The sequence below is a fragment of the Triturus cristatus genome, chromosome 9 (assembly GCF_964204655.1).
Source record: "Triturus cristatus chromosome 9, aTriCri1.1, whole genome shotgun sequence".
Taxonomy (NCBI): domain Eukaryota; kingdom Metazoa; phylum Chordata; class Amphibia; order Caudata; family Salamandridae; genus Triturus; species Triturus cristatus.
Window position 1 is genome coordinate 921,061,466 of NC_140592.1, and position 144,179 is coordinate 921,205,644.

General features: G+C 43.2%; 1 protein-coding gene across 2 annotated transcripts; it reads left to right on the forward strand.

Moving 5' to 3' along the window:
* Nucleotides 1–11,391: 11,391 nt before the first annotated feature.
* On the forward strand, nt 11,392–109,098 carry SERPINA10 (serpin family A member 10). 2 transcript variants are annotated; one of them, XM_085626468.1, is made up of 6 exons: nt 11,392–11,573; nt 23,389–23,453; nt 37,084–37,800; nt 43,201–43,474; nt 99,499–99,646; nt 108,444–109,098. In XM_085626468.1, exons 1-6 carry the CDS (start codon nt 11,569–11,571, stop codon nt 108,633–108,635), a joined length of 1,401 nt encoding a protein of 466 aa, XP_085482594.1. In that variant the 5' UTR covers nt 11,392–11,568; the 3' UTR covers nt 108,636–109,098. The 2 variants fall into 2 exon arrangements, with proteins under 2 accessions (XP_085482594.1, XP_085482595.1); XM_085626469.1 differs by lacking the exon at nt 11,392–11,573 and adding an exon at nt 16,318–16,457.
* The last annotated feature ends 35,081 nt before the right edge of the window (nt 109,099–144,179 follow it).

A 144,179-nucleotide genomic window follows, 5' to 3' on the forward strand; every position in this document is an offset into this window, starting at 1 on the left:
CCATCTGCATCAACTCCCAAAAGCGTCCTACGATCCATCAAACAACCAGTCATTCCCTGCTGACTGCCCATCTCATATCTCTCTGGTCAATAGGTTCCAGGCATTGAGCACTTTGCAAGAGATTGATTGACTCTGCACTACTGAGAAATCTTCCTCTTCTAGCTGCATGGATTCTTTGACTGACCAGGCCATTCGGCCGCTATGTCCTGACCCAGTGTCCATATCCGTATCTACCAGTCTTATCCCTAACAAATCCCATTTGTCACTTAAGCACGTCAATTCAGGTTTAATCAGCCTTCCTGTTGTTTCTTTAAAATGAAAGCACCTAGACTTTGAAGGAACTTGCCATCTGACTATAAAACACAACAAAGCTTCCTGCACCTATCTATTTCGGTATTAGGCAATATGTCCATATGTTAAAGCAGAACCTATAGCTTGATATAGAAATCAGGTATCACGCTACCAATGTTGTCTAAAAGATGAAATAGACCATATTGTCATACGAGTCGCATGATTTTAGATAAAATTAAAGACCCATAATCTCAGGTTCACTTACAGGTGACACCCTATATGTCTGGGCAGCTTATACACATTTTCCATATATATTAATGCACCATTTGAGGTTTTCATGTTTTTCTTATCTCTGATGCAACCGAGTTATTCTATAAAGAATGGTTATTAGTTATGACTCCAGTTGCGCTATTTATATATTTTTTTATGATTTATTCATAAAGTTGAGAACCCTGTTCATTAAAAAGGTAACAATATAAACTACAGGAGCTTTAGTTCATCCTGTTATTTTGACATTGCTATTCATCTATTTCTGATTCCGTTTTAGTTTCCTCTTAAAAGAAATACACCAACTGAAGTCATCTTATGTCTGGGGTTTCCAATTAAAGCCCTTGTTCCAAGTATGTGTATATTCATTATGCTTACTATTTAGGTGATTGGCATTCATCTTTTTTTCTTCATTTTCTGATTCACATATTTTTCGGTTTATCTTTTCACTTTTCGGTGATTTTGGTTTATTGGGTATAATTAGCTTTCCCTTTTGGCATTAGCTCTCAGCCACATAATATTAAATTATATCAAGTATACTTATCTTGGTTTTTGTACCCACCAACGGTTGTCAATATTGAATTTGTACAAGTACCCCCACCACATGACGTTGGACATGAAGTTTTGTCCTGTATTTGTTGCTATTTGAAAGACCTATTGAACACGCCCTGAAGAAGGAGCCTGTATAGGATATATAGGATCTCCAAAACGCGCATTGGCGCTGGTCTTGTGTACAATTTTATGTCTTATTGTTATGTATATTTTTCTGTCTTTTCATAACACTTGCTCCTTTTTGTAAATTTTGATGTTCATTGTTTTAGTTTTGCATCTTATTATGTTTAGGTATCTATTTATATCATTTTGGTGTGGGTCGTTTAAGATAAGATGTATCTGTGTCTCATGATTGTGATGTAATATGTACCATATGTATTAATATACAGTTAAAAATATACAAGTATATGTTTTCCAAAAAAAATGAAAAGATAATTAAATAAATGAAGTGATTTATTTGTGTACACTGTTGACTGTGGGTTCTGCTTTAACATATGGACATATTGCCTAATACCGAAATAGATAGGTGCAGGAAGCTTTGTTGTGTTTTATAGTTTATTCCCTGAATTCTTCCTCACATAATTGAAACAGTCAGGGTCCCTCTGTTGTAGTTTATTGAACTTGCCATCTGACTTCAGGGAATGCTTTTGGACTTTAAAGTAAACTAAGTTCCCCGGACTGGCACTATTGTATTACACTTTCGGACATCATCTGCCTTCAGGAAACTTGGCGTCTGGATCCAATTAATATAGAAGGGTTTTTATCCATTTTCACAGCAGCCATACTGTCCGTAGCAGGTCGGGCTAAAGGTGGCCTACAGATTCTAACACCGTATATGTTACTGAGGAAGTCTGTTTCTGTTTCTCCTCATTTTCAATTTTTATGGCTATCATTTAAGGGTGGATCTGATCTGGTGGTGTTCGATTCTTCCAGCAGTGATGTTGTACTAGCTCTTGATGCTGGTCTGGAAGCCTTTTTAGGCCCAATTCATTCTAAATGTTTCATTTTTTGGGCTGGGGATTTCAACATACAACAATTCCCTCTCCTAACAAGATGTGTGTGTGGTCTAACTGACGTAGCAGGTGCAGGAATCCTACACTTTCCACACAATGCTAATGGGGAATCACTGAATTTCACTATTTTTAAGTATGATCTTTTATTATTAGAGACTAGTAATATGGACAAAATGAACAGATTCCCTCTTTTATTGGCAGAGATGCCCATACCACAATTGACAATGTCCTGATACCTTCTACTACTAGTGAACTGGTCTGCAATTTTTGAATGAATCCAACTGCTGTGTGTGATCACATCTCACCAGTTGTATTTATGCCTTTCTTGAGAGAAAGCTCCATAGAAATGTATTGTGTTGCCAGCGCTTCACCAGTTAAGCCCAATGATGTTCGTATTAAACGGACATGGGTTGACCCTCACTGCGTACTGCAGAAGCAATTATCTATGAGTTCAACTAGTGCCTGGGAGGTGCGGTGGAGCATGACAAGTTGTTGCACGCTTTTAGAAACATCATCAGGTCTCCTAATGCACTACTTACAAGACCTTTCAGACCTGGAATTTCAATGCAGCATGGATGGTTCAATCACCCATGTACTCAGGCATCCAAGCTTCTATGGACTACCATGCCTAGCTCCACCAGGGACTATTCACCCATTAAGCAATTAATAAAGAACTACAATCTGCTACAGACTGCCAGGAAAAAGATGCTTACAGAGGAGGCCTAGTGAAATTGGGCCCAGGCAATTGAGGCGAAAAATGTCACCCTGTTTTGAGTCATAGTCAATGCCCCATCTCTAAAAAGCGATACAATACCTGAAATTACCACATTTGTGTCCCAGCAAGTGTGGGTCAATCACGTTTTGGGTATTTTTGATTCCCTTAAAGATAACATATCCCCAGTTTTGGGCTAAGCACGTATGTTGCAGTCCCTTGGATATTATCTTGGATGAGGTTCTCCTTGCCCTAGAAAATAGTGGCAGGGGTAAGGCTCCCGGCCCTGATGTAGTCCCGGTCGTTGCCTTTAGAGCAATAGGGAAATTATGGTGCCCTATTTTGATTTGGGTGTTTAACGCGGCTGCTGAGAGCATGTTCCCTTCTAGCTGGGTTGATTCATCATAGTGTTTATCTTTAAAAAGGGGAGCAAATCTGACCCAACATGGTACCACCCCATCTCCCTCCTGGATTCATCAGCAAAATTGATGGGTAGGGTTCTTCTGCAGAGAGTAAAGGAGTGGGCAGCGGATAACTTTTTCCTGTCGGATGCCCAGTACGGATTCAGGAGCGGTTTGAGGACAGTGGAGCAGTGTGTGAATCTTGATCTGATCATTGGGAGATACACACAAGCCAAGTCAGGGTCTCTATATCTATGTTTTCCTGACCATTAACAGCGCCTTTGATTTGTTTGACCATTCGATTCTCAGGTCTACCCTGACTTCTCTCAGTGCCTCTGTGAATATAGTTTCTTTCCTATCAGGGTTGTACGAGAATTTGGCTGTCAAGGTCCATTATGGCCCCAATGGAGACTGTTCCCCTTCATTTAAAATCAATAGGGGACTAAGACAGGGTTGCGTTTTGGCACCTTTTCTGTTTTCCATTTTTTTAAATGGGGTTGATGGTGTCCTTCATGCTCTGCGGGCAGACGCACCCATTGTCACTGGCCTTTCGCCCCCACCCCCTCCTGTGTTGCTGTGCACTGACGAAGCTGTGCTGTTGTCAAGAACTCCTGTCAGCCTGCAGAGACTGATTGACTCATTTTGTGAAATTATGGAGGCCCGGAAAACATAAACAATGGTATGTGGGGAAAAATCAATGGGGGTGAATTCATTCTGTTACTTGGTAATTTTATTTTCTAATAATGGCTCATAGTCGGATCAGATACAAAATGCCAGTTCAAAAATGGGCTGAGTATGTTAAGAAGTCTTTAGGTTCTCCCACAAACATGGCAGCCATCCAGTTAAAGAAACTATCACTATATACAGGGCAAGAGCACTGTCGACTGCCATGTTTGGAGGAGGCTTCTGGGGTTATACAACCAGCAGCCCTCTTCAGGCATTTGCTGAGTACCCCGGCTTCCATACCAACTTTTATTGTTCATAAGGAGGCTGGGCTAACTTACCTGGAAGACTCACTTCTGCCGAAACCTATACTATTCTGGTATTCCATCTGGGCAAAAGCTGAAACATGCTTTACCAAATCAATTATTTTAGACTGTTTAGCTCTAAACCATGCTTTTAAAATCCCTTGGCTCTACCACATTAATGTAACATTAAAAGTACGGTTTAATTTGCCGGTATCGCACGACCCTCATAGTATGTATTTCTAAGCACTATACTTGTATAAAGATCCCTTGTCGAATTAAAGAAATCCATGATAGTTTCTTACATTTTGAACAATTCTCAGAAGAGATACCATCCATATTTGTCCTGGGTGACTAATACCCAGCATTGTATTGTTCTGATTAGGCTGTAGCATAGCACATTTTTTAGTTGTTTTACCAATCATGAAACCACGGGCGATGGACACGAACCCTTGCCCGTGTGATAACATTTCAAAACAAAGCACACAGAACTTTATCTTAGTCTGTAGCTTCTGTAATGTTCTAAGGAAACATTATTTAAAACTGATTTTACTTTCCCAAAAAATGCTTTTATCCTTCTCTTCCAGGTATCAGCCAATTATTTTGTTATATTTCTGCTTTTTCATCTTCTATATGTATTGCTGATATGTTATATCTGTTATTGATTGCTAAATAAAGCTTTTCAAACATAAAAAAAAATGATTTTCCTTGCACAGAATTATGGGACCAAAATGCTGCTTTACAATACCTTTGTACATTGGAGACTCCCTCTATCTGCCTTAGCGCTGCCCTTTAAATATGGGGTGTGATTCGACTTAGAAAATGTATTATATTTTAATAGCTAGCATGAGGGTGTTGCCGGGGATTTTTTAAACTATAGTCTTTTAACTTTGTATACTGTTTATTGACTATTTATTGTATATTGTTTTATGCATTTTTTATTGGCCAATATGACTGTGCCGAATAAAGATTTTGAATTTAAATCAATCCTGACACTTTCCTTATTTCTGACAAAAGTGAGAAAAGTATTCAGGGTATGTTCATAAAAATGGGTCGGATTTGAAGGAAAGAGAAGCTTCAAAAATGGTCATTGATATCACTAAATCCAAATACTGTTCAATTTCCCACCTTGGTGCCTTGAGCTACATCAGACACCAGCAATCACTATGTTAGGAGTGGTGGTCTCCCAAAGAGATATAGGTAAATGTAGGACCCTTGGAAGGAGAACATGCTCTGGAAAAATGAAGGCGTTTAATGTGAGATAATCCAGCATGACCACATTGATCAGAGAAGAGATGCCCTTTCTCCTGGACTGGCAAAAAAGGAGATTTTGTATTTAAAAGAGGAGCATAAAAGTAAGTACAACACTGACGACCTGAAGAAAAAGCCAAAGTCATAAATAAATTGTGGGTAGCAAATGGTTCTCTAGTAATCAAGGTCCAGAAAATCTGCACTGGACGTGCAAACAATTCCTGTACTGATGTTTAGTTCTGTATCTTCTTTGGAGGTTGCCAACAACAATTTCAATTCAAATGAGTCAATGGAGGCAAAACCCTCAGTCATTCATCATAGTTTTCTTGTTGAAAGTCCTCTAGATACAACACGGTATTCTACCTCAAGGCCACAGTGTTCAAGACTGCTTTTTTGGTTCAATGTTAACAGAAATTCCATCATGATTTCCAAAGAGGAACCTCAAACAATTCAAGAGGTTACAATTTGGAGCCTCATTCAAAGTCAATGAAATGCTTTAATCATTCATTTTGCAAAGATAAAAAATCTTAATAATGGGAGGCTCTTAGAAACAAGACCTTGTCCATTCTCATTTAAAAATTGGGTCTCCAGTTGGGAGAGGTTTGTATCCTGTCCAAGAAGGGACCACAATCCTAGTCAGGTTAGACAAAATACACTTTAAATTAACCTGTGCTCACCCTGTGGCAGCTTTGCACAGAGGAGCCAGGTTTATCTTAAAAGGCAATGTGTAAAGTATTTGTGCAACACATTAATTACTGTAACACAGTGAAACACTACAAAAAGACACCACACAGGTTTAGAAAAACAGAGAATATTTATCAGAGTAAATCAAGACCAAAATGACAAAAATCCAATCGGTAGAAGTTGAGATATGGATTTTTAAAGAATAAATACAAAAACAGTGCATAGAAGACAATAGCACAATAAGGTGACTTAAGGTCGTGAAAGACTGGGATAAATCCAGAGTTCAGGTCGATCACAATGGAGTGCAGGTCCTGCTGAAAAAGTACCTTGGATGGAGCAAAGCATCGATGTGGAGAGTCTGATGCTTTGGTTCCGATTCACGCAGTCGGGTCGATGTGTCTGAGTAGAGCCTTGCAGTTGTGATTTCGGACCGGCGCTGTGACTGAATGGAAGCTCGCCGTTGGGACATAAGATCGGCACTGTGTTGTCGTGGAACTGCACAGGGATATCTTTAGAGCAGCACTGCATCAGCGTCAAAGGGCACTGTGTCAATTCCGATCAGTGCAGTGGTGACAATAAGTCGGTTTTGTAAAAAAACAGCTGCAAAACCCACTTATGAGGTCCAGGACTGTCGAGGGCACCTCAGGCAAAGGTAGGACTCACAGATGGCAGAGTCCAGCAGCACCATCAGGATTATAAGAAGTCTATTTTGCCCTTGAGATTCAGAATACAGGAGGAAGCAAGCAAGCAAGCCCTTTGAGTCACTCTAGAGACAAGTAAGATGTGTCCAGTCCTTGTCTTCAGCAGGGCAGAGATCAGCAGGCATCAGGGCAGCTCAGCAAAGCAGAGAAGCAATTCCTCAGAACAGTCAATCAAGGCAGGGTGACAATCCTTACAGCACAGCAGTCTTTACTTCAGCAGAGTTCTTCTCAGGTTCAGTAGTATACTGATTTGGTAGGGTCAGAGCCCCAGTACTTATACCCAAATGTGCCTTTGAAGTGGGGGTGGCTTCAAAGCAGCTCCTTGAAGTGCACAGGCCCCCTTTCACCCCACCCCTGTCAGACAAGCTATCTGTGGGAGTAACCAGTCATTTGTGTGTGGCTAAGACACAGCATATTCTCCACTTTCCTGGCCAGAAAGACTACCAGAATGCAGATGAAAAAAGATGAGTCCTGCCACACCGAGCTTCCTGTGTTTGTGGCTGTCTAGAGGGAATGTACATAGTTTAGCTGTCACCCAGCCCAGACGCAGGCACACAGAGCTAAGTAAAGTGCAGAGAAACATTCACTTTCTTAAAGTGGCATTTCAAAAATAGTAATGTCAAATCCAACGTTACCACTAAAGAGGATTTCTAATTGTCATTCCATAGATATAAAACATGATTTAGATACTACTTTCTAATCAGGAATTACAGCTTAAAATTGTTTTAAGGAATTCGTAATGCTAGCCTATGAGAGGAGTAGACCTCACAGCTGTGAAAAACAAATGTAACTGTTTGTCACTACTAGGACATGTAAAACTTAAAAGTACACATCCTACCATTTAGTTACACAGCACCCTGCCCATAGGGCTATGTAGGGCCTACCTTAGGGGTGAACTATGTGTAATAAAAGGGCAGTTTAAGGCTTGACAAATGGTTTTAAATGCCAGGTTGAGGTGACTGTAAACTGCGCACACAGGCCCTTCAAGGGATAACCTGAAACAGATTTCAAAGGCTACTTGTGTAGGTGCCACAGCCGGTGCTGCAGGCCCACTAGTTCTTGTGGATAATACGAGGGATACTTGATTATTTTGTTTTATGACGTTATCAATCCTTTATTATGTTCCGGGCCGGCTTTAGGGCAGTGCGACTGGTGTGGCTGCACTGGGAACTGACCTGTAGTGGAGGGCGCTGTGACCTCAGGGGGGCGCTGTGCTTAGCAATATCTTATGATAGGAGAGATGATGGGCACTTTTACAGGTGGTAGTGAGAGAATCAAGTAGGCGGTCATGGGTCGCAGGGCGCCAACAGTGATTGTCGCACTGGGCGCATCCAGAGCTAAACCTGGCCCTGATTATGTTTGTGTGTATACCATTTTGTCTGAGGCAATGTCCTGTGACTTAGTTTATCCTGGTTTTGTCAGTTCTCTGCATTACATACTCTTATAATCGTACCTTGCGAGGTTTATTGGGCCAATGCATACACACTTGTAAGATTAGCTCAATGAACCTCTTTCCAGCTTAATCATAAATGTTGATAAAGAAAGAAACAATCGGTATTTGCATTTTTATAGTACATTTTTACTTGAAATGGCCTATTTCACCTTCAAGTTTGTTGATGTGGGCTAAAAAATGTCTGCTTACTGTAATCAAAGAACGTATGCTGCTATGGCAACGGCAGTAAAACCTAATTAATCTGTTTCAGAGATAAATCATCTTTATTTCTATTCAAATTGCTAAAAAACACTTTAGATTAATAAGAAAGGAGTACATGCTGTACGTTCCAGGAAATTAGTTAAACTGTTAACTAAGCAGACATAAGACTGAACAGACCAAGAGCTAAACTGCTTCACCTCCCGCTCATACAATATGGTTAATTTTTTTTTAACGTTTTTATTTTCAATGTAGCATAAAAGACATTTTGTAATACTTTTTCCAAGATTTACATAAAGGGCTTATAGAGATCGAAATACATAGCATAAATAAATACTTTTAAACATGAAGAAACCGTAAAAATAACTCACACAAAAAGCTTGATTATTTCCATTCTTTCCATATTCTGTTTAATTTAATCACAGAACCCACTCTCCTTGCATATATAGTTTCCTGAATAAAAATTCTATTCATTTTTTTTACCCATTGATAGATAGTTGGAGTTACGACTGTTTTCCAATTAGCCAAGATCAATGATCTTGCTACCAATGTAGAGATGAAAATAAATTGGCATTGAAGTAGAGTTAATACACTTCAAGCTTCTACTCGACCTAAAAGAGCTGTAACGGCCTCGAGAAGGTCGACTGTCAGTATTCTTCTTACTTCTGAAAAAACATTTTCCCAAAAGCTTGCAATCTGGGTGCAAGTAAATCCCACATGTAGCTAATCTCCTAAGGCCTGACGGCATCTAAAACATCGAGGATCGACTGCAGGGTAGATGTTATGGAGTTTGGGTATAGTAAGTAAATCAGCCATTTACTGAAAAACGCCATCCTCCTTAGGTTAGATGCTCTTACTGCTTTATAACCCATTTTGTTAAAACTGTGCCATTGCTGAAGGTTGAGACTGCAGTCGATTGACTCTGAGATTTTTTCCAGACAGATTAGAACTATTTGGTCATTCTGAGTAGAATTAAACAGTTTATACAAGTTCCCAATTCCCCTAACTTTAAGTATAAAATGAGCTTCACTCAATATTAACCCTTCAGAATTGTCCACGTTCCTTAGTCCTGGGCAACATTTATTTATCTGGAAGTCGCTAAAAAAAGAGACGTCTTGATATTGCTATTATACGACCTGATTTCCTGCCAAATTCTCAATCTGCCATTTAAAAACAAATCCTGAAGTTTTCAGAATCCGGATTTAGCCCAGAAATCACAAGTCCAGATGGCCATATGTAGTCCCAAGGAGAGACATTCCACTACTCTCACCTGGGGGTGTAGCCAAGGGATATCAAATTTCTCCCAGACCTTCTGGAACTGAGAGGCTAAAATCTTGGGAATTTTGTATCGGGATCTCTTTGGAAGCTTAGGGATCCACAAAAAAGGAGCAAGAGCGATCTCCATTTCCCCCAGCATTAGATCAAGAAAAAAGTTAGCGGAAGACATCTCTTCCGAGCTGTTGTAATTTAACCAATTGATTAGTGAAGCTTGACAGTATATTAGTATATTGGGTAACGCAAGACCCCCATCGTCTACTTCTAGTTGTAGAGTTTCTAGCTTTAGTCTAGGTTTTCTGCCCTGCCATATAAAGGATCTTATTCCAGAAATAATTTGCTCAAAAAAGGACTGAGGAACCTTGACCATCAAATTGGAAAATAAATATAAGAACAAGGGTAGCATATTCATTTTAATAAGAGCTACTCTTTCCATAATTTTCAAAGGAAGGTCCTTCCATTGGGATAGCAGATTTTGCATCTATTAAAAGAAGGGATATAATTAAGCAAAAATAGATCTTCCAGATGGCACGTAACAAATATTCCCAGATATCTTATAAAATGGGACCTGAGGTGTTGTCCTTGCACCAAGAAAGGTAAGACAGCTTGGGAGCAGTTAAAAAGGAGTGCCTCTGACTTTGCTTGATTAATTTTATAGCCCCCACTAGCTGTAAATTCACTCATTTTGACCAAAGTGCGCCGGATATTCTCTTCTTCAGCTGCCAGATATAAAGCCATATCATCGGAGAACAGCTTCAATTTGGTGGCGCCAGGGACCGGGGGTAAGATAGAGCGATCTTGCCTTATTGCACAGGCTAAAGGTACCAAAAATAAGAGAAACAATATTGGAGAAAGGGGGCAGCCTTGCCGCATCCCCCGGCTAGTGGAGATCGTGCCAGGTTTATTGCCATTTATTATATGGATGCCTGAGCGCCGAAACAGAGATTTCTGACTGCTTGACAGAGTTCAGATAGAACCGCCAACTTACTTAGAATAGCAAATAATACATTCCATTGAACTCTGTCAAACAATTTCTCTGCATCTAACATCATAATGACTGTTTTTGTTTTATAGGTGTTAAAATAATCAATTGATTGGCATAGATAATGAGTATTAGTAGCTATAAGTCTACCGGGGATCAACCCATTCTGGTCCCTGTGCACAAGAGAGAAAGAAACTTGAGATAAACGATTCACCAGAATCTTTGAAAATATCTTGTAATCATTGTTAAGGAGACTTATCAGTCGATAAGAATTGACCTCTACAGCTTCCGTGAATGAAACAGGGACCATTTCACCTTTCAAAATTTCATTAAATAAAAATTTCAAAACAGAGCTAAGTTGTTGTAAAAAAAAAGCTTGTAAAACTCTATGGGGATACCATCACACCCACATGCTAAGGCGCTCCCTTCATGCTCCTTAACTGAGGTGGGCGTGGCCAAGCGCTGGCGAGCCAGTTCGATTGTGAGAGGAGGTGGCTGCGGCGACTCTTGCTTGTTGCTCCTGGACAAGCGCTTTCAGGCTTTTTCTCAGTCCGGAATGACTCTGCCGGCAGCGCACTAATTACACACACGCGAACCTACATTTCCTGCATTACCTCTCCAGGTAGAAGTTCTCACTTGCGGTGGAAGCCAGCGCTGTTTTTGAGAGGCAGAGGCTGAGGTGGAAGATTGGATACCCTGAGAGAACACTGGTTGTAGGGCTGTGGCGGCAGGGAGTTTTTTCCGCCTGAAATTTTTTAAGAGGATTTTGACGCTGCTCCTTGGTCCTTCTTTGATTGATGCTGCAGCCCCCCCATCTCTGTTTATGAGGTGAGATATGGAACAGCTCGCTGTAAGGGACTTGGTTGAAAACATAGTTGCAGACAGTGACTAGAATTGCGGGATTACAGAACTGGAGCTAAGACGTGTTTAGGCCTGTGGCTTGGGTGCCGTTTTTCTTTTCCCTTTCTTCTTCCCTACGAATTAAGGTTTTCAAATATCACTTACGTGCAGGCTATATGGACTAAGTAAGGGGGGACTTGAAACTTATGAGACTTCTAGGGTAGACACATAGGGGATAAGGAGCGGAAGCGGGCTAGTTAGACTGGGTGCAGTTTGCGCCCTCCTCCTAAACATCTCTATATCTGGCTCATAAGGAAACAAAAACAAAACTACAGGGATAATTAATTTGAAAATAATTTCTCGTGATACTACGGTGAAACCTCATTTGATGGCAAACTCTGCAAGGGGCACGAGAACACGTCGCAAGAGTAAGAGCCCATCCTTTAAAGAAGTTGAGTTCAAGCTGTTCAGTGGAAGTGGAAGTGTATGAAAAGATTCACCTAATAAGCCCATAGGTTTATTAGGTCTGGGAGTTCCGGGTTTTTAAAAGAAGCTTGATAATAAGCAAGCCATGAATGCTCCCTAGGGCTACGAAGTCCATCAAGCAATATTGTCCCAATCAACAACGAAGTCTTCAAGAGATACAAGTAACAGTGATAAGCCTCCCCTCAGCCCAGCTAACTTAGATTCTCTCAAATGCAATGACAAGTCTTTATCGAAAACACCAACACCAGTGGTTTCAACAACAAAGTGCCTCCTAGCTGATAAACAGCACGCTCCTAACCCGCTCTCTTTGGGACCCAATGTGAAGGCTCAGACACAGACTAATTTAAAAAGTTTCATTTGATCTAAACCTAATATTAACCCAGCACTTCAGGATGTGGGGACCCCAAGCTTTTGGACACATCCCTTTTTACTACGGCAATGGAAGTCACAACTGCAGCGTCTGACAATATTTTGCTTCAGAGCCCAATCACTCAGAGATTGGATTCAACGTCATTAGACTTAAGGAGCGCGTCTGCTACAGAAGATTCTACACAAACCCTTCTTCTCCAGATCTTAACAATATGAAATTCTCCCAAGAAGAAGCTCAGAAAAGGACAGAGTCACAACTGAACTCAATTCAGTCTCATGTTCTGCAGCTCACATGTCGAGTTTTGTAGGAGGAACAGCGTGTATCTGATCTTGAAGACTCTGCCCCCCCCCCGGCAAACAGATCAGGTAGTTAAAATGCAAACCGAGCTAGCAAATCTTCAACTAAAGGTAGACGATGCGGAAAATCGTGCTCGAAGATGCAACTTACGTTTTACAGGGATTCCGGAAGGCTATGAGAAGGGGCAACCAATGGACAAAGTTATAACTGACCTGGTCACCAAATATATATGCCATGAAGCCACTGTCTAATAGAGGGATCTGACAATCTTACGTGTACACCAAGTTCCCGCTTTTCAATATCCAAATGCCAAATACCGGAGAATGATTATTGTAAACTTCGGAGACTTTAGAAGAGAGGAGAAAATTCTAGCCTGTGCAATCTGTGATAAAGTGTATCCGACAAGTGACAATTTTTGGTTTAAATTCTTTTCAGATATCTCTGCCCTTTCGCCTAAGCGTAGAAAGGAATTTAGAGGCATGATAAACTGTTTCCAACAAGTTGAGTCTCCTTAAGGATTAGTCCAACAATCGCAGTTGAAAGTTCTCTATAAGGGGAGAGTCCATATATTTCAATCAATTCAAGAGGCGCAGGAGCTCCTCCATTCTTTGCAACATTCAGGGGGGGCTGGAGGGGCTAAAATGACTTCCAAGTCTGGTAAAAGCAAATGTTTAATTGAATGAAGCTGGAACTAGGTGCTTATCTTTCTGCTTCTCTCTTCTTTTTTTCTTCTTTTTCTTTTTCTCGCTGTTTCTCTTTTTGTTTTTTCTATTTTTTAGGTTTTCTTGGACCGCCAGCTACTGGTTCACCACCTGGGTGCCATGGCACAGCACCTCAATGTTGGGAAGTGGGTGGGGACATGGGGTAAGTGGGAGGGTTTTAGGTGCATGGGGGGAGTCACCTCAGGGAGGCCCAGACAGGGGAGGCTCCAATATGTAGGCCATCCATGGGTGTCGGGAGGAAGGTTTCACAAAGGGGGGGGAGGGAGTTGGGTTCACAGGGTATGAGGGGTGGAAAAATAAAATGTAGCAAATTTCTGATAGAGATGCAAGGGATCGAGATAATGATGTTTCCTATTTCTATTCTTAAATGATTGCTACACCATTAAACATTATTTCCTGTAATGTAAACGGGTTCAATAATAGACTAAAGTACCGCTCTATGTTGGCCTGGTTTAAGACCTTTTAATTCAACATAATCTTTTTACAGGAGACGTATTACAAGGAGGGTGCGCCAAGGGATAAAACCCCTGCCTTTGTTCAATATGAATCTTTTACCTCCGCAAGTGCAGCTATTAGAGGAGTAGCCATATTAGTTAGTAAAAAGATACAGGGGGATATTATAATGGTCCAGAGGGATAATAGTGTGAGATGACTTTGGCTGCAGATGAAGATCTGCAACCAACTACTTAATTTTGTTAGCTTTTATGGCCCAATTGAAGACTCACCAGAGACGCTCCAGTCATTATATGATTTCGCCACTGATCAAGCAGGAAGACTTGGTTATTGGGGGGGATTTTAATCTACTAATTAATCCAGCCTTTTATTCCTCACAACCCCAGAAATCTCAGACTACACCAAAATCCATCAGGCTGTGTCAAGAGTTGATACGGGATTTAAGATTGGTTGACTGCTGGCGTGACGAATTACCCCGAGAGAAGAAGTTTACTTGCCACTCAAAGAGATATCATTCGTCTTCACGAATTGACCTTTTTCTCGTCTCACATGCTCTTTTAAGCACTAAATCAGGGATTATTGAAAATCCTTTCTCTGATCATGCGTTAATTTCGGTCCAATTTCAAATTCAAACCCAGGAGCGTAGATGGTCATTGGAGAAGTCTCTCTTAGTGGACCAGCGATGGGTGGCTGGAATGCATTTGTTGTTGGAAGATTTCTGGAAATGCAATAAAAATACAGCCCAGATCTTTGGAGTCTGGGGGCTCTGAAGGCATTTTTTCGAGGGGAAGTAATTAATTATAATACATATAAAAGGCGAAAAGAGAATGAAGAAAAGTCTTAGCTAGAGATCAGTTTTCGATTCTCAAGGCTCAATATTTAGCAGCACCCTCCAGGGAAAATAAAATAAAGCTGCATCAAATAAACATAACTTACAAGATTTCTTTGTTTCCAAGGAAATTCTTGCGCATGATGCAGTTCTGCAGAAAAGGTATGAAGAGAATGAACACATAGGCAAATATCTTGCAAGATCAGCAAAACGTAGGGCCAATAGGAACACTATCAAAAAGATTAATGACCCAGTTACTGGTAGATCCACTGCACATCCCCAAGAAATCTCTGCCATTTTTCTGGAACATTATAGGAAGCTCTATTCTGATCCTCATATCATCTCATCAGAGGCAGCGGATGCCTGGCTCAATCGCATTAATTGTCCTTCTATCTCACAGGAGAAAAAAGATAGCTTAATTACGGAAATTACAGCAGAAGAAATAAATCACTGCGTGATGTCTTCACCCTCTGCTAACACTATATGGTTAATGAATCTTAAAACGAAAACTTACTTCACCAATTGCAGAGTCATCTGCTTTACCTGTTACATTACTCAACTGCAAAGAAAAAAAATAAGTAAAAAACATTATCAGTTACAATGCCAATAGCTCTAACTTTGTGAAAAATGTGAGACTGGTTGCATTGCAAAAGTTTGTTAATGGTTGTAAACACTCTGAATTGGAGTTTGTGACCTCAACAAAAGGATGTTTCTATGTATTAGTCTAATTTTAGGAGTTATTAAAGGTTTACAAACGTTAAAATAGAGATTGTGACTGGATATCAATTCGGTATTTGGAAGAGGTGAGTTTGGGCAAATACCACATTTGCACAGTAGGTTTCAATGGTTTGAGACGTAATTTCAACCCATTGAAAAGCTACTGACTCCCAAGTTGGGATGGTAACTCAGTCGTAAAATGAAAGGGGCCACCATTGAACCGTTTCCACTTTGGGAATTGTGGAAGAACTTTATGGGGGAGCTGGCAGTGGTCCAGAACAGAAACTTTTTTTTAATGAAATCAGGATGCTCAACGAAAGTTTTTTTTCATTTAAACGCAGTCACCAGGATGCTAGTGGTCTGCTGGCCCTTGCAGGCCACCATCCCTGTGACTGTTTTCCATCGGAGTGAGTGGCAATTTGAGCCTTAAATAACGAACATTAATTAGGTAGGTTGGATTGCGATTTACCTACCCTATTAGTACAAATGTCATATGTATGTCATATATATGTCACAATGGTTATTGATTGTAGGTCTGAATCAGCTGTCATTTTAGAAGAACGAAAATGAGCAACACAAATTGGGTGCTTGTCTACAGCACACAAAACTGCACTGGTGTTGAACATGTGCCAGTCCTAATCGTGATCTTTTTCATGATTGTTACAACATAATTCATTCACCCTGTGTTCAGTTCACTGTTTTTCAGCAACGTTTGATCAACGTAACGGATGTAAAAGTAAAGGTACTACTGCAATACGGGTTGATGAGGATACCATTTCCAGGCAAGACAATTTGGTTTAAAACATTTCAGAAGTTTACTTTGCGTGGGCTCCTTCTGCACTGTGTACCCATCAGTTAATTAACAACCGAGCAAATGAGAAGTGTCCCCTACACTTTGGAATAGCCAATATTTGCCAAAGCCTCCAATGTTGGACATTAGCCTCACGCAGTTTTCCAATTTCGAAGACTCAGCAAGAAACGCAGGGGGCTCTGAATTGGTAAGAATTTACATTTAACCTTCTACTTAATTTTCTGGTTTCAAGAATTTTCGAATTAGGTTTTGTTTTAATGATGTTAATCTAAAAATATTCAGTTTAATGTTGTAAAAAGAACGAAATAAGGTGAAATAGGAGAAGGAGTGGTTCGCGATTGACTATATCTTAAATGAGGTCATATGTACAGTCTAAATTTCAAATGAAATGTAGCTCTTTCTCCTCACCTGTTCATTTTAGAAACAGTTATTCTTAGGTTAAAAATGTTACAGAATTTAGCATGACTTTACTTGGGCATCATTCTGTGTTTTAAATGTTAATTGTTAGGTAATAAAGCTATTATTTTCAAAACGTACTTTTAAATCATACGGAATCAATACGAAACGTCCAGGTTCGCAATCGCTTGAAAAAGTGCGCGTAGAAGTCTGGCTCGAAAAATGCGGGCTTGTGAAAAATGTGCATGATGTACAAAGGCAAAAAAGCACAAGTTGCATAGGTGTAAACTAGAGGCACGTCTGCGTAATTTAGGGTACAACTGCACAATTTACGTCTCTCTATTGTGAGAAAAGCAGTAATGAAGGGAGGTGGAAAGGGGTGGAGCGTTCAAGTTGGCTATTTGCATATGCAAAATTGGAGGACCAAGGATGATTCAAACTCCCTTCAATGAGGGCAAAGGTCACAAAGCAGTAGATTCCAGAAACAGATTAGCTGATTTGAAAAGGATAAACAAATGAGTAGTCTTGCTCATACTCCGCCTGTGAGGCCAAACCCAAGTAGGGAGAACAATGGGGTGAGGTGTATAAAGTTTGAAAAACATGTATAGAAGACGGGTCGTGTGGATGAGAAAAATAGTACATGGATTTTAAATCACCTAATTGCCTGGCAAATCGTTTTCTTTAAGTCAAGTGTCTTGCATATATTTTGCCATGCGCAAATATCACGTGGGCACAAGTCATCTTTTTATTAGACTCTCATACATTTTAAGGCAAGTCGTGCATTAGTACACATTTTCTGCAATATGTGTATGCGAATCCTTGCAAATCATCCACCGATATAAATTGTTATTTCCATGTATTAGGATTATAGTTGAATATTAGTAATATTAAATCATGTGCAAAAATACCGTTGCCCAACAAGCGTGAAATATGCCCGTCCTTAAATGTAATATTACTAGTTACCTTATTGTAAGAGTGTTGCACACTGGCACTGAGGTAGAGGAGTCATCTCTCTACACTAGGTCTTTTTAGACATTGCTTTTCGCACCCTAACTAAAATACAACACCAATGATCACGTTCACATTGCAAGAAGCCTCTCCTATGTAGCCACCTCCACTAGGGCAAACTACAACCAGCAGTCAAATGACAGTATACAAGACAAACAGCACATGTCTAAAAACATGGAAATCATGAACCCTTGTGTATAAAAAACATACATTATGATACCATGTACAGTTCAGATGAATGGATCTACTTTATATGCACAATGGCTTGGTTTTGTACTTCATGCATGTAGGTCGGTGGGTTGATACACACAAAATTACGCAACCATGCTATAAGTGACACAGGATAGCTGCAGGGCTGCTAGACTCAAATACAGCAACTGACAGTGATAAATTCTGACACATTTAGCTCACACACAGGATATGGTGGAAGGTTGCAAGCAGTAGCGGCTCGCAGATGGAGTGCTGCGGGGCGGGGTGGGGGTAGTGGACTTGGACTTACGACAGACAGGAGTAAAGTAAGTAAGTAAATAAATACAACTATTTACCTTGTGCTCGCTGCATCGCCAACTCGGCGATGCTGCAGAGGGAGTGCTACGGGGCGGTTGGGTGGGGAGGGGCCACCGCCCCGGAGCACTCCCTCTACGAGCCACCACTGGTTGCAAGACTTACCACCTCCAAACCACCCCCAGACCACTGTTGCAGAGAATCCTTTCAGCCTACAAAAAACTTCACCCATGTTTTCACAGGCCAGGGGAAGCTCAAGGGACCCATGTAGCTCGTCCCTCTCCGCAGAGAACAGTTTGTTGAGTAAATCAAAATTGTAGCTGGTTTAGCTCAAGAAGCAAAAGAGCCAAATTGTCAAACAAGCATTTGCAATGCAATAGGTCTCGCATTTCCAAGAGTTAGATCTATTGGCGTTGCAATTGACAATGTTTTTTACCTATGTGTTTTGGTTTGGAGTACAGTGGACGTATGTGTTGTGGAGTGGAATTATGTGGGTTGCATTGAAATTGTTAGTTGTGAAATTGAGTGGGGTGGGATTGTGTGGCGTCAAGTGCATTTGTGTAGTGGAATTATGTGGTATGGTGAATAGATAGTTGTGAAAGCTGCACAGAATAGATACAAAAGGAAGATAGAGAGGACTAGGTAGTTTGTTGAAGTGGTGAATGAAAGAGAGAGATGAGAGGAAAAAGGGTGTGAGAGAGAGAGAAAGAAGCGGCGGCTACAGATACATAAGGAGGGAGCACCTGTGTACGCAGAATAGGTCCTTAGAAGAGCAAAGCGTGGGTTTGAAGGACAAGAACCTCGATAAAGATTTGAAAAGAAATTGGGCTTGAAGATTAATGAGAGAGGGGGGAAGAGTGCGTGAGAACGGTTAGAGAGAGAGTACGAGATAGAGGAATGAGTTGGAGGGTTATCCAGGAGGGGGAAGGCTGAAAGCATTAGCAAAAACAGAAAACAAGGGGCAATCACAGTGGTAGCAGACTTGTGCTGTGGCATTGATTTGGACACTAATACGTGGTGCTCACACTGTCACCTGCACATGGTGTGTAGGGCCGGGGGGGCGTTTGATGCACACTGAGGTGTCCCAACTCAGCCACTATAGTATAGTAGAGCTCTGCAGACCCAGCAGTGCGGCACAGCTTAGTTTAGGTACAATCCAGTAGGATATTAATGCACAGCCAGTGGTGTATAATATACCAGAAATGCATATAAAAATTACCTATGTTGATTATACAAGATTTTCCTCCCTCAAATTCCTTTAGAAGAACAGCAGCATAAAACAAGCTTTGTCATTACGTTTATATCTGAGGAGCAGTAACTCAAATCTACGACTAACAGAATGCATTCATTATCGGTTTCTGCAGAATGTTTTGATCCTACAAATATTATAGAATGATGAAAGATCCGCATGGCAGCAACGTCAAGCATAGTTCTGATAAAAGACAATCCAATTCAAATTCACTAAAACCATTTCTTAACTTGGGGATTGCTGGACCCCGAGGAACATGGCAAACTACATGCACACTTACAAACAAATACACCCCTAACTCAGTTCACTCCAGCTGCCAGCAAAGAATGTCTTGCCTCTGACTACTCCGGGACTTATCCGAAACAAATGCCAGGCTTACATGAGGTTCTCTACCCCACAAAAATCAAATGTCCGTGAAAGAAGAATGCTTGATGTCTGAGGTGGTAGTAGGAGGAAATCTAGAACCTCGCTATTGGGTATTTTCTTGTCGTTTGTGGGCAGTCAGTTATTGAAATGGTATGCATTTTAATAATAGAGGCATTGTGGAAAGATCTGGCACAGGATTCTAGTGTCCCTAGAGATGTATTACTGGAGGCGTAGGAAAAGATCTCTCATGTGGAGGCTTTCTGTATGAATAAAGGGATGAACTTCAGGTATATGTCATTCGAATAAGCTGACACATTGCTGCAAGCGAAGGAGTTTATCTTGGAGAAATGATCCCTATGATGGTTTCAAGCAGTTTTGTCACACTACACATTATGGTAATCCTCTTATACTATTTGTAGAAGACAACTTTGTAACTAATATGGTTAAGATACTTAGAAATACTTCATCAACCACTAATACAGCAAAGACAAATTAATCAGGAACATACCAATAACAATTATCTATCCTTTGTTCTGAACATGACTTTGGTTGCTAAGAAGTTTCAATGTCTATGAAAAAAAGATGAAAGCAATACCTTGATTGGTAGTTTTATCACTTGCTAGGTATATAACACCTGGCAAGCATATTTATAACAGTGTCTGCAAATTTTCAAACTCCACAAAATTGAGAAGTCTATTGCTTGTGGCCTTGTTGCCTGTGCTTTCATCTCATGAGTTCATAGACGTTGGAAAAGGTGAAAATAAAAGGCAGAAACGTGTGTGATCTAGGTACAATTTTGAAATGCAATAATGTAGCAAACTAACTGTCAGTTATGGAACTTTATAAAGGTAATACCCATGCTTACACTTGAGATGACATTCTGGTTCTCATGTAAGATGGCTTCAAGAAAGGTCAGAATCCTATGATTGATAACCTGTGATATTCTTCAATGTGGGTCTGAGCTTACACTGGTCTGCACCACACAACTGCCACTTCAAGGCTGCCTGGGGCAACTGCAGAAGGCAGGTGTAAGGAGATAGAGAAATTTGAAGAGGAGGAGCAACAGAATTAAAAGACTGAACTAGATCCCTAAAGTGCACTTGCACAACACACCGGTCAGCACCACTCACGAGAAGCACCCCTGAAGGTGATGCAACACAGAGACCTACAAGTTCAGGGTTACGGTCTTTTGGAGTAAGGTAATAGCCTCTAGATGAGGGTCCCAAGCTGTACTAGTTTAAGGTGGAGGAAAAAGAGTCACATTTCAGAAAAGGGTGTAGAAGTCTCAAGTTGTGGATAATTTATTTGTAATGGGAGTGCACAGTGGGTGTGTTATGATGAGTGGGTAGGTAGTCACTGACTCTAACCATAGGATTTTTTTGGGAGAGGGGCTAGTTCTCGGAGGTGCAAAGTTCAATTGGGGCATAGAGTCTTACTAGGCATGGACATGCACTTGGGAAGCAAGCTTATGAGAAGGGTCAGTGGTTCTGTGTGGAACACAAGCTCGGACGACCTCAGTGCAGCACAGATACCGTGGACTTCAGTTGCCCAAACTGTAGTATCACAATGGTGTTAATCATCGTGCCCCTCCCCACAGGCTTTACCCCAAGACTGTCCGAATGCTCAGTCTCTATTCTCACCCCCGCCCCCTCTTTAGGCTCTTCCCATGGGCTCGGGCTAACTCTTCTGATATCTTAGCCCTGATGATGGCACTAGAGTGCAGGCAGTGATGGATAACTGAAGCACTGATGCTAAGATGGCTCTAGCGCTGAAGCTGGAAGTTAAAGATAAAGTGCGGCAGAAGTATTAAATAAATGGAGGAGGGTTGAGCCGTGCCTTTCTTTTGTTGTGCATGAAGATACAGCTTGGCATGCCGTGGTGGCACAATGATAAAAAAGAGTTCTCAACAACTACATAAGAATAATAGAAGCGGAATTAACCTGCACTTGAGCGGTGCTCCTGTGGGAAAAAACAGAAATGACACATCGCTGCATAAACCATTTAGGAAGCAGCAAAGAAGAGTGGCACTGCCCTAAGCTAATGGGAAGGTAGTAGGCGGAAGCAAAGCCCTTTATCAAATACAGCAGGTCTTGCAGACAGCGCATGCAGACTAGCTAGGCTTGACCTAAAAACAGTGAAGACTATGGCATACAAAACTACATCACATAACTTCATTGCACTTACTGCACAACAAACTTCAGGTATTTTAGGTGGTCAAACAGTGGCAGAAAGTACATGTATAAATCTCTATTAATTTCCAAAAAGTCAACACGTTACTTCTTTGTGAGTGTTGACTACATTTTCAATGTGTTATCTTGACAACTACCCTGGCTCTCACTTGCATGCACCCATTTAAAGACTCCTTGTCTGAAACTGATGCATTTGTTGCTTACACTCTACATATGCAAACCCATCTTAAATGCACTTATAGAACATGTGCTCCATTGTATGAAGTATGTAAAGTCTATTCATGCATATTGTGTAGTGTTCTGGACAAACACACAGTGCAGGGTCAGACAGTCCTTGTGCAAGGTACAGGTAACAGCCTTCTCATTTTAAAGTTCTGACAGTCATGATATGTTTCCTAGTGCAGAACCCACCTTGTAACAAATCTCCTATCTATTATTCTACAGGATCATGGTGTGTTGGGCTCCAGCAGAGTAACCAGCTCTGTTGGATTGTTGTGGTACACCCTTTATGATACTCCTATTCACTTGGATGACAGACCATTACTACTAACTTATGATAGCACTGGTACAGTAGTGGGACACGGAAACCTTTTACCTGAACTCCTGGAAAAAGACTATCACTTGTCCCTGTTAAATATGTTTAGTAGGTTATGACTTGCCACCCTCATTCCCCTTCATAGTATGCAGAGTATACCTATGTATGCATGGATAACTAGAGGTGGCTACGCATGTTGGCATCCTCCCTGTGTGTATGTGTCAGATGCCACAATTACTGAACAGAGAGCGACTAACCTGTGATAACAGGCCTCGCACTAGCGATGCACAATGCTTGTCCTTCCACACTCCTTGATGGTCAACCAAGCGAGTTCACATAGCACTCATTCTGGAGGAACACCAAGGGGAATAGGGGAATGGGACAAAATAAGAAAATAGCCAATCACTGACTGTATGACAGCTTCCTTGTATCACCCTTCTGGCTCATCTGTCATCTGCCTCCCAGTGTGCGAGTGCCTGAACAATAACAGGAACAAATAATTCCTTTCTTCTGATAAAAAACTTTACATCTTTTGATTTGCATTTACAATCATTTACATTTTCTCTCTCAATCTAGAATTAATACAGCTGTTAATTCACATGAGAATTCTTTAAAACATAAGTTATTTCTCTTCTAGCTGTTTCTTCACTAGAATTAAACTAGTCTATGGATTTGGCACACGCTGCGTGGCTCCATTAATGCCTCTCTCTGGTTAGCTCAGAGAATGCAATTCGCTGAATAATAATTAAGCATCTTGTAAATAATCAAGTATCTTGCATTTTTGTCCATTTTCTTTTACTGTTGCTCAATTATGATTCCTTTGTCCGAAATGTTCTGATTTTCATGCTCTTGTTTCTTTCATCTCTTGCAGATCCTCAAGAACTCTCTCCAGGAAGCACAGGGTTCACAGAGGAAAAAGATTTCCTGGATGCGCAGGTAAGCTGCTTCGGTGGAAAAACCACGGATGATGTCTTACTCTTCACTAGAACTACGATAGCCCAGAAAGGGGTGTGGTCCAAGGAAGTGGTATTGTCAGCCTCCTGAAATCAAAGACGGCAGCCACCATCACATGGCTGTTTTGAGAACCTTCCGGCTTGTTTCAGAACATTTTGGCTTGTTCCAGATGGATTGCCATGTGCTGTCAATGTCTATTTACTGGCTTGTTCCAGAACCTTCTGATTTGTTCCTGTACTATCTGGCTTCTTCCAGAACCTTCGTTGTTGTTCCAGATAGATGTGATTTCAAAGTCTATTTCTAAGTGATTGGTTGACAACCTTCTGTCCTTTTACCAATAGTCTTAAATTATGTTTGTTTGTTACAGTTTTATTACAGTTTAAACCTTATGACTCACCCCTGCCGTAAAAGCTTTGAAAACCATCATTTTGCATCTTCATGAACCCAAAAGGACCAACCTCTCTGGGATGTCCTGTCAAACACCTAACTCTTGAAACCGGGTGTCCTTGACAGTATGCTGCTCATAGAGGAGTGTGAGAAACAAATACACTGTTGGAATTCTTGCTTACTTTTGGCTGTTTTCCTTCTATGGGTAATGATATACCCTTAGGATGAACAATTTCTGCTTATGTTGAAGGAAGCAGGAGTATGTCTTCCTGGTGTGGAGCTAACCTACATGTTAATCCAGAGAAAGTCTTAAGCAACAAGAATCTTGCCCTGAAGCGGTCAGATACACTGAGCCTGCCAATAACAAGAGCTTGCGCACCAATGTATAGCCTGATCAACATTCTCCCTTGAATGTTGCCCCTGAAGTTTTCATATGCACCCTCAAACTATGGTTTACAAAACGTCTCTGAACAAACACCTGTGGTACCATTCTTCTGTGAGTGATGATCATGTGTGATGCATGCTGGTGTACTGCAAGTGCTCTCCTTCTCTGCTATCAGTAATTGTTCACAACATGTGTTTGGCACCCTGCAATTGGTACCCTTTTTCTGTGAATCGCAATGGTATGTGGCCAGTGTGCTGACACTCTTCATACAGCAGCATTCTTCTGTGACTGATGACCTTGCAAGGCTCAAGCATAAGCACTTTACATCCACCACCCTTCTTTTGCAACTAGTGACTAGCTGTAGCCTTTGTGTTGGCACCAAAAATTTGCTATCTTTTGGCTACAACTAGTGATCATTCAAGGCCCATCTGAAGCACACTGCATCTACCTCCTGCTTTAGCCATTTTCCAGACTGCTCTGAATGGCCAGGCTTCATCACACAGGCTTATGTACCTATCCTAGTACTGTACATTCTCTCACATGGCCTTGACTACAGCCACCTCATCTTCACATGAGCGGCATCCCTCAAATACCATGTGACCGCCACCTGCTGGTGCTGATATCTATGTGCGGTCATCACCATCAAAAGTATAATGAGCAGTTAGTTCAAGTATTGAAATGTGCATAGACAAAAACTTACACACAGCTACTAAACTGGGATATACATCCAAAGTTAAATGTTATTGTCATAAAACCTTAACTTACTAGGCATAATCTAAATGATAACAAAAGTATGATCACTTTTTTGCAGCACAGTTTTAACAATCTTTGTATCTATGGCAGGTACTCTAGATCCCTTACCACATACCACCCTCAAAGAGTAAGTTTTGATTATTCAACTTCACTACTTTCTGAAAGTCAAAGTCTGAAGAAGAGGTACTGAGTAATTCACTAAGCTTGCAGCACTACCTAGTCTTAGTGTTTCAAACACCCCAGAGACTTGGCTTACAGGAAGGTGTTGGTGAACATGTTTGTGTAACAGCTTCTCCTGTAACATGTTTTCAGTTGCAGTTCATTACTAAAGTATTGATTGCTTACTCATAAATGTGTTATTTCTAATGAACCATTATGTGGTTAAATTGTTGTTTTCTCTATGGTCCTAGTCTTTGCAATAAGAAGAAGTGGGTGGTGACCCATAAAAAAGACAATTTTCTTTTTTTAGATCTCCTAATTTTTGGATATCCGCCCCAGCTGACACCCACAAATGAAGTCTCTCCTACAGTTAGCTATGGGCAAAATGTTTTTAGATGTAACGGTCAGTGCCTGACACCTGAAATGTGTTCCACTGCTTTACAGCTGGGCAAAAGGCTCTGTGCTGGTTACAAAGGAAAATGTGTGCACACATGTTTGCAGGCTGAGTGAGGAAGACTTGCGTCTGGTGTAGTCTGGTATCTGTGTACAGGCAGCCTAGTGGATCCAAGAATGAAAGGATTTTGGTCTTGGTAGGCCTCATAATTTCACTGGGAAGACAAACAGATTAGCCCCTTTCTTTATATCTAAGAGTAAATATGTAGTGCTTACCTGCAATTACACTTTGGTTAAAAAAATATGTATCAATGTCAGTATTAGATTGTAATATAGAAGAGTGATTAAAGCAACTTGTTCTATGCTTATTGGGGTCCTGAGTGCATCTAGAGCATTAGTTGGACTTGCATGTGTTTCTTAGTTTACTTTGAGATTTGCAACTTTTCCCTGAGGAAGCCATAATGAGATTCAGGTTATGAAATACCCAGCTGGTCTAGGTTAATTACTCTGCTGGACAGCTGGAAGTTCAAAGCTTTTTCCTAGACAATGGGCCTATTGATTAGATCATTTAGTCTTCTTCTGGGAAGATTAAGGGGCAGGTAGGAATTTGTGTAGGGTGATTAGCTAACACTCTCCTACTTGCCTGGGCATGTCTTTCTTATAAGTTTAAAAGGGGAACAGGAATAACTCTAGCATAGACAAACACTTACACGCCGCTACTAAACTGGGATATACATCCGGAGTTAAATGCTAATGTCATAAAACTTTAACCTACTAGGCATAATCTAAATGATAAGAAAAGTATGATCACTTTTTTGTAGCACATATTTAACAATCTATGTATCTATGGCAGGTACTCTAGATCCCTTACCACATACCACCCTCCAAGAGGAAACTTTGATTGTTGAACTTCACTACTCCCTGAAAGTCAAAGTCTGAAGAAGAGATACTGAGTAATTCACTAAGCTTGCAGCAATACCTAGTATTAGTGTTTCAAACACCCCAGGGACTTAGCTTACAGGAAGGTGTTGGTAAACATGTTTGTGTAACAGCTTCTCCTGTAAGCATGTTCAGGTTGCATTTTATTACTGAAGTATTGATTGCTTACTCACAAATGTGTTATTTCTAATGAATCATTATGTGGTTAAATTGTTGTTTGCTCTACGGTCCTAGTCATTGCAATAAGAAGTGGGTTGTGAAACATAAAAAAGACAAAGTAGTTATTTTTTTTATATCTCCACATTTTTGGATCTCTGCCCAGGCTGACACCCACGAATGAAGTCTCTCTTACAGTTAGCTATGGGCAAAATGTTTTTAGATGTAACTGTCAGGGCCTGACATCTGAAATATGTTACACTGGTTTACAGCTGGGCAAGAGTCTCTGTGTTGGTTATAAAGGAAAATGTTTGCACGCATGTTTGCCGGCTGAGTGAAAAAGACTTGCGTCTGGTGTAATCTGGTATCGGTTCACAGGCAGCCCAGTGGATCCAAGAATGACATGATTATGGCCTTGGTAGGCCTCATAATTTCACTGGGAAGACAAACAAAATAGCCCCTTTCTTTATATGTAAGAGTAAATCTAAAGTGCTTACCTGCACTTACACTTTGGGTAAATAATGTGTATCAATGTCAGTTTTAAATTGTAACGTAGAAGAGTGATTGATGCTACTTGTTCTGTGTTTTTTGGGGTCCTGAGTGCATCAATATTTTAAATGCTTACCAATATAAAGTAACTGCCTCTAAAATCAATACCTAAATGACAATGAAAACAGTTTCCCCAACAAGCTCCTTAATTTTTCAAGCACTAGTAGGAAACATTTTGTTGTTTAATACATTATCAGAGTGCTGGAGTATCTTTGCACTAACTCAGCAGGAAAATACGAGAGACTGTAAGCATGCTAGCTATTAAAGAGCCAGGTTTTCAGGAGTTTTCTGAAAGAAAGCAGAGAAGGAGCAGACCTGATGTTTATCTATAAAAGGTTCCAGTGCTTAGTAGCTCCTGAGTTAAAACTTCTTCATCCCCATTTTGTTTTTTTAAATCTGCAGGCAGTAGTTTTCTTAGTTCCTCTCGTTCAAAGGTTTCAGCTGGGTTCATTCCAGGTAAAAGACAGCTTTAGAAATATCGGACCAGTATCATGTATGCCTTATATGCTATGCACAGAGTTTTAAATTTGATGCAGTTTCTAAGCATCAGCCAATGGGGGTCCTTGATTGCTTGAGAGACCGACTGATGTTTAGGGAGGCCTAAGAGTAATCTAGCAGCCACGTTTTGTAAGACTTGCAATTTTTTCAGGTATTGTTCTTGAAGGTTGATATACAGTCTGTTGCAGTAATCTATCTAAGATAATACTAACAATGGGATTATTGTTTTCTTGGTGTTGTTGGGAATATACAAGAGAATCTTTTTAATTATTCTCAAGGTGTTAAAGGAGGAGGAGATGACAGCATTGACTTGTTTACTGAAGTTCAGTTTGTAATCGATTATCACCCCTAAGCTTTTGGCTTTCGTAGTGGGCTGTTGGAGAGGACCCATTTATAAGGGTCAACATGTAGGAGTCCAAAATTGAGGGCTGATTCTGAAGAGGATGACCTTGGTTTTGCCCGATTTAGTGTTAGACAGTAATTGTCCATTCAGACACCAATTTCTCTCATGCAGTTATGTAGCTGAGAGCTTTTGTGGTTTACATTGTTAAATGATTTCCTTTGCGCGCGCTGAATCGCAAAATGCGATGCAGCGCACGCAACGAAATTTGTTTTGTTTATTTAAATGTGTACTTACCTCCGTTCATCCATATTCCGGTGTTTACATTTCCCCACCCTGCCCCTCCCCCGCCCCGCCTCACCGCCCCACGGAACTCCCTCCACAGACCGCTACTGGTGTGGATCTTAAAAGAAGCATATTGTGGCCACACATAAATGCCAATTCTGATGCATGTGGAGTTATCCTTAAGAGACTGATTCACTTGCACTTTGCTTCATCTGCACAGAGGCAGTCAAGACTGACAAGACATTTGCATGGGGTTGTTCAGTAGGATGCAAATTATTCTAGCTTTTAGTCTATGTGATATCTTAATCCTAAGCAAACCAAGTTGATTTTATTGGCATAGTAATAAAAACATGACAGGCTTTCTTTTCATTTTGCATTCTTACTTTATGTCCAAAGTATATTTTTGTTTTTAATAAGAGGTATGTGGTAGTGCTTACGTGCTGAACCTGACACAGTTGTAACCATGTGGACTTGATGTGGTCCTTGAACATTATTCATTCATTTTTTGTTAGGCAGGGGGAGATTAAATGGTTTTCCCAGAAACACAGGATGTTCAGCGTCATTGACGAGACTCGAACACAGTTTTCCCTGATTCGAGGTCAACCGCCCTAGCCATTAGGCCAACTCCTCTCCACCTGCTAAGAGAATTCAAACATTACAGAAAAACAACATGCATATATTAAAGCAGATACAATTATCAGAGTAAAATGAGTATTTGAAATTAATAAGTGTGTGATTACATTGGAAACATCCACTTGAATAAATTAACATGTATACATCAAAAAGGGGGATACCTAAAAGAGATAAGTATGATAATTATAACCTTATCTTGAGAAGTGAACTCTCTGCCAGCCCTCTCCTCTACTTATATCTCTACTGCCTACTTATGTCTCTGGGTGAGCAAACAAACAAGTGTTTCACTGTATGGATGTCAAAACAATGTTTGCTCTGAAAGCTGCAGATACTTGTCAACATTTATACAATGTTTTCAGAATGTATGCTCCTTATCTCTAATCTTGTTTTGTGTTCCAGTTGAGATATAGTGGTTGTTTTACTTTCAAAGGGGGATGGTGTGGTAAAAGAGTGGGCAGACAATCCGTTAACAAAAGTGGTCAAGCAGGCCTTGTTTACCAAATGTAAAACACTTGCAAACACCATAATTTAAGGTCAGGGTAGGACATAGTTGATTAAGAATTGGCCACACTGCAGAAGCTTCTGTATACTCATGCTTAGAAGTTTATCACATGCATCTTGGAGTTGATCCACCCCTTTAAAACCATGCATCTTTACTACAGCAAAAGGCAAAAAGAGCTTCTCCATCAGTCAAATATTTTCACTTCATAGTAAAGTAAAAGAAAAATGAGCAATTCTGCATGATCACAATCTCGCATGATTTTCCTACTGAAAATCTGCATCAGAAAACTTTATAAACTGGAACTCGGTTGTTGCCAAAAACATACTCCAAACATTGGACTAATCCTACTAGGTGCATTATTCAATAACTGCACTTTGGAGTACGTTTTGTAGTACTGCGGTAGTACTACAAAACATTCTACAATGTGCTATTCAAAATCTACACTATTTTAGTAATTTACACTCTTGAGTAAGTTTATTACTTTTTGTTATTCAGAAACTGCACTTTTGTAGTAAGTCACACTTTTGTAATAAGTCCCTACCACCATTATTGTTCATGGGAAGGTGTAGCAGTACCAGTGGTTGGCCATGCATAGTGCTGACATTCCTACAAAAATGTAAGTTACTAGTTCAGTTCAGTAAATCTTTATTTCGATGATTAAAAATCATCATAAAAATACATTTGGTATAAAATTCATATAATTTACATTTCTGAACTCCATTCGAATAAAAGCAACACCAGACCAGATTGATACAATTCGTACAAAGGGGTAAAAATATTTTATACATCATTGCTTAATCCCTTGTGTTCCTTAACCTTACTGCTACTTTCAAAAAGCTTATTACTGAACATAAAGTGCGCATATCATTTGCTCTTTGAAGAAACAGTAATGCGGATTTAGCATGACGGAATTTTCCCTCTCTTAAGATATCAACCAAGAACGTGCACCGGGGGATACGATAAAAAGAACACAATAATACAAAATGAAGGGTGTCCTGCGGAGACATACTGTCGCAGCCGCAGGCACCTTTCTGCTCAATAGTTACAGTAAAACCAGATGGATAAGATAAAATGTTGGGTAACAAATTGAGCCTAAAAGGACACATTAAAAACCTGTCCTGTTGATTATACATCAGAAATAAATATGGTTCAATCCCCTTCCCATTTTTGAGCAAACAATGAGCCGCTACTGAGCGCTTTAGTAATGCGGGGCTGCTCTGTCAGTTTCCAGTTTTTCCAACAGAAGTTTTTTAATTTGTGGATTCCGAGTCGTAGACATTGTACACGGATTGCTAAAGAGAATATGCTGGTCTATAGACTCTAGTGTTGTTTTGACATATTTCAACCAGGGGATTTGCATCCCCTTATCCCTTTGCAAACAATCTGTGACAATTTCCCTACTCAGTTCCGCTTCAGGGTTGGCCCAAGTTCTGAGCCATGCCATAACCGGCCTAATCTTCACCTGGTCTGTAATGTATGGAATCCCAAGTTCTGAATGTGCAATTTCCGCGTGTGTAGACTGTGGGATCTTTAGGATTCTACGGAGAAATATATCTTCTTCTTGCTGTAAATGTTTAGCATCCCTAAAGTCCCACACCTCAGCTCCATACAATGCCTTTGCGGTGCTTATTGAGCTATATAGGCTCATTACTTGTTCCGGGGACCAACGTCCCAACCTGCGAGCAAAATTTAATATTGCACCATTTGAGGAGACCAGTTTAGTACAACGTTCCTCAATCAATGAGTTAAACTGGATCTTACCATCAAATAGAAGGCCTAAATAGGGAAAAGTACTAACAGTGCCCATCTTGTGGGTCCCTATTCTGAATACACATTTCTTAGTAGGCCTTTTGCCTGCAATCATCGCAAATTATTTGCTCAAGTTCACTGACATGTAAGTTACTAAAAAAGAAGGAGTTACTACAAAAGTGCAGTTTGTAAATCAGGCTTAAGGTTTCCAACTCTAAGAATGATTCTGCTATTTCGGACAATCATGACCTCTACTCTTATGCCACCTGTAGGAGGAGGCCAGGCAAGTTCATAAGGATCTATATATAGCCTTCTCGGAGCACACAGCTTATACAGTGCTTTTAGCCATTCAACAAAAACACCAATCATGGCCACATTTGAAAAAACCTTTGGATTGCTGATCCAACCATGTTTCTGTCTGCTGCTTACATGGATAGCTTGGGCTCAACATTGAACCCAAGGTTCTCCCTCTGCGATATGTAATTTGGGGTTGCACTCCAATGTGTCCTTCCAGAGCCTTATCCAATTTTAGGATATGCCAATGCTTATTCATGCTTCTTAGCATGAGACTCCCGATTGGTGTAAAGTCAGTAATCATCTTGATACATTGTGCATCTCCAATACTCTTATTCGGAGGTTTCAAGGTGGACATCCTAGTGGTTTTCAATATTATCTCTTTAGCTGATACTACATCTTTTTCACAATAGCTTCTTTGCAGAAACCTCCTTTCTATATCATTGATACATTTTTTGAACTGATCATTTTCGCTACAGTTTCGTCTGGCCCTAACCATCTCCCCAAAGGGGATTGCCTTTATTTGGTGCCTAGGATGGGCACTTTTGGCATGCAGTATAGTATTGCAAGAGGTCGGCTTGCGGTACAATTTGCTATAAATACAGTTATCCTTTATGTAAAATTCTACCTCCAAGAATACTATTTTTGTAATGCTATGGTTCGTGGTGAACTTGATATTCATTTCATTACTATTTAGATAACCAAAGAATTCAAGTAGCATAGATTCTGTGCCTGTCCATATCATTAAACAATCATCAATGAACCTCCCCCAATAGAGGATATATTCATTCCATCTGTTAGCGTCTGGGCCCCAGATAAATATTTCCTCTAGCCAGCCCATGAAAATATTTGCATACGCTGGCGAAAATCTGGAGCCCATGGCTACACCTCGAGTCTGTTTATACCAATCTCTTTTAAAAAGGAAAAAATTATTCGATAATATTAATTCCACCATGGCCATTACCATTTGTGTGTGCTCCCAATGACTTGCAGGCCTCCTGGACATAAAATGATTAAGTGCTTGTAGACCCAGCTCATTCTTAATGCTTGTAAATAGGGAGACCACATCCAGGGTTACTAGTATCATTCCTGGGTCCCATCTAATGTCTCCCAAAATGTTCAAAATATGACCCGTGTCTCTTATGTAAGAGGGCAGATTAGTCATTATTGGTTGTAAAAATATATCTACAAATTGCGATAGGTGCTCTGTTGGTCCTCCAATACCCGATACTATTTTGAACATTTTGGGAGACATTAGATGGGACCCAGGAATGATACTAGTAACCCTGGATGTGGTCTCCCTATATACAAGCATTAAGAATGAGCTGGGTCTAAAAGCACTTAATCATTTTATGTCCAGGAGGCCTGCAAGTCATTGGGAGCACACACAAATGGTGATGGCCATGGTGGAATTAATATTATCGAATCATTTTTTCCTTTTTAAAAAAGATTGGTATAAACAGACTCGAGGTGTAGCCATGGGCTCCAGATTTTCGCCAGCGTATGCGAATATTTTCATGGGCTGGCTAGAGGAAATATTTATCTGGGGCCCAGACGCTTATAGAGGGAATGAATATATCCTCTATTGGGGGAGGTTCATTGATGATTGTTTAATGATATGGACAGGCACAGAATCTATGCTATTTGAATTATTTGGTTATCTAAATAGTAATGAAATGAATATCAAGTTCACCACGAACCATAGCATTACAAAAATAGTATTCTTGGAGGTAGAATTTTACATAAAGGATAACTGTATTCATAGCAAATTGTACCGCAAGCCGACCTCTTGCAATACTATACTGCATGCTAAAAGTGCCCATCCTAGGCACCAAATAAAGGCAATCCCCTTTGGGGAGATGGTTAGGGCCAGACGAAACTGTAGCGAAAATGATCAGTTCAAAAAATGTATCAATGATATAGAAAGGAGGTTTCTGCAAAGAAGCTATTGTGAAAAAGATGTAGTATCAGCTGAAGAGAGAATATTGAAAACCACTAGGATGTCCACCTTGAAACCTCCGAATAAGAGTATTGGAGATGCACAATGTATCAAGATGATTACTGACTTTACACCAATCGGGAGTCTCATGCTAAGAAGCATGAATAAGCATTGGCATATCCTAAAATTGGATAAGGCTCTGGAAGGACACATTGGAGTGCAACCCCAAATTACATATCGCAGAGGGAGAACCTTGGGTTCAATGTTGAGCCCAAGATAATCCATGTAAGCAGCAGACAGAAACATGGTTGGATCAGGAATCCAAAGGTTTTTTCAAATGTGGCCATGATTGGTGTTTTTGTTGAATGGCTAAAAGCACTGTATAAGCTGTGTGCTCCGAGAAGTCTATATATATGTTTTGATCAGTCCCTTGGATTGAATTTAGGGAAGGAGGGTGTTCTCTTCCCCCCAAAAAATCTTTTTGGAAGCACCAGAAAAACTAATTGTTAGAGTAATAACAGGTGAATACCATATGAGCGTCACTGCCTTTTACACCCAACAGTGTTGAAGTTCATAAGGATCCTTGCCTTGTCTATAAATGCTTGGAGACAGAAATCTGTTCATGTTATTGTTCTTCTGGGCCCATCAGAATTAATGGGTCAATCGTAGTGAGGGTCAGAGTGATAACTCCTATTTGGGAATTAGACTCTTAAAAAGCTATTTTATCAATATTTGTGCCTCCCTAAGCAACTGGAGATGTTCTGAGTACCTTATTGAAAGATTAACCCTAATAGGGAAGGATTCATTTATTGAATTTCTTGATTGTCCATCCCACAGTTTCCTGACCTTTCCTACAGGTGGAATTGTGCTTATTTTGCGGTGGCAGAGCCTTAGCTGGTTCCATTAGAAGCAACTAGCTGTAAGGCCAGCCTCAGAATAACAGCCAACCTCATGATGTAGGAAGGTCAGCTCTGTCTAGGAGTAGGACAATCCTTCCAGCATTGGTTTTCCTGCCCAGGTGACATGAGCAACACCAGGATCGGAAAGTGAACTGTGGTCTGTGATGTTTATTTTCCAAAGATTTTGGAATGTGCTGAACAATAATGTAAGTAAATGCATCAGCACAGGACTGTATATGGCGTTCAGCCAGATTAATGTTTTTAATTGCTATACCAAAATGTTTTCACCTTAGTGAGAAATGTAACCCCTTTGCTGTGATCAATGTCTAGCTTTCAGTTTCATTTTCAGCCACATTGCAACAGTCCTGCAAGAAAAGATTCAAGAGTTTGAGCAGGAAGCATTTGATCAATAGCCTAGTGTCTCAGGTGTGGCTCTCTTTGTTGTGTGTTTTCCAGCAAGACATTCTGCACAGTGCTTAGCATTTGAGACTTGTGATCCCAGTCTGATGTCATATAGGCGTGTGTGCTACAGAGAGAGGTACCTACCTGTGATGATAGATGACTGCAATGACATTCCTTATGTGTGCCAGCAATAGCAGCTGCAATGAAATTATATGTGACATTACAATGCCAATTACGCCCTGAAGCTGAAAAACAAGTGAATTTCTTAGTGATACAATACATACATTTAGAATGTACAGCAATTCAAAGTTAACTGACATATATTAAAACAGTTAGATTTTTAGACTGTGTCTCCTTGTACTGCTATGTAATTAAATGGTTCTGTTGTACAACTGAAAGGAAGAAAGGTTTCTTCCTAGTAATGCACTTGTTACACCTTTCTTGGAAGCAGCTAGTGAAAAAACGATATAGGATGAATACATTTGGGAGTTGTGTTAAGTTGTATTAGCCAGTTTTGTGTAGTGCTTAATAACTCATTGTGGTTCGAGTTCAATGTTTTCAGTCTATTAAACTGTTTTGTCTTTGTATAACTATTTGAGCTTGAGGGTCAGGGCTAAAAAATACTGCTACTAATGTGTGATCCCTCCTGGCATGTAAAACAGAAGTTCACAAGATTAACACCGAAAGTGCTGCTGAACAAACTGCATAGAACATGAAGTCTCAAGTTACATTCCTACCTAGACTCAGCCTTTCCTGCTACTCTCAGAGCTATAACATCACAATTTCTAAAGCACACACTCAGTTGTTAAGGGTGGAACATAGACTTATTTAGAAGCATGTGTGCGTACTGATTCAGAGAAAGAAACTCAGACTCATGCACCATCCAGGTCAGTCACCAAATAATGATTGTGCTCTTGTGGTTCTATACCTAGCTATATAATGGTTTTAACGGAGCATATAGACGTTGTTTCTGGGGTATTTGAGGCTGTACTTGGAAATGTAATGGCTGTACCTAGGAATGTTATGGCTCTAGGCCGCATCTATAATGGGTCAGACTGTAGCCTGACTGGTTGGTTTGCTGCAGTTCAGTTACTATATGGGTGGAATTCTAACAGATTTTAACTACTGTAGATTTTTTTCAAGTATTTTGTCTAACTTTTATAGTGCATCTTTACAAATATCACTTCCTGGAATGTTGCTAGGGCCATTGGCCATGGGACATAAGTTCCTGTGATGTTATAAAGGTCAAAGCCTATGTGATGTCCTTTCCTGTGATGTAATAAGGGGAAAGGTTAGTTTGTCTGAACTCACTTCCGCTACTTCTGGAATTTTGGTGACTCAACATCCATGGACATGGTGGGTATACAACTACAGAAAAGGAGGCACAGGAAAAGGCAGATTGTACAGCATGCACGCATTAACACACTCAAGAATGACCTTCAGTAATTGCCAAAGCTAGTATCAAAGAAAATGTTCCTGGGCCATAGATTGTTTTGTAAAATATCTACAACATTTTTAGATTCATTAATAAGCAAAAGAAAGTTAAAAAAGAAAGTACAGCAATAGTTACACAAACTATTTTCTATTTCTTCTCATCATGCAAAAACAAACAGTTAAGCAAAATTGACTGTGGCAATGGTCATTTGCAAAGTTACTTGCTACAAAAGCACCAAATGAATGCAAAATGGTGCTGCACTCATATTTTTAAAGGTGAAATGTTTCAGTATACAACACTTAGGGCCTGATTTAGAGTTAGGAAGACGGGTTACTCTGTCAAAAAGGTGACGGGTATCCCGTCCGCCGAATTAGTGGTCCATTACATCCTATTGCACTTGTAATATTGCAGACAGGATATCCGTCACCTTTGTGACAGTTACCCATCCAGCAATTTCTAAATCAGGCCCTTAGTGTAAAATCAAATTGTTTTATACTTGCTCAGGTTCAAATCCTAGTTGCTTCCTTCCCAGTAACACAAGCAGGAAATGGCAGAAACGTATGTGTTTTTTCACCGGCACAAATGTATTTAATTTGGCTCCATTTATCTTTCTGATCAATAATTTAAATGATTTATGTTTTCTTTTCTGGTTTAAAAACATGTGAGGAAAATATAACAGAAGTGATATGCAGTAGCGTAACATAGGCCTCCATGAACCCCATGGTGTGGAGGGCCCCTCTCAGCACAGTACCTTGGCCTGAGAGCTCCTGAATGACTCCAGATGGGGGCCCTTCCATGTACTTTGCAGGGGAGGCCCCTCAAGTTATGTTACGCCACTGGTGCTATGCCCTCTATAAATTCAAAATGGGAAAAATATTCTATTTGTGACATCACACATCTGCTTTTCTATTCCAGGTTACAAAAAGAAGCATTGCAGACCTTCTAAAGTAAGAATGAAAGTTGCAGTTTCCTTTCTCATACTATTTGGACTTCATGCTGTGGTTGACTTGTCATCAGACATCAAACATGATCCAGAAACAAACCACTCACCCATAATTGCAGCACAGTACTACTCCATGCCTGCCAAGGACCATCTAGAGGGGGTCTTTCCAGGGGCGCTTCTTATAAGCAATGCCACCCTCAAAAACAATAACTTTGGCTTCAATCTGTACCGACTGATTGCAAACGACCATGATGACAATGTGCTCTTCTCTCCTCTCTCCGTGTCCTTTGCTCTAGCCTCCATGTTGCTTGGGACCAAGGGTGTGACACATGATGAAATCCTCCAAAGCATGGATTTGCATCTCCTGCAAGACAAAGATCAGCCCAACCTGGTGCCCACTTTGTTCAAGCGCATGAAAGCCCTCATTACAAACAATCAAGAGCTAATGCTCGACCAAGGAAGCTTTGCCTTCGTTCATGAGGAATTCCCAATCAAAGAGTCCTTCCTTAACATGTCCAAGCAGTATTTTGACATGGAAGTCATTCCTCTCGATTTTCAAAACTCCACAATCGCAAAGGACATTGTCAACCAATACATCAGCAAACTGACAGGAGGCAAAATCCCAAAACTCTACGATTCCCTCGATCCACAAACGAAATGCATCCTGATCAATTACATTCTGTTTAAAGGTAACTTTGTAATTTGCGTATGTCTTGCCACTGGAATTCTGAATTTTGATTAATGTGAATCATGTGAGTCGGGTGACTGGCCGTGCATTCCCCTGTATGTGGTAGGTAGGGCTCCACTGAAAATCAGATCTCCAAACGCATTTCCACTGTGCACACCAGGAGAAGACTCTTTCTGCACAAAAAATATCTTGAAAAAAAAAGACAATAGGTAAATTGCTGGCCATGTCAGTCTGAGTCGAACATGTATGGCCAGTGCTTGGATGTGTGCATAAAGTGTTTGGAAACAGTGCACATACATTCACATTTATCTCTTTGCACCCAGGTAGGCTCAATTCGCTGATCCCATGAAACAGAAAATAATCAGTGACAGCGAATATTTGTGCACCAAATATCTACCCAGAAACTAGATAAAAGCTTCAGTCTTGATAGTAAATCGATTTGGAATGATTGACTAAGAACAATTTGCCAAACTCTAGACACAAAACATCTAAATCGGCCTGATAAATCTGATAAATGCAATTAGCAACATGCTTCAACATAATCTTGGACCTAAAACACAACCACAATTTCCCTCTCCCAGGCCGTTTCTAAAATGGATCTCTCAAACCCGCTCCCATCATGGGTAAGATGATTTCTGAATCAGACTAAAACATTGTACTTGGTGAACAAGGAAGGCAGCAGAAGTCAGGTAGCTATGCTACAGGTTTCACATCCAACAAGATTGTCTGAGCCAAAACTCCTAACAGAAGCACATCCATTCGATGCATCCATACAATTCTTATTTAATGACAATTTATTAAATGGGTTAGCCATCTCCTAAAGGATACTGGGTGGCAATTCCTACATTGTTGTCAAATTCTGAAATCTAGGCCAGCAGTTCCAAAACACTGCCAAAATAAGTTTTTCTTGGGCTTGCAGATATTATTGGTCAATGACAAAAACAAACAAGCATCAGGATTCATGGAGGAAATGTTAGGTGGTTGTGCTCCTAATAAACAACTCAATCCAAAAAGTTGGTCACACACTTGAGATTACTTTCACCTATAATTTGAGTGTTCCTCACTTAAAAAGAAAAGATGTAACCGTTTCCTGCTCACCTGGATATTGTACCCTCAGCCTTTCACAACCTTTTTGACAAAGTCTGCAACCAGCATAACATCAGGGGCATTAAACAAGGTTTTTTAGATTCAGCCCACTTGCCTGAATCAGTGCCAATCTCAAACAATTAGTCACAGTTACCATTCTGGGATCTCAGAACCCTGCCATTTTAGCACCCCAACATTTACCTCAGCAGTATGCCTACAATTTGATTACTAGGAGATGGTGTTTAACCTCAATTTAATGAGGCAATGTGTCCCACGAGTTAAGGCACTTCCCAACCCATCAAAGATAGCGGAAAATAATCAATAAGTAAATGGGGTCACTCAAAAATTGAGTTCTAGATCAGCAGAATACTTAAAGGGTTTTATTAAAAAATTTCCAAAAGTAAGGCAATACGTGTCAGTGTTTTGAGGCTCTTAGCAACTAGAACATTACAGAGAAGTTCAAAATTAAAAATGTTCTGAAATCCAAATAGGCAGCAAAATCAGGAGAGAAACGGACAGCATCCCTAGTAACATCTAAGTCTTCAGAAATGTTGTCCCGCTCACCCCCAAAATAGAGGTTTTTATACATATTCACATATGAAATTAACATTAGTATGGTGTGAGCAAAAATATTATTTCATTAACAAATCAGAACACAGGAATATTACAAGTCATATTGCCTTAACACCTAAGCACTATCCCACTGCATGAATAATTATTCTGCCCACTCTTTGCTAATACCATATGAAGATGGTTGAACAAACTTGAAACATTATTGTTAAAGAATAGGGTGGAATGCACTAATGGAGGGACCCCTAAATGTGGTTACAGTTTGTGACTGAGCTGGGAAAAGGTTAATCAAAGACAGCATGAACAATGACAATGGAAAAATACTGACATGGATTCTGCTTGAACGTGTGCAGTAGAAATAGTGAATGCTGAGATGTGCAGGGGGAAGACAAGAGTGACAAGGGTGACATCCATCATGAAAAATATGGCTGCTAGGCCCAAACTGATGCCTACTTAACAAAGCTCAACATTTTGTATTTCTGCACAACATAGGAAAATTGTTTTAAAAGCAATAGCACTATATCAGTGTATACATGTTTTATTGAGTGTGAAATTACATTATCCATATTGTTAATCATGCACAAAAAAATGTAGACTCAGAAAAAATCTTTAACAATATCACAACAACTCTGAATATCAGTGCTCAACTCTGAGAAAGGGAACACAAAAGAACAAAGGCCTGTAAGATGGCTTAATTGAAGTCAATGCAACAGCTACAATGGTTCAGGGAGTAATTTACATGAGAAAACCCTGGACCTAAAAAGGTCAGAACACATGAGAAAATGTGAAAAATAAAGGAAAGATTTAAGAGAGAAAAGATGCAAGTGGATATATAAAGAGACACATAACAAACATACAATAATACAAATTACAGTGTAAACAAGAAAACAAACACAATAGCAGAGTAATAATGATACAGAACATGTTAGATACATCAAAAGATCAATGGTACAATGAATACATCCCTCCTAATTGCCAAAGGGAACGTCAACAGTGTTTCACCCATATCCATTCATAAGGTCATCATCAGGATACAAAGTAAAGGTTTGGAAGCAACCATCAGACACAATCTGCACTTTAAACAGTAACATTTGTAAATGTCGGTGTACTTACAATCATGAATCCTGGAATTACAGATAATACAGAAGAAGGGGACCCCCATTTGATATGTTTACGTATGCAAGACCATGGTCATAGGGAAAGGCAGTTTGTATTTGGCCTTCATTGATTTGAAGACTGCTTTTGACCTGGTCCCCCGCCCCAAGCTCTGGCAGGTGTTGCGTGAGTTAGATACTCCCCCCTTGGTTTTGGACTTCATTAGACGTCTCCATGAGGGCAATTATGCCAGAATTAGGTGGGGAACTCAGGGACAGCTAACAGAGAGGATCGAGGTAAACAGGGGGGTACGCCAGGGCTGTGTATTGGCACCGACCTTGTTCTCCCTCTTTGTGAATGGGGTGGCAGACCATTTGAGGGAGACTCCGGCCGACGCACTAGCCCTGGCGGGTGAAAAGATCCCGACCCTCCTGTATGCTGATGACACCCTCTTGCTGTCAAAAAGCCCAAGTGGTCTCCAAAGGCTGTTAGACAGATTTAGCCTATTTTGCTCTGGTCGAGGCTTAATCATCAATACTGTTAAAACAAAGTTGCTGGTTTTATCCCCCTCAAAGCGGTTTAGAAATAACATTACCCTTGAAGGCAAACCATTAGACCAAGTTGAGTCTTTCGATTATTTGGGTATACGGGTCACTAGTGACATGAAGTGGAATTCCCATTTGACAAAAATGCTTCTGAACCACAAGCGAGTATCCGGGGCAATTTTAAGAGAACAACAACTCTCTGTAAGTAAACCAATATCCCCGGCCCTTGTGGTCTATGAAGGCAAAGCACTCCCCTCAGTCCTGTATGGGGCTGAGCTTTGGGGCTTTGAGAATATCACTGACCTAGTAAGATCGGAGAATACGTTTTTTAGAGGTCTGGTTTCCCTTCCAATTTCTACACCACTGAAGCCCCTGTATTTAGATCTGGGCAGACGTTCAATTAAATATAATGCACGTCTCCGCCCTCTACTTTTTTGGCCCCGCATTAGATCGACCCCAGGGCTGTCTTATTATGCAGCAGCCTTTGGTGACATTATTCAAGCAGATACAGGCCAGAGGGATAAATGGATTTCAGATCTCAGGCGTTTATTAACCGAGATAGGTTTAGGGGAGGCATGGGTTAGCCAGACCCCGCCTCCCAAACAGGTTATAAAAAAAGCTTATTGGAACTGGGTGGAGGTGGTCCAAGACATCAATGCGGACAGGGGAACCCTCACCGAACGGTTCATGGAACACAAGCCGGTCCGAAAGCTGGAGTCATATCTTGATTTTATTCAAATTCCTAGAGACAGGTCCCTATATATGAAAATGAGAATTGGAACCCTCCCTATTAATGACTTAATAGTAAGTTGGAGGAGGATCGAATGATTGGCATCAGTACCAGCAGTAGTGCCATGTCCAGGATGTGGAGCTCGTACTGAGTCCATTGCCCATTTTATGTTGGCTTGCCCAGCATACAGACATATAAGAAGTAAATGGTTAAAACCTGTTTGTTTACAGTTGGGCTCAAGAAACTACTTGTCTGTCTTACGCATCCTCAGGACAGATACCACCTCCCTTAACATGATCTGCGGGGTGGCCAAATACCTGGGATGCGCATGGGCGTTACGTTTAAAGTTTTTAACACAAAAAAATATGGACTAGCTCCACACTAATTGTTTTGTACTATACTGCTGTATATGATTATTTTTTTTAATATTAGGGGTTTTCCCCACTTCTTTTATTCTTTGTTTTTCATAAAAATGAACTCAACTTTTTATCTCTCTGTAAATGAACTGTTGTTGCTAGTTTTATACTAAATCCTCCTCGTGAATTGTATAAGAATTGATTCTGCTTTTATGATATATTTGTATCGAATAAAGCTTTATACAATTCCCATATCCTTCTCCAGGATGTCCCTAGGTTGAGGTATTCTGAATCAGAAAAAAAACATTGGAAATCTGTACACCTGCACCCCTGTTAATGTAAAGATGAGGTGGGATCAGCCACAACAGTGCTTTGGGGGGGGGGGGGGGTGCCCTGACTCCAGTGGGCTAAAGTTATATATAGGGGGCCTGTATCTGTCCAATTTTGCATGCCTCAAACCTACGCATGTCAAAAGAAGAGTAAATCCATTTTAAGGGACAGAATTGAGTAAAAAACACACCCAAAATGGGTAGCAGTGTAAGGGAAGGCGGTTCTCCAGAGTGAAAATAAAAATAAAGCTTAAAAGTGCAAATACATTTCAGTGTGAAACTTCCTTATGAAAATCTGCACAAGCACACTTCTGTATGAGAAAATGTTTCCTCATGATTAATCTTGGGAATGCGCAACAGGAGAAAGCCTGAATTATTTTAGAACTCCAACAATGTTGGAAAGTTTCTCAGTACATAGGTGTTTACCTTCTTTTGTAAATGTACGAATTTTTTTGTGAATCTGTAAGTGAGCTTACGTTGCGAGTGGTTGGGCAGTAATCAGGCTTTACCTCTTATTGTAATGCATGCTTTAAGCACACACTCTGGCACTGCGTCAGTCAGTGCCATAGATTCCTGGTCATTAGATAAACAACCAAAGTGAACGGACAAATGTAAATTGAGCAAAACAAAAATGTTTGAAAAACACTCATCTCCTGAACAGCAATGATTGACATATTCTTCCCCCTACAGGCATGTGGCTGTATCCATTCAACGAAGCCTTCACAGAACCAAACCCCTTTTTTATAAACAAATATAAAAAGATCAAGGTGCCCATGATGTTTAAAGCTGACCTGATTTCTTCAACTGTTGATAAAAAACTTAAATGCACAGTGCTAAAGTTGCCCTACAGAGGGAATGCGACCCTGCTGGTGGTCCTGCCAAGAGAAGAGGGGGATTATGGTTTGATTGAAGACAACTTGACAGGTGAACTTGTGCAGGCGTGGCTGGCAAAAATGGAAGCCAGGTAAGGTCAATCTTGTTAACAAGACTAGTGATGCCTGTTAAAAATACAGTAGAGTGGTAATGTCCCACAGTGGAAATACCATTTAGTAAGCTTTACTGCCATGTTTAGTGGCATCAATATGTTGAATAGTCAGCAGTATGAGGCCAGGGCCAGTCGATTCTGCAACGTCATGGGTATGTTTACCAGCATCTATTAGATACCATAAAACACTTTGAAAAATTAAGACCTGGTCTCACAGTAATACCGTCTGAATAAATGAATGAATAAATGAATTAATGCACATGAATAAAGGATTTTTTAAAGTGCGACATCTGCTCCAGGCAGCACCCTCGCCATAAAGAATATGATGGCAGAATATGACTATTCTGTCTAGCAAAACTGCCCCTTTCTTGTCCTGTTTGAGCTCTTGCCAACTCAAGTGGTGTATGTTGTTCTGGCTTTCATCCTACTGTGTTAGTCCCTCCTTGTTTTCCCTAAACTAAAACTTTGGCACTCAATAGCCTGGAAAAGACAATTTTGTGAATACTGTTCTTTTGGAGAAAATATTGAGTGTCACAAATCAATCAATCAATCAAAAAACCTTTATTTCGATTGTTTAAAATCATAAAAGTACATAAATAAAACAATTCATAATGATGTATTCAATCAATACAAAAACCATAATGAGAATAAAAATGACATACTGTTTTATCAACAAATAAGGCCCCCCATTTTATTTATAACAATCAATCAATCTGTATTGTTGCATATCAATTTCCTACGGATTAACCACATTGCAAGTAAAAACTTAGAAACTGTTACCACGACAAGTGGATTTAAATCACTTCGCAAAACCCTGAAAAAGTCAAGGTAGCTCCTAATACCCAGATTCAAGCATAGCTGAATAATCCATTTCTTCCGAATGCTGGCGTATGCTGGGCAAAAAAGCACAACATGTATCATAGTTTCCTGTTCAGATGAGCACCCCGGACAATTGTGCTCAAGGACACCCACCCATTTATCAGTGAAAGAATATAAAGGGAGTGACCCATATCTGAACTGGAGAAACAGCTTCTTTGCTAGAGTGGGCTGAATAACATCGAGGTCAGGTACAAAGGCGTAATAACACTTAACGTCCAAAAACTGGTCGGTCAGGCTAGAAGGCCTAACTAAACGGTAAGCTTTTGTGAGAAAGTAGTCTTTGAGTGCAAGGGCAAGACTTTTTTTGGAAGTGCCTAAGATAGAATTCTCTGGATTAGTCCAGAGATGGGCAAGGCCAATGTTGAATAATGTCTGCCTAACATACTGGAGCCAGGGGATCTTGTCAGCCCCAAGTAAACCCAAGATTACTTTCAATTCGTCTCTGTAACAAGCCAACTCTGGTGTACTCCAAAGCCTTTTCCAATACATCACTGGACGCATGGCAATGACCTCAGAAATAGGACGAATATTAAGATCCATCCTCAATGGCATAAGCGGAGTATTGATTGGAAGTGATAAAAGTTTCCGCAGAAAATTGTTTTCAGTAATGGTCAGGTCATTTGTGTTACTGAAACCCCATAGCTCAGCCCCATACAGTGTAGAGGATCTAGATTGAACACAGTAAATTTCTAGAGGGGCACTTATAATTTTTGAGCAACAGTTCTTATGGACTTTAAGGATGCCCCCCACAGCCTGGTTGAGTTTTAAGTTGGCTTTAGAAATTTGTGGGGACCAACCCATCTTGTCATTTAGGGTCAAGCCTAAATACTCAAAGATAGAAACCCGATCCAAGGCGACTCCTTCCATTTTAGGATGTGGATAATTGGACGATTTTACGTTGAAAGCCATATATTTTGTTTTACCAATGTTGACCACCAAATTCCTTTTATTACAAAAACTTGTAAACTGGTCCAACACCCGCTGCATGCCCATTGGGGATTTGGACAGCAGCAGGGTGTCGTCAGCAAACATAAGGGCAGGGAATTTTCTGGAGGCCAATTTCGGTGCATCAATGTCAATGGCATCTAAAACATCGGCAATAAGGCCATTAAGGAAGAGGGAAAACAAAGTTGGGGCAAGTACACAGCCCTGTCGAACTCCCTTAGCAACAGGGAAAGGGCCGGTCAAATTGCCAACTTTTCCGTAGCGGACTCTAGCATAGGTCCCGTCATGGAGAATCTTCAATTGATGACATAAATAGGGCGGGACACCCATATCCAGCAGTAGGTGCCATAGCTGGTTGCGATCCACCATATCAAAGGCGGATTTCAAGTCCACGAAGGTCATATATAGGCTTCCCCCGTCCAGTAAAACATGTTTCCAATGGAGCAACTGGAGCCTAAATAGTTGGTCCATAGTGGACGTTTTGGCCCTGAATCCAGCTTGAAGTGGGGTTAGTATATTATTCTCTTCTATCCAACTCTGTAGGCGTTGAAGAAGAAGCCTAGAATAGATTTTTTGGCTCACATCTATAAGGCTTATAGGCCTATAATTACCTGGATCAAGGGGGGATCCCTTTTTATAAATAGGGATAATTTCCGCACCCATCCAGGTAGATGGAACCGGTGAGCCTTGTAGGATGGTATTGAAGAGAATTTGGAAATAAGGGGCCCAAACCTTTGGTTCATCTTTGTAAAGGTCCCCTGGAATACGGTCCAACCCCGGAGCTTTATTGGCTTGAAGCTGGTCCAAAGCCAAGACCACTTCTGATAAGGTCCAGGGGGGTGCCAACCAGGAAGGATCCTTGGACATTATGATAGCTGGGGGATCGATGCACCTACTGGTGTTAATCGAATATAATTTTTCGAAATGAGAAGCCCAAGCGTCTTCGGAAACATTTGGGTCAATCGTAATATTGCCCTCAGAGCTTCCAGAGTGGACAAGATTCCAGAATGTTCTTGGATCTTTTGCCACAAGGGTGTGTCTCATAGCAACCCATCTTTGCTCTTCCCACTCAGACTTAGCTGCAAGAATTACCTTTTTGTAAGCTCGCCTGGCTTCCCTAATAAGTAGGGGGTTACCTCCTCTAATGGCCTGAAGAAGTTCCTGTTTGGCTAACCTACATTTCTTTGTAAACCAGGAGTTAGACTTGCCTGACGTCTTTATATTGGGCGGACCTACGGTGTAAAAGGAACCGCCCAATTTAGCTACTAGATCTTTATGAATTTTGTCCATGTCTGAGATTTCATCCACTACACTGCTGTTAGTCTCTGACTTAAACACCTTATCAAGTAGGGGGAGAATATTAGAGTACAAGCTGGCTATTGCTGTTTCGGACTGTTTTATAGTTTGCCAGCGAATCCTCTTCCCCCCTTGTATAATTCTTAAATTACCCGCTGGAGGAGTAGCTATTTCTAACCCTGTGTCCAGTAAATAGAAGTTTAAAACAACTGTCAGGGGATCATGATCACTCTCAGTGCGTCTAGTTATTTTAAAATCCAGGATATTGGGCCATAAATCTAAGCTCACCAAAACATAGTCAATCACAGATTCATGTCCCATTCCCCTATAGGTTGGTTGTCCTGGAGTATCACCGCTAAATCGACCGTTACATGCTCTCATAGAGAAAGCATAGGTAAGGGAGGTTAGCTGAAGAGCCTTTGGAGACCAGTTTTTGACTGGATACATATTAATAGGAGGTATAAATCTAGCCTCATCTTCTTCGTGAGTGAGTGAAGTCACTCCAGACAAAGGCTCAAAGTGACAATTAAAATCCCCACCTATCATCAACACTACCTCGTCTCGGAGTGATTCCAGAAGTAATGATAAAGAATCTAGGGTGGAGGAACGACCACCTCCTTGAGTACATCGCGAATAGATATTAATAAGTGCAATCTTAGGGGTCTTTTTATGTAACAAAAGAATGCACAGTATATCGGTGCTTATCGTATCAACCCTCTTAATATTAAAGCCAAGATGGGTGCCTACCCAGACACATAGGCCCCCCGAAGGCCTCCCCCGAAGTCCCTTTATAGCAGGAAGCATATATGTAATATAACCTAATCGATGGATAGGTTCAGTTGACCAAGTTTCCTGGAAGAGACAAATTCCAAAGGGGTCAATAAAGGAGCACCATTCTGGGTTACCAATGTTAGTAGCTAGACCCGCAATGTTCCAGCTAAGTACTTTCAACTGATTTTCGATATTTGGAACAGACTCTACAAGATTAGGGTAGACAGGTAGGGGGGCTGTAGGAATTGGTTGTGTCTCAAAAATACCCCTCAGAGCTAAGGGTTCAGTGCAAGCATCCCGCATAGGACCATTAAAATTAACATGATTGACTTCTGCTTCCAAGGAAGCTAGACCTTCGATAGGCATCACCAGCAATTCACCTTGATCTCTCTTAGCATCATCATTATCATGAGCAGTAAGGGTATCTCGTTCAATCGGAGGAGTAAACCCAACTACTTGTTTGCTAGAAGAGTCAATACATTGTGGCTTCACACTGATCACACCCCCATCCTGGAAAGACCTCACACCCCTCAACTGCTGTAGTCTTCAGTCGCACCCTTCCATGTCTGTTAACACATCGAACCTATTTACAGTCTCCAAGGGTGTAAATTGTCTTCGATACTCCATTCCCCTTTTAATATTTAGATTGATTCTAGGGGGAACAATATTCCACCCTGAGGGATCGGCAACAGATGCTAGATGTTGTATCTGTGCGGGGCGTCCCATATCAAGAGAAGCTAAATAATTCTGGTAAATAGGTCCTTGGCCACTTACATGGGTTGTAGGGAACACCAATGATCTTGGATAAAAGTATGTCAGTGAACGGGGTATAATGGAGTTCATTCCATTGCCCGAAGGCCAATTGAGAATATGGTCCACCACTCGAGGGTCTCTAAAGTTTACTACAACCACATCGCCCTCGAGATCTTTGCTTCTACCACCCAGCCATGAGAGTCGTCTGACATGCACTATTTCTCCGTTAATATTACTTTTGATAGGTCTAAAAATGCTAAGCCAGTGCATGATTTTATTGTTTAATTGGACGAACCCTTCCCTTTTGTTATCTGTTAATATGGGAACCCCCGTCAGAACGACCACATAAGGCACGGCTTCAGGGGGGAGTTCAACCATTGGACCTTTGTTCAATGGCATCCTTTTATATCTGGAACTCCCCACCCCCTCCTGTAGATTTCTTGCAAATACATTATCCATTCCTCTCTTCGACTCATTAGCAGAAATTTCTGCTGGTTTGTTTGCCACCGCAGGGGGAGGTAGTCTCAGTTGATGGGGCTCTCCTAAATTAAAAGGTACTGGTGCAGCTTTGGGGGCTTGACTAGTCGATTGTACGCCTGGATGTAAGGAGGGCAGCACCATATTCGCAACGTCCCTTGTAGCAACATCCTTGCTCCTAATAGCACACTCAATGGTTTCGAGACGTATCTCCACCCTCTTGAGCTCCTCTAAGATTGGAGAAACGAGGGACCTAAATAGTTGTTCTATACTATCTAATAGAGGGGTAGGGGGAGCTGTTTTCAATCCCAGATCAACAGAGAGGGCAATAGGTGCAGTAGTGCTTACTTCCTTGTCAAGAGAAGTTGATTTGGGGGAGTTAACTAAAGCGGCAACAGGCGCCTGATCAGGTCTAATGTCCGACTTGGAATGTTTACCAAAATCTTTATGGCTAGTCTTATATTTTTGGTATTCGCCCCCTTTTCGCCTTCTTTTGCCTGGAGGGGGGCCATAAGCCTTAGGCGGAATTGATTTAATCGCCTTGTGTCGGACGGATTTACTCCTATTAGTAATAGAATTAGTTAAATTAACAGTTGGTACACTAGGGCTGGGAGGAGTGAGGTGGCTGCCCATCTGATCATGTAGGGGGGTAGGAGTACATATAGAATCTCGTAGCAAAAAAGGGACACTCGCAGAAGGTATAAGGTCGTCAATATCACTATGGCTTTCGCCACTCGGGGGAAGAGTCTGAGACATCAGATCTTTAGAAGCCCGAATTTTCAGACTTTCAACCGAGCGACGACGCTCCAACCTTCGCTCTTCCAGGATTAACTCCCTGTCTAGTTCAGTGGGGACCCTTGTAAAATAACTGTCAATTGTACCAGTTGAAACCCCCCCCCGACTTTTCTACAATGACATTAGCCAAGCTCTGAGCCATGGCAACAGGGCACAGCCACAAATCAATACAACACAATGGGGGCGTTAGAGAATAGGCCCAGCCCGGCCTCTTGCGGCCTCTGAGGGCCTAAGAGGGCCCGCCCTTTGCCCGGGCTTCGCCCGACACGCGTCCCGCGCTGCGTCAGACAATACTGGTTTTAAAGGTCAGGTAGGCGGGCAAACAAGCGAGGGGGGAGTGTCCGGGAAGAGGCAGCAGCTGTTTGCAATCCTCACGCTGCAAGCGCCTCGCAGTCCCTCACAGCCAATGCAAGCGCCCAGCACCCAACGGTGACCAGCGATGACCTGCTACACAGCGTGTTCCACAAATCCTGGCACGAGCGGCTCCCGCGAAGCGGGGGCCGCGAGTCAGCTTTTAAAGTCAGGTAGGCGGGCAAACAAGCGAGGGGGCAGTGTCCGGGAAGAGGCAGCAGCTGTTTGCAATCCTCACGCTGCAAGCGCCTCGCAGTCCCTCACAGCCAATGCAAGCGCCCAGCGCCCAACGGTGACCAGCGATGACCTGCTACACAGCGTGTTCCACAAATCCTGGCACGAGCGGCTCCCGCGAAGCGGGGGCCGCGAGTCAGCTTTTAAAGTCAGGTAGGCGGGCAAACAAGCGAGGGGGGAGTGTCCGGGAAGAGGCAGCAGCTGTTTGCAATCCTCACGCTGCAAGCACCTCGCAGTCCCTCACAGCCAATGCAAGCGCCCAGCGCCCAACGGTGACCAGCGATGACCTGCTACACAGCGTGTTCCACAAATCCTGGCACGAGCGGCACCCTTTTAAGTTTTGAATAAAGATGCATTCGTTTTAAAAGGAACAGTATGATTTTCTAATTTCTTTGAAATCATAGGCGTAGCTACTGATGATGTAGCGGCACCGGGAAACAGAGGCGTGCTTACAAATATCCCTTTTCAATGTTTCAGCTTTACAGCTCACATTTAGGACATTCTCCTGCTTGCTTGTCTACAGTAGGCACTGCAATGATTTTCAGACCCCCAAACCCAACATCCGTTCCACATCTTGCAAAAAAGCAGAGTCCTCGGCTGGTTTATGATCCCAGAGACTGGCTGGAGACATGCTGTGAAGTTTTGGGAAATGATGGAGCGTTTCGGCAGGGCACATGGCCTTGATGAAAGTAGAACTACTAGACTCTCCCTTTCAGTTCCATCTCTGTGCCAGGCCCACACCAAGTTCCAAAATTATATTGCCATTAGCCCTTCCCTTACTGTCTGTGAATTAATATGAATGCTAATCATAATAATTTGCTCATTTTCTTACAGAACACGAGTTTCTCAAAAGCACATTTAGCAGCACTGGTTAATCTGATTAAAGTAAAACAGTTTTTGACCCGTGCCTTTTTGAACTCTACTATCTTGGAAATAGCATCTGTTTGAACAAAGAATGACCCTGCATGTTTTTCAATGATTATTTCCCACTTAAGCTGTCCAAAGTTCACAGAAAGCATCTTTACGATTGCCCCAGTGCAGTGTGTGTGTGTGTGTGTGCGTGCTTGCATGTGTGTTTGGTGGGGGGGATTCATTCTGCACCACAAGGTTAACGAGACCGAGGGCCCTGTTGACTACATGAGTGCTGAATCAATAGGGATTATAGGTGGTATCCTGAGAATTGTGTTAGTAATGAGGAATTACTGGGGGAATTGGTAATCTCAGGTCCGTTTCCTCCTGTTATTCCTCATTCAGCCCCACAAGCTCCCCCAGAGGATTTACTTGCCTCCAGAAGCTAGTATGTCCACTGGAAACATGACAGGTCCACAGGGTCAGAAAGGCCCTAGGGCCAAGGGTGGAACACAGGCTTTTACTGCCCAAGCAGCACAGTGGGGAGCAACCATTCAGCCAAGTCTAGGAATATTTGTGAGATATTGGAGACTTGGGGTCCTTTAGCACATTCTGAAGGGGCTCCATCGTTTTGCGTTACATCACTGCTTAGGGCTCGGGAAGGTGTTCCTCGTAGGGAAAACCACGTATAACTCACATTTATACTTACACACCACCTTAAAAATTCTGATAACTCGTGCCTCTCTGTACTCAGTCTTCTCGCTGCACTACATTAACTATAACTCACCTCTTCTCCATGCGCTACCTATACCCTTGCATATTACAGAAGTTAGAGCAGATGAAATCACTGCATTAATAACAGCACTTATGACACCTCAAATTACATTATTTGCCTGAAGACACTGCATGGTACAGTGGAGAGATATAGTTAAGGTAATGCAGCGAGTGAGGTGAGAAGACTGTTTTTAGAGGTGAACGAGTTATCTTCATTTTAACCCCTTCCTTGCGGGGGTAATTCCCCTGCGGTGCGTGGGGGCCGCGGCGCCACTGTGTTCGTGATGAGCTGAGCTCGTCATGACTCACAGTGGAGCTTTGCTCATCACGAGCTGAGCTCGTCACGACCCCGCCCACTCATTAATTCTATCGCACAGGCCGGGAATTAATCACGCGTGGGCGGGCCGCGGCAGTTATGACGAGCTCAGCTCGTCATGATCACAGCTCCACTGTGACTCATGACGAGCTCAGCTCGTCATGAGCACTGAACGGGTTAAGGTAGTGTAAAAGTAGAAACATGAGTCATAAGTATGAGATATAACTTTGTAAGTGGTGCTTAAAATAGAAATTAAAGATATATCTATAAAAGTATAATTCCTAATGTTTGTGTAGTTTAAGTTGGGTGTGTAAACCAAACATAAAGAGTGTAATCCTAATTATAACTTATCTTTAAACTTTGTTTATATATGTATATATACATATGATCAACTCCGGTAATGACAGTCACATTACCAAACACCGAGTGAACTCACGTGTGGAATGTAAACAAAATGGTTTCAACACAAGCCATAAGCACTGATAGAAACGAATCGGCACAACGTCTTTTTCAATGTCAGTGCGTTCAAATATTGTCTTCAATTTACACCATGAAGGAATACGTCAGACTCACAATGATTCACATTAAAACAAACAATGGTGCATTAAGTCTTGTAAGTACAAAGCAAAATTGTCAGCCATCTCCAAACATTGTTCTTTTCAAAGCTCGATCCTTCTATTGAGGTTTCATTTAATTTCATACATTTCCTATTGATGATTATCACAAGATGGTACATGATTGGGGGACAGAGGAATAGAAAGAGTGGGAGAGAATACCCAATTAATAGAAAATTAATTCAAGAACAGATTGTGCATTTATCATCCAACTCTAGAAATGATGTTTTAATCATGTCAGGGTGTCAAAGTTGAAAGGGGTCTTCACAAATGGCATCAGCAGACTGTGACAAAATATCTATAGTTAAGAAGGTATATATGCTTAAAGGTAAAGTACTATAAAGGTGAATCGGTGTCTGATGCCTTTTACAACAAGGAATTACAAAAGGTACCGGATCATCCACACTGAGTGTACAGCGTTGAAAAGATTCTGAAACAGAAAGGGAGCAGTGCTAACAGACAGACCTTTGTCAAATGGAGGGGGTGGCCTGAGAAATGTAACTGGCCATCTCCCTGCAGGGTGTCTTAGTACAGGGGCTCTCTGGAGGTGACAATATGGAAAAACTGTCATTTCTCATTACCATGTTGTCCAGAACTTTGAAGGACATGTTCCCCGCCAATCAAATCGTGAAACTGGCGAAATCTGTAGACCTAAAAGGAGACTAGGAGGTAGTCCTTACCAAAATCCAGTATCTGAGAACATGGAATACATTTACAATGCTCAAGGCCAAATTTACTATAAAACATGATCAGGACCCCTTGATCCTCCACACTGGCTTTCCTCACAGCTAATACTCCAGCGTCACTGTGGTGGTCAATGCCATCAACAAATCCATAGCCAGCATCAACAATTATTTGACTATTCATATAGTGCAAGATAACTTTAGAAGGAAGGTGTTTCTTAAAATTTCAAGTCGTGATACAGAGATTAGCTGTACAGAAAATTTAAGCAGGGTTTTAGGCACAGTACAACATATAAAAAGCAGGGAAAAGCCTGACCTTATGTGCTCCAATATTAAAGGAGGGTTCTATACACTCTACCTGTATAGTAACATTGTAGAGCCACAGAGGATCGATAATAGTTATTCACCATATTTTAGATGGGTCAGGTGAAGGGGGAGATATTCAATTCAATATATCACACCTGACTACGTAGCAATTTCTAAAAAACATTTTGACAGGATGTCAATCATGATCTTCAACAATCAGTCTGAGCAGTTGAAAGAGTAGCTCTGAAGATGTTCAACATCCCATTCGGCTCCAGACGAACCCAGCAGCAAAATGTATTTTTGGGACAGCTACTGAAACTTATTATCATAGGTTTTGTCACTACCTTAAACCCATTCAATTTCACACACTACGACATCAACTACGCGGCTCTGTTCCACAAAGGGGCTGTGATTCCTGCAAAACCGAACACATTCAGCTTTGGAGACACTAATTTTATTATGGAGTATCTGGGCTTGGTTTTGATAAACAGGAAGCACCTGCATGATTCAGAGTCGTCATGGGAAGAGAAGGATTTGTGGCGGGCTACACGCTGTTCGCTTTCGATCTGACTCCTTAAATGGAAGACGGCGACCATTACAACTTGATTAAACATGAAAATCTAAATGCTGAAATTGTTTTAGGCAGCCCTTGGCTACAAATATGGACATGGTTCTCTGTATTTGACAATGTTATTCAGATCAACCACGCCAGGAAGATTTTGTTTGACTATCTTTAAAATATTGTAAAATGGACACTGGTCAGATTTGGGTTCTCTTAAGCCACTATAAACACGCTAACTAATATGTGTTTTTCCAGGTGACACTCTACCTGTTGAAATAGGGTCCGAAAGACCCCTCACACTCGTATTTAACACAGATCCGCACTACATGGAAGGAACTCACTGGGCGGTCCATTTTTTAGATAAAGACAAGGTTACAGTGTGTGACAGCACAACAGCTTTCCCCTAGCATAGCATCTCTACAAAAACGATATTCATGTATGTAAATAAAAGCTTCTGTGCGGGTGAAGCATAACAAAACACACGTACAGGAATCTCTTGCCATCACATACGGGGAGCATTTTATATATCTTATTAGAAAAATGTCCGAGAATTTTTTTTCTTTATTTGAATTACCTAGTTAACAATAACTGTGTTGTTATGAAATATGTGAAAGAAACCTGTAGGTCTACATCAAGCGTTGTTAAAACTGAATACACAGCTTTTCAAAAGTGTAAGGTCTGAACCAAGATGGCCGCGTAGGTGCGAGGCTCCCGAGGACCTCCGCGACCTCCTACATATATCCTGACAATATCCTGTCCTAGATGAGGGGACTGTGTTGGTGAGCCCGAGCTGAGGTGGCACCCGCTTTCCGCTTCCAAATTGGACCTCGGACTCCGGCGGTAGCGCCGTTTGAGATTTCCGGCCTTCTCCACGCCGGACCCCGGATTGGAGTTGTGGGGTGATCCGGAGGCAAAGTCAACAACAGCGGCGGGCTGGGCGCGGCGGCTCGCGTACCCCGCACTTTCACTTTCGCTTTTGCACCCTCCTTGCTGTTCCGGCGAGGTTGGGTTGCGGGGCACTGTGAGGTAGTGTGGCCCCGTTGGGGTGCCCTGCCGGCCCGCCGGCTGTGACTTGCCCCGTGGCCCTGTGGTGAACCCCCCCCCCCGGATCCCGTGAACCGGCTTGCCCGCCCTTTACGACGTGCCTGGCACGGCCGTGGGACTGGAACCATGTCCACAAAGCAAGATGGAGATCGGGCAAAGGTGAAATCGACCCGACGTGGCGCAGTCCCCCAGTCCAACAGCATGGACCGCTACACCCTCCAGAAGGGATCTCCCGAGGTGCCGCGTAAGTCCCCCGAGGCCCGACTGATGCTCCTGCTCTGCCCGCGGACCTGACTCTGCGAGACGTGATGGGCGCCATCGCTGAGATGAAGGCCTCGGTGGACCAGCGCTTTGATACACTGGCGCAGAAAATCGACTCGGTCCTTGTGGATGTTGGCCTGGTAAGGGCCGATTTATCCAAGACTAATGACCGGGTTGATTCGTTGGCCCACACCCCATCGGGCCTCACGACGGATGTGGCAGCCCTCCAAAAGGAGGTGCGCCGGCTTGGCCAGGCGAGCGCGCTGATGGATCGTCGCCTGGAGGATTCTGAGGGTCGGGCCCGGAGGAACAATGTCCGTATTCTCGGGGTGCCTGAGGGACGGGAGGAGGCGGCGGCGGATCTATTCGTGGAGGACTTGATTCTCACCCACCTCCAGCCCCAGGGACTGAGTAAATTCTTCGCGGTGGAGCGGGCCCACAGGGTTCCCGGGGGAAGGCCTAAGCCCGGAGCCCCCCCGAGGCCTCTCATCGCCCGGATTTTCAACTTCCGAGACAGAGACGCTATCCTGCAATCCTCCAGACTACAGGGGCCGGTCAGACTCGACAATATGGATATAAATTTTTATCCTGACTTCACCCCAGCGGTCCAAAAGCAGAGACTAAGCTTTCTCGGAGTCAAACGTCGTCTACGGGACCTAAATCTCAAGTACGCTATGCTTTTCCCGGCTAAGCTGCAGGTGGAGTTGGATGGCCGTACGCACTTCTTTGATCGTCCCGAAGCAGCCGGGGACTGGTTGGATACTTTGCCTGGGGATCGGGATCAGGAGGGTGGGGGGGGAGCGGTGGGGGGAGAGGGCCCGCCGGATCAGGACTGAGGGCCTAATATTATGCCTCGCTCTGGACAAAATTGATGTCACTTTAGACTGTTCACCTGTTTGAGTAAGTCTCCTCCTGTGGAGGTCGTGTAGGGTCTCTTGGGGGTTCTCCCTCCTCCTCTGGGGGTTTAGTTAGTTTCACCATCTATGGGGCGACAGGCACACTGCACTTTGGGGGGGCTGTTTGGGCTCATGCAGGGGTGCAGGGAGGGGGGAGTTCTGTTGGGGGGGAGTTGGGGTGGGGTGTTGTTGTTCGTTTTTACCACAAGGCAAACCCTTTTCTGTATTGTTTTCAAGGTGCTCTCCGGGGGACGATTGATGGCTCCTGTGTGTTATGGGGGGTAGGGAGTTGACTTTGTTGTCTTGGAACGTTAATGGACTGGGGGATAGGATCAAGCGAGGTGTGGTCCTGCAGTATTTGAAACGAATCTCACCCGATGTAGTCTTCCTGCAGGAGACACACCTTATTGGAAACTCTTTCTGTGCCATGAATCGGCGTGGCTATCGTTTGGTGGCCCACTCGGGCTTCACGTCGGGCTCCCGGGGTGTGGGCATTATGGTGAAGAACTCGCTCCCGTTGGAAATTGATGAGGTGCGCCATGATGATAGGGGGCGCTATGCTGTTTTAGTGGGGAGAATGGAAGGCAAAGTGGTGGTTTTTGTATCGGTATACGTCCCACCGGGGTTGCAGGCGACCACTTTTGCAGACCTGGGGCGCCTCCTCCTGGGCCTTCCGGGGGGACTCCTGGTGGTTGGGGGGGACTTCAATGCGGTGGTTTCTGGGACTCTGGATCGTCACCCCCCTAGGGACCTCCCCCGGGCCCAGGCGTGGCTACCTGGCCTCTTGGATACACTGGGATTGGTGGACTGCTGGCGCTTAAAACATCCCACGCAGCAGCAGTACACTTTCCACTCGGGGGCACATGGTAGCCTCTCACGGCTTGATCATGTCCTTGTCCCGGCGGCCTATGCTGGGAGTGTGGGGGAGGTGCGCCATCTGGCGCGGGGTATTTCAGATCACTCCCCGCTCCTGTTCCATTTTGATGTCCTTCCGAGGGGTGAGGGCAGGGTAGTTCCCATCAATGCCTGGTACCTGCGCGACCCCACTATTCGCGCTGCTGTGATTAAATCCCTGCAGCGATACTTTGATGAGAATGTGGGGTCCATCCCTTCGGCTATCTCCTTGTGGGAAGCCTTCAAGACAGTTCTCAGAGGAGAGGCCCTGTCCCTCATTTCCCATGCCCGGAGGCGCGAGCGGGAGGAGGTTACCCGGGTGGAGGCCGACATTGCTGAATTGGAGGGTGATTTAGAGAGCGGAGTGACGGATGCTGCACTGCATGTCCTACAACTTAAGCAGGCGGCCTACAGGGCCCTCGTTACGGAGGCGGCCAGGGGCCTCAGTAGGGAGCAGCAGGGCGACTGTATGATGTGGGTGATAAGGCGGGCAAACTGATAGCGTGGTTGGATAAAAAGGAGAGAGTGAATCGTGTGGTCCCGCTGATTGAGAGGACGGATGGTGTGAGTGTCACCGAGCCGGAAGAAATTGTCTCCTGTTTCGCGGATTATTTCCGCGAGGTGTATTCTCCGGTCTCTCCTTGCTCGGAGGAGGACTCCCATTCCCTGCTTAGGGATATCGCGCTGCCCTCCCTCTCGGAGGAGGACAGGGTGTCGCTGGATGCCACTCCTACATCCGACGAAATTGCCCTCGCCATACGTTCGGTTGCCTCTGGCAAGGCCATGGGCCCAAATGGCATCCCTATCGAGTTATATAAGCTGCGACCAGATGTATTGGCGCCCCACCTCCGCGCGATGTTCCTGACGGCCCACTCGCTGGGCTCCCTCCCACCGGACCAGCGTCTGGCTACTATCGTGGTGATCCACAAGGAGGGGAGGCCTCGGGACCGGGTCGCATCCTACCGGCCTATCTCGCTTTTGAATGCGGAGCCCAAAATTCTCGCCAAGGTGCTGGCCAATCGGTGTGGTGGGCGACCTGGTTCACCAAGACCAATCCGGCTTTATCCCCCATCGCAATACAGCCCTTAATCTGCGGCGCTTGCACGGGGTGCTCGCACGTGTCCCATTCGTGCGGGAGCCGGCCATTTTGGCGTCCTTAGACGCAACTATGGCGTTTGACACGCTTGAGTGGCCATACATTTGGGCGATGCTGGCGAAATTTGGATTCGGCCCGGGCTTCATCAGTTGGGTCAAATTGTTGTATTCGGGCCCATTGGCGCAGGTGGTGGTGAATGGAAGAGTTTCGGCCCCATTCGAGCTGGGCCGGGGCACGCGACAGGGTTGTCCCTTGACGCCGCTCCTGTTTGCGCTGGCCTTGGAGCCCCTGGCGGAGTGGCTGCGGTGGCACCCCTCCATCCGTGGACTCCGTTGGACCCCCGAATATGAGGACCGTGTGTCCCTATACGCTGACGACATCCTTTTGTACCTAGCCTCCCCACGTAAGTCACTTATAGTCCTGGTTGATGTTTTACGTTCATTTGGCCGGAACTCAGGCCTTGTCATCAACTGGGCTAAATCATGCGTGTATGTGCTCTCTGGGGAGGCTCCTGTCCTTCCGCGGGGTTGTCCGATTCAGATTGCCTCTCAGGGGTTTCGATACCTGGGTGTCTACATTACTCTGGACCCAGAGGCTCGCTACGAGCGGAACTTGCTTCCCCCTCTCCAGCGCTTGAAGGAGGACGTCGTGCGCTGGCGGCGCCTGCCGCTTTCGCCACTCGGCCGGGCGGCGTTGTTTAAGATGATGTCGTTGCCACGTTTCTTATACGCTCTCCAGAACACTATGGACCCAGTCCCGGCGCGCTACTTCCGTGAGGTGGAGAGTTTACAGCGCCGCCTGTTCTGGGACGGGAGGCCGCGCATTGCCCTTGCGAAGTTGACGCTCCCATGGTATGACGGGGGGATCGCCCTCCCGGACATTAAACGGTATTACTGGGCCTCCCAGCTAGCTGCAATTAACCATGGCCTCTATGGGCCCGCCTTGAACCCGGCGTTTGAGATGGACAAGATGCTACTGCCCGGTGGCGACTACAATCGAGCGCTCTACTCTGGCGCGCCCGATGCTCGCTTGACGGGACCTACGCGTGTCATGGTCAGAGTATGGCATGCGGCTAATGCAGCTATGGGGTGGAAGGACCGTTTGACCCGGGCGTCACCGCTGTATGCGTCTGAGAAGCTGGGCTCTCTCTGGACCTCGAAGGGCTTCGCGAAATGGGACATGATAGGCATCAGTAAAGTGGGGGATCTCTGGTCGAGGGGAGGATTTAAAACATTCGAGATGCTGCAGACGGAGTTTCAGTTGCAGGGTAGTGAATACTTTCGATACCTGCAGATCCGTCATGCACTGGGCTCCGTCTTCCCAGACGTCGCCTCCATCCCGGAGTCTTCCCCCCTGGAGGATAGAGTGCTAGATGGCCACGTTCCAGATAGTACGATCTCCCTTATTTATAAAAAACTGATTAATGATCGATCGGGCTTGCTGATTGGCCTTCGCTAGGCTTGGGTTGCCGACGGTCTGGAATTGGACGATGAGGACTGGATCTCCGCGGTGGCCTCTCCGAAGGAGGTGGCTATACCGGCTCGCCTTCGCTTCGTCCAGCTCAAAATACTCCACCGGGTCTACATGACGGGGCCAAGGCTTCAGCGCATGGGCTACACTGTGGATGGTTTGTGTAAGCGTGGTTGTGGTGCCGTGGCGACCTTCCTGCACATTTTATGGGAATGCCCGAAGGTGGAGCGATTCTGGCGCGGTGTGCACGAGGTCCTGCGAGTGGTTACGCGTGTTGCGCTGCTGCCGGAAGCGAGGAGATGCCTGTTGAATGTGTGGGAACCAACTGACTACTCGGCTCCGCAAACGTGGTGGGTGACTCTGGGATATATGATTGCTAAGCGTGACATTGCGCAACTGTGGGGATCCCAGAACCCCCCGACGGTGTCGGCCTGGAAAGAGCACATGGATTGGTGCATGTTTCGAGAAAAGGTGGTGTATGTGGCGAGGGGTAAGCCTGCGACATGGGTGAAAGTGTGGGGCCCCTGGAACGCCTACCGTGGGAGTATTTGCGCGCCACCATTGCTGCCTGCTGCCTCACCAGCCCCGTCCCCTTAGCTGACCCCTTCCCCTAGCCCCGGGCACAGGTCCCCCCAGTCCTCGCTCTGTTTCCCTTCCCCTCTTTGGACTCCTCTAATAGTTGGGGTTCCCCTTTGGGGAGCACGTGCTGTTACTTTCGACTGTAGGGTAGCCTTGTGGGTGTTGTTTTTTTTTTTGTTGTTTGTATAAAATGAAACCGCACTGTGACGTATCATGGCTGTGGCCCATGATGTTGATGACTCCTTCTTATGCTCCTTTGTAATGCCAAGGGTTCTATGAACGTATGCCATATGTTTCTGCCATTCCTAGCGGCCGGCCGGAAGGTTGTGGGCCCATAATTGTATATTCTTGAGATTTGTAATAAACGGTTTCAAAAAAAAAAAAAGTGTAAGGTCGCGTAACACTTCTTGGGGCACATGCATCATTCTAAATACTGGTTGCAAAGGGGCAGATTTGCAGAATCTGCCCCTTTGCAACCGTTATTTTTGCATTTGGGATGCATCAACCCAAATGCAAATTCACAATTTAAGTAATCGCAAAATTTGTGATTACTGAAATTGTGAATGCATTTAGGGAATCATAAATTGTGATTCCCTAAATGCAATGCATGTTAATAAAAACTTTTGTGATTTTGCAAATAGGAAACGCAAATTACCATCAATTGAAAGTTGATGGTAATTTGTGAAAACTTTAAAAAATGCGCCATAGTGCATTTTTCAAAGTTCCATGTTGCATACACACATGCCTTTGGGGCATGTGTGCGCGCAACATGTGGTCACATGCTAATTTCAGGGGTGCAGCAGGGTGTCCTTTTGGCACCCTTGCACCCTTGAAATTGCATGCACAATTTGCGAGTACCAATTTGCGCATGCAATTCCCATTCATTGCCCATAGGAATGAATGGGAAGCTATTCCTTAAGTGCGATTCGCAATTTGCGAGTCGCAATTAAGGAATGTGTAGGAATCGCAATTCTTTTTGTGATTTCTACATGCATAAGGAAGTGTGATTCCTAAATTGCTATTCCTTAAAAATCGCAATTTAGGAATTGCAATTTCTTACTTTGATGCATGTGGTCCCTTATGTGTAATGATGGATGTCTAAAATAAAAATAAAAACTTGTATACAGACTTTGCATCTTAATTCCGACTCAATGGCAAACATTTAAACTATTTCTAAAAGATGGCAGAACATGTTGAAAAGTTAATTGGTTTATTTATAAAACAGTTTTTGTTCTATATACAATAGTTCAAAAGTCAGACAAAACATTGGAGAGGTAACCATGTGTTCATTTAGGACAATGTATTTTTAGATTCCAAAGGCAGAGGTTGCTTCATGAGGGGGATAGCTGGGAAAAGATTGGAGATGTTGGCGTCTTAAGGCGGGGTTAAAAGCAACAGGTGTTGGGGTACTTGGCTGGCTGTAAGTTGGCTCATTCAAACTTTGAAGCAGCCGCCTGTGTTTATCAGTACCGGCAATTGTAAAAAAAAATGTTTCCAAGCTCTGAGCACATTCTGGAGCAATAGTGTTTTGGGGTGTGTAAGACCTTTGACTAGGCCGTGCATGTGGGAGCCAACAACTGGCTCACCTTTGTAGAGGAATTCACCTTTCTCATTCCATGAGGCCAGGGGCATCATTACAAGCCACTATTGCCACCACAACAACACTTTTCATGATGTTGTGGTGGCAATAGGGGCTTCGCCTCATTTACAGGGCAGCTTTAAGTGACTTAACGTGAAAGGGGAGGGCAGTGGGTGTTGCGGTGGGCGTTCCACCGCAGCACTCATTCTTTTTGACGCTACCCCATATTTACAAGGGTGGCATAAATATGGGGCATCACCAAAATTAAGACCAGGGAAAACCTGTTCTTACCCTGGGCAAACGAGGAGAAATGTTTAACTTCTCCTTGTTTTTGCTGATTCCATGTGTGCTGCATTGTGCAGCACACATGGAAACCGCAAAATGCCATTGATTGTTTATGTGCGGGAGTGATCCCTTCCTGCACATAAACAGTTATTAAGCAGCACACATAGAAGTTACAAAATGCCATTTTAAGATTGTTTACATGCAGGAAGGAACACCTTCCTGCACATAAACAATCTTCCCTGCAACGCAGACACCCTTCCATTGTGGTGCAAGGGTTTCTGCTTTGGTGCTAGGCAGCTAAATTTAGTGCCAGCACAGGGGGAAACGCAGGGCAGCACCATATTGTTGTAAATATGGTGCAGACCTGTGTTTCAGAAGGCTGTGCATGTGGGAACCAGGAGTGGTAGAGCGCAGATTTAACCCACGAAGGCTAAAGCCACGCTCCGTCATTTCCATTGTAAATATGCCCCAAGGTCTTTAGAAGCTGACATTTACTTAGCAACATTTGCATGGGCCCCTTGTACCTTTGACTTATATTGTTTAAAAGTTCAACAAAGATATCTGAGGATGCTGATGGTTCTTGAGGCATTGAAGGGGGTAGTTGCAGCTGTTCAGAGTGAGAGGGCATATAGAGTCAACCTGTTTCTTTCATCAGTCCCCTGCCGGTAATAGTTTAAAATGTTTTGAAGAACCCTGTAATGAAGACATGCTTTTTTGTAAGGTTTTAAATAGGTACAGTTCAAAATGTCTTTAATATCAGCATCCAGGCTCTGCGTCTCATTTTTCTGTCAATCCCAAGCGTCGCCCTTAGACTTCCCCAACTTCTCCAGCTGTTGCTATGGTCAGAAGTACATCTTTTGGGCGTACTCCATCAGTTCCCGATTAGGAGGCTGGTAATTAGTGGTAGAGCTATGCCCAACAAAGAACCGATCTAATGTCCTAACTGCTTTACCAGTTTCTTTTTTAGAAAAGAGAGTAGCCCAATTATTACTGAGCTTCTTCATAATGTGACACTTCTTCTATAAAACACGGAACTGGCGCTTTGATTTAGGGAGATTATCTTTGTTTATGGCGAGTTCTGAAATTACAACAACTAAATCGTCTGAAGCCGCATACAGGATGGCCTTTTTTTGCTGGGGCCTAGCTGTGACTTGCATTTTTAGGAGTGTTAGATTACAGTGTAGATGCGCCAACATGGTCAATACTTAGTTTTATAAGGTCTAGAGTGTAAAAGTTACAAGAGTCTCTTTAACCAAAATTCACAGGCATCTTCAATAACATGCATGAGTGTGAGAGTTGGAAAGCCCAAGCATACAGTTGAATGTCCGGCAGCACCAGGCCCCCCTTTTCTCTTCTCCTCCTCAACTTTTTCCACGCGATTCTCGGTGATTTCGATGCCCAAATAAACGAATTGATTTCCCTCTGAAGTTTATCAATCATGGATTTTTCAAAATAAAGGGGAATACAATTAAAAAGAAATGTGATCTTTGGTAAAATTGTCATCTTGATTAGGTTGATTCTTCCAATAATGGTCAAAGGAAGTATAGCCCAAGATTTCAACAGCCTTTTACATTCCTTTACCACTATACCCAGATTAATCTCAGCGATCTTTGTGATATCCTGAACTACGTAAACTCCCAGATACCTCATTTTGGAGCTGGGCTGATAGTGCTGGTGTGTCTCTGATATATTCCAAGTCATAAGCTCTGTTTTTGCTGCATTGATCTCATATCCAGAGACAGAGCCAAAATCCTGAGCTAGGCCAATCACTGTAGGGAATGCTGTTTGTAAATCAGATGAAAGAATCAAGATGTCATCGGCATACAGGGCTACCTTCCTCTCCCACTCCCCATATTTAAAAGGTTGAATATTAACATCTGACCTGAGGCGCTGAGCAAATGGCTCAATGTAAAGGTCAAATAAAAGCGGGGAGAGTGGGCAGCCCTGTCTAGTGCCTCTGGTGATACTAAATGGATCTGTTACATTCCCATTAACCAGTAGCCTAGCCGTAGGGCTATGATAAATTACCTGGACTATATGACAGAACTTTTCCCCCAAACCAAACTTCCTCAGGGTCTCTGTCAGGTAAATCCAGTTTACTCTGTCAAAAGCCTTAGTGGCATCCAATGTCATAGCCACTAATGGGAGGGAATATGCAGAGGCAAGATCGACAGCTCCAATTAAATCATACGTAAGGTCTGAGAGCTGTCGGTTCCTGACGAACCCCTTCTGATCTGGGTGAAGGACATCTCCTATCATAAGACCCAATCTCGCTGCCATGATAGAGGTAAAAATCTTATAGTCTACATTTAAAAGCGAGATGGGTCTATATGACCCACAGCTTGATGGAGGCTTCCCAGGTTTCAATATGAGGATTATTAAAGCATCGTTCCATGAAGCTGGGAGCCCTAAACCGACTTCCAACACATAGTTAAACAACTGCGTTAAAGCAGGAACTATCTTATCTCCCAGCAGCTTATAAATCTCCGATGGAAGACCATCAGGGCCTGCTGCTTTCCCTGTTTTGCAACGTTGAATAGCTTCTCTAACCTCCGCTTGAGTAAAAGCTTGGTCCAGAAATTTTTGTTGGTCCGACCCAAAAGAGGGAAGGGGAATATTCCCTAACCAATTCTGAGCCCTAGCTGGATCTAGCCTTTGGTCTTCATGATAAATTTCCTGAAAATAAGTCTGGAAGACCTGGCTAATTTCCCCATCTGAGGAGAAGGTTAAACTTTCGTTGATAATCTCTTTAATGTTATTTCTTGCTTGGTCAGACTTTGCTTTCCAGGCAAGAAGCTTACCCGCCCCCTCCCCATATTCAAAATGGGCTATTTTACTAGCCTCCCATCTACGTATAAGCCTGGATTGGAGGATATTCTCCAGCTGCCCTTTTAGAATACCCAATTTAGTTTTTTGTTCCTCCTGGGTTTCAGAAGAGGCTAGAAAGGAAAGTCCGATCTCTACTTCTTTCATTTCTCCCTCAAGAGATGAAATCTCCGCCTTATATCTTTTATTACAGAAACTGGCTCTGCTGGTAATCTGACCCCGTAGGAAGGCCTTAAAGGAGTCCCATACATTAGTTATTAGGGTTGACCCTAAATTTATCTTAAAAAACCATTCCGTTTCCTGTAATAAGAAAGCTTTTTCATCTTCTATTGAAAGTAAAGAACGATCAAACGACCAGGTGCGAACGGGAGCTATCATTGGATGAATTAAACTTATCAAAACCCCCGAATGATCTGAAAGATGATTAGCCAAGTATGAAATATCTTTGACTTTTTCTCTCAGTGAGTTACTTATTAGTATATAATCTATTCTCGATTGATGTTGATATTTATAGTTTCTAAACGACACACCTGGTTGTGAACCCGCCCTTTCTCTCCAAATATCTGCTAACATAAATTGTTCCATAACCTCCAAAAGGAACTCCCGGGATTTCAAAGAGGTCACAGCTCTACTGTTTAGAGATTTATCCAGCACAGGATTTAAGACAATATTAAAATCCCCAGCTAAAATTAACGGTTCAGTGTAGTCTAATAGGTGGGAGAAAATGACTTTGAGACTAGAAGGGTCGTCAACGTTCGGTCCATAATAACCGACCAGAATATACAAAGTTCCCCCCATCCTAACCTTAACAATCAGCCATCTACCACCTGGGTCCGCCACTTGTTGTAAGACCTGTGCCTTAGCGGATTTCTTAAAAATTATGAGGACTCCTCTTATGTTGGTTGTCTGATTCGTGCAGACATATGAATCCACCCATCTTTTATTTATAAGGAGGGAAGATATCTCTTCTTTCACCAGATGAGTTTCCTGGAGAATCAAGACCTGGGCCGATGAATCTTGGAGATACTGTAATATCCTATCTCTCCTTGGCCTGGTTCGTAAACCATTAATGTTCCAGGATAAAATTTGTATGGGGCTCATATTAAGTCATCTGAGGATGTATATAACCCAGCCCAGCTCCAAACACTATTCCTCAAGATAACATAAGTACAAACAACACAAAGTGGAGAATGAGGATTTTTTTTTTTTATAATTTTTCGTTTGCTGCACCCTAACCCAACCCAGTGTCCCCCCCTATCCCTCCCCCCCTCTCTGGGAACCCATCCCCCGATTAACTGGACAGATGGAGTCCAGGCAAAGCATCCCGGAGATAACCGTCCAGTCATGTAAACAGAAAGCAAAAGAAAGATAAAAAGAAGACTGCATTTAACACTTTAATAGTTCAAATTGCAATTCCAATTCTACTTATTTCTACATCCAAACTTTCTCTCGCATACAGTCTAAAGTATTTTAATTTCTCTATAAAGGAGGGAATAAGAACAGCCCATTCCTACACCTGCCTACCTACCTACTTACTAGCTACCTATAGTAGACTACACTGTGCTGACCTACTTAAAGATCTACTGCGACCCCCCTTTACTGATGTTATTGAGCAGCTCATCTGCTTCTTGCACCGATCTTATATTGTGCATTTTGTTGTTATACATGACTTTTAAAAAAGCCGGAAACTTTAGTTGAGCTACTGCCCCCAGCTTTTTGAACTCTTCCAGCCTCTTGCCCAATTCCCATTGCCTCTCCACCGTGCATCGTGAAAGGTCCGACCGTATCTCGAAGGAAAAGTCTTTAGCTCGCACTGATTTCAATTTCAGAGCAGAGTTAAGAATCTTATCCTTCAGAGCGAATGTAAGAAAATTAATGAGGATTTTTCTGGGTTTAGACCTGCTGGGTGACCTGCGGAAGGGGTCCCTATGTACCCTCTGTATATCACGACTAAGTTCTTCCTCCGAGTCTTCAAGCTGTAACGAGGTCTTAAGTAGTGAGACAATATAGGTACGTATATCGGACCCCTCACAGCCTTCAAGAACATTCAATAAACGCAGGTTGTTTCTGCGTGCATTATTTTCCATCTTCTCGAGCCTCTCTCCCAAGTCCCGATGTTCAACCCTCAGCAATTGAATATCCGATTTTGCCTGCCCCAAATCTTCTTTTAGTTCATCCACTTTATTCTCAAGGGCGGTGGTCCTGGAGTTTATAAGATCTACTTTTTTTTCCAGAGACTCGCAGTAACTCCTTATTTCCCCCTGATTCACTGCAGATGCAGCGAACCCCCTTTCTATATCTGCAGATAATTTAGCAAAAAGGCCTTCCAGACCTGCTGGTAGGGCTGGGGATTGTGAGCCTGACGGGCCTGACGACATATGTCCATCTCTATCTTGCACCTCGTCCGTTTTGCTGCTTACAAGATTGGCCAAAATGCCGTTGCTCGAACTACTGCTAGTCTCTGGGAACACCCCTGACTCACTTTGCTGAGGTGTAGAAGCTAAACCTTGTTCTGGCTCCATCCTGTTATTGAGAGTAGTGCCCAAACAATAACCTGTAGTTGTGGGCAAGGTTACATCAGGCAAGCACTGCACCAAGGATTCGGGTTGAACACCCACAACCAACACCTCTGGTTGGATCCTAAAATAGGAGCGTAGCGACGGAGTCACTTTAACAACACTGGTAGCCCCCCTGGCCCTGTTTCTTAATTTCTTGGATTTAATCAACTTCCCCTTCACTGGATAAACCTGGAAGGCAGAGTCCCCGCTTGAGAAGCAATCTCCTGCCACCAATTCGCTAGACGGAGTATTGGCAATAGCAGTGGAAATATGCGGAATATGCGGTGGATTGGTGTCTGGGGTATCTCTCCGGCAGGCTGCTATACTGGAGGCCGCTTTGTTTTTTTCTATAGACTTTACCTTCCTATTATCCACTGCGATCCCCTTCTTATTTTGCCTTTTTGCTCTTCCAATCTCTGTACATGGTGGACTTACAGCTGCAGGGGGGGACTTATCTAGTGGGTCTTGTAAATCCTGTAGGTCTTGGAGGACCTGGAAACGGCCCGACAGATGCCCTAGAGAAGGATCCGGCCCCCTGACCTCCAATACATTTCCAGATTCTTGATCCAGGTCATTTTTGTAGTGGCAGGATGTTTTTGGCCATGCTTAGGGGTGCTAAATTGGCAGAAGAGGGTTTTCTATTTAAATTTGGGGACCCGAAGTTTTAAAAAAAAATTAAGCTGAAAGTTCTCCAAGGTGTAGCCCAAACTTGGGCTAAGGTGAGAAGTGCTATGGGGCTTGATTATTTTTCTAGCTTGGCCCCTCTATGGGATTCCCCTGGCACTCCAGAATGTCTGAAGGATAGATTGGCACGACCCTTGAAAGAGACAGGGCTGGCGGTTTGGGGAGACCTCCTCGTTGGAGGCACCCTTATTTCCTGGGAACTTCTCCGGGATAGGGTTGGGGGAGGTCTGTCGTGGTTCAAATATTATCAAATCAAGAGTTGGTTCCAAACTGGTTTACGGAAAATTGTTCCGGATAGTGGCAGCATTCTAGAACATCAGCTGGTAAATAAGCCCCCGGGCAGGAAAGAAGTTTCCTTTTGGTATCAAAGCCTTTTGGACGAAGTAGATGGCGAATTCAAGCTAGCCGAGGAACTATGGGGGAGCTCTTCACCTACACAAGATTGGTCTAAACTTTGGCAGAAATCATGTAAGACTCTACACGAAGTTGTGAAACCAGCTTGGTTAAAAAGGAATCACCTATTTACCATCCATAGGGCCTATTTTACTCCCCATAAGTTGTCGTTAATTTCCAAAGGGCCACCAGTTAGCTGTAAAAAATGTGGTCAGGTATCAGCTCCAGACATACATATGTTCATGGAATGTCCCGCCCTGGCCAGCTTTTGGAGAGAGGTTGGCGACTTCTTGACGAGCGTTTTGGACCGCACTGTTAATATGAATTTAGCTTTGATAATATTTGGCCTTGCAGATAACATCAAGGGCCCCGCTGAACTGCTTCTCTTTTACTCCATTTTATTAGCTAGGAGGCAAATCTGCATAAAATGGACTGAATCAAGTTCTCCTACTCTGCTGGACTGGCAGTCTTCAGTATTAGCAGTTTCTAAATTGGATTTGGCTAGACAAGGGAGTGACAAAAAGAAGGCCTTTTGGAAGCCTCTGCAACTTAGATGGGCGGACCAGATGACAAAGTAAAAATCATGGAGTGTTTTTTTTTTTTTTTTTTTTAAATAAACCAATGATTATGCCATGTTAAAACTCTTCTAGCTGGGTGCGCTAGGTGGCGCCTGCCTGTCATGGACGCCTTCCCGTGAGGCTCCCGACGCCGGTCCCCGCAAATCCGCCTAATCCCCTCCTGGACTGCCCTGGCCGGCCACGACCTGGGCGCTGGGGTGTGTAAGGCTGCCCTGCTGCCCCACGCCGGCTCTTGAGACGCTGTGACCACCGGGGGCCTACCTGGACGACGTGCAGCCCGGCCGGCGTCGGACGCGGACGACTGCGGAACCACGATCCGGCCAGGCAGCAAATCCAGCCCGCGGCGCCCACGAGGGGCGCAGGCCTGATCCGGCCTGAGACGAGGACGCGGCGGCCGCGCGGCTGCCGCGGATGCTGAAGACACCGGCTGGGTGCTGTCCTGCCTTGCAGCTGCAGCCCGAGGCCCCCTGGCATGCTGTGCTGGGACCCCCCCCGAGCGGAGCCTGAGAGCAGGAATAGGCGGTGAGTGCGGCGGCGGAGGATCGCTTCACCGGGGCGGCTGTGGGGGTCGGGGGCGGAGGGGAGACCCCCCCATCGGGCCATGCGTCGGCGGCCGGGGAGACCCGTACCCCCGCTCCCCCCCCTCCCTCTCTACAACCTCTCCTCCTGGCTGCGGCGCTGCCCCGGCCCCGCGGCTCAGAGACTGGCCTCCGGTCCCGGGGGTGGAGGGGTCCTCACTGCTTCGGGCCGCACATCGGCGGTCGGGGGGGGTCGCTGCTGTTTCCCCCCCTCCCCCCCTCATCGTCGTTTGGGGCCCCGGATCAAGCAAGTCGACAGGCGACACCGTGCCCCCCCCCTGGGGGTGGCGGAGGGACCGCTCGGGCGAGGTATCCCCCCTGGAGAGGTGGGCTATGCCCCGGAGGGCTGGCCCTGGCGATTCCCGGCGGCGGTGCCCTTGAGGAACGACCTGCCGCCCGGGGACTGTGGGCTGCGCTGCTGGACCTTGCTTCGCTGAGAGAGGCTCGCGGCCACGACTGAGGCGGGGGATCGGACTCGTTGCCCCGCTGGGGACCCCGCCGGAGGCTGACCTCTGGGGCTGGCCGTGTCGGGCCCTGTCCGGCCGCGGGTTCTCCCCGCCGCCCCCGTGCTGGGCTCCTGTCCGCTCGAGCACCCCCTGACGCTCTGCGGGTGTGACGTTCGCTCGTTGCCCTGATTCACGGACGGCCGCCACGGATATGGGCAAAGACAAAGCCAACAAGCCAGCGTCCGGGGCCACCCAAACCAGGATGGATAAATTTACGACTACCGACAAGGGGCCCGGCTCCACGGCCGCGCCGGCCCCGGCCCCTGCCACGGACCTTGCTGCCATCCTGCAGGCCATCAACTCCTCCCGCGCCTCCCTCGAGGGCATGGTGGGAGAGGTCAAAGTGGACGTTGCTCTTCTCCGACAGGATCTGCGGAATGCCACCGCCCGCATTTCCGAGGCCGAGTCCCGGATCTCCACCGCCGAGGACGACATCCGACACCTACAGGACCAGGTTCGGGAGTTGACCACCCACTCTAAGGAACTACACCGCCGGGTCGAGGATGCAGAAAATCGCGCCCGGCGCAACAACCTGCGCTTAGTGGGATTTCCGGAGGGAGTTGAATCGGGCCGAGCGGACGACTTCATGGAGCGATGGTTCCGGTCCTGGATGCCGGCGGACAGCCTATCTCCCTCGTTCGTGGTGGAGAGAGCCCACCGCTCCCTGGCCCCCAGGCCCCCAGGTGCGCCTCCCCGGCCGTTCATCCTCAAACTTTTGAACTTCCGCGACCGGGACGCCATCCTCCGCGAGGCCCGCTGCCAGGGCGCCCTCCATTACCAGAACCACAAAATCATGATATTTCCGGACTACACCCGCGAAGTCCAAGAGCAACGCCGCTCCTACACGGAAGTGAAACAAAAGATGCGCTCTCTGGGACTCCAGTATCAGCTCCAGTTCCCGGCCCGCCTCCGGGTCGTCTTCCAGCACAAGACTCTGTTCTTTGATACCCCGCGGGCGGCCTGGGCCTGGTTGACGGAGGAGCACCCCCTGCAGGGCTCTGGACGCGGCTCGCCTATGGGTATGCGGGGGGGACGAGGAAGGCCCCGGACATCGAAGCACCGCACGTTACCCCGGGAGCGCACAGCGGAGGAGGTGATCACCACGCGCTCTGGGAGAAGGTCACGCCGAGGGTCGAGGGCCTCCTCTGCCTCCTCGGCCGCACACGCCAGTCCCGGGGCAGATGGACGGCGGACCGTGCCGCCCCGGCCCACGGGCCCTGCAACTCAGCCGGTCGAATTGGTGGACTCTTCGGACCTCTCTCGCAGCCCCAACATTTGACTCTCTTTGCTTCTTTTGGGGGAGGGGGGGCTGGGGATGCCTGGACGGGGATGGGATGCTCCGTTATCAGTGTTGCTCTTGGCCAGGGCAGGTAACTCAGGTTTGAATTTATCGGTATCAGGGGTCCACTAGCGCTCAAGCCCAAGCGTTTTAGCTTGGTGGTTCTTCCATTTGGTTCGGGCGACAGATGCTTCCGTTTTCGAAGTGTAGGGTGGGGGGGGGTTTGGGGTTGGTTTGGGGTTGTTTCTTCTCCGTTGGGAAGACTTTGTTGGTGGGGGATGACTCCCTCTTAATTGTTGTACTAAGGCATCATGTGCTGTTTGGCTTGCTCTCCTGCCCGATGTCCCGTTGTCCTTCCTCTCTGGGGGCCTGCTCAGCCGCGCCCCTACTGGCCCCCTCTCCTGTCCTAGACCCGCCTGTCCCTAGGGCCGCCATGCGCATATTATCCTGGAACGTCAATGGTCTTCTGGACCGTTTTAAACGTATGGCGGTCCTCAAATACGCGCAACGCGCTGAGATCGATGTACTCCTCCTCCAGGAGACTCACCTGTTGGGTAACAACTGCCCCTTCCTTGGCCGCTACGGTTATGACAGGGTATGGCATTCAGGTTTTGCACGGGGATCCCGAGGGGTGGCCATTTTGCTCCGCAAGTCCTTCCCCTTTGTCCTGTCCCGGGTGCATTTGGACCCCCAAGGTTTGGTAGTGGTGGTTTCTGGCAATCTGGAGGGGCGACCCCTTACCCTGATGTCCCTTTATGCGGCGCCATCCCTCTTGCAGTCGGCCCTCTCCCACGCGGCGGGTCTCCTCCCGACACTTCCGGCGGGCTCCCTCATTCTCGGCGGAGATTTCAACGCCGTCTACTGGCCTCCCCTGGACTCGACGGGCCCGGTCTCCCTGTCCCGCGTCGCCCGCGCAAAACAGCTCTCATCCTGGGCTGAATCGCAGGGCCTCTGCGATGTCTGGCGGATCTGGCACCCGCAGGCACGCCAATACACCCACACATCGGCGGCCCATCACTCCCATGCCCGGATCGACCTCATCTTTGTACCATCCACCGACTGCGCGGGGGTGCGAGATGTACGCATTCTTCCGAGGGGCCTTTCGGACCACTCGCCTGTGCTCCTCGCTCTTGGTCCCCCACCCCTCTCTGCCCGTCCGATGTGGCGTCTGAACGCCTGGTTCCTCCACGACAAGGCTTTCCGGAAGGCGGTCGGGGGCGAAATCGCCGACTACTACTCCCATAACGAGGGCTCTGTCACCTCCCCTGCCGTCTTGTGGGAGGCCGGCAAGGCGACTGTCCGGGGCGCCGCTAAGGGGCATCTGCAGCGCCAACGGCGGGCCCAATCCCAGAAGCTTGCGGAATGCGAAGCCCAAGCCTTGGAATTAGAGCGCGGTCTGGGGGAATTGGACGATGCCGCCCGATCTCGTCGATTGGCCTTCCTGCGGGAAGAGATTCGCCTCCATTCCCTGGAGGCGGCGAAGATTCTATGGCGCTCCTCGGTGGCCCGGGACTACGGGTGGGGAGACAAAAACGGCACTCTTCTCCACCGGCTGGCGACCTATCCCCGGGCGGGACGGATCATTCTGGCCATCGCGGACCCAGCGGGTGGTACTCACACAGCCTCGGTGGCGATAGCCCAGGCGTTCGCTGACTATTACTCCCAGCCATACCGCCACAGGCCGTCCACGCTCTCCCTGGGGACGACCGCGGTGACACTTACGCGGTTGCAGCCCGAGGTTTCCGAGACCCTTGATTCGCCGATCGAGCTGCAGGAGATCGAGGAGGCCATTGGCCGCTTGGCGCCTGGGAAGACCCCGGGACCCGACGGGTTCCCCCAGGAGTACTACGCTCACTATCGTGAGATGCTGGCCCCGAGGCTTCGGGACCTTTTTGCAGCCGTGGTGGAAACGGGCTCGTTCCGGCCCGAGACGGACACGGCAACCATAGTTGCCCTCCCCAAGACTCAGTCTCCCTCGCGGTCCTGCTCCGACTATCGGCCGATATCCCTTATCAACACCGAACTCAAAATCTATGCTACGGTCCTGGCACAGCGGTTGCGCCCGTCGCTTGCCTCCTTGGTCCACCCGGATCAATGCGGCTTTATGCCGGAGCGGGGCACCAGACACTGCCTGCGGCGCCTGCATCTTGCGATGGCGCACCGCGGCCGCCTTTCTCCCTATCTGGCCCTCCTCCTGGTTGACTTTGAAAAGGCCTTCGACTCCGTGGGATGGGCGTACTTGGCCGACGTCCTGGAACGCATGGGTTTCGGCCCCCGGTTCCGTGCCATGGTAGCGGTCCTGTACCCGCACCCGCGGGCCCGGGTGTTGGTCAACGGGGCTCTCTCTCGCCCGTCTCCCATAGGTCGGGGGACGCGCCAGGGTTGTCCGCTCTCGTCCCTCCTTTTTGCGTTGGCCATGGAACCCCTGGCAATGCTGATTCGCGCGGATCCCGTTCTTCGCGGATGGGAATGGCCAGCTGTGGCCCCCGATAAGATTGCCCTATACGCGGACGATGTCCTCCTCTATCTTTCCGACCCAGCGACCTCGAGGCCCCGGGTCCGCCGGATCCTCCATCGGTTTGGCCAGGCGTCGGGTCTCCATCTGAACCCCAAAAAATCTGTTCTAGTCCCGCTACACCCGTCGCGGGAATGTTTCGACTGGCAATCAGATATTCCCCTCCGGAGACTCTCCTTTAAGTACCTGGGGATCTGGGTCACCCTCCTCCCGGAACCCTGCTGGGCACTCAATGTGGCTCCAGTAGTAAACAAAGCCAGATCAGATATGCTCTGGTGGCAGGCCCTCCCTTTGAATCCGCTAGGGAGAGTCGCCTTATATAAGATGATGACCCTCCCCAAGTTTCTTTACATGCTGCAGAACACTCCATGCCCCTTTCCGCGCCCGTGGTTCCGGGACCTGGATAAGATGGTGACCAAATTCCTTTGGGGCGGTGGTCGACCTCGGCTGGCCTTGGACCGCTGCAGGGTCCCCTCCTACGACGGCGGCCTAAGCATGACCAACCTCTACCTCTACTATCTGGCCACCCAACTACTGGTGGTCCACGATTGGTTCTCAGGGGGCTGGGGCGACCCGGCTTATCGACTCGAGGTGAACTGCCTCGGGTTCTCCTCCATCCAAATCATGCTCTATGGCACAACGATCCCCCTGTCGCTCCCCGGCGTCGTGCGGGCTCCCTTTCTCGCGTGGCGCGCGGCCTTGCGACACACCAGATGGTCGGGGACGTCCACGCAACTCACTCCGCTTTGGCACGGGACGTGGCTGCGGGAGGTGGTGGGACTAACGGGCTTTCGGCAGTGGGATCTTCTCGGTATCTCCTGTCTGGGCGATATATGGCGTGGAAGCCGCATGTGTTCCTTCCAGGAGCTTCGGACCCGCTTCTCGCTGCAGCCTTCTCAATTCTACCGCTACCTTCAATTGCGCCACGCGGTTCGGGCTCACGTCCCTCTAGATTCCAGACTGCCTTCCCATAGTCCGCCTGAGGCCCAGGTGATGTTGGGGTATCTTGGGAGGGGGGGCATATCCCGCATTTATAAATCCCTAATTAACAATACACCGGTGGATTGGAGCGGGCTAAAGCAGCGATGGGAGGCTTGGGTGGGACCCCTGGATGAGGCGGACTGGAGGGACGCCCTTATGGGCCCTCGGTCGCTTACCACCTCCGCTAGGCTGCGGCTTATCCAACTTTATTACCTCCACACTGCCTATTTGACCCCGGACCACCTGTATCGTGCGGGCCTCCGCGCGGACGCCTCTTGCACTCGCTGTGGGGAGGTTCCGGCAGATTTTTTCCACATGGTGTGGTCTTGCCCTCGCCTGGGGGACTACTGGGCAGCGATCGAGGCCGATCTAGCGGAGGTCCTGGGTTGGGAGGTCCCCCACGAGCCTAGAATGGCCCTGCTGGGCATCATGGACGGGATGGACGGGTCCCGTAATGAGAAGTACTTCCTCACCACTGCCCTTATGGTGGCTAAGAGAGACATAGCGGCAGTGTGGTCACAGCCAGACCCGCCCAGAGTGGCTACCTGGAGTAGAGGGGTGGATTGGTGTGCGGCTCAGGAGCGGTCGCTATACGCTGCACGTGGCTGCCCAAAAAAATTTCGCAAGATATGGGGGAAATGGTTGGGGGGCCTGTTTTGAAGGGTGGGTGCACAGGGGGGGGGGACGGGGGAAGGGAGGGGGCGGGAGGGTTTTTGCACTTGCCTGTTGATGCTTTCCTGATTGCAGATACTGATGCCTTGTTCACTGCACTGCTGTATATTATTCCTGATATTGTTCTTTATGCCGCAAAACACAATAAAAAGAAGTTTATCAAAAAAAAAAAAACTCTTCTAGCTAAAGCCACGTACCACCAGGTTTTGTGGTGGCCTTTTTGGCGAATGTCATCTTGCTCTAAGAGCTTGGGAGGAGAGATCTCAGCGGCTTTCATGTTGACCTCTATGGTGTTTCTGATACTAGTAGGCGGGCGTCCACTTCTAACAGCCTAAGTCCCTCAGTTTCTGAGAGTAAGTACAGACACCTTGAGCGCAATTTGAAGTGAGATTAATGGCGAATGAGGTAAAAAAAAAAAAAAAAGAGTCTCTTTAACAATTCTTTTTATACACTTTGGGCTTGGTTTTAAGTGTGCAAACAACAAGGAGATTGGGTGAAAAATACTGGCATGCAGTATTCTATTCTAGCCTAGTCTTCTAGAGTATTGGGCTTTAAGTCTACCAGTAAGTAACTGTGGGGTTTCTTAGTAGCATTGTTAAAGGCTTCCAAGAAAAACTGTGTGTTTCCTGGGTACATCTGTTTAGCTATAATGGATATCTGTTGTTTGGCACAGGGCTAATAAATAAAACCAGGTATGAGGTGTTGAGAGCTATAGGTCAACTGCTCTTACCCTTGTAAAACAAGTTCTGCACGATGTAGCATATGCTTAGATTGTGATGGTGTGAATGTTGAGTAAAAGCTTTTTCTATATCAGGGTGATCCCCACATTCACTGATAAGGTTGTCTACAATCACCATGTTTACGAGGCTTGTAGGTAAGAATACATCATTGATGAGACGATTTGGTATGCCTTCTATAAATTTGATGTGTGGAAACCTTAAGGATAGTTTTGTATAAAGATCTTGACCCACAAATAAAGCCAAACAATAATGTCAGGGGTTTGAGATAAAACACTAAGAGCATTACCTAATATTTCTTTATGAAATAGGTATTACCACAATTTATGAGGCCTGCTAAAACATAGGAGAACATGTGTTGCAATCCGGTGTCCATAATCAGGGGTGGGAAGATTCTAATGCACCTTTAAAAACCGTGTGGCAGGGGTTTGTAGTCAGTGAAGAAACTTTTATCAAACACTACACGTAAGGTTTCATGTAATGGCTGGGTTGTAATTTCCCACCGTTTTTTTGGACCGGACTATGCTAGGTTGTTTTTTCCAATGATCGTTTTATCATTTTCAAGGTTGCTCAAGGTAGCGTATTTGTTCACCAGATCCTTTAGACTGTCAAAATTGATTTTGACTGTGTTGTTAACACTTAAGCTGATGCTTTTGACTTTTATACATACTGCATTGTTAGAAGTTCTGTAACAAAAGACCTTGGGACCGGCTGAGATGAACTAAACTATGTACTGATCATGTTATAGCTTGCGGGTCAATCTGCTAAATAATCACTGAGTTGGGGGTCTTCCTCCCCTAGTTTGCTCACAAATATAACAGAGTCAGTATTGTGATACAGACACCAGTCGTGAAGTTTGTTCATCCCATTGTAAAGCTCTAAACGAGCGTCAGCAGTTGTGAAGCAGGCTATGAAGATGTTTATATTTTTACAAGTTGTGGGGTACTCTTTTGTACATTTCCAATATAGTGCTGTGGTTTCGTCCTTGATAAATTCGCAGTTGGACACCTTGTAACACAGCCAAAAAAGACATTTAAACAGTTTGTCAGGATCTGTGATGATGGTAGTGTTTGACAAGCTTGCATGCTGTGCACATTTTTCCCATAAGGAATCGAAGCAGAGGCGGCGTTAACTTTGATGAAATCGGGTCTCGACCATTTACCCTCATGAGCATAGTAATCATCAATGTATTTTTGCTTTGAGGCCTCGTTAATACACCACTCTGGAAACCCAGACGCATTCTGCTTATCTCTGAGAAATACGTTAATATATTCAGAAAAGAGTTGGGTTGTAGCCCTCTCAAAGTGCCAAATTATGTGTATTTTTCCAAGTCTTTCTCCTTTCTCCAGGGCCGCCTGCACCTCAATGCTACATCAAGTCCCAGTGATCACCCTTTACTCGTCAGTATGTCTGTACTCACTTGTCTCTATAATTTCAGTGCATGTTCGACACAGGGGGAAGATTAGCTTACCATTGACTCTGTACAGTAGTACGGGTAAGTAAAGCATTCGGGGTGGGTAGACTTGACGTTTAACCAACCCAAAGTATTTGTCAATGGCTTTAAAGTCCCTATATATAATGCAGGGGTGCCCTAAGGTGTATAACTTTATCTTGTTCACAAATGTATTCAGAATCGTGAAATCGTAGTAATGTATTTTCTCACCCTCTCCCACAGCCCTATACAATTGTATAGAGTTTGTACAACCCCCCCAAATAAGGCGCTGCAGGGCTCCAAATGTTAGGATAACTCATTGCTCTTAATGAAGGAGCAGAGTTCCACATCTGATGTTAACATATCTAGCCACTCTTGCTCCTAGAGGGATCTCAGTACAAAACCACAGTTTTCATCATATTTTGACTTTAACAGAGTGCATGTGCAAGTGTTCAAATTTGGTGCCACGGGTTATTAAACTTGTGGGGTTTGTAGCAGTGGGGAGAAATCATGTTAAAAGCAATTGTATTCAAAGGCTGCTGGCACGCTGTTAATTACAGCATATCCAACTAGGAAATAAGGGCCAAAACGGTATTCACCGCCCTGCATGGCGTGTTGGATGAAGATGTTTCACTTGTCAGAGACATACATGAGCCATTGAGTAGAGGGGGTGGATAACACTTTAGTTTACCGTTATAGTGGTCAGGCAGCACCAGAGCTATACTTTTAAATTGTAAAAACGTGCTTGTAGATCGACATACACATGGAAGCCAGAGTGAAGTGTTGAAAAGGGTCCAAGTACTTAATGGATTTTTGTCATCTTGGGAATATTGCGGTTCAGAACATTTTCTTGTTTTGTCATCTGAAGAGATTGCAAACTTTTCTCAAGATGATTACATCTGTCTGACAGTAAGCTTTAAACTTGGTTAGAAAATGAAATGTCTTTTCGCGAATTTTACCATACCACTGTAGAAAGCTCTCTTTATCCATTGGCATCATAAACTCAACCACATACCTGTCGGGCAGAGGCATGACACCCTCATAATTCTGATTCACCCAGGTGTTATAAAAGTGGGCAAAATAACCTTCACAACCTGGAAAACTGAAGGCTTTTGGCAACTTTCAAAATTTCATGGGTAGAAAATTCAAAGTATCTATGAACCTTATATGTAAAGAAACAGATGTTAACAGCATCATTTTGGAGCCCTGGGTGATGAGTTCTACAGGTATCTTTTCACAAATCATATTTTGAAAAATAAATAACGAGTCATTCGATTTTGAGTTTGAATTTTTTCTGCATGAATGTGTTAAGGAATTCGTTAGCACAAGAAGGGCCTACAAACTTCCAGTTTTCATCAGAAGCTAGATGGTGCACAGAAATAAAGTTAGGCTGGTGCACTCCAGTCTCTTGGGTACACTCTATATTGAAAACTACGTAGTCTTCTGTTTTGGTCTAAAGCCGGCCTTTAGTCACGTAACACATGTGTTCCGTTCCCAGTGTAAAAGATTCCTTACATCGGGGGCATTTCATACCTATGCAGTCTTTATCAGGGTCTGTGTAGCACCCACATCCTGTAGTCTCTTTTAGGGATGCACTGAACAACCCATGTGTGTATACTTAAGCAGTTTTGGAGCAACAAACTAAATTACATCTAGGACTTCTAAACATCTGATCGTCGACTTTGATGCAGCCGTCCCTTTCACACATTTTATAATGCATTTCACACTGAAAAGCTGTCTGTGTGTTGTAAATGTGATTGCAATGGGTGCACACGTACTTATCTCCTAGAAACCCCTTCAGGTTCAAGATATCGCAAAACTGATTTTCATGATGGAGAATGTAAACCATCTTGCTTTTCACAGGCTCTGCGAATGTGAAGTAGTTCCACGATCCGCTGTAGTAAAGACCTTTTACAAGGACTGCAAAATATTTCTCAAAAAGGCTCAGTTCCCCAAAGCCTACCAGTCTGTTAGGTGGTATTTCAGGCACAGCATGGGCTTCAGCCTCTCTAGACCGGACGACTGCATCAGTAGTGCTGCAATACATTAGTAAGCCAGCGATAATAGTTGCCAGATAGGTGTTGGTCAGGACGGTGTTAAAGTTGAGCAACCACCGTTATTTTTTTTTCGATGACTTTCCTGTAAAAGATACTCTTTTAAAGATCTGGACACACCCCCTCGCGACCCCGACCATCGAGGGCGACTATTCTGAAGGTCCCAAATGCTGCTATTTCTGCTTTACTCTGTAAAAGTACTTAAGAAACGTTTTCTAAAAATTACACATCGTCAAACACATCGTGCAGTGAGCGTCTGGTGAACAAGGGGCTATCCGTACCCTGCCCGTGGAAGCAAAGCTGAAAGAAATCATTTGTGCGCATGTCAAGTAACAAGCACTCTATAGCGTTTGTACAGCCTGGTGCTTAGCTAAAATCCCATGATCAGATGAGTTTATGTGGTCTAAGTTAACAAACCTGAATTCTTTGTAATATTTTGCAGCGTTAAATATCTCTACATTTTGCCAGTAGCATTTGACGCTCTCTAAAAACACCATCTCTGAATCCTCAGATTGGGGGTTTGTGGTGGAAGTTGAGCTCTCCGGAAAATCATTTTGGAATGGCTGATTCTGAGGCAGCATATTTTTAAGCCTTCTTGGATCTAACTTGTGCAATTTTAGGATGCGCTGTCATGGTATTTGAAACTTTTAGGTCCTGTCTGTAGGGCTTTAACTTCTGTTTGGCCAAGAGGCCTCGTAAGAGCAGCAATGGTTTAATAAGGATGTCTTGTACCTTTGTTTTATATCTGGAACTTTGGACTGGGTTATTAATAAAGTTGGAACACTCACGATTTAGGGAGCGCTGCAGACCATGTCAAGATGAAATAGCCTCTACGTCTGAAACGGCCGATTCGCAAGTTGTAACACCTCGCTTCTAAACCATTGTTCCCTCTAGGTTATCTCCTTCTGTACACATGGTTTCTGTATTCCACAGTTTTGTGGCATTAGAGTTCATATTGGCTTTTAGTTTTCTGAAAAACAGATGCATGTTATTCATTTATGACCCTATTACAGCTTTGTTGGGCTAAAAACCCATATTACAGGGCATTATCTTTGAAAGTAGGGGTGGGGCGTATATTACTCTGAATCCCCAGAGCACCACTCTGTGGCTACCCCCATCAAAATGGTTCAGAAGGTCTAGAATTGGAGGGATCAAAAAAAGCGGTCCTCTTGTCTCTACACTAACCCCGGGCGGCGTACTCCGCTCCGCCAGTGGAGTTTCAGAGTTTTACCAACTCTGTGCTCCGCTGGGAACGCAAAGTGGAGGCAAAAAGTACGTCCCTCAGCCCCTGCGTCACCGGCCCCAAAAAAAAGTGTAAAAACCCATTTACCTGCTCTCTCGCGTCTGCGGACTGCCCTCCTCCTCGCTGTGGTGTCTCCTCGTTGCCGCCGCCGCTGTCCAAGCAAGACGTAAAACGTAGGGGGTTGCGACCGGCAATGAGGAAGAGGGCGGCGGCAACGGGGAGACACCACGTCGAGGAGGAGGGCAGCCCGCAGACACAAGCTAGAAGGCAAGTGTTTTTTTTACCCTTTTAAAAAAAAATCAGAGCGGAATTCCACAGAGTGTTTTTTTTTTAACTCCGTGGAACTCAACCCAGGCTTACTCTTCACCCCCCATGCACGGGCCTGTCGCTCAGTTCTTTGAAGCAGTCTGCTACTGTCCTTTACCTCCTTGTAATGCCCCGGTTTAAGCAACAGATTTTATATATACAGTGCTTTCGACAATGCCTACAGCCTCAAAAACAACACAATGAAACAAATAACGTGCTTCATCCCTCTTCTGCAAAACCTTTTGTAAAGCAAGCCACACGGGGGGCCTTGAGATTTCTCAGTTAAAAAAAACTGGTTTACACATGTATTTTAATACTTACAGGATATTATCAAGGGCTACATTGTCACCATTTACGCTTTCACATAAGACAGCACTCCCCCCCATAACTAACTCTCTTTTGCAGTGCATGAATCTATATACACACACATGTATTTTATTCTGCACAGTGAGGTGATCTGCTTTGGGGGGCTGTAACCCTTTCCATATTTACCACTAAGCACTTCAAGCTGACACAAACTTGATTGTTACTTTTTCTTCTTATAAAGAACAAACATTTTCAAACCCTAAAAATAAGAAAGCGTGCAATGCAATACATTGAAGAGAAAAAATAATGTAACGTTTTTGGAACCTACCTTCTTAGCAAACTGCATAGCCCGCAGGGCTAATTAGTGCAGGGGGCTTTGAACCGGTGGTAAACAGTTCAGACTCCTAAGCACAGGGCTGTGCTAGATTTTTAACCCCTTATAGAACTGTGTAAAGTATTTTAAAAATAAAAATATCCCAGTTTAGCAACGCATGAAAATACACATTCTATGCCTGAGCAATTTGTATTATTACACAGAATATTAAATAATTATACATAAATATTCAAGTGCTTCAGTCTTTTGCTAAAAAGAAATAAAACAAAACAGCCCGTTCATTTTTGAAAACCTTGCGGTTGCCCTTGGTGGGGCTGGTGTATACACAGTGCTGTTTCTCAACAACATTTGCTACAACCCCAGGACTATCTCAGCTCTGGCTATAGAGCCTGCTCCCTCTTCCTCCCTCCCTACCTCTCTCCATCCCTGCCAGGTCAGCTGCTACAGAGGCCTTTGTCTCCACACCCCTCCCCATGCACGGGCCTGGGGCTCAGTGTTTTGAGGAACTTTTCAAGACCTGCTGCTGACTTTGAACCCCTTTCAAACCTGTGGTTTAAGCAACAGGTTTTATTTATACATTTTTTGAAACACAGATTTCAACGATGCCTGTGGTCTCTTAAACAAAACAAAACTGCACAATGAAACAAACAACGTGCTTCTGTGTGCCTCTGCCAACCCTTTTGTAAAGCAAGCCACACAGGGGGCCTTGAGATGGCAAAGATAGCAGGTCGTAAGAGTGTCCCATCGCATTTAGGCCTGCCAAGAAGGATTAGACAGTGGTTCACCCACCCCTGTTCACCACTAAAGTCTAAATACAAACGTTTTCTATTCCTTTTGTATTTGACTTCCTCAGGTATAAGTCTCAGTGTAGTGTTCTAGGTTGTAAGAGGGAGATGATGTAACGTTCTAGAGTGGGCTTAGGTCACTTGTCTATGTCATACTGTGTTTGCATATTCTAATGTGGAATGTACTTGAGGGAGAATGTTACTCCTTGAACGCTGTGTCAGTTATTCTTGGATGTTGAAGGATGGGGTCTCTTGGATTCTTTCTACATTAAAGAACCTGCAAACAGATCACCTTTATTTCTACTTTATTTCTGATCTTCAATACCTCATTTTGGCGACGAGGATGGGATAAATTTTCGCAGTTTACGAATCGCCCAGTACACGGCTAGAGCCTCTTTCTCAACCACCGAGTAATTGCACTCAGCCCCTCTGAGAGGCCTTGATATAAACAGAATGGTATTGTCCCCTCCATCACCGGACTGTAGTAACACAGCACCCAGTCCTTTGGAGCTGGCATCAGTCATAACATATGAATCCTTAGTTGGATCAAAACTGGAAAGATTAGGAGCTTTTTTCAGATAATCCTTAATCAAGTCAAACTCAGAACTACAAGATTCATCCCACTTGAATTCACAACCTTTCTTTAATAAGGCCCTGATCTTTTCTGTATTTTGAGCAAACCCAGGAACAAACTTATTATAGAACTCTGCCATCCCTAAAAACTTTGTGAGTTCATCTCTACTTGCAGGATAATTCAACTTACAAATGGCCTCTACCAAAGACGGTTTTGGCTTAATTCCTGAGCCAGAAATCATATGACCCAGGTACTCAATCTGCTTCACATCAAATTTGCACTTATCCAACCTGAGAGTGAGACCAGAATCTTCCAACCTAGAGAGAACTTGATTTACCCTTTCATTGTGTTCTCCCAAACTGGACCCGTACACAAGGATGTCATCCTGATAGATTTTGACCCCACTAACACCCCGTAAAGCATTTTCCATCACCCTTTGAAATACCGATGCAGCCGATATTAAGCCAAAGGGCATTCTAAGAAATTTGAAAGTGCCAAATGGCGTGATGAAAGCAGTCAAATCTTGGCACGAGGGATGGAGTCTGACCTGATGGTAGGCCGAAGATAAATCTAGTGTAGAAAAGTGTGTGGCTTCACCTAACGATGACAACATTTCGGTGATGTTCGGAAGAGGGTAATGATCTACAACTACCGCTTTATTCAGTTCTCTCAAATCAATACATAACCTGGCCTCTCCGTTGGCCTTTTGGGCCATAACAACCGGAGAAACCCACTCTGTGGCTTCAATTTCTTGAATGACCTCACTATCCAGCAACTTTTTCAATTCCTCTTTCATTTTGTCTCTTACCAATAAAGGAACATTCCTGACCTTAGCCACCACGGGAATAGAATCTTTTTTTAGTTTAATCAGGTGCACGTACTTTTTAAGACACCCTAGTTTCTTTTCGAACACTTTAGGGAACTTACTTATCCATACACTGTTATCAGAGATGGAAGCAACAGTGGATAGATCCCTCAAACACACCGAAGGAGATTCGTTGGGATCTAAATAAACCCCAAGATCACGTTGGTGTGACCAACTGATTAACGAGTCCCCTTTCATTGAGACATAAATCTTCCCAGCCGTGATCCTCCCTTTGTAATCTATTGTTCCCATAAAATATCCCAACAGGCTTATGACCTGACCACCATAACCTCTAGGAATAATATCAGGCTTAAAAAGCTTCACTTTGTTGATTAAGTATTTTTCATAGAAAATTTTTGGTACTAAAGTGATCTTGGCCCCGGAATCAAACAACATATCCACCTGATTGTCATTAACCAAAACCTTCTCTATAGGACCATCTGCTGACTGACTGTAAATTTGTGATACAATCAGATCGCCCTCATCTTGCTCATAGATGTCTACCTCATTCACCTTTTTTGTATTCTTGCTAGACCTACAACACTTAGAAAAATGCCCTTTTCTTTTACAAATAGAACATGTAGTTTTCCACCCAGGACAATCTTTAAAGTTAGCCACATGTCCTGCATTTCCACACCTAAAGCACTTTACTGAGAATTTTGGATTCCAGTTCTGACGTAAGATCTTAGAGGAACTTTGTCCAGATTGTACCGAAGACTTAACCAAACTATCAGAATTCACATTATGTTTTATATTGATCTCTTTGACATCCGTGTCAGCACTTTTGTCAGAGACCGACCCCTTTTTTATGGCTTCTGAACAAGCTTTAGAGTGTTCGTGCATTTTCAAAGTAGTGATAACATCTTCCAGCGGTGGATTATCTTTCTGCCAAAGTGCATCTTTCGCCTTCTCAATCGAGGAACCCAACATGAGTTGGTCTCTAAGTCTTTCCTCCAAGCTACCAGCAAACGAGCAAGTGGAAGCTAGTTTGCGCAACGATGTAACATATTGTTCCACAGTTTCATCATGCCTTTGAACCCTCTTACCAAAATGATATCTTTCTAAAACCATGCTCATTTTTGGTAGATAATGTAAATCCATTTTCTTAATGCAGATTTCATACTCATTGAGGGAGTCTGCATCAGGTAGATCTGGAAGGTGTTCAAAAACTTCCTGGCCCTCAGAGCCCAGGCAATGTAGAAAGAGAGCTGACTTCCTCTCAGCACTCAGAGAAGTGCCACAAACCCTGGCGTAATTTGCAAAAACTTTTTTCCATTTAATCCAAGGAATGGTTGGATCCCCAGGAGAAGATAGAAAGAAAGGAGGAGCAGTAACATTTTGCATGGCTGCAAGCAGAAATAACAAGGAGCAAATAACCCAAGAAAAGATAAAATAAAATATTAGGGCAACCCAACCTCTCTTTCATACACAACTAAAAAAAAAGGTCGTGTTTGTAAAGTAACTGAATCACTTGATTAGCGTAGGCCAAAACAAAAAGGAAGTCACGAAACAGTTTAAAACACAAGAAATGATCTGCTGAGAAAACAGTAAAGCTGTGCAGATCAGCGTTGTCAACGTAACTGAATCGCTCCACAATACCTTAGGAGTTCTTGGATAATCCACAAGTCACCTCGCACTCAGGACGCAGTAAAACAACCCTTGTGCCTAACGCTGAGGAGTTGCCAGGCAACGCAGCGGAGACTGCGCAGTAGATGTCTTTTCACTGAGAGAGTTTCAGCTCGTTGACGTAGAGCGCTGTGTCAGTTATTCTTGGATGTTGAAGGATGGGGTCTCTTGGATTCTTTCTACATTAAAGAACCTGCAAACAGATCACCTTTATTTCTACTTTATTTCTGATCTTCAATACCTCACTCAGATATTCAGGTACTTTATTCCAACAGCTTGCCGCTTTAACAGTGAAGGAGAAGCCTCCCCTCCGTTGTTTCTGAAAGCGTGGAATCACAATAAGTCATGCAGAACTGGGGTACAAAAGCCTCCCAGGGCAGTATACCTAAATGCCTTTATTTAGGTACATCAGACCCCAATAGTGAAGGGCTTGGTGTGTTGACGTCAATGCTTTGTACTTAATATGATGACGGACTGGCAGCCAGTGAAGTTTATCCCGATAAAAGGACACTGAGGTAAATTTCGGGATTTTAAATAGTAAACGGACTGCCATATTCTGCATCGCCTGTAGCTGCTGGATCAGATAGTCCAGGCGAACAAGGTATAGAACATTGGCATAATCTATCCTAGACAAGATCAGTGACCTGACCACTGTCATTTGGGCCTCAAGGGGAGCAGGTGAAGAAAATTCTTAAACATGCGAAAAATACAGAAACATGATTTCACCACTGCTGAGACCTGTGCTCCAAAAGAAAGTTGGTCATCAAACAACATACCCAGATTTCTGGCCACCGCAGTTGGAGGGGATGAACAGGGCACACTGTCGGGCCAAGCTCCAAGCCAGCCAGAGAGAGGATCCTGTGCAAACAATAAGACTTACATCTTATCAGGATTGGACTGTAATCTGTTAGCCTTTAACCAATCTAGGAATGCCACCATACAGCTAGCAAAAGTAGCCATTGCATTAATAGGATCCCCATCATACGCGAGCAGGAGCGTGGTTTTACACACATATTTTCATAATTACAGGAGATAACCAAGGGCTATCTTGTCACCATTTACACTTTTACATCCCACTGGTACAACAGTAACAGCATCCCCCATAACTAACTTTCTTTATGCAGAGCATTAATCTATACACACACACACACAGGTTGTCTAGATTAGTTTTATCAGTTTTAAAACTGCACCGTTTTGCACACCTTTTAAAGCATTCTTCGTCATTTGCACTATCTGCATAAATTGTAGAAATTGTACTGCTGAAATAGTACTTGAATTTGAATCTGTGTGGGAAAAGTATGCCTACCAGCATCAGGAGGGCGGGAGGGCACGCAAACTGCCACGTAGGTCTTGCACTAAACTGGAAGTCACCAGTAGCAGCGCTGGGGGAGGAGCTACAATCCGAACCACAGCACAGTACAAAAACGGGGCCGTGGCTCGGCCGCGCATCAGACGCACGCAGGCGCATCGAAGTTGGGCCTAAGGTAAGCCTGTCTTCACCCAACCGTGCCCGAATGGACCCAGGGACCAGAAACCCTGGTCCTCTGATGCCAATCCAAACACCAATTCACACTTACTCAAGGGGCACGCTCTTAAACTTGGCAGACAGACATAATCCCAGCATGCGCTGTGTGAAAGCATCTTCCATCGAGCTGGAAGGCCCATTTTCCTGCCGCCACTGTAAATGGGGTTGCCAAGTTACATGTACTCCCCCATACTGAGAAAGATATCAACTCCAACTACCTATCCCTACACTGTATTTATTTTAACTCCAGGTCAATACCAAGACACAGTCTCGAGATATGGGAAACCTTAGACGACCTAAACCCAGATTTGGCATTTATTACCGAAACATGGTTAGATGATAACAACACCCCTGATATTGTCTTAGCTCTACCACCGGGCTACAAACTATTAAAACTGGATAGAAAAGGGCAGAAGGGAGGAGGTACAGCCATTTTATTTAAAGAATACCTTACCTGTGTCCCTGAGACAGTTATCCAGGCAGGCACACATGAGATTCTAGCCTTCTCGGTGTCTAAAGCCTACAGCCCACCATCCTGATCTTAGCGCAAACTTCCTACTACAACTTCTCCCTCTTAAACAGAAACAGTTTCTAAACATCGGTGACTTCAATATCCATTTTGAAAACTTCACCAACCCGGGGGCCGAATAGCTGGAAAATGACATGGCAATAATCCAATTAGATCAGTGTATCAAAGGACCAACCCATATGGATGGACACACACTGGATCTTCTATTCTCTAACATCAAAACGATTAAGGTTCATGACATCAGACCACTGCTTTGAACCAACCACTCCCTAATCTCCTTTTCCGTCAGCCTTCCAGCTAAACCACTCCATGTAAAAACAGAAACTCAATCGGTGAAGAGAGCCTGGAACTGAATCACCCCTGACCTGTTTGCCTCACATTTCTCTCACTATAATCCTGACACGCCCCACACTAACTCCGTTCAAGTAGAAGCTGAACAACTGCAAAAAGAGACTGAGAAAGCACTTGATCAGTGCGCTCCTAAAGTAATTATTAAACCCAACAATAAACTGAGATCCAAAAAGTGGTACTCACTAGAATTAAAACTGATGAAAAGAAAGTGTAGAACCCATGAGCACAAATGGAGACTGTCAAAGGATGGCAAGGACAGAGAGAGCTACCTAAACGAGCAGAAAAGTTATCATATCAAAATGCAAAGAAAAATTATTATATAGAAAGGATCGAAGGCAATGTCAACTAATCCAAAGAACTTTATAAGTAATTCGTGACCTCTGCAAACCCACCAATCTGTCCCAATCCACAATAGACAACTGTGTGTTACTAAACAACTTTTTCACTGACAAAGTGACCAAAATCTATGCATCCTTTAACAATCAGCCCAAGGTAGACAATGCAGACTGGGAAACCATGACTCCTCATCAAGGCCGGACTGGGAACCAATACCGGCCCTGGCAAAGAGCTCGGCCCCCCCCCCTCCCGCAGGGGGTTGGGGGTGCCGCCGAGCTCTTTGCAAAAACGGCCCTGTAACAAAAACGGCCCCCAGGGGCCCAAAAGCGCCCCCCACCTGTGCAGCGCACCGGGGATTGCCCGGTGCCCGCTACGACCAGTCCAGCCCTGCTCCTCATCCCCTGGCTCAGGTCCATCTGGCCACTCTGACCCCCCTCCCAGAAGAGCAGGTAGCTAAAGCTATGACCGAGGTTAAGGCAGGCTCACCACTCGATCCCTGCCCACACTTCATTTTTTCCAGACTAGTATCAGCTTTATGTCCCCATGTCACCAAAATCTTTAATCAGTCCCTAGAGCTAGCCTCCTTTCCCGCAATATGGAAGGACACAGTGGTCTTTCCTCTACTAAAAAAAATCAGGCTTAGAAATGTATGATCCAGCAAACTACCAACCAATCTCATAGCTACCATATCTATCCAAAGTCTTGGAGAGATTGGTAAATAGACAACTCGCCACTTTCCTCGAAACCAACAACCTACTAGACCCCTCCGAGACTGATTTTAGAATCAATAACAGCACCGAGGACATGCTACTCGCCGTAGCCGAAAATGTCAGATCACTAGTGGATCAAGGCAGACCCGTAGCACTGATCCTTCTGGACCTCACGGCAGCTTTCGACACCGCATCTTATAACAATTTACTACAAATTCTCCACGAGAAAGGATTACATTAAAAAACCCTCTTGCGGTGCGTATCCTTTCTGGAAAACAGAACCGAAAAAAATTCAAATGGGTCCTTACTCATCCACTCTAAAAAGCATCAAACATGGAGTCCCACAGGGAGCCTACCTAAGCCCCACTCTTTATAATGTATATGTGTCCTACCTAGCAAACATCGGTAGGAAATGGGGCTTTGACATCTGCTCATATGCAGATGATACGCAACTACTGATCCCTCTGGATAACAGATTTGCTAACACTGACACTAAGAGCAACCTAATTAACTGCCTCACCGAAGTCGCAACTTGGATGACAGATCACTGCCTCATGCTAAATGCTGGAAAATTTGAGATCTTGCTCTCTGGAGGGGCATACTCAATCTGGGACACCAGCTGGTGGCCCAAGTGCTGTGAACCGCCCCTGAACCAAAGCGCATTGCAAAAAATCTGGGCATCCTATTTGATGATGCTCTAACCTTGCAGGACCACTTTCGCACGCTATGTGGGAAAGGTTTTTTGACGCTGAAACTGTTCTGAAGAATTTTTCCTTGGATTCCTGTGAATTGCCGGAAGACAGTCACCGAGGCCCTCTTTTTAAGTGGACTGGACTACGGAAATGCACTTTATGTGGGCATGTCCGACTACCTTTTTTTTTCGCCTGGAGGTATTCCAAAACGTAGCTGCTAGACTGATCTGTAACAAAACCAGATACAGCTTAGCCTCCGATAGCATGAAGGAGCTACATTGGCTGCCGGTGCGACAAAGAGCCAATTTCAAGCTCCTCTGCTATGCCCACAAAACCTTGCATAATATAGGCCCGCACATTCTGCGAGACAAAATCGCATTCCACGTCCCTTCACGGAAACTGAGATCACGTCATCAGGCCCTGGCAAAAGTCAAACGCACCACCAGAGTCAGGATGGGAGACCGCTCCTTTCCAAGTCAGCTGCCATCATGTGGAATGGCCTCCCACTTGACCTACACCTGACAGACTACACCTGCATTTTAGAAAGAAGCTAAAAATCCTCCTGTTTCCCAGATACTGAGCCAATTAGTCATTAGCTAAAAAAGAAAAACTACGACGCAATCAAACACCCTGACTCTTACGCCGCATTGCATGCTATCCTAGTGCCATGATGTCCTCCGGGATGAATGTTGCACTCTACAAATACAATAAAATATTTTATTCTGCACGGTGAGGCAATCTGCTTTGGGGGGCTGTAACCCTAACTATATTTGTACCCCTAAGCACTTCAAGCTGACACAAACTTGATTGCAACTTTTTCTTTTTATAAAGAAAAAACATTTTCAAACCTTCTTTAAGAGGTGCATGAATTTGTACACACACACATAAACACACTCAGATTGTGCCCTGCACGGTGCGGCAATCGGCTTTGGGGGTAGTGTAACACTTTCAGATTTTCACAACTATGAGATTCAAGCTAACACAAATTTATTGTAACTTTTTCTTTTTTTAAAAGCACACGATTTTTTAAACCGTAAAAAAAGCAGACACTGTGTAGTGCAATACACTGAAGGGTAAAAACCTTGTAAAAGATAAAAAACATTCCTTTTTTTTTACCTACAGAAGAACTGGTCCAATGTTGCCTGAGTGCTCACAGCAATACAGCACAAAAGCTTTTCTCCATGTTCATCAGGAAGCCCCTCTATTCACTGACTTAAAATAAGCATTTTCTGACTGATTTAGGGGGGGCGTCATTCTATTCTTAGTAGAGATTGCTACATTTGCGCAGTTTTCCACACCTCCAAAGCCACTCCAGCTCTATGAATTTTGTCTAGACGTTTTATACAAAAGTTAAGTCAAAATGCTTGTGTTTTGTTGACAAGGTGGATCCTACTCACCCCTCCTCAAAGTGAGGCCCATCTGCGTTTGGGTTCCATTTCATATCAGTCTTGATTCTATTATGTATTTGTCTAGACGTTTCTAACAAAAGACCTGTTTAAGTCAACTATGTGCCGCCTAAAATAAGACAGATGGCTTTGGGAGATAGCACAGCTGGGGGGTTCCGTCTGTGAATATTTTCTATGCATCTCATTGAGGAGCCCCTATCTGTCTCATCAAGGACTCAGACATGTAGCTTAGGAGCCGGAGAAGTGTCCTGGCTCTGGGAGTTATAAAAGCTGTCACTGCGGTGACATTTTCTTCACGCCCTGGCTCTTCGACAGACAGACCTATTTCTTTTTTCTATTCATTTTCTATTTATTTATCTCTCTCTCTACCATTCATTTCTCACCCCTCTTGTCTCCTAACACCACTCGTTCTAAAGCCATCTATAGAGATTTCGCCCCCCACCACTGGTGGCTCTGTTTTGCCCAAGCCCCGGGGACAGGCAGCTATACTACATAATACAAATGATTCTTATCGCCTCCCGGATTGACGCCGGACTGCCCTGTGACTCTTTTTGCCGTTCCTTCATCAGCAACTCGCCGCACCCGCTGCGCGGGTCCTGCAGCGTGTTGGAACCTCGTAGGAGCTGCTAGAAGGGGTCGCCTCTGACTTGGGGTGAGTGCATTTGGCCAGGGCTGTGAGCAGCAGGGGACTCCATTGTCCAGGAGTCCCTGCGAGCCCAACTGGCTACACCTGGGCTGCTCTCCCTGGATGCCACGCCCCCCCGCACACACGGGAGTAAAAGCGCACCATCTACTTTCTACCTTTGGGATTCTTATCGCCTCCTGGATTGACGCCGGACTGCCCTGTGACTCTTTTTGCCGTTCCTTCATCAGTAACTCGCCGGACCCGCTGCGCGGGTCCCGCAGCGTGTTGGAACATTGTAGAAGCTGCTAGAAGGGGTCGCCTCTGACTTGGGGTGAGTGCATTTGGCCAGGGCTGCGAGCAGCAGGGGACTCCATTGTCCAGGAGTCCCTGCGAGCCCAACAGGCTACACCTGGGCTGCTCTCCCTGGACGCCACGCCCCCCTGCACACACGGGAGTAAAAGTGCACCATCTACTTTCTACCTTTGGGATTCTTATCGCCTCCAGGATTGACGCCGGACTGCCCTGTGACTCTTTTTGCCGTTCCTTCATCAGCAACTCGCCGGACCCGCTGCGCGGGTCTCGCAGCGTGTTGGAACCTCGTAGGAGCTGCTAGAAGGGGTCGCCTCTGACTTGGGGTGAGTGCATTTGGCCAGGGCTGCGAGCAGCAGGGGACTCCATTGTCCAGGAGTCCCTGCGAGCCCAACTGGCTACACCTGGGCTGCTCTCCCTGGATGCCACGCCCCCCTGCACACACGGGAGTAAAAGCGCACCATCTACTTTCTACCTTTGGGATTCTTATCGCCTCCTGGATTGACGCCGGACTGCCCTGTGACTCTTTTTGCCGTTCCTTCATCAGCAACTCGCCGGACCCGCTGCGCGGGTCCCGCAGCGTGTTGGAACCTCGTAGGAGCTGCTAGAAGGGGTCGCCTCTGACTTGGGGTGAGTGCATTTGGCCAGGGCTGCGAGCAGCAGGGGACTCCTTTGTTCAGGAGTCCCTGCGAGCCCAACTGGCTACACCTGGGCTGCTCTCCCTGGACGCCACGCCCCCCCCTGCCCACGTATTTCCCTATTTCAAGACATGACTCCCCCGCTGCGCGGGAGCGCACGGGTGCGCCCGGGGCTAAGCCCGGGCAAAGGGTGGCCCGTTCGAGGACGGAAGAGACCGGACCGGGCCATTCCCCTAAATTTTTTCATTCCCTGTGTACTGTTTATTTATAACTACATGTACTGTTATTTTATTACCACTGCGTACGTATGTTTCCAAAGACTGAGTATCTTTGATAATCTGTGTACATAAGTCGCTACCTATCTGTACTGGCCTCTAGGAAATATGGTTCTAACTAGAGGAAACAAAACTAAAGTAAAAGGGGGTGGGGGCAAGCTTTTAGGCCCTATGGACGATTTTATTGTCAAGGCAAACACATTTATTGATCAAAGTATCAGTTTAATAGAAGGCAGGGTGTCTTTGGACTTAGCGTTGGCTAAAAGATCATCTATTGGTAACTTAAGGGACGCAAAAACCCCGGAAACGTCCAGCATTACTGGGTGTCGGTCGCTCTGTGAGGGTAGGCGTAGCCTACCAAACAATGTCGACCTGTCGGCCTCCCATCTTTCTGATTTCCAGTTAAGTCTAGACTTAGAAAGGACACCAGAGATGATTCCCCAACTAACAACGGATGAATTAAGGCAAACAAGAGGGAGGAGGGAGGGCGCTATAAGGAAACGAAAGAACAACTCAAAAAATCTTACCCCCGTGAGATTAGCGACCAGCGCAGTGGGGAAGAGATCGTACCTCCTAGTGCAGAACAGTGAGTCGATTCTGCGATGATAAATCAGTCCTCACATGATATTTTAGATCTTATTAGTGAGGAAGTCCCTATGTATTCACCATCTAGTAAAACAATAAGGGATAATGAAAATTCACAACTGATAAATAACATCGCAGATCTCCTAAAATCTTCCCTCGCTCCACTCGAAGTAAGACTGACACAGATAGAGCACCAGCTATCGAACCTTGTCAATATTACGAAATCTAAGCAAGCGCACGGGGACCAAAAAAGGGGAGGAATTAAGACGCCCCCTCAAAAGACATCATGTAGACAAAACAAAGTATCTGAAATCTTACCTTTAAAAGTAACATCTAAACTACCACCTTCTAAAGCACGAAACACCAACAGAGCAGTGGAACCTTCCATTAAAGTTACTATAACCTCACCTCAGGGTAATGCCCTGACAGTAAAAACCCCAGTCCCGAAAATTTCGGCACCTAAAAAATTGGTGCCTAAAACCAAAACTCTGTCCTCAAAAAAATCTGTCCCAAAAACTGTGGTGCCCGAAACTAATAGAGGCGATACAAGGAAACCTTCTGAAATTAGTTTGGCTGTCGATCTGCCGCCAGAAGCAAGTCCTTTTGTAGTTGTTATGACAGGTGTCCCCGAGATAGAGGATCATAACGCAGAACCTACATGGTCATTGAAAAATAAGGTCCAATACTGGTTAAACACTAATCGCCCTTTTCCAGCAAGTTGGACTTGTAGGATTCTGATGGTACGCAGGACTCCCTGGGTGGGAAACAGTAGGAAAACAATACCAGGAGACTGCATTCTGATTACATTCGAAGACCCCAGTGTGGTAAATTATATTTGCTCTTGGGAGTTCTCGAATGTTAATGGAGAAATGGGAACTAGGAGACTCTACTTTTTTTATCCTTCTAGGCTTTGTAAAGGGATTCCTAACAACTTCGATCGCCCCTGGGAAGTAGCAGCCTCACATCATGGGAAATATCCCAATCAATGGCAAGTAGCGGGTCCTCGCTATTGCGATTACGATGGTCCCTGGTATTCACCGGTGCCACGACATTGGGGAGGAGGACGGGATGAATGGGGCACCCGTACCCAGAGGACGGCACATAGAGAGCCGCCCCAAAGGGACGCCTGGTCCAGTATTCCGACGGCGAATAGGTTCAGCGTCCTTGAATTGGTCGACTGACCACTAGTGATGACAGAAACCACTAATTCTAAGATACGTCATCCAACGCCCAAGGTAAAAACGATTCGCTTAGTAAATGAAGCTGTGACCAATACAGAAACCACTAATTCTAAGATACGTCATCCAATGCCCAAGGAAAAAACGATTCGCTTAGTAAATGAAGCTGTGACCAATACAGAACTGCAGCCCTTACCTATCCTCTTTTGGAACGTAGCGGGTCTTCGTTCCAAAATTGAGGATGGGACGGCCGCAAATTTCTTGGAGCCGGGTAAAATGATGTACCTACAGGAGACATGGTCCATGACGGAGCTCCACCTCCCGGGTTATAAAACATTTTTTACCTCTGCTCTGGGTAATGGTGTAGGCAGACCTAAGGGGGGGCTGACTACATACATCGCAAATACAGTTAATCTCCTAAAAGTATATGTAGTTGCTTCCGACTCACATTTCCAATTATTCTCCTTTGCGTTTAAAAAAAAAGAGTCTATCCTCTTGCTTAACCTTTATAATAACTTAGAAGAGGACCAATTTTTGACCCTTCTCTCTAACATCAAGGAGAAGTTAACCCATAATCTAAGGACAGGAAAAGGGGTAGTCCATCTCCTATGGGGAGGAGATCTGAATTTACATCCTTGCCCACATGTTGGAAAAAATCGATGTGGGATAGTGGATGAACATGATGTTCCCCTTATGCATTTTGTTCATAGCAAGGGGGGGGACTGCAATGAATAATGTCCTACTAGACCTGGAACTTGTAATCGCTAATGAGCCAAGTCTAGGTTCAAACTTCCTGCAACCAACATATGTGGGTAGGGGCTACAAAACGACAGTAGATTACATCCTCTTGTCAACGGGACTGTTGCCCCGAGTTAGGTCTTTTGAGGTCCTGACAAACACTCTAAGCGATCATTCTGCTCTCAGGATGGAGCTTTATGTAACTCATTTTCAACCTCCAACTGTTGCTATAGCGAAAACCCTCGCACAGAACAACCTAGAGCTAGGAAGGCAAAATGGATATACACTAAAATGGGGGATGATAAATCCGGAAGAAATTACTGGAAAATTGGTAAAAGAGGCATACACAAACATAACCAAGTGTTTGGATTTAAGAGAACCAGATGAAGAAGTCCTAAATAATTTCTCACAAATATTAGAGAAAATTAAGGGACTTCTCACAGTAATTCCAAATACCTCAAATTCAACTACTAAAGGGTGTTTTAATCATAGCTGCACTATGGCCCTAACTAAGTTAAAGGAGGCTCTGAAGAAAACAGATAGAGACCTGGAGCAGATCCAATCTCTGAGACACCAATATGGAAGGGCACGTAAGCAAAGAATCAAAGAATTAAAACAGAAATTATGGGACGATCTACATACCAGTGCCGTCTCCAAAAACAGTGTCGCTTTTTGGCGAACTGTTAAATCCCCCTACTTATTAGATAAACATGGTCCAAAGATAGAAGTGGCTATAGAAGAAGATATCTGGGTGTCCCACTTTTCCAAGATCTTCAAAAATACAGTAACATCGGTAGGGATAGAATCCTCACTCCCAACAGTTGTATACCCAATCTCCCTGTACTTTGACATTACTGAAGTTGTAGCGGCCTTGGAAGTAAGTAAAAGTGGGAAAGCCCCAGGCCAAGATGGGGATCCAGTGGACCTTTTTAAATTCAATCTGGATCTCTGGTCCCCTATCCTTACTAGAGTATGCACCGCAGCTGCGAAGCTGGGTCTGATAAAATCCTGGACCAAATCGATCATGGTCCCAATTTTTAAAAAGGGTGATCGCCAGGACGTCAAATGTTACCGTCCTATTTCTTTACTAGATTCCCTGGGCAAGGTCGTTGGTAGAGTCGTGCTTGAACGACTCCGGCTGTGGGCTGAGGAGGGAGACATTATTTCAGATCTCCAATTTGGATTTCGGGAGGGGTTTGGAACGGTAGAGCAGGCCCTCAATCTTAGTTTGATAGTGGGCAAATATCTCAAAGCAAAAAAGGACACGGTATACATGGTCTATGTAGACCTGTCCGCTGCTTTAGATTGCGTTTCACACGCAAAACTCTGGAGGATTTTGGCCCATATGGGAGTGGACCCCCCTCTTTTAGACTTCTTAAGAGAGCTATATTCAAATGCATCAGCAAGGGTGCGTTTTGGTATGAGGGGGGAGCTGACAGCACCTTTTGGAGTAGAGCGTGGAGTCAGGCAGGGGTGTGTCCTGGCCCCCTTCCTCTTCTCTCTGTATACAAACGGTTTAGAGGAGGAGATGTTGAGGGGGGCTCAGGATCTTCCACGAGTAAAACAGCGCTTGATTCCCGCTCTGCTCTATGCAGATGATGCTGTCATCTTGGCGCGTACCTCGCGAGAATTGCAGAAGTCCTTGAATAGATATGTCGACTTTATGGGTGGGTTGGACTTACAAGTAAATGTTAAAAAAACGTTCGTCATGGTAGCAGGCAGCGGGAAAAAACGACTAAAGAACATCTACCTCAAAGACCAAAAACTTGAGGCAACCGCTCAGTACTTCTACCTGGGTATCATGATTGACGAAAGACTTAATTGGAGGCCAGCAGTAGAGGCTAGATGCCATCTTTTCAAAAGAGCCATAACGTCCTTGATGAGTTTTTCTCAGAGACTAGGGAGAAGGCCCCCAGTGGAGTTATTAAAAATCTACATAGCCAAGTGTCAGGCGATTGCACTGTATGGGGCGGGAGTCTGGGGATATGTAGATGTTAGTGCCCTTCAGGTGGCCGAAAACACTTTCCTCAGATTCCTTTTAGCAACACCGTGTAGTACTTCAATTTACGCCTCCCACTTGGAACTTGGAATCCCTTGCTTAGAGGATCTATTAAAGATTCAACCACTATTGCTTTGGCAGCGTATTTGGTCCTCTGACAAAAATGCTTTAACCCAGGAAATTGTGGCAGACTCAATGATCCTTGATCAATCTCTAAAAATAAAATGGCTTCGGTATATTAGAAATTTCTTCAAGGATCTCGGATTGGAGAAATATTACCTTAAACCTAAAGATATTATCGAAGTATCTAAGCGAGCGTTGAAACAATTGGCTCTGATCCATTTAGAGTCCCTGAGGTTGACATCTGAGTCGACAAAATCCTCGGTCCTTCATGCCAACATGATTCAGTTCACTTATTTTATCCAGCCCTATCTAACATTACAGATCAGTACCTATGATAGAATGTTATTGACAATATTCAGATTGGATCTTTTCTATAGACTAGTATCTTTTCCTGAGACAAATAGGTGGGATTTAATTCTCCCTACCTGTCCTTGTGATGAGGAATCAATACAGTCTGATTTACATACAATATTGTTTTGTAAATTCCATCATCCACATAGGAAGGTTTGGCTACTTACTAAGGCGATGGGGACTTAGACAATGTCGCCCTGCCATGCTACGTCTCCAATTGCTAGAATCTGAACTGGTTTGTTATCTTGGCCTTAACTTTTTAAAATGTATTATAAAGCATAGGAAAAATTTGTAAAATTTACGCTGGATCTACTCCCAGATATTGTAATGAAATCATAAGAGTCCTTGTTTGTAATATACCCGACTTCGCATTTGTGTAAATTTTACTTCTTATTATGACTTTTGTTTCACTGTGTACTTGTATTTTTGAAATGTTTCTTTTATGGTTTTACAATCTGTAAAAACCGAATAAAGAGGATTATTATTATTATAATACAAATGAATCAATTTGTCCCTATTTGACACTCCCCACTGACCCCCCCTCTAAAAGACGTATAATAAACAGGGTGTATCTACCAAAACATGCACAGAGCGTGTTGAGACTCAAGCTGACTCATGCCTGCAATTGCCAGAACATGCCTGGGCTTGTTTTGCTAGAGACTTCCAGACAGTGCACCCCAAGAGTGCTGCAATTGTGCCTGTGACAATGTCCTAGACACAGGGCAAGGACCCCGTGCCTGTTGTGACAACGCCCTAACAATTTGGTAGGACTATGGGCACGTGACTGGCACATCACCAGGGTGATGTCACAACACAGGTGTCCCAACACAGTCATGTAACCCCCCTTGGAAGTGGCAGCAATTCTGGGGAGGGCCCCCGTGGGCCGCGGAAGTCCTAGTAACAGAAGTGACATCACTTCTGAGGTAGGACAACTGTCACTTTTTGGCTTGATGGCAAAAGAGAGCCAATTGTACTATTCCTTGAAAACAGGGTAATGTTTTGTAAATGTGAGCAAAATCGCAAAGTGTTTTATGTTGAACTGCTGGAAGGTCAAATCGAAACATAATGTGATATATTTATTTTCTTTCACAGAAAAACAAATCTCTTTTTTCCCAAGTTCACCCTCGACCATAGGTATGAGATGGGCAATTTACTTCAAGAGTTGGGGATACAGGATCTTTTTTCTGGCAGTGCGAACCTGACAGGGTTAACAGACCAGAGGAATATGAGGCTTTCTGAGGTACGTTGTTATTGATCACCATGAGTCCTCAAAAATAGACAAATAGAAAAGAACCCAGTAGGTTAAGTTTCACATAGTCAGTGTATGGAAAATGATTTGTTGCATCATGTTTTAATGCAAATCAACAAAGCATTAATTAAGAAAATAGACCAATCTGAGCGGAGAAATATTGTACCAATGATGATGATTTATCTCCGATAAAAAAGATAATTTACAGTCAGTATGTATTTGCCTATACTTCACCCCATGAACACACATCACAGCAATAGTTTGGAGGGTGCGGGGATTGGTGTAACGTAGGTATAAATGATGGGTGTATCTCATTCAGTTCCTGCAGATTTTTCTCAAGCTTTCATTTTTATGATTTTGTTAATTGTCTACCCTTCCGATTCAAATTTCTCACTACCATAGGAGTTGCAATATTTGTTAAAGCTGGCTGCAAAGTGAGATTATGTAACTGGACCACATGCTTTAGTCCCCAGGACTGGGAACAGGCAAGACCGTTTGATCTTAATGAAAGTACATATACATTTAATATACTTATAGGGACTTTCAGCCAGCTCTGTGAATCCCATTGGCCTGCTAGTGCATCATTAGTACTTTGTTCCAACCACTACAACAAACAGCATGAGTGGTGTTTTTTTGCTCTTGCAATTTAATAGAAAAAGTAGTCATCTGGTATAGGTTTGCAAAAAGCGTTCAGATATTATCAAAGCAAAAAGTTGGCATCCATAGACAGACCTATTGGCGTGGTCCATGCCAGTTATGTTTGCTTGCAATCTCCTTTCATTACCGTCATTCCAAGGGCCACTATTACCTGTTCTATAAAGCTATTTTTTTTTATAGTTCTCCCTTTTTAGTCTCACTTTCTTCTCTTTACAAGAAACTAGTTTCCAGTAGTTCTGACTCGACTACCCACTCAAAAGCAGAATGGGGACACGGATGTACCTGATTGGTTGAGGGATTTTATCTAATGAACTGACACTCTCCCTACATAATTTTCGAGCAGGTAGACTGGATGCCAGGTAGATGTGGTGTCTATTCTTTCCCATTGAAAGCCTTATCAGACTGATATTTACCCCAAAAACCTTAATTAATCTCTTCTTCCTTTTTTATTGTTTGAAAAAAACCTAGAAGCAATTAATGTACTGGCTATTCAATCCCTTTTGTGTTTAAGCGTTTCTGTTTCTTTACAAGTATTATGTTGTGCATTGTGTTGGGTTGCTTCAACTTAGAAACTGAGGAATACAAAAAATTGATGGGTGGAATGCTTGAAACAATCTCAGCAACAACAAATTACTTGGGCAGCATCCCAGTCTAGTGTTTCTTTGCCTACCTTACCACCTCCGATTGGACCAAACGATAAACAAATTAGTCTTCACTCTGCTATAATAGGAACAGTGCAGACCAAACTGCCAAACCAGGTCCTCTCTCTACAGGAATATTAACAACCCAAAATTGGTTTCCTGCTAATTGGGCCTCATCAGTCAGGTGCGGCTAAGTCCCAGTGCCACAGTGAGCTTGGGACCCATGTCTGGGCATACCCGTTGCACTTAAGGTGCCACACTGAGCTATGCAGACGAGTGATGGATGGAATACTTAAATTAGACTTATGAATGTATTTAACCTCAATGACTATGTTGTTTGTTGAGGGTTGCTTTATCTTAGAAACTGACCCTATATTTTGCGTGGAGCAATAATCGCAGGGTGCAAGAGTTAGCATTTCAGAGTCAGCTTCATTTGTTTCAAAGAAAGACAACAATGTGCCCTTGTGCTTCAAGGCTACATTTGCCTCACTATTTGTTTTATGTTTTCCAAGCATTTATGGAATATTTCTAGTGTTATTTTTTTATTTATCCTAAGGGGTACATGTGAATATTGAAAGTGGGTCAAGGAAACTTTCTTGTTCCAGGAGGAAAAAGGTATTTGTAATCTTTCCATGTTTAGCTGCTCTCTTCGCCTTCTGAACAACAGATGGAGCTATTTTAGTGACAAGAACTATCAAATAATTTGTATGATATAGCTTAGGCCCACTAAAACACTTCTGTCTTCTCAGAATGATGTTTGGAAGTGACAGAAAGGTAATGGTGTAATAAATAAATTTTAGCATGGTACACATACTTAATTACTTGATGAGATTAAAAACGTTAACATTCATAGATCACTTCATTGTCAATTTTCCTTGCCATTAGAGAGCCTGTAATCATAATTTTTAGGTATTGCATGCACTGTCACTTGCAAGTCTGTTGTTACTTGAAAAACCTTTAAAATGGTTTAGAGCCCACCCAATACTTGGTTGGCTTTGTTGTCATTCCTATTTGTCAGTGCATGTTGGTTTCACTTTCTTCTTTGTGTTTGTGTCTCTTTGATGGAGCATGGACCACATACTGGGTAATTGCTTTCAATTAACAATACTTAGCACTCTTCATGTGTTTATATTAACAATGTCCAATGACATTAATTCTCCATAAGTGTGAAGTTGTTCCAAATCGCATAATTCTGTGGTTCTTCCACATTCAATATATTAAAAGATGGTCCATAGGCCGGCAGTTTCAATCCTTTATTAGACCTTCATTTAAAACAATTTGATTGTAGCCAACGAGTTTCACTCTTTAAGAACTTCTTCAGGGCTCACTAGTCAATTTTCTTTGCTACATAAATGTATGCAGTTGTGTTTCTATGTTGTTTTGACATATTTCAAACTTCATAAATTAAATGTTTGTCAAGTCTCAGGTACCATTTGTTCACCTCTCCTCTTCCTCCTGCTTAGAGGAAGTACACTGGCGGCTACTTTAGGTGATGATCGGAAGTTTCTTTGATAGATGGTTTGTGGTGGCTATTCCCTCAAACTCAAGCATATTTCTTTCTAGAGCTTGGTGATACATTATATAATCATTGGTCACGGCGGTAGGTGCGTTTTCTGTGTTTTATTGTCTCAGCCATCTGTCATTAGTTGGTGATTAATTGATTCATTGGTGTCCTGTTACTGCTCTTATCCAATTCAGGTACTTCTTTCTTCTTCTTTTCCCCATCAGCATTCCTTCCTCATCATCGCTGCTTAAGCGTCCATTCGCTGTGCCTTAGAGGTCGACTGCTCTGTGGCTGCAGTTATTTAATTGCTGCTTTTGCTATTTTTTGCCGCAGATGCTACAATGAAATATATTATTGCTTGTTGTTGTTGTACACACTAGGCATTCACCTAATTTTTCTGGTATTCACTACATTTATAAAAGAGAAATGTGTCCTTTTTGACTAAGCCCATGGTTGTGTAATGCAGGGCAGTGGCAAAAAAACAAGAAATTCAAAACTTACCTTCTCGCACGTCCACTCAGCAAAACGCGTTTCTGTACCTCAAGATCATCCTGCTTAATTATTGGCAATAAATGACAGCTGGCAGCAGAGTTACATATAATTTTTTCATCTAGCCTTACCATCTTGCCTGGTTCCCCAAATTTACAGCTGTGCCAAATAAGGTTAAAAGGTATTTTTGTGAGCAGCAGTGATCATTAGAGATGGCAGCTAAAGTGTTCAGAGATGGCAGCTGAGGACAACCATAGCTGCTTGAGTCTGGCTGCTTATGATGGGTGTCAAACTGTATCCTATGCAGCCAACTAAACCAAAAAGACTTCATTCACCTCCATCGTGGTGTTTTCTAAAAAAGGATGCTACTGTGCACTCATCCTGGGAAACATACTTCATCACTGGGGCCTCCTTGATCAGCACCCAGATGCCGGAGCCAGGGAGTGGTACTAAGGAGGTCAGCAATTTGTTTTTTTTATCAGACCACCACCCACATGTCTCAACATGGCTGATTTGATCTGGGCTAGAGAATGGTGGGCAATGTAATCCGGGTTTGGCATGTGCAATGCGCGCCAACATCTCTCGACTAATCTTGCCCACCTTTGCCTAGCAGTAGCCCTTGTAATGCCAACCCTGCCTAAGAACAGGCTCTACCTGGGGGATGGTACTCTCAAACCACCAGACCAATGCCAGATTCATCTGTGCCCTGGAGCAAAAGGAACTTTTTGCAGCTGCACCTTTCCTGGATTTTATCCAGAAAGAGACTTGTGGTATTGTGCATGTGCAGACTTTAGAATCAACAATTCATATTTCATAAAATAGTTATTTAGGGCCTCCTTTAGAGTGTGATGGGCAGCCCACCTCTGCCAGGGTATTCCATCATATTTAGAAATCTCTGCTATCCTGGGGCTGTATTACAGAAGGTGCCCCAGGGCACAACAGGACTTTGCGCCCACTTGGCGCACCCCCCGGGGCACTTTGGTATTATAGAAGGGGATGCAAAGGCTTGTGCGTCCCCTTCTATAATACCGTTAGGGCTGGCACACTTAATGCGACAGCGCTACCTTCAGGGGGTGTTCTCTCATTTCCATAAGGGCGTGCCCTATGCAAATGAGGGAATTACTTTGACTCTGCGCCCGCACCATATTACAGACAGGGGCCCAGAGTCAAAGAAGCCTGCAGGAGGTGCACTATTTAAAAGCTGGCCACTGTCAGTGCGCCCCATGAGAGCAGCCCTCTGCAGGGGGTAATTGGGGTCCCATGGACCCCCTAGACATCCCCTTGCTGGCAGGCGCAGTCATTGAATGCACCCACCTGCAAGAGGATCTCTAATCCACTTTGAAAGTGCAGACGGGTGCCACCTGCACAGTGAAAACACAGAGTAGCTGCTCCATGTTTTCACATGAATGCTCTGCCCCTGGGGAAGCGCGAGTTCCCAGCTGCCCTGGGGGCAGTGCATTCACCAGAATAGGTCACATTATCATTATTTGCGCCCTTTTGAAAGGTGCACTGGGCGCAAACAATGATAATGTGCAATACGTCCCCTAATGGAGATTTGCATGCTTTGGTGGTTCCTCTGAAGCCACTATAGGTTTGGTCAGTGACCTCCATGTTTCATGCAATTTTTCAGTAAAAAAAACTCCCAAGAGAGGAGTTTGATTAAGTAAAACAAAATACTCATGAACCTAGCACCCTGGGAATTGCTTCCAATGGTATGGGGGTCATTTTTCTGTTCCTCTGCTCGGGAAAACAAGGCTTCCTGTGGCGGTCCCAAACAGAAAAAAAAGTATGTCAGATCATTCACTCTAAATAGTACCCACAACAATAGCCCCACGTCTTTTGGCCATTGGTGTAAGGTTTCTGCTGGAAGAGCCAGCAAGGGCACCTCAAGAGAAAACATGATGGCCTGCTCAACTCTAAATAGAGTGGGTGGATTGTCAGTTTGGTGGGCAGGGAACTCCACCAGTTTTGTGGATGAATTTCCTGTCCGCCAAACTCTAAATGAGGCCCTAAATCCTTAATTAGATAAAACAATTGGGATTTGCAATAAAAAGACCAGCAGCCGCTGCCAAAAATTTGATGTTTTGAGTCCTGGGTACTATGTGTAAGGATTTGGGCTATTAGTTGCGAGGGTTGTGACACAATCCTTGTTCTGGTGAAACACAAACTCACTAAATAAACCTGTACCTAACCGTCTGTTAGCTTGGCACAAAAGCAGTCAGGCTTAACTTACAGGTAATGTGTAAAGTATTTTATAAAGCACTAAAACAGAAATAAAGTGTAAACACAACACAAGAAAATTCCCAAACCAATTTAGAAAAAGAAAGTACATTTTTATAACTAAAATGACACCAAATTGACAAAACTCCAATATGTAGAACCCAAGAATTTGGAAAGGCTTCAGATGAAAAAAGCACCAATAAGCACAAAACACCACAGCAATTGACTGGTCGTGCTGAACTGGGTCAAAGTCACAAGTTCATGCTGAGCGCAATAAAGCACAGGTTGGATACAGGCATTGGGTTCATCCCGGTGAAGAGTTTACCTTTTCTGAGTCTAAGTCCAATTGAAAAGCCCCATCTGGAGCTTCGCACTGGCGGTGGTCATAAGTAGGTCATTGTGAGTGTGAGAAGCAGGTCGCCTCTGTAGCTTCACATTGCCAGGAGGAGCGCTAATCGTTGCCGACATTAGAAGCCCACTTGCAGTTGTAAAGAACCCCAAACTTCTGAATGTTCTACTGTAGCACAGATTTGAAGCAAGAGGGATGCAATTTGATGCCAGCCAAGGGTCCAGGACCTGGGGGGCTCCTCTTGGAGAACAGAACTCATTCCAGCAGCTAGCAGCAGGTCTACTTGGTGCTGGCTGGACAGCTGCAGGGACTACCTCCTGAAGCTTGTTGTGTCCTTGTAGCTCAAATAGGAGCTAAGTCAACTGACTTTTCGAGCCACTTCTGGGGATCCTGGGTTCAAGGGAAGAAGGTTCAGTCTTCCTTCTTGAGGTAGTTCTTCTTCTGAATCTTCCACAGGCCCAGGAACATTGTGGTGAGAGGTTCCGTGTGTGCCATTCTCAGAGTCAGTGGTTGCCTGTGGGTAGGAGATGCCCCCTTTGTATAACAATTGCCTTTCCTGGGTTTGGCTCAGGTAACACAGTGCAGGCAGGTCCAGGTGTCAGCTGCAATTACCAGTGACAGAGCAGGCAACTTCAAATGCCTGGAATGCAGGGGCATCAGGTTTTCATTGAAGCTCAAGAAGGGCTGAGTACAATCCCCAGGCCATCCTGCTCAGGAGAGGAACACCCTGTTCCACACCCTAGGCTCTAGTGTTACCATGTCCAGAAGGAATACTTAACACACCAAAGGAGAAATTCACAGTCAAGTGTCCCTGGACACTGGCAGAAAGATGCAGTTGATTTAAGTAGGAAAATGCTAACTTTCTAAATTTACCAAACACAAAATGGGCAACCCAATAGACCTTTGGAGGCTTTGGTAATGTACAAGTAGGGTAAAGATGCCCTCAAGGGATTCTTTTCAAGATCTAAACTTTTTACATTTTCAAAACATGAATTGTCTAGAGCCCTAAATAATGGCTTCTTCACAACCAATGTAAAAATAAATTGATAATTATCCAGCAAATCAAAACGCAAAAATGAACAAAATTCAACAAAGATATACAATTCAACACAGATGTATACTTGATCAGATTAAAATTGATAAAAACGGTTATATTCTAAAAAGGGTATGGATTGTCACATGAAGGTAAAATAAGTCTGAAATGAACCCTCTTTAATATAGATCTTTTAACATGATACACTTATGCCCTTGCCCATTTCACAAATTGATTGACAGGTAAAACATCATCGACAGTACAATGAACGATTCCTGACAGGTTGTTAACAAGGAAAATGTGTAAAAAATGATGATGTTTCGGTCTTTGGTGTGAAGACATCTATAAGACCATCTTCAGGACATAGATTCTTGTGTGTATTGATGACCCTGAATAATAAGGAACCTGTCTGTGTATTCCAGGACCATAAGAAACAGCAACTGAAATTCAGTTGTGCTCCAAGGATCAGATTTAAATTGGTAGTGACCAAATGGGAGTAACCACTCGTACTGTGGTATCATTTGTCTTTAGTGTCACAAGATTTATATCGGTTGAAATAGAAGGCAACTCTCGCATCAGTCATAGGTTGCCGGCATCTTCATTGTCATCCCTGCTTATAGGACTCTATCCTACCAATTTAAATCCAATCCTTGGAGCGCCACTGAATTTTGGTTGCCTTGAAAGAGGAATCAGAAGCCATGATTCAAGCAACAAGAAGAAATGAAAGTTGTGTCGGGTTTTAGTTATATTTTGCACCATGATTGTTGAAAGATAAACATCCTCCCACATATTGCAGTTGTTTGCCATATTCATATGCCTTGTATATAGTATGTAGAGGTACTGGCATAGCAGAAATATGGCCAAGGAACAACAGAGCACTGAACAACATGAGAAACCCAGTGGGATGACCTAAGATCCCTTACATCTGGTGATTTGCAGGTACTTGTGCAGGTGTGGGTGCTCTCTGAATAGATGTGTATTCAGTTTCATTTTGAAATGCATGAGGTAAACTATTCTAGTATGGATGGTGATTTCAAATCTGCTCTATGTCCGTAGTTGAGTACATAATGTAGCCAAATTGCATTAATAGATGGTGGCTTTTTGTGGATTGCAGAAAAGAGAATAGCTGGAGGTATGATTTATGCCCATTATGCTCATCTTCGAGCAGAGCTGGCTCTTCAAAGTGCTGAGAAGTTTTGCTTAAGAGGAGGCACTACTTCTCTTTCGTGCATCACATCAAAGTACCGGAGGAAGCACTTCAGTTGAGAACGCACAACCTACATTTCACTTGCCTACTCATACATATCGAATGCTATTGCTGTTTAGCTCCGTAAGTGAGCAATCATGTTTCTTTGGGAATCCGCTTTCTGTCATTCCTTCCAACAGGGTTCGAAAGGGTTCACATTGCTGCCCTGGCAGATAGTTGTGCACAGAGAAGAGCATGTGAGGGGGAAAATTGTCACTGAGATATTCTTATGGACTCCCTTAAAAATCTGGACGGTTTAGGATCCTGACTGAGGGGCTTGTTTACATGCCCCTTGCGCCACCCGTACATCACTTTTCCCATGTTAAAAGTGACAGAAAAGTGGCGCAAGGGACTTGTAAATAAGGCTCTGAATCTTTAGTGTTTTATTATTTAAGAATTTCCCAGGTCACCAGTTAATGTACTTTCCTTTGTATCCTTGTGTGCAGAAAACGAAAATACTTCCAACAGCTTTTAACCCCCAAAAATTCAAATACCACTGATCAGTTTGCACGAGACTGTTAAAAACACAGACACATCCTATAACTGCTTACACAAAACTACTTACCTGATAAAAGCCCTAAAACAGTTACAGTAAAATGTTTGAGAATGTCATTAACTAACTTTGAAATTATTTTCCCTTGTCCTTCAGGTTACACAAAGAGCAGTGATTGAAGTGAATGAGAAAGGAACTGAGGCTTCAGTCGTCACAGGTTCAGAAATAATAGGCCATGCGTTGCCCACTACTATAAGAGTGGACCGTCCATTCATCTTCATGATCATAGAAGAAGTACTGAACTCCATACTGTTCATAGGCAGGGTGGTCAATCCAACAGAACAGTGAGTGTGGCTACCATCCACCCTGAAAGTATTATGTTGCACAGCATTCTTCTATCTCCAACTCCGGACAATGTTTTATAAAGATCACAGCCATTACCTATACCCATGTTTAGAAGAATTGGAGATCTACCACGGACCTGAAACAAGATATTTGTCTTGCAGAGAGTCCCAATGGAAATGTATTTAGATGTTCATATTCCTCTATTATTTACAATTTTGTAAAACTACTTCCACAAAAGCATTTTAAACATATTTACACTACACCTAAGTTGCTTTTCAGTATCAGAAATGTTGATCTTCCTATTATTAAAAGTAATAATAGCTCGATGTCTGAAATGAAACTTCTATATTTAATAAGAGAGTACCAGAAGAAGTCCCAAGTTCACTGGGCAAAACCAAGCACGATAAAGGCCTAAATGACCAATACTGTTTCAAAATTCTCAAAATAAATCATTTATGAAGAAAATTGTCAATTTGTGTTGGTTGTGTCTTTTGTGGTTCTTCCATCAATCTATCTATCTATAGAGCAGAGTATATATATAATCTACTGGCGGTCGCCAGTAGATAGTTAGGACCTTGTGTGTATGTGTATATATATATATATATATATATATATATATATATATATATATATATATATATATATATATATATATATATATATATATATATATATAGTCACTTAAAAAACCATAGGTTTCACACATGTTATAGTTTGCTGGACATTTCACTCGTAAAAAACCAATGAAAGTCCCCCATTATAGTTAGTGCAGGCAACTATAACTCACGCGACCGCAATCCTCTGCTGATGACGTCAGATATTACATCACTGTATTTAGACACTTATTTACCCATGTCTTCTTCCATTAATCTTTAGCTATACATATATTACAAATATTTATTTTTCATAAAGACACATATTTCATATGTGCACTGTAACACCACCCCGTGAATATGTCATGCCACACTTGCCTTCGCACGGGTTATATTGCCCCATCTAACGTGCCTTCCTCGATGCCTATGTTATAAAGCACAGCGCTATGCCATACATATTACAATCTGGGATCCATATCGTTGTCACAGTGCATATGCAATGTTACACTACCCAGCACATATTTTATATTACAACTTTAGAGACTACTTAGGTTACACAACACTGCCCTGTGCATATTACACTCCAAGGCGCATATCACATAGCAAGCGCTAGTGCCTGTGCTATCTCGCGCTCTCCAATGAATCTGTCATTGCGCATTGCGCACAATGTATTGCATATTATATTTCAAGCCCCGGTTCATCTTATATCACACTTTTTGGTGCATAGTTTATACCATATACTATATCTAGTTTTCATTTTCAATCGTGCTCTCAGGACTATGTTCTATATAACACTGCGTCCACCTACCCTTTTCACGGGCATTACATTTTGCGATGGGGGTGGAGGGTCAGGGGATGTTTATGCCAAGTGAGCCTGGAGTCACAGTCCCAAACGTCCTCTTGTTCCTGAAGAAAAGTGAGATTATGCTGCATACTTGTTCATATTTTAAGTAGTTCGCACAGACACACATTTTAAAAACAATAAAGTTCTTAATACCCACTTTCTATGAACAGTTAGCTTGCTGCCCCATCCACCTCCTCCCTATCCTCTGTTGTCTGAATCCATGGACTAGCCTCCCCCCTCCTGCCATGCATGGTCTGATGTGCTGCCACTGCCCTGCATTTAGCATGATGTCCCAGTCCACTCATCCTGCCCTCCATTGCCCAATTCTATGGCCCATCATTGACCTCCTGCTTAGCCTCTGTGCTTTGCTTGCTGCCCCTATTCTCCTTCCCCCTGCCCTCCGATGTCTTTGTGCATGCCCCTGCTCCATCCTTTTTGAACACCATGTTCCATGGACCTGCCACTCCTATCTACTCTGAGTGTTCTGTTGAGCTGCCACTCCCCTACCACCTGCCTAGCATTGTCAGATGACTGTAATCTGTCCCTGCCACCTCCACCCTGCCTGTCCACATGCCATGCCCCTATCCCCTTCCTCCTGTCCTCCATAGTCCATTTTACTGCCACACCCTTCTGCCCTCCCTGGTCTGTTGTGCTGCAACTGCTCCTCCTGCCTGCCCCGCGCGGTCTGTTGTGAGGCCCCTTCCCCTGAACTCTCTTGTCTGTGCTCAGGTCCTGACCCTCCCTTCTATCCTCCATGGTCCTTTGTGCATGCCCCTGCACCCTCCTTCTTGCCCATCATAGCCATTGTGCTGCCGCTAACCCTCCTGCTTGCCATGCATGACATTCTGTGCTGCCATGGCCCCCCCACCTTCCCTGTGTGGTCAGCGAGCTGTGTGTATGCCATCATAGTTTCACTGTTGCTCTCCATGGTGTGTCTTGTTTCTAGTGCCCATCCTGCCTGACCTCCATGGTCATCTTGCTGCTCCTGCCCTGCCCCCTTGCCCCCAGCCCTCTGTTTCCATGTGCAGACCCCTATTCCCTCCCTCCTGGCTTGTCAGTTCCATTGTAATGCCCCTGATTCGTCCCTCCTGCCCTTTATGGTCTGTTATGCTGCAGCTTTCTCTCCTGTCTGTCCATTATGGTCAGCTAGCTACCATTGCCTCTTTCCCCTCTGTTGTCTGTTGTCCATGTGCATGGTCCTGTCCCCTCCCTATTGCTTTCTATGGATTGTTGTGCTGCACTCCCGTCCCGCATGCCCTGTGTGGTGTATTGTGCTGCTGCAAACCCTGATGCCTGCCCTGTAGGGTCAGTTTGGTGCACCTCTCAATGTCCCTCCTGTCCTCTGTTATCCGAGTCCAAGTCCCTACCCCAATTCCTCCTGCCTACCATGATCCAATGTACCATACTTGCGAACATTTTGAACTTGGTAAGAGGGGGATTTTGAAATAAAACTGGGGTATTGATTTTCCCCTTTGAGTTACATTGAAAAAGAGAAGATTGTAGACAGGAAACAGATCAAGTAAAGCCCATTTGAGCTTAAAAACATTGGACGTTTCCTGGCTGAAACGGGTCTGTTGGCATGTAGGGTTGTATGACCACTGCCTCTTCCTTCTGCCCACAATGGTCTATTATATTGCCACAGCCTCTCTTGCCAGTCCTGTATTGTTGGTTTGTTGCCCCTGCCCCCCTTTCCACTGCCCTCCATAATCTGTTGTGCTGCCACTGCCCTTCCTGCCTGCCTAGTGTGGTCAAATGGTTGCCTCTGCACTCTCCTACCTGCCTTCAATTTTCAGAGTCCGTGCCCCTGGCCTCTGCCTCTCAACAGTGTCCCAATGAACAACTAGATTGCTAACATTCTATATTTATTACAAAAGTGTGGAATGCCTGACGTCATCTTGATGTAATCAAAACTGTAATGCCTAGAGCATTTCCTTTAGAAATTACATATATGAGAGGGTCTTATTTGCATCAAAATTATGGTTAGTGCTCTAAGGGCCATATGTAGGAAGCCAAATACCGGTCGGTAACGGCCGATTTTCGGTAAATATCCCGTTACCGACCGGTATTTAGGCTTTTGGTATGTAGGGGGCACATTTCAGGATTCGGTAAAATTACCAAATCGGTAATTTTATCGATTCGGTAAATACCGAATCCTGAAATGATATGTAGGGGGAGTGTGTCGTTGGTGTGGGGATTCGTTATTTACCACCAACTGAAAGTTGATGGTAAATGACGAATACCTGTAAAAAAGCATTTTTTTTCACCCTGCCACCCATGATGATGCCTCCCCCATTACCGATTCGGTATTTACCGATTCGGTAATGGCAACTGGCTTCCCATTCATTCCTATGGGCCTCCAGGCCCATAGGAATGAATGGGAAGCCAGTTGCCATTACCGAATCGGTAAATACCAATTCTAAAATACCGACATATACCGATTCGGTAATTATTTACCTACATTACATTTACCGATTCATAAATACCGAATCGGTAAAATTCGGTATTTAAGAATCGGTAAATGTAATTTACCTACATATGGCCCTAAAAAACTAAAATGAGGACATATTTTCTGAGTTTTCAAATAGCGACAAAGAACTTTTAAATGATTTGTAATCTTAGTTATTTTATCCAGATGACCACTTGATTAAATGTTGCATCCAAGGGGAGAGGGTGTGGTGTTACTTCCAGAGCTGCAGACTTTGCAACTGAGTGAGTGAGTGAGTACTTTCTTATATAGCGCATGGCTACCCTAGAGCATCCCAGCGCTGTAAGACCAGAGAACGTTAAAAGACATTATTGAAACAAAAATGTCTTTAGTCGCTTCCTGAAAGCCAGATGATTAGATTCATGCCTGATGTTGTCCAGGAGTTTATTCCATCCTTTGGCCGCTTGGACAGAAAGCAGGCGGCCGCCCATCCGGGCCAACTTCACCCTGGGAACTACAAGCAGATTTCGTTGGTTGGATCTAAGAGATCTAACCGATTGATGGCGACGAAACAGGGAGTCCAGAATGGACGGGCCAACATTGTGGATAGACTTATGTGCCAAACACATTCCAAACTGGGGAACCAGGTTGGAGTTTCTGCTTCAGCTCAACATTCTGTGATTCTGGTCAAATCACTTAATCTCCCCATGTCTACAACCAAAATGAATTTGATCTTGTGTGATGTAACCAATGTTCATGTAAAGCACTCCAATACCTGACAAGTCTGCACTATATAAAACTGCAAATACACAAAAAATAAGTGTTTTGCACACTTCTGTCATTGGGCTACATTTGGGCTCTTTTGTCTCTGGTGGCCATTTTAGGAGATTTATTTGTTATGAAGTTTCCTAATTTCCTCATTTACTGCAGTCTCCTCAGTAGGAAATGCTTTCAGTTTTTTACTTTGATTCCATCAAGAAGGTATTCAGATATTTCACACATTTGCCATAAATTCTGAATGTTAGCACTCTAGTTGCTCATTAGATCACTGTAGTAACACTACTGCTCACCACAAAAGTCTGCTGCTGGTATTAAAAGTGCATGTTTCAGTCTGCATGTCAGAATGTTTTTATGAAATAAAAGAGGATTTCAGAAGTCAAAATGTGGCCTAGTTTTTCTTTCTGCAGCACTAATCATAATTTATATGGCAAAATGAACCCCCTCATTTTGTTCCTTTGTAAATTAAATGTTTTAAGTGTTACCACTTTATTCCAATCACGATGGCTTCAGGTGTGCCATACTTTTGTCATAAGTAAGACTGTTAGCACTCTAGTTGTTCTTAAGAACACTCTGGGACATTCTGTCATTGGGCTATACTTGGGCTACATCTAGGTGATATTTGGGCTACATTTGGGCTCTTGTGTCTCTGGTGGCCATCTTGGGAGATGTATTTGTTATGAAGTTTCCTAATTTCCTCATTTACTGCAATCTCCTCAGTAGGAAATACTTTCAGTTTTTTACTTTGATTCCATCAAGAAGGCATTCAGATGTGTCACACATTTTCCATAAATTCTGAATGATATCACTCTAGTTGCTCATTAGATCACTGTAGTAAAGCTACTGCTCACCAGGCAAGTCTGCTGCTGGTATTCAAAGTGCATGTTTCAGTCTGCATGTCAGAATGCTTTTATGAAATAAAAGAGGATTTCAGAAGTCAAAATGTGCCCTAGTTTTTCTTTCTGCAGCACTAATCATAATTTATATGGCAAAATGAACCCCCTCATTTTGTTCCTTTGTAAATTGAATGTTTTAAGTGTTACCACTTTATTCCAATCAAGATGGCTTCAGGTGTGCCATACTTTTGTCATAAGTAAGACTGTTAGCGCTCTAGTTGTTCTTTAGAGCACTCTGGGAAGCTGCAGTAGAACACAAAGGAATCAACTGACAGTCTCTGCCCTTGTTGGATGTACATGTTTTACTGAGAATGTCAGACTTCATTCTTATATGACTGAGAAAGATAATGTGAATTTACAGAAAATATGCTCTCAGTTTAGCTTATAGATCACCTTCCAAACCTCTGTGGGAAAAGTATGAGAAAATAGTTTTCTCTCAAACATGGTTCGTGATATCACAGCAGAAATCTTTTTCACATGGTAAAATCACCTTAGAACACACCACAATTCCTAAAATGAGTATGGTACCATCAACAAATGATTTATAATGTAACTAAAGTCTGAAAATCTTCTATTAACTGCAATGCTTTTTGATGAGGTGCTATCATGTATATTGGTCCCAAGATGGCTGCCAACACTTCTTGGATGAAGTACTGACAGCCAATCAGATCTCACGATGAGATGTGTGGTTAGGCTCCGCCCAGATATGTATGTGATTTTACTTTTGATTTTCTCAGGAACTACTGAACAGATTGACACCATATATGCAAAAGGCACATGCCTGACCTGAGGACTACCTCTTTGCCAAATTTCAAGTAATTCTGTTCAGCCGTTCGGGCTGTACCTTGGACTAAAGGTCCCTATGGAAAATTGCATGGGGAAAACGCGTTTTGGGACCCCCCTTTTTTCTCAGCCCCCGCTTGACAAATCCCCCCGTGAATTTCAGGGTAGGAGCGGAGCGGAGCGCCCCACCTATTTTGAAAATTTCGCGAGGATTCGTCAACCGGCACCAAAGTTATTCCAAATAGAATGTTGCGGATTTCATATGGAAACACGGTCCTAACTATAACTATCTACTGGCGACCGCCAGTAGATAATGTGTATATATATATATACATGAATCCGAAATTGGCTCAGGTGTACCCGACTTCAGGCGCTACTCGACGGGTGCGTTACCTCGCGGTTGAGCCAAACCGCCAATATCCACCACAGCACTCCCACAAGGGAAGAAGAGGTCGCACTCCAACCAGCTTTCAAACTTCGTTTTATTCCTTCGAAATCGCAGAACCAACAATTTACCAACGCGTTTCGTTATACCAGATAACTTGTTCACGGTTGTTGTTTGCTCAATGCATTCAAAAAAATGTTCATTTAAATAAAGTGAATTGAAGGAAGTTCGCTGACATCATTTCCCGACATCTTTCACCGTTCACCCTGTGACTTCTGGGTCTTGTAGTCTTTACTACACCAGTCAGTTATTCACAAATTACCCATGTTCTCGGAACTTGTTTTCACGTTTGACAGTTTTATTTACCAACATCTTTGTCCGAGTCTTGCAATCTTTTGCTCCGGTGTGATGTATTTAAAGTTTTTTGCGTTTAGCCATTTATGTACATTTCAGCCCTCCAGTGGGCATACTCCTTATGTTTATCACGCAATTTGTTGTGACTCATTCAAATCTATGATTGCAATCTCGAATTAATTTTCTTGAATTAATTTTCTTGTCAGCCCTCTGCTCCTTGAGATTTAAAAGCAGTGCATTGTAGTTCCTTTGAGTCGCGATTGCAGTCTGGACATGATTCTGTATGTACTCAAGAACATTCTATTATTCAAAGATGTATATACAGTTCTTCTGACTGATTTAACCCGAATGGCATCATGGATCTCAAGTTCAAGATATGTCTAGATTCTTTCTGGCGTAGGATTTTCTCCCTATTTCCACCACGCACATTTAAAGGCACTGATTCGATGCCATAAAATTTCAAGAGTTTCCAATTGGCATTATGATGGATTTCCATGTGCCTTGCTACCGCGTTGTTTTTATCTTTGTTTTTTGTAGCTCGTACATGTTCCAAAATTCGCTTCTTGAGCTCACAGATGGTTGAGCCCACATATTTGAGTGGGCAAGGACATTCTATGACATACACTGTGTATTGACTTTTGCACGTTATCAAATTTTTGATTTGCCACGTTTTTTTATTAGCCATTGTGACTTCCATTGTGGGTTTGGCGATCTCACAAACTTTGCAATTGTGACACTTTACAAAGCCAGTTGTATGTGGCCATGATTCTTTCAATTTCTTTGTTTTGTAGAAGCTATGTACTAAGCGATCTTTTAGATTCTTTGCTCTTCTGAAAGTAATCACCGGGTGACTCCCCATTTGATCACCAATTGTTCCATCTAATTGTAGAATTTTCCAGTTTTTCTTCAAAATATTTGCAATGTCTTTGGATTCTTGGCTATAATCCATAATGCATCTTATAGGTTCCTCTGCAGTGGCATCTCTTTTGTCCTTTGACATTAGACATTCCGCTCTGGTTTTGAGATTAGCTCTGCTCCAACATGTATTGACTGTATTTCTAGCATATTTTCTCTGTATAAATCTTTTCCTCGTGGTTGCACTGTGTTTTTGCCATTCTTGCTCTTCACTGCAAATTCTTCGCAGGCGCAGGAATTCTCCGTATGGAATGCTGGATATTAATGATGGTTGGTGAAAGCTGGTTGCTTCCAAAGTTGCATTGGTCGCTGTATTTTTGCGGTGTAACGTGGTTTCTAAACCATTGTTTTGTATGTAAATTTCCGCATCCAGGAAGACGACTCGATCTTTACTCAGGTTGTATGTAAATCTGAGGTTAGGTGTACTGTTGTTCAAAATTGTGAAGTACTCTTCAAATAATTCCACCTGTCCATTCCATATAATGAGGAGATCGTCTATGAAGCGGATCCAACTTACAATGTGGTTTGTGTATTGAAGATTTTTCTGATTCCATGCCACCTCTTGTTCCCACCAACCCATTACCAGGCATGCATAACTGGGGCTGAAAGAAAACCCCATCGCCGCTCCGTTCTTTTGGCGGTATATACTTTCCCCAAAGGAGAAGATGTTATTTGTTAGGCAGAGTTTCATCATGTCGAGCAACATCTCATTATGTTCTTTGTAGTGGATATTCCTTTCTTGTAGGAAATATTCACAAGCTTTTAAACCTTGCGTATTGTCAATTGTGGTGTATAGCGACACCACATCCATTGTGATGAGACAATAGGAGTTTTGCCAAGATAAGTCTTTCAGGATCCTGAGACAATCTGAAGTGTCCTTTATGTAGGATTTCAATTTGGCTACATATGGCATTAAGAAATAGTCAATGAAGTTTGCCACTGGTTCCATGAGCGAGCCCTTAGCTGACAGAATAGGTCTGCCCGGTGGTTTTTTGGAATCTTTGTGTATTTTCGGGAGAAAATATATAGTTGCCAGTATCGGGAAATCCACTGTGAGATATTTCCGTTCATCATCATCAATCATGTTATTAGCCACCCATGTTGCTAATTTTTTATCCAGATCTTTTTTTATTGTTGATGTGGGGTTGTTTTGCAATTTTTCATAATATTCCGTGTTATTTAATTGTGAGTGGGCTTTTTCTGTGTACATGTTTTTGTCCCATAACACAATATTGCCCCCTTTGTCCGCCAATTTGATTTCGAAATCATCTGTTTTGGATAATTTAGAAAGGGCCTCTCTTTCTGTTTTCCTAAGTTTATCATGAAATTTTTTGTGTTTTAATCTGTATAGGTCATGGATGACCGCCTCATGAAAAAGATCAACTTTGTTGCCTGGGGTTAGTTGTGGATAAAATTTTGAACGTGGTCTTTTTTCGCTCACTCCGGCACCTAATTGTGGACATGCCGTATTAAGGGTGACTTCTTTTCCTTCTTCTGCATTTAGATTTAATAAAGTTAAAAAGTCATCCGCTTCTTTGGCCAGAAGTGTTAATGTTGGTTTCTCCAATATTCTAGCCAACTTTGGTTTATGTTGATTTTCCAGGAAATGTTTAGCAAGTTTGATTTTCCGAACATAGAGGTATAAATCAATACGTGTTTGCGCCAAATCCATTCTTTGTGTGGGGCAATAGTTGATCCCACGTTTCAATAATGATATTTCTTCCAACGACAATTCTTTTTCAGTTAAGTTTATGATTTGAAGTTCATCTGCTATAGATCCTTCCTCTGCCTCATGCTCCTCGTTCTTATCCCACTCTTTTCTGTTGAGGAACTTGCTTCTTCGTCCCCTTCGTTTTGTCCGTCGCGTTTTCTTTGCTGCCAACGTTTCCCTCTGCCTCTTCCTCGTGTCTGGCGTTGCGATGTTTGATTTTGCTCCCACTGGCGTTGTTGAAAAACAAGGCGCATGTCGCCTAAAAAAACATTCCTTGCTCCCTCAGGGGTTGCTTCGTTCTCCCCTTCACTTTGACCGGTTGAAGCCAGAGATGAGAAGCTGCTAGAGGTGGTTGAATACTTGCTGGTAGGTATTTGTTTGAATGGGTCGTATTTCCGTGCGAAGGTGAAGATTCTGCCTTCTGCATAGTCCTCCGCATCTCTTATGAATTTACTGTGTTTGCGTTGTCTTACAATATCCTCATGTTTGTCTATTTGCTTTTCCAAATCCTCTTTAAATTTTGATAATTCCGGATTCAATTTAACTGATTCTAAATCCTTTTCAATTGCTTGTAGTTGTTCTTTAATTTTTTCCAATGCAATTTCAATATGTTTAACTAATATTTTAATTAAACCCAGTGAAGAATTCAAAGTATGTTCACCCCATTCTTGCAATAAATCGTTAGATGCATCTTGTTGACTTGGCATTAACATAATTCTTAAACCACGGGGAACTCGTTGAACTTCTAAGTATTTCTGAAGGGTGATTAATTCCCATGATTTGTTGATTTCTTTTCTACTCAATTTTTCCCATTGCCTTATTTTGCTCTTGGTATCTGTTTTGCCATCTGGGTTTTGTTTATCAGCATCAGTTTGAGGGTGTTCTTTGTCGAACATAGTTGTCAGCTGCTCCCTTCTTTTCGCCTCACGTTTTTCCATTGTGAAAAGCTAATTATTAGTTATGCTCATGAATGATTCTGCTGTTCTTTCTTGTCTTGTTTTTTGCTGTAAGGGGTTCCCTCCAAAATTCGAACCAAAGTTGCAGTTATATTAACAAGCGCCAATCTCTGTTGAGAACAGTTGCACTTAATTTGACTGCTCGTTCGAGATGGAGCCGTAACCCCCGTTTGTCAAGCCGAGATGAAACAGGAAAAGTCTCTGTGATTTGTAACACAATGATTTAACAGTCCGGAGTATCACTCAGGTTCCACGCTCTTACCTCCAACAGCGTTTCTCCACCCTCGTGTTCACTCCTTTGTTGATGTTAAGCATTCTTGCATCTCAGCGAGCGCCGTGTCAGGTTGAAACAATGAATCCGAAATTGGCTCAGGTGTACCCGACTTCAGGCGCTACTCGACGGGTGCGTTACCTCGCGGTTGAGCCAAACCGCCAATATCCACCACAGCACTCCCACAAGGGAAGAAGAGGTCGCACTCCAACCAGCTTTCAAACTTCGTTTTATTCCTTCGAAATCGCAGAACCAACAATTTACCAACGCGTTTCGTTATACCAGATAACTTGTTCACGGTTGTTGTTTGCTCAATGCATTCAAAAAAATGTTCATTTAAATAAAGTGAATTGAAGGAAGTTCGCTGACATCATTTCCCGACATCTTTCACCGTTCACCCTGTGACTTCTGGGTCATGTAGTCTTTACTACACCAGTCAGTTATTCACAAATTACCCATGTTCTCGGAACTTGTTTTCACGTTTGACAGTTTTATTTACCAACATCTTTGTCCGAGTCTTGCAATCTTTTGCTCCGGTGTGATGTATTTAAAGTTTTTTGCGTTTAGCCATTTATGTACATTTCAGCCCTCCAGTGGGCATACTCCTTATGTTTATTACGCAATTTGTTGTGACTCATTCATATGATTGCAATCTCGAATTAATTTTCTTGAATTAATTTTCTTGTCAGCCCTCTGCTCCTTGAGATTTAAAAGCAGTGCATTGTAGTTCCTTTGAGTCGCGATTGCAGTCTGGACATGATTCTGTATGTACTCAAGAACATTCTATTATTCAAAGATGTATATACAGTTCTTCTGACTGATTTAACCCGAATGGCATCATGGATCTCAAGTTCAAGATATGTCTAGATTCTTTCTGGCGTAGGATTTTCTCCCTATTTCCACCACGCACATTTAAAGGCACTGATTCGATGCCATAAAATTTCAAGAGTTTCCAATTGGCATTATGATGGATTTCCATGTGCCTTGCTACCGCGTTGTTTTTATCTTTGTTTTTTTATGGCTAAACGCAAAAAACTTTAAATACATCACACCGGAGCAAAAGATTGCAAGACTCGGACAAAGATGTTGGTAAATAAAACTGTCAAACGTGAAAACAAGTTCCGAGAACATGGGTAATTTGTGAATAACTGACTGGTGTAGTAAAGACTACATGACCCAGAAGTCACAGGGTGAACGGTGAAAGATGTCGGGAAATGATGTCAGCGAACTTCCTTCAATTCACTTTATTTAAATGAACATTTTTTTGAATGCATTGAGCAAACAACAACCGTGAACAAGTTATCTGGTATAACGAAACGCGTTGGTAAATTGTTGGTTCTGCGATTTCGAAGGAATAAAACGAAGTTTGAAAGCTGGTTGGAGTGCGACCTCTTCTTCCCTTGTGGGAGTGCTGTGGTGGATATATATATACATATATATATGTGTGATATACCATTTATTATGTAATATTGAGTGGGGGAGGGGGCACGAGAGACGAAGTCTAAGGTGAGTTATTATTAGGCCTGGGCGAAAATTTCGTTCCGTTCGCGGAAATTGCGATAATTTGACATTTTCGCGTTCCGCGGAGAGCGCAAAAATGTCAAAATTTTCGGTTTCCGCAGCTTGGCGATAATTTGTTTCTTGCTCGCGCTGTAAATTAATACATTCTCGCGCGCGCGCGCGATCGCCTTACCTGAATCCCTGCGTTCGCCGACAAGTTTTCTTGATCCGGTCGCGTTCTCCATGAGATGTTGTATTGTTTTTAGCCATTTGCGCTGTCTCGCGACAGTTCGCGCCCGCAGTGACGTCATGCATCGCGCGATCACGTCTTTCTTCTCGCGATCATGCACCGCGAGACAACTCAAAACAAGATGGCCGCGCCCGCAAGCAACCACATGGGTAAGTTGGCGACCCGCAACCATGCAGAAAATCTCGCGAACATGCCGGAAAAAAACTTCCGCATCTTCGCGATATTTCCGCTTGTTTGCGATAATTTTAAACATTTTCGCGATAATTTGTGAACGTTAATTTCGCAAATTCCGCCCACCCCTAGTTATTATGCCCTTCTCCTTCCTCAACAATGATAATAAATAGCATATTATATTCTGCACATCAGCAGATATGATTTATACCATAGTATTGTTTCATCTGTATTTATTTTAGCAAATGTATTTAGGAAAACACTGGATGCAATGGGTTAAATGTGGGCTGCAAAGTAAACCTACTCCGAAAAGATATCTGACTTATTAGGAGAGTTGTTCCCTCAGCAGAAATTAACAGATTAATGAGGCAAAACAAAGAAATGAGGCATGACTTAAAGGGTCTATAGAATCACTCAAGAAAGAACAATTTGAGACTGATTAATGTTCCAGAAGCGCTAGAAGGTTCTGATATTAGGGCCTTTGTGACCTCGCTGTTAAAAGACACAGTCCTTAAAAATTGCCCAAATATAGATCTATCCACGGAGATAAAGCGGGTCCATCAGGATCCCTACAAGACAAATACCGCAAGACAGAAGCCGAGGAAAATCTTGGTCAACTTTCTTACGTACACCACAAAAGAGGCTATTTTATCGATAGCACTTAAGAAAGGCTTACTGTTGTCCGGATCCTTTTCATTCTCAAGCAGATCAGATGTGTGCCACACCACTGCTCAGAAGCAATGGGAAATGGGCAAGCGAATGAATAAGCTGAATAAGCTGGGAGACAGGGCGCAATTAAAGTTCCCAGCCTCACTCCGCACAATGTGGAATAACCATATGTATGTTCAGTGGAGGAGGTTGATGATCTGATAGCAGATATTAAGAAGGGAGCGGGAACGTAGAGGCGGGGAGGAAGGTGGAGGAGGGTTAGGGAGGCGAGGGAGTCCCGAAGGAAAAAAGCAAAATAAAATGAGTTAATTTACCCGGGGACTGAGACCCATTAGGCTTTAAGCCTAGTATAGCAGGAAGTGTTCCCCGGGGGGGGGGGGGTTGAGAGGGGCACGGGGATAGGAAAGGGGGAGGGAAGAGGGGGAGCATGAGGTAGAGAGCAGTGGGAGAAAATTAAAATAAAATAATCCTCTATAACGTCAGAAAGCTAACTCTATGACCATCACAATAGCTATGACCGTGGCTAGGACGACACCTAGATGGATGATTCCTTTTAATGGGAACTAGGAACTTAAAACTCCTTTCGTGAAATGTTAAATGGCTTAAGATGTATGCGAAGACAGAGATAAGTTATGAAATACTATAGATCTTGCTTCAAACGAGTCGAGCCCTTGGCCGTGGTGGGCCTTGATGTGGCCAAAGCGTTTGATAGTGTGTGTTGGGAGTACTTGTGGGGAGTGTTGAGAACAATGGGTTTTGGATCTACTTTCTTATACACTTTAGAAAAGTGCTACAAGGGTGCTTCAGCCAGGATATTGCTAATTGGGACCTTAACATCTAGTTTTAATATACTGAGAGGAACAAGACAGGGCTGCCCCCTTTCACCCTTATTATTAGACTTATATATAGAGCCATTGGCCTAGGCGATAAGATCTATAACTCCCTTTAGATTTCACTATTATAGCGGCAAGGTCGCCTTATATGCGGATGACCTGTTGTTATATACTGCTGATCCAGCCGTAGCAATACCAAGGGTTGAACATCTGTTAGAGGAGTTCGGATCTCTACCAATATATTTAATCAATACACCAAAAAATGAGGTCATGTGCTGGAACATCCAATATTGGGAGTATCATAATTGTTAAAGAAACAGATAGGATCCCACAGATCAATCTAAATAGGGTTGAAAAACAAATAGACCGATTGTTAGCAAGGTGGGAAAATCTCCCTCTAACCATCTACGGAAGGGTCAACCTAATTAAAATGGTTATACTCCCCAAATTAACCTATTTGTTCAACGCCACCCCCCTTGGTTTCCCCAAGTTAGGTATCAGTAAAGTCGAGGGGACGATCGTAAGTTTCATATGGGCCTATAAGGGCGCAAGGCTGGCATGGAAGAAACTTAGGTGCAGGCTCATTAAAGGAGGTCTGGCTCTTCCACATATTAATTGGTATTGTGCAGCCTTCCAATTTAAAAACATCTGGCTGCTGCTTGGGAAGGCTGATGATTCAACCTGGGGGAGGCTTTTGGGCAAAACGGTGAGGCAGGAAGGTGGGGATACGTTTTGGTACAAATTTGGTGCCCTCAGGTACTTCAAAAAAGTAAGCCTAAAAATATTGAAGTCTGCCCTCTATCTATGGTTTAAGGTTAGGAGTAGGTGGGGTATAGGCTACTATTCGGACTTTGCCCCAATCTGGGAATCTCCGGGGACTCCGGTATGTTTGAAAGACAGCTTGAGCATACCAATCAGAAGGGCAGGCATTACAAAATGGTCAGACTTGAGATCATCGGGGGTGTCCACCCTTGGGAGGTCCTGAGAGCAAAGAATGGGAATGATGTTCCCAGGTTTAAGTATATTGAATTAACTTCATGGTTTACATCCAAAAAGAAAGAAACCTGTGGTGATTGGGAGTTGGAGCTTTGAATGGGGCTTCCTTTGAGTGTGACATAGAGGCAGTATAGGAATATTCCCTGAGGCTCCTATACAAATTTGTAAAACCAGCTAACTTGAAAAAGAATAATTTCTTCACCATAAATCACCTATATTGGAAACCGGCTAAGATAGCAAAGTTCGCCCCTCCCCCTCCCCCCAAGTGTCCAAGATGTGACTTTATAAAAGCTAATGACTTACATATCTTCTTTGAATTCCCAAAGTTGAGAGACTATTGGGATGGAATCGAGAATGCCTTTATGGGGATTTTTGGCAGAGAATTTACCCTGAACATGGCTCGTTTTATTTGGAGAAGATGGTACAATCAGTAAGAGGCTGAAGAACCCACATAGAGGGCTGTTGCTTTATCTGATCCTGATAGCTCTGATGGAAATCTGTATAAAATGGAGGGATCCCCTGTCCCAAAAGGTGGAATATTGGGTAAAGGCAGCCATCAAAATTGCCAGTTTAGATCCGGCAGTGGTGAAGGAGAACAACCTTAATATTTGACTTGACTTTCTGATATGGAGCAAAGCTCTGGGGTTCAAACATCTTCCCTTGGTCCAATGATTACATCATGACACCAACAAGGGTGTGGGTCTGGCAAGGTTTACAGATTGAAGCGAATGCAGAGGCCGCTTGGTGCACAGTTTAGAAGGACGGCTATACAAAGTATTGCAGACGCTTTTTGGTGATATGAGGATACCAAAAAAAAAAAAAGAATGGTTTCACCCCTTAACCAGTAACCTAGTTTCTTATACTACCTAATTAAAGTTTTTGAAGAACAGCATCTTAGAGAGTCTAGGAGACCTTGTCAAAGGCCTTCTCCATGTATAAATCCAGAGCAGCCGTTGGGGAAGTCAACATTTTTGCCCTTTTAATTATATGGCAGAACATTCTGATGTTGTTGGTAGACAATCTTCCCTTTAAGAATCCTTTATTAGCTAGGTAAATACAGTTGTGTATAACTTATTCCAGGCTAAATGTAAGGTATTCCCACAAATCTGACAGTCAATAATTATTAATGAGATTGTTCTATAGATTTTTACTTCAAGGTGGTCTTCTCCTTCTTTCGGGATGACCACTATAATTACATTGGTTGCAGTGTCCAAAACAGATCCTATTTCATCAAAAATGGTGGAATAGTAATTTCATAGGATCTGTTAGTGTAGCCGCAAATGTTTTGTAGAATTTTCTGGTGAAGTCACCTAGGCTTTCTCTGCTTTGATGTTATGGCTCGCTCTGACAATTTCAGCTCTTTCAATATGTTTATTAAGATACAGATATGCTTCTTGATCAACTGTATATAAGGCAGTGTTGTCTAGATAGTTCTTACAGTCATCCAATGAGATGTTTCAGTTAGAATTATCTCGGTTCTGATAGAGGTCTTTGGTATTTAAGTATGATGTAGGCTGAAGTGAGACAATGACTTTTATGTCTCTGGTTGCATGAACTGTTAATTTCTCTTTAATATATGTTAAGTAGTTTGCTAGTATTTTCCCAGCTCTGTTTCTCTCACTGAGTTTCTCTGTTTTCTTTATATCTATTCATGTGTGGGCCTTCTCACTTAGAATGTTGTTGTACTTGTATTTGAGTGCTCTGAATTGCGTTACGGTTGTGTGTCTGGTGTGAGTTTCTAGGTTTGTAATATTCATTTCTAAGTCGGATGGTTTTTCGTTAATAGTTTTATTTTTTGTTGACATCAAGTTTATCGTAATGCATCTTATAGTGAACTTTAGGACATTCCATGGTGTCACAGGTTAGGTGTTAAATTCATTGTTCTCCTCTAGAAAATAGCCAATTGATTCTCAGGAGTCATTCTTGGAATATGTGTCTTCTAAGGGGGAATTGTTTAGTCTTCATTGTTCAAGTGGGGGTAGTCTCTCTTCTATTTTAGTCTCCTTAGGGATACAAGTGTGATCAAAGACGAGAACTGGCTCGTTTCTGGGTGTTTGATGGGTAAGTGTGATCTGAATTTTGTCTACCAATAGGGAATCAATATTTGAAAAAATTGCTATGGGGGAAGCGTGAGTTGAATGTATAATCACTGCCAGCTGGGTTGTGTAAATGCAAAAATGTATTCGATTTTGTTTGTTGCATAGGTTTAAAATCTGTGCACAGGATTTGTTGCCTATAAATTTATTTTTGGAGATTCTGTCTGGGTTGCCATCTATTGGTAAACTTTAGTCACCCCTTAGTATTATCCCTATAACATCAGGTATGTCAGTGATAGTTGTATATAGGGACAACCCCAGATTCCATGGAGTTGTTAGTAAGGGCTAGATATTAATGTTCTAAAATTCCTTGTTGTTTTTGTTGGCTTTGACCAAAATACTTTTTTGGTTGTCTTGCTTGTGGGATGTGATCATGATTCCTAAAATTTATGAGATAAGAGTTATGACACAATTTCTATTTTTGTGTAATAAAGAGCTAATGTAGTCTGCAATTCATGCAGCATTAAACTTGGTGTTGTCAATTGGCTCAAGTCTAGTGTTGTGTATCAGGATTATATCACCTTTTAGTCTGTTACAGTAATCAGCTATTTTCCTTTTTTTGAGAAGATATTTTCGGCCTTCTGTGTTTAAGGATCATGCTTTTAGGTGTGGCCCTTCACTTTGTGTTGCGACTGCTATCATGTTGAGCTGTTCCACACCTCCGCACCAGACATATGTCTCTGTATTTATAGATGTGAGGTAGCTTAAGAATCTGATGACGTAATCTTTAAGCTTCTTGTTATCTTAATGAAGGTCTTATTGAGAGACCTGTCGAAGGTTTTGTTACCTTATTGCCTAGTTATCTTGTAGTTTGTATCTCTTAGAAGATTATTTCATGTGAAGATTATTTCATCATGGTTCTTTGTGCCATCCATTTACAGGCCTTGCAAATTGGTAAAAAACTAGACACAATTAACTGGTGCGATGACCTAAATAGGCAGAATAAGAAAATGTTTGTTGTATAGTGAATCTGTTTGCCACAAACAATTTGTTAATATAAGTCTATTTATACACATGTTCTGACGAAGAAGACATCAAAAATATTTTTATCAGTGGACAAGAAACAAAGCTAAAATCAAGTACTATAAAGGACAGTACACACATCGTAAAAATAACTTTATGGAGATAAGCTACAGATTTACCATTTAAGATTGGCAAATATATCAAAATAACACATGTCACTGCACATGAATTTAATAATGAGAAGATTCTAAACACGACAAGACACAGTATATTACAAGTAAGTACACATTTAATTTACTTAACAAACTAAAAATAACTTTGGATTTGAAAAAAATAAACGTGTACAGAATTTACTATACTACAATCATACTAATATTTTTGAATTTATTTTTCACAGCCTACAGAAGCCCCCCGGAAACAATAACTATACAAATTTATGGAATCAAAAAAAAATCACAAGAAATTACAACAGTGACCGCACAAGTATTAAATACAGAAGGACTACAATCAATGAACATCAGTAACAAAATCTTAATGGATTGGTTCCTCATTATTTCAACGACAGAAGAATTGGCAGATGAAATGATGGAACATTTACAAGTTATATACACTAATGGTTTTATTTAAAAAAAATCCTAAAAGAACTACCAAATGTATAAAAGACATTGACCTACTATTGTAATTTTGCAAAAAAATCTGCAAATTACTACTTACATGCCTAAACTTTTTTCCAATTTGTAACTTTGTTCAAAATGTAATAACCTGTAAATACAAAAAACAAGTACAACATATACTTTCACAGGTTAAATACTACAATGCTAAAACAAAAGTGTCAAATTCTCCCAAAATTAGTACTCTTTCTAATGCCAGACCTAGGTCACCCAAGGGTCAAAAAAAGAGGGAAGGAGGGAGGAGAAAGAGAAGGGGGAAAGAGCAGAGTTCTCTACAGTAGCCAAGAGTCCCAGGTGCAGAGGGAAAAAGGTCTCCGCACCAAGAGTGAAGATTACACCTTCACTAAAATCCTGTTATAAAGTTCTCGCTGCACCAGCCTCAGCTCTCACTAAGGAAGGTGCTTCTGCTTTTGTTAAAAAGAGGATGGAGACAAGTGAGCCTCGGGAAACATCGGTAGTAACCCCCCATCCCTCCCCCTCTTCAAGCCCCCCTACACTTGCCTGAAGTGACTACAGTGTGTCCCAGTAGCTCTTAAATGATCTTGCACCCCTCAATTCCTACCACAAATAGAATTACTGTGCTGGGGTCAAAAGAAGGGGATAATCAAGACGATCAGCCAGTATCAATACAGCGTGCATTGAGCCCCTGTCATACTCCTAAGACAAGTCCTGAGTCCCTGGCGGATATTCTTTTAGCCCTTAAGGAGGAGATGGGGAACAGGTTTACGGTATTGTAAAACAATCAAGTGGCGATACAGGCCTCCTGTGTAGTTCTAGCACAGAAGGTAGAAGAAGTATCTTTAAGAACTGATACTTTGGAGCAGGAAATCCCTAAGATAAAGGAGGCATTTGATACAACCTCAGCAGAAATTAACAGATTAATGAGGCAAAACAAAGAAATGAGGCATGACTTAAAGGGATTATAGAATCACTCAGGAAAGAACAATTTGAGACTGATTAATGTTCCAGAAGCCCTAGAAGGTTCTGATATTAAGGCCTTTGTGACCTCGCTGTTAAGAGACACAGTCCTTAAAAATTGCCCAAATATCGATATCTCCACGGAGATAAAGCGGGTCCATCAGGATCCCTACAAGAAAAATACCGCAAGACAGAAGCAGAGGAAAATCTTGATAAACTTTCTTACGTACACCACAAAAGAGGCTATTTTATCGATAGCACTTAAGAAAGGCTTACTGTTGTCCGGATCCTTTTCATTCTCAAGCAGATCAGATGTGTGCCACACCACTGCTCAGAAGCAATGGGAAATGGGCAAGCGAATGAATGAGCTGAATAAGCTGGGAGACAGGGCGCAATTAAAGTTCCCATCCTCACTCCGCACAATGTGGAATAACCATATGTATGTTCATCGTTCAGTGGAGGAGGTTGATGATCTGATAGCAGATATTAGGAAGGGAGCGGGAACGTAGAGGCGGGGAGGAAGGTGGAGGAGGGTTAGGGAGGTGAGGGAGTCCCGAAGGAAAAAAGCAAAATAAAATGAGTTAATTTACCCGGGGACTGAGACCCATTAGGCTTTAAGCCTAGTATAGTAGGAAGGGTTCCCCGGGGAAGGGGGGTTGACAGGGGCACGGGGATAGGAAAGGGGGAGGGAAGAGGGGAGCATGAGGTAGAGAGCAGTGGGAGAAAATTAAAATAAAATAATCCTCTATCACGTCAGAAAGCTAACTCTATGACCATCACAATAGCTATGACCATGGCTAGGACGACACCTGGATGGATGATTCCTTTTAATGGGAACTAGGAACTTAAAACTCCTTTCGTGAAATGTTAATGGCTTAAGATGTATGCGAAGACAGAGATTAGTTATGAAATACTATAGATGTTGCTTCAAACGAGTCGAGCCCTTGGCCGTGGTGGGCCTTGATGTGGCCAAAGCGTTTGATAGTGTGTGTTGGGAGTACTTGTGGGGAGTGTTGAGAACAATGGGTTTTGGATCTACTTTCTTATACACTTTAGAAAAGTGCTACGAGGGTGCTTTAGCCAGGATATTGCTAATTGGGACCTTAACATCTAGTTTTAATATACTGAGAGGAACAAGACAGGGCTGCCCCCTTTCACCCTTAGCCATTGGCCTAGGCGATAAGATCTATAACTCCCTTTAGATTTCACTATTATAGCGGCAAGGTCGCCTTATATGCGGATGACCTGTTGTTATATACTGCTGATCCAGCCGTAGCAATACCAAGGGTTGAACATCTGTTAGAGGAGTTCGGATCTCTACCAATATATTTAATCAATACACCAAAAACTGAGGTCATGTGCTGGAACATCCAATATTGGGGGTGGAAAGTTAGTCAGGATTTCAAGTATCTGGGTATCATAATTGGTAAAGAAACAGATAGGATCCCACAGATCAATCTAAATAGGGTTGAAAAACAAATAGACCGATTGTTAGCAAGGTGGGAAAATCTCCCTCTAACCATCTACGGAAGTGTCAACCTAATTAAAATGGTTATACTCCCCAAATTAACCTATTTGTTCAACGCCATCCCCCTTGGTTTCCCCAAGTTAGGTATCAGTAAAGTCGAGGGGATGATCGTAAGTTTCATATGGGCCTATAAGGGCGCAAGGCTGGCATGGAAGAAACTTAGGTGCAGGATCATTAAAGGCGGTCTGGCTCTTCCACATATTAATTGGTATTGTGCAGTCTTCCAATTTAAAAACATCTGGCTGCTGCTTGGGAAGGCTGATGATTCAACCTGGGGGAGGCTTTTGGGCAAAACGGTGAGGCAGGAAGGTGGGTATACGTTTTGGTACAAATTTGGTGCCCTCAGGTACTTCAAAAAAGTACGCCTAAAAATATTGAAGTCTGCCCTCTATCTATGGTTTAAGGTTAGGAGTAGGTGGGGTATAGGCTACTATTCGGACTTTGCCCCAATCTGGGAATCTCCGGGGACTCCGGTATGTTTGAAAGACAGCTTGAGCATACCAATCAGAAGGGCAGGCATTACAAAATGGTCAGACTTGAGATCATCGGGGGTGTCCACCCTTGGGAGGTCCTGAGAGCAAAGAATGGGAATGATGTTCCCAGGTTTAAGTATATTGAATTAACTTCATGGTTTACATCCAAAAAGAAAGAAACCTGTGGTGATTGGGAGTTGGAGCTTTGAATGGGGCTTCCTTTGAGTGTGACATAGAGGCAGTATAGGAATATTCCCTGAGGCTCCTATAAAAATTTGTAAAACCAGCTAACTTGAAAAAGAATCATTTCTTCACCATAAATCACCTATATTGGACACACGCTAAGATAGCAAAGTTCGCCCCTCCCCCTCCCCCCAAGTGTCCAAGATGTGACTTTATAAAAGCTAATGACTTACATATCTTCTTTGAATTCCCAAAGTTGAGAGACTATTGGGATGGAATCGAGAATGCCTTTATGGGGATTTTTGGCAGAGAATTTACCCTGAACATGGCTCGTTTTATTTGGAGAAGATGGTACAATCAGTAAGAGGCTGAAGAACCCACATAGAGGGCTGTTGCTTTATCTGATCCTGATAGCTCTGATGGAAATCTGTATAAAATGGAGGGATCCCCTGTCCCAAAAGGTGGAATATTGGATAAAGGCAGCCATCAAAATTGCCAGTTTAGATCCGGCAGTGGTGAAGGAGAACAACCTTAATATTTGACTTGACTTTCTGATATGGAGCAAAGCTCTGGGGTTCAAACATCTTCCCTTGGTCCAATGATTACATCATGACACCAACAAGGGTGTGGGTCTGGCAAGGTTTACAGATTGAAGCGAATGCAGAGACCGCTTGGTGCACAGTTTAGAAGGACGGCTATACAAAGTATTGCAGACGCTTTTTGGTGATATGAGGATACCAAAAAAAAAAAAAGAATGGTTTCACCCCTTAACCAGTAACCTAGTTTCTTATACTACCTAATTAAAGTTTTTGAAGATCAGCATCTTAGAGAGTCTAGGAGACCTTGTCAAAGGCCTTCTCCATGTATAAATCCAGAGCAGCCGTTGGGGAAGTCAACATTTTTGCCCTTTTAATTATATGGCAGAACATTCTGATGTTGTTGGTAGACAATCTTCCCTTTAAGAATCCTTTATTAGCTAGGTAAATACAGTTGTGTATAACTTATTCCAGGCTAAATGTAAGGTATTCCCACAAATCTGACAGTCAATAATTATTAATGAGATTGTTCTATAGATTTTTACTTCAAGGTGGTCTTCTCCTTCTTTCGGGATGACCACTATAATTACATTGGTTGCAGTGTCCAAAACAGATCCTATTTCATCAAAAATGGTGGAATAGTAATTTCATAGGATCTGTTAGTGTAGCCGCAAATGTTTTGTAGAATTTTCTGGTGAAGTCACCTAGGCTTTCTCTGCTTTGATGTTATGGCTCGCTCTGACAATTTCAGCTCTTTCAATATGTTTATTAAGATACAGACATGCTTCTTGATCAACTGTATATAAGGCAGTGTTGTCTAGATAGTTCTTACAGTCATCCAATGAGATGTTTCAGTTAGAATTATATTGGTTCTGATAGAGGTCTTTGGTATTTAAGTATGATTTAGGCTGAAGTGAGACAATGACTTTTATGTCTCTGGTTGCATGAACTGTTCATTTCTCTTTAATATATGTTAAGTAGTTTGCTAGTATTTTCCCAGCTCTGTTTCTCTCACTGAGTTTCTCTGTTTTCTTTATATCTATTCATGTGTGGGCCTTCTCACTTAGAATGTAGTTGTACTTGTATTTGAGTGCTCTGAATTGCGTTACGGTTGTGTGTCTGGTGTGAGTTTCTAGGTTTGTAATATTCATTTCTAAGTCAGATGGTTTTTCGTTAATAGTTTTATTTTTTGTTGACATCAAGTTTATCGTAATGCATCTTATAGTGGCCTTTAGGACATTCCATGGTGTCACAGGTGAGGTGCTAAATTCATTGTTCTCCTCTAGAAAATAGCCAATTGATTCTCAGGAGTCATTCTTGGAATATGTGTCTTCTAAGGGGGAATTGTTTAGTCTTCATTGTTCAAGTGGGGGTAGTCTCTCTTCTATTTTAGTCTCCTTAGAGATACAAGTGTGATCAAAGACGAGAACTGGCTCATTTCTGGGTGTTTGATGGGTAAGTGTGATCTGAATTTTGTCTACCAATAGGGAATCAATATTTGAAAAAATTGCTATGGGGGAAGCGTGAGTTGAATGTATAATCACTGCCAGCTGGGTTGTGTAAATGCAAAAATGTATTCAATTTTGTTTGTTGCATAGGTTTAAAATCTGTGCACAGGATTTGTTGCCTATAAATTTATTTTTGGAGATTCTGTCTGGGTTGCCATCTATTGGTAAACTTTAGTCACCCCTTAGTAGTATCCCTATAACATCAGGTATGTCAGTGATAGTTGTATATAGGGACAACCCCAGATTCCATGGAGTTGTTAGTAAGGGCTAGATATTAATGTTCTAAAATTCCTTGTTGTTTTTGTTGGCTTTGACCAAAAGACTTTTTTGGTTGTCTTGCTTGTGGGATGTGATCATGATTCCTAAAATTTATGAGATAAGAGTTATGACACAATTTCTATTTTTGTGTAATAAAGAGCTAAGGTAGTCTGCAATTCATGCAGCATTAAACTTGGTGTTGTCAATTGGCTCAAGTCTAGTGTTGTATCAGGATTATATCACCTTTTAGTCTGTTACAGTAATCAGCTATTTTCCTTTTTTTGAGAAGATATTTTCGGCCTTCTGTGTTTAAGGATCATGCTTTTAGGTGTGGCCCTTCACTTTGTGTTGCGACTGCTATCATGTTGAGCTGTTCCACACCTCCACACCAGACATATGTCTCTGTATTTATAGATGTGAGGTAGCTTAAGAATCTGTTGACGTAATCTTTAAGCTTCTTGTTATCTTAATGAAGGTCTTGTTGAGAGACCTGTCGAAGGTTTTGTTACCTTATTGCCTAGTTATCTTGTAGTTTGTATCTCTTAGAAGATTATTTCATGTGAAGGTTATTTCATCATGGTTCTTTGTGCCATCCATTTACAGGCCTTGCAAATTGGTAAAAAACTAGACACAATTAACTGGTGCGATGACCTAAATAGGCAGAATAAGAAAATGTTTGTTGTATAGTGAATCTGTTTGCCACAAACAATTTGTTAATATAAGTCTATTTATACACATGTTCTGACGAAGAAGACATCAAAAATATTTATATCAGTGGACAAGAAACAAAGCTAAAATCAAGTACTATAAAGGACAGTACACACATCGTAAAAATAACTTTATGGAGATAAGCTACAGATTTACCATTTAAGATTGGCAAATATATCAAAATAACACATGTCACTGCACATGAATTTAATAATGAGAAGATTCTAAACACGACAAGACACAGTATATTACAAGTAAGTACACATTTAATTTACTTAACAAACTAAAAATAACTTTGGATTTGAAAAAAATAAACGTTTACAGAATTTACTATACTACAATCATACTAATATTTTTGAATTTATTTTTCACAGCCTACAGAAGCCCCCCAGAAGCAATAACTATACAAATTTATGGAATCAAAAAAAATCACAAGAAATTACAACAGTGACCGCACAAGTATTAAATACAGAAGGACTACAATCAATGAACATCAGTAACAAAATCTTAATGGATTGGTTCCTCATTATTTCATCGACAGAAGAATTGGCAGATGAAATGATGGAACATTTACAAGTTATATACACTAATGGTTTTATTTAAAAAAATCCTAAAAGAACTACCAAATGTATAAAATACATTGACCTACTATTGTAATTTTGCAAAAAAATCTGCAAATTACTACTTACATGCCTAAACTTTTTTCCAATTTGTAACTTTGTTCAAAATGTAATAACCTGTAAATACAAAAAACAAGTACAACATATACTTTCACAGGTTAAATACTACAATGCTAAAACAAAAGTGTCAAATTCTCCCAAAATTAGTACTCTTTCTAATGCCAGACCTAGGTCACCCAAGGGTCAAAAAAAGAGGGAAGGAGGGAGGAGAAAGAGAAGGGGGAAAGAGCAGAGTTCTCTACAGTAGCCAAGAGCCCCAGGTGCAGAGGGAAAAAGGTCTCCGCACCAAGAGTGAAGATTACATCTTCACTAAAATCCTGTTATAAAGTTCTCGCTGCACCAGCCTAAGCTCTCACTAAGGAAGGTGCTTCTGCTTTTGTTAAAAAGAGGATGGAGACAAGTGAGCCTCGGGAAACATCGGTAGTAACCCCCCATCCCTCCCCCTCTTCAAGCCCCCCTACACTTGCCTGAAGTGACTACAGTGTGTCCCAGTAGCTCTTAAATGATCTTGCACCCCTCAATTCCTACCACAAATAGAATTACTGTGCTGGGTTCACAAGAAGGGGATAATCAAGACGATCAGCCAGTATCAATACAGCGTGCATTGAGCCCCTGTCATACTCCTAAGACAAGTCCTGAGTCCCTGGCGGATATTCTTTTAGCCCTCAAGGAGGAGATGGGGAACAGGTTTACGGTATCGTAAAACAATCAAGTGGCGATACAGGCCTCCTGTGTAGTTCTAGCACAGAAGGTAGAAGAAGTATCTTTAAGAACTGATACTTTGGAGCAGGAAATCCCTAAGATAAAGGAGGCATTTGATACAACCTCAGCAGAAATTAACAGATTAATGAGGCAAAAAACAGAAATGAGGCATGACTTAAAGGGTCTATAGAATCACTCAAGAAAGAACAATTTGAGACTGATTAATGTTCCAGAAGCCCTAGAAGGTTCTGATATTAGGGCCTTTGTGACCTCGCTGTTAAGAGACACAGTCCTTAAAAATTGCCCAAATATAGATCTATCCACGGAGATAAAGCGGGTCCATCAGGATCCCTACAAGACAAATACCGCAAGACAGAAGCAGAGGAAAATCTTGATCAACTTTCTTACGTACACCACAAAAGAGGCTATTTTATCGATAGCACTTAAGAAAGGCTTACTGTTGTCCGCATCATTTTCATTCTCAAGCAGATCTGATGTGTGCCTCACCACTGCTCATAAGCAATGGGAAATGGGCAAGCGAATGAATGAGCTGAATAAGCTGGGAGACAGGGCGCAATTAAAGTTCCCAGCCTCACTCCGCACAATGTGGAATAACCATATGTATGTTCATCGTTCAGTGGAGGAGGTTGATGATCTGATAGCAGATATTAAGAAGGGAGCGGGAACGAAGAGGCGGGGAGGAAGGTGGTGGAGGGTTAGGGAGGCGAGGGAGTCCCGAAGGAAAAAAGCAAAATAAAATGAGTTAATTTACCCGGGGACTGAGGCCCATTAGGCTTTAAGCCTAGTATAGCAGGAAGGGTTCCCCGGGGGGGGGGGGTTGACAGGGGCACGGGGATAGGAAAGGGGGAGGGAAGAGGGGGAGCATGAGGTAGAGAGCAGTGGGAGAAAATTAAAATAAAATAATCCTCTATCACGTCAGAAAGCTAACTCTATGACCATCACAATAGCTATGACCGTGGCTAGGACGACACCTGGATGGATGATTCCTTTTAATGGGAACTAGGAACTTAAAACTCCTTTCGTGAAATGTTAATGGCTTAAGATGTATGCGAAGACAGAGATTAGTTATGAAATACTATAGATCTTGCTTCAAACGAGTCGAGCCCTTGGCCGTGGTGGGCCTTGATGTGGCAAAAGCGCTTGATAGTGTGTGTTGGAAGTACTTGTGGGGAGTGTTGAGAACAATGGGTTTTGGATCTACTTTATGGGGATTTTTGGCAGAGAATTTACCCTGAACATGGCTCGTTTTATTTGGAGAAGATGGTACAATCAGTAAGAGGCTGAAGAACCCACATAGAGGGCTGTTGCTTTATCTGATTCTGATAGCTCTGATGGAAATCTGTATAAAATGGAGGGATCCCCTGTCCCAAAAGGTGGAATATTGGGTAAAGGCAGCCATCAAAATTGCCAGTTTAGATCCGGCAGTGGTGAAGGAGAACAGCCTTAATATTTGACTTGACTTTCTGATATGGAGCAAAGCTCTGGGGTTCAAACATCTTCCCTTGGTCCACTGATTACATCATGACACCAACAAGGGTGTGGGTCTGGCAAGGTTTACAGATTGAAGCGAATGCAGAGGCCGCAGGGTGCACAGTTTAGAAGGACGGCTATACAAAGTATTGCAGACGCTTTTTGGTGATATGAGGATACCAAAAAAAAAAAAAGAATGGTTTCACCCCTTAACCAGTAACCTAGTTTCTTATACTACCTAATTAAAGTTTTTGAAGAACAGCATCTTAGAGAGTCTAGGAGACCTTGTCAAAGGCCTTCTCCATGTATAAATCCAGAGCAGCCGTTGGGGAAGTCAACATTTTTGCCCTTTTAATTATATGGCAGAACATTCTGATGTTGTTGGTAGACAATCTTCCCTTTAAGAATCCTTTATTAGCTAGGTAAATACAGTTGTGTATAACTTATTCCAGGCTAAATGTAAGGTATTCCCACAAATCTGACAGTCAATAATTATTAATGAGATTGTTCTATAGATTTTTACTTCAAGGTGGTCTTCTCCTTCTTTCGGGATGACCACTATAATTACATTGGTTGCAGTGTCCAAAACAGATCCTATTTCATCAAAAATGGTGGAATAGTAATTTCATAGGATCTGGTAGTGTAGCCGCAAATGTTTTGTAGAATTTTCTGGTGAAGTCACCTAGGCTTTCTCTGCTTTGATGTTATGGCTCGCTCTGACAATTTCAGCTCTTTCAATATGTTTATTAAGATACAGACATGCTTCTTGATCAACTGTATATAAGGCAGTGTTGTCTAGATAGTTCTTACAGTCATCCAATGAGATGTTTCAGTTAGAATTATATCGGTTCTGATAGAGGTCTTTGGTATTTAAGTATGATTTAGGCTGAAGTGAGACAATGACTTTTATGTCTCTGGTTGCATGAACTGTTCATTTCTCTTTAATATATGTTAAGTAGTTTGCTAGTATTTTCCCAGCTCTGTTTCTCTCACTGAGATTCTCTGTTTTCTTTATATCTATTCATGTGTGGGCCTTCTCACTTAGAATGTTGTTGTACTTGTATTTGAGTGCTCTGAATTGCGTTACGGTTGTGTGTCTGGTGTGAGTTTCTAGGTTTGTAATATTCATTTCTAAGTCAGATGGTTTTTCGTTAATAGTTTTATTTTTTGTTGACATCAAGTTTATCGTAATGCATCTTATAGTGACCCTTAGGACATTCCATGGTGTCACAGGTGAGGTGTTAAATTCATTGTTCTCCTCTAGAAAATAGCCAATTGATTCTCAGGAGTCATTCTTAGAATATGTGTCTTCTAAGGGGGAATTGTTTAGTCTTCATTGTTCAAGTGGGGGTAGTCTCTCTTCTATTTTAGTCTCCTTAGAGATACAAGTGTGATCAAAGACGAGAACTGGCTCGTTTCTGGGTGTTTGATGGGTAAGTGTGATCTGAATTTTGTCTACCAATAGGGAATCAATATTTGAAAAAATTGCTATGGGGGAAGCGTGAATTGAATGTATAATCACTGCCAGCTGGGTTGTGTAAATGCAAAAATGTATTCGATTTTGTTTGTTGCATAGGTTTAAAATCTGTGCACAGGATTTGTTGCCTATAAATTTATTTTTGGAGATTCTGTCTGGGTTGCCATCTATTGGTAAACTTTAGTCACCCCTTAGTATTATCCCTATAACATCAGGTATGTCAGTGATAGTTGTATATAGGGACAACCCCAGATTCCATGGAGTTGTTAGTAAGGGCTAGATATTAATGTTCTAAAATTCCTTGTTGTTTTTGTTGGCTTTGACCAAAAGACTTTTCTGGTTGTCTTGCTTGTGGGATGTGATCATGATTCCTAAAATTTATGAGGTAAGAGTTATGACACAATTTCTATTTTTGTGTAATAAAGAGCTAAGGTAGTCTGCAATTCATGCAGCATTAAACTTGGTGTTGTCAATTGGCTCAAGTCTAGTGTTGTGTATCAGGATTATATCACCTTTTAGTCTGTTACAGTAATCAGCTATTTTCCTTTTTTTGAGAAGATATTTTCGGCCTTCTGTGTTTAAGGATCATGCTTTTAGGTGTGGCCCTTCACTTTGTGTTGCGACTGCTATCATGTTGCGCTGTTCCACACCTCCACACCAGACATATGTCTCTGTATTTATAGATGTGAGGTAGCTTAAGAATCTGATGACGTAATCTTTAAGCTTCTTGTTATCTTAATGAAGGTCTTGTTGAGAGACCTGTCGAAGGTTTTGTTACCTTATTGCCTAGTTATCTTGTAGTTTGTATCTCTTAGACAATTATTTCATGTGAAGGTTATTTCATCATGGTTCTTTGTGCCATCCATTTACAGGCCTTGCAAATTGGTAAAAAACTAGACACAATTAACTGGTGCGATGACCTAAATAGGCAGAATAAGAAAATGTTTGTTGTATAGTGAATCTGTTTGCCACAAACAATTTGTTAATATAAGTCTATTTATACACATGTTCTGACGAAGAAGACATCAAAAATATTTTTATCAGTGGACAAGAAACAAAGCTAAAATCAAGTACTATAAAGGACAGTACACACATCGTAAAAATAACTTTATGGAGATAAGCTACAGATTTACCATTTAAGATTGGCAAATATATCAAAATAACACATGTCACTGCACATGAATTTAATAATGAGAAGATTCTAAACACGACGAGACACAGTATATTACAAGTAAGTACACATTTAATTTACTTAACAAACTAAAAATAACTTTGGATTTGAAAAAAATAAACGTGTACAGAATTTACTATACTACAATCATACTAATATTTTTTAATTTATTTTTCACAGCCTACAGAAGCCCCCCGGAAACAATAACTATACAAATTTATGGAATCAAAAAAAATCACAAGAAATTACAACAGTGACCGCACAAGTATTAAATACAGAAGGACTACAATCAATGAACATCAGTAACAAAATCTTAATGGATTGGTTCCTCATTATTTCAACGACAGAAGAATTGGCAGATGAAATGATGGAACATTTACAAGTTATATACACTAATGGTTTTATTTAAAAAAAATCCTAAAAGAACTACCAAATGTATAAAAGACATTGACCTACTATTGTAATTTTGCAAAAAAATCTGCAAATTACTACTTACATGCCTAAACTTTTTTCCAATTTGTAACTTTGTTCAAAATGTAATAACCTGTAAATACAAAAAACAAGTACAACATATACTTTCACAGGTTAAATACTACAATGCTAAAACAAAAGTGTCAAATTCTCCCAAAATTAGTACTCTTTCTAATGCCAGACCTAGGTCACCCAAGGGTCAAAAAAAGAGGGAAGGAGGGAGGAGAAAGAGAAGGGGAAAGAGCAGAGTTCTCTACAGTAGCCAAGAGCCCCAGGTGCAGAGGGAAAAAGGTCTCCGCACCAAGAGTGAAGATTACACCTTCACTAAAATCCTGTTATAAAGTTCTCGCTGCACCAGCCTCAGCTCTCACTAAGGAAGGTGCTTCTGCTTTTGTTAAAAAGAGGATGGAGACAAGTGAGCCTCGGGAAACATCGGTAGTAACCCCCCATCCCTCCCCCTCTTCAAGCCCCCCTACACTTGCCTGAAGTGACTACAGTGTGCCCCAGTAGCTCTTAAATGATCTTGCACCCCTCAATTCCTACCACAAATAGAATTACTGTGCTGGGGTCAAAAGAAGGGGATAATCAAGACGATCAGCCAGTATCAATACAGCGTGCATTGAGCCCCTGTCATACTCCTAAGACAAGTCCTGAGTCCCTGGCGGATATTCTTTTAGCCCTCAAGGAGGAGATGGGGAACAGGTTTACGGTATCGTAAAACAATCAAGTGGCGATACAGGCCTCCTGTGTAGTTCTAGCACAGAAGGTAGAAGAAGTATCTTTAAGAACTGATACTTTGGAGCAGGAAATCCCTAAGATAAAGGAGGCATTTGATACAACCTCAGCAGAAATTAACAGATTAATGAGGCAAAACAAAGAAATGAGGCATGACTTAAAGGGTCTATAGAATCACTCAAGAAAGAACAATTTGAGACTGATTAATTTTCTAGAAGCCCTAGAAGGTTCTGATATTAGGGCCTTTGTGACCTCGCTGTTAAGAGACACAGTCCTTAAAAATTGCCCAAATATAGATCTATCCACGGAGATAAAGCGGGTCCATCAGGATCCCTACAAGACAAATACCGCAAGACAGAAGCCGAGGAAAATCTTGATAAACTTTCTTACGTACACCACAAAAGAGGCTATTTTATCGATAGCACTTAAGAAAGGCTTACTGTTGTCCGGATCCTTTTCATTCTCAAGCAGATCAGATGTGTGCCACACCACTGCTCAGAAGCAATGGGAAATGGGCAAGCGAATGAATAAGCTGAATAAGCTGGGAGACAGGGTGCAATTAAAGTTCCCAGCCTCACTCCGCACAATGTGGAATAACCATATGTATGTTCATCGTTCAGTGGAGGAGGTTGATGATCTGATAGCAGATATTAAGAAGGGAGCGGGAACGTAGAGGCGGGGAGGAAGGTGGAGGAGGGTTAGGGAGGTGAGGGAGTCCCGAAGGAAAAAAGCAAAATAAAATGAGTTAATTTACCCGGGGACTGAGACCCATTAGGCTTTAAGCCTAGTATAGTAGGAAGGGTTACCCGGGGAAGGGGGGTTGACAGGGGCACGGGGATAGGAAAGGGGGAGGGAAGAGGGGAGCATGAGGTAGAGAGCAGTGGGAGAAAATTTAAATAAAATAATCCTCTATCACGTCAGAAAGCTAACTCTATGACCATCACAATAGCTATGACCATGGCTAGGACGACACCTGGATGGATGATTCCTTTTAATGGGAACTAGGAACTTAAAACTCCTTTCGTGAAATGTTAATGGCTTAAGATGTATGCGAAGACAGAGATTAGTTATGAAATACTATAGATCTTGCTTCAAACGAGTCGAGCCCTTGGCCGTGGTGGGCCTTGATGTGGTCAAAGCGTTTGATAGTGTGTGTTGTGAGTACTTGTGGGGAGTGTTGAGAACAATGGGTTTTGGATCTACTTTCTTATATACTTTAGAAAAGTGCTACGAGGGTGCTTTAGCCAGGATATTGCTAATTGGGACCTTAACATCTAGTTTTAATATACTGAGAGGAACAAGACAGGGCTGCCCCCTTTCACCCTTAGCCATTGGCCTAGGCGATAAGATCTATAACTCCCTTTAGATTTCACTATTATAGCGGCAAGGTCGCCTTATATGCGGATGACCTGTTGTTATATACTGCTGATCCAGCCGTAGCAATACCAAGGGTTGAACATCTGTTAGAGGAGTTCGGATCTCTACCAATATATTTAATCAATACACCAAAAACTGAGGTCATGTGCTGGAACATCCAATATTGGGGGTGGAAAGTTAGTCAGGATTTCAAGTATCTGGGTATCATAATTGTTAAAGAAACAGATAGGATCCCACAGATCAATCTAAATAGGGTTGAAAAACAAATAGACCGATTGTTAGCAAGGTGGGAAAATCTCCCTCTAACCATCTACGGAAGTGTCAACCTAATTAAAATGGTTATACTCCCCAAATTAACCTATTTGTTCAACGCCATCCCCCTTGGTTTCCCCAAGTTAGGTATCAGTAAAGTCGAGGGGATGATCGTAAGTTTCATATGGGCCTATAAGGGCGCAAGGCTGGCATGGAAGAAACTTAGGTGCAGGCTTATTAAAGGAGGTCTGGCTCTTCCACATATTAATTGGTATTGTGCAGCTTTCCAATTTAAAAACATCTGGCTGCTGCTTGGGAAGGCTGATGATTCAACCTGGGGGAGGCTTTTGGGCAAAACGGTGAGGCAGGAAGGTGGGGATACGTTTTGGTACAAATTTGGTGCCCTCAGGTACTTCAAAAAAGTACGCCTAAAAATATTTAAGTCTGCCCTCTATCTATGGGTTAAGGTTAGGAGTAGGTGGGGTATAGGCTACTATTCGGACTTTGCCCCAATCTGGGAATCTCCGGGGACTCCGGTATGTTTGAAAGACAGCTTGAGCATACCAATCAGAAGGGCAGGCATTACAAAATGGTCAGACTTGAGATCATCGGGGGTGTCCACCCTTGGGAGGTCCTGAGAGCAAAGAATGGGAATGATTTTCCCAGGTTTAAGTATATTGAATTAACTTCATGGTTTACATCCAAAAAGAAAGAAACCTGTGGTGATTGGGAGTTGGAGCTTTGAATGGGGCTTCCTTTGAGTGTGACATAGAGGCAGTATAGGAATATTCCCTGAGGCTCCTATACAAATTTGTAAAACCAGCTAACTTGAAAAAGAATCATTTCTTCACCATAAGTCACCTATATTGGACACCGGCTAAGATAGCAAAGTTCGCCCCTCCCCCTCCCCCAAGTGTCCAAGATGTGACTTTATAAAAGCTAATGACTTACATATCTTCTTTGAATTCCCAAAGTTGAGAGACTATTGGGATGGAATCCAGAATGCCTTTATGGGGATTTTTGGCAGAGAATTTACCCTGAACATGGCTCGTTTGATTTGGAGAAGATGGTACAATCAGTAAGAGGCTGAAGAACCCACATAGAGGGCTGTTGCTTTATCTGATCCTGATAGCTCTGAGGGAAATCTGTATAAAATGGAGGGATCCACTGCCCCAAAAGGTGGAATATTGGGTAAAGGCAGCCATCAAAATTGCCAGTTTAGATCCGGCAGTGGTGAAGGAGAACAACCTTAATATTTGACTTGACTTTCTGATATGGAGCAAAGCTCTGGGGTTCAAACATCTTCCCTTGGTCCAATGATTACATCATGACACCAACAAGGGTGTGGGTCTGGCAAGGTTTACAGATTGAAGCGAATGCAGAGGCCGCATGGTGCACAGTTTAGAAGGACGGCTATACAAAGTATTGCAGACGCTTTTTGGTGATATGAGGATAGCAAAAAAAAAAAAAAGAATGGTTTCACCCCTTAACCAGTAACCTAAATTCTTATACTACCTAATTAAAGTTTTTGAAGAACAGCATCTTAGAGAGTCTAGGAGACCTTGTCAAAGGCCTTTTCCATGTATAAATCCAGAGCAGCCGTTGGGGAAGTCAACATTTTTGCCCTTTTAATTACATGGCAGAACATTCTGATGTTGTTGGTAGACAATCTCCCCTTTAAGAATCCTTTATTAGCTAGGTAAATACAGTTGTGTATATCTTATTCCAGGCTAAATGTAAGGTATTCCCACAAATCTGACAGTCAATAATTATTAATGAGATTGTTCTATAGATTTTTACTTCAAGGTGGTCTTCTCCTTCTTTCGGGATGACCACTATAATTACATTGGTTGCAGTGTCCAAAACAGATCCTATTTCATCAAAAATGGTGGAATAGTAATTTCATAGGATCTGTTAGTGTAGCCGCAAATGTTTTGTAGAATTTTCTGGTGAAGTCACCTAGGCTTTCTCTGCTTTGATGTTATGGCTCGCTCTGACAATTTCAGCTCTTTCAATATGT

Bases quoted from the DNA above. Each gene is read 5' to 3' on its own strand.
- SERPINA10 (XM_085626468.1), top strand. The intron at 23,454-37,083 runs GTAAGCTGCTTC...TTTCTATTCCAG, and splicing joins AAGATTTCCTGGATGCGCAG to GTTACAAAAAGAAGCATTGC. The intron at 99,647-108,443 runs GTACGTTGTTAT...CTTGTCCTTCAG, and splicing joins GGAATATGAGGCTTTCTGAG to GTTACACAAAGAGCAGTGAT.